The sequence below is a fragment of the Oncorhynchus keta genome, chromosome 23, assembly GCF_023373465.1.
Source record: "Oncorhynchus keta strain PuntledgeMale-10-30-2019 chromosome 23, Oket_V2, whole genome shotgun sequence".
In the NCBI taxonomy this organism is placed as follows: domain Eukaryota; kingdom Metazoa; phylum Chordata; class Actinopteri; order Salmoniformes; family Salmonidae; genus Oncorhynchus; species Oncorhynchus keta.
In genome coordinates, this window is record NC_068443.1 from 11,024,794 (window position 1) to 11,168,972 (window position 144,179).

The 144,179-nt window shown below is 42.6% G+C and overlaps 4 protein-coding genes and 2 long non-coding RNA genes across 11 annotated transcripts; 4 read left to right on the forward strand and 2 right to left on the reverse strand.

Moving 5' to 3' along the window:
- The first annotated feature begins 4,623 nt into the window (after nt 1–4,623).
- On the forward strand, nt 4,624–24,319 carry LOC118373388 (acetylcholine receptor subunit gamma). Of its 4 annotated transcripts, XM_035759504.2 has the most exons (13): nt 4,624–5,055; nt 14,171–14,249; nt 16,827–16,966; nt 17,091–17,135; nt 17,260–17,384; nt 17,530–17,685; nt 18,383–18,480; nt 18,882–19,082; nt 20,877–20,991; nt 21,745–21,859; nt 22,384–22,657; nt 23,376–23,509; nt 23,649–24,319. In XM_035759504.2, the coding sequence occupies exons 3-13, from the start codon at nt 16,871–16,873 to the stop codon at nt 23,871–23,873; spliced, it is 1,584 nt and encodes a 527-aa protein (XP_035615397.1). In that variant the 5' UTR covers nt 4,624–5,055; nt 14,171–14,249; nt 16,827–16,870; the 3' UTR covers nt 23,874–24,319. The 4 variants fall into 4 exon arrangements, with proteins under 4 accessions (XP_035615397.1, XP_035615395.1, XP_035615394.1 ...); XM_035759502.2 differs by lacking the exons at nt 4,624–5,055; nt 14,171–14,249 and adding an exon at nt 14,529–14,722 and having other exon boundaries at nt 16,830–16,966; XM_035759501.2 differs by lacking the exons at nt 4,624–5,055; nt 14,171–14,249 and adding an exon at nt 14,530–14,722.
- A 22,609-nt stretch (nt 24,320–46,928) lies between these two features.
- LOC118373385 (C-C motif chemokine 20-like) lies at nt 46,929–48,428 on the forward strand. Its single transcript, XM_035759497.1, has 4 exons — nt 46,929–47,109; nt 47,256–47,370; nt 47,532–47,609; nt 47,851–48,428. The coding sequence occupies exons 1-4, from the start codon at nt 47,022–47,024 to the stop codon at nt 47,885–47,887; spliced, it is 318 nt and encodes a 105-aa protein (XP_035615390.1). The 5' UTR covers nt 46,929–47,021; the 3' UTR covers nt 47,888–48,428.
- Nucleotides 48,429–67,440: 19,012 nt separating this feature from the next.
- LOC127911111 (C-C motif chemokine 20-like) lies at nt 67,441–68,955 on the forward strand. Its single transcript, XM_052477375.1, has 4 exons — nt 67,441–67,636; nt 67,773–67,884; nt 68,142–68,219; nt 68,370–68,955. Exons 1-4 carry the CDS (start codon nt 67,549–67,551, stop codon nt 68,404–68,406), a joined length of 315 nt encoding a protein of 104 aa, XP_052333335.1. The 5' UTR covers nt 67,441–67,548; the 3' UTR covers nt 68,407–68,955.
- Nucleotides 68,956–84,016: 15,061 nt separating this feature from the next.
- LOC118373386 (C-C motif chemokine 20-like) lies at nt 84,017–85,567 on the forward strand. The gene is made up of 4 exons (XM_035759499.2): nt 84,017–84,221; nt 84,358–84,469; nt 84,727–84,804; nt 84,955–85,567. The coding sequence occupies exons 1-4, from the start codon at nt 84,134–84,136 to the stop codon at nt 84,989–84,991; spliced, it is 315 nt and encodes a 104-aa protein (XP_035615392.1). The 5' UTR covers nt 84,017–84,133; the 3' UTR covers nt 84,992–85,567.
- Nucleotides 85,568–92,410: 6,843 nt separating this feature from the next.
- On the reverse strand, nt 92,411–95,520 carry LOC127910971 (uncharacterized). 3 transcript variants are annotated; one of them, XR_008077045.1, is made up of 3 exons: nt 95,137–95,501; nt 94,677–94,940; nt 92,411–94,466 (listed from the first exon to the last, which is right to left on the reverse strand). It is a non-coding gene; the product is annotated as an uncharacterized LOC127910971 (long non-coding RNA). The 3 variants fall into 3 exon arrangements; XR_008077043.1 differs by having other exon boundaries at nt 95,101–95,501; XR_008077044.1 differs by lacking the exon at nt 94,677–94,940 and having other exon boundaries at nt 95,055–95,520.
- A 3,944-nt stretch (nt 95,521–99,464) lies between these two features.
- Nucleotides 99,465–109,721, reverse strand: LOC118373389 (uncharacterized). Its single transcript, XR_004823415.2, has 3 exons — nt 109,573–109,721; nt 99,980–100,032; nt 99,465–99,678 (listed from the first exon to the last, which is right to left on the reverse strand). It is a non-coding gene; the product is annotated as an uncharacterized LOC118373389 (long non-coding RNA).
- Between the last annotated feature and the right edge of the window lie 34,458 nt (nt 109,722–144,179).

Consider the following 144,179-nt stretch of genomic DNA (forward strand, 5'->3'; position numbering starts at 1 on the left):
CTTGGTCGTGGCGTTCCAAAAGGTCCAGCAGTAGCTCTTCATGCCTCCTAATGGTGGCTCCCTGCATGGAGACAGCATGACAGAGCTGGTCCAAGTCTGCTGGGTCTGTCATGGCCAGTTCGTACTATAAGGGCACAAGGCGAGACCCAGATGCAGACACAGGAGGCAGATGGTTTGAGTCTTTGTTATTTATTAATAATCCAAAAGGGGTAGGCAAGAGAATGGTCGTGGACAGGCAAAAGGTTAAAACCGGTTCACAGCCCAGGAGGTACAGTGTGGCAGGCAGGCTTGAGGTCAGGGCAGGCAGAATGGTCAGGCAGGCGGGTACAGAGTCCAGAAAACAGGCAAGGGTCAAAACCGGGAGGACTAGCAATAAGATAATAGAAAAGGCAGGCGCACGGGAAAACAACGCTGGTTGACTTGGAACATACAAGACAAACTGGCACAGACAGACAGAAAACACAGGTTTAAATACCTAGGGCATAATGGGGAAGATGGGAGACACCTGGAGGGGGTGGAGACAAGCACAGGTGAAACAGATCAGGGTGTGACACCTTCTGACTAAAGCTACACAAATGTCTTGAAGTGTATCATGCTTTAGAGGTAATCCAGTTCTGTGCTCCTGTGAAGTTACACTGTGAAGTTACACTTTGATGAGTTAGACTGTGATGAGTTAGACTGTGATGAGTTACACTGTGATGAGATACACTGTGATGATTTAGACTGGGATGAGTTATACTGTGATGAGTTAGACTGTGATGAGTTACACTGTGATGAGTTAGACTGTGATGAGTTATACTGTGATGAGTTATACTGTGATGAGTTATACTGTGATGAGTTAGACTGTGATGAGTTATACTGTGATGAGTTAGACTGTGATGAGTTATACTGTGATGAGTTACACTGTGATGAGTTACACTGTGATGAGTTACACTGTGATGAGTTAGACTGTGATGAGATATACTGTGATGAGTTATATTGTGATGAGTTACACTGTGATGAGTTACACTGTGATGAGATATACTGTGATGAGTTATACTGTGATGAGATACACTGTGATGAGATACACTGTGATGAGTTACACTAGGTACAGTAGACTAGTACTTCATAGCTTGAATACTGTGTGTGTGCTGTAGGGGGATTCTGGAGGCCCTCTGATCCACCAGGACCACGTGTCAGGTCGCTTTCAGCTGCAGGGCATCACGTCCTGGGGAGACGGCTGTGGAGAGAAGGGCAAGCCTGGGATCTACACACGGGTCAGTGCCTTCTCTGACTGGATACTGGCTGAGATACTGAGTGAGTCACATTAACAGTAACACCGATAGCCATAGACTTGTCACAAGAGATCGGCATAGACATATTACTTCCTTATGTAGTAAACGTTAGCTTCGGTTGTCTGGCCATCAATATGGAACATTTCTATCCTGTGATATATATATTTTTAGTTGATATTGTACTCAACCAAATAAAAACAGAGATAGAAAAAACAGTTTCTCTACTGTTTTGCCTAATCAGCATTCTAATATCCACTATCCCCTCTTCTTGGTTTACCTAGTGTCCTTTGGGAGCCGGGAGCCGACATGTCCTGAGGTGCTGAAGACGTCGGAGCTGTTGGAGGAGCAGCAGAAGTCAGAGTTCAGCTCTCTGTGTCGCTTCTACGCCCAGTCCTGCCCCCCTCCCAGCCAGGGGACTGCTGCCTGCAGCCTTCTGGCCGAGGAGAAGTGTCTCAGCCGCTTCAAGAAGTGCTGTAAGTGTTTGAGCCGTAACACTCACAGATATTTTTATTTATTATTATTATTCTGTATTTATTTGAATTATTATTATTATAATCAGTAGTAGTATTATTATGAAGTATTATTGTTGTTATTATTATAAATACAGAAGTGTGTGTCCCATGGCTGCATGTGTGTAACTGGGATAGTATTTGTTAAAGAACAGGTAGCGGGTACTGTCCGGTCAGGACCAGTAGAGACGGGTCCTGGGCTGTTCCAGAAGGTTGGCCCCCTGGTGGCCGACTGAGAGAACTGCCTCAGGGGCATTGCTGAGGAGCTGGACACGCAGACAGACAGAGGGACAGACAGAGGGACAGACAGAGGGACAGACACACGACTCCAAACCACTGAGCCAAGAAGGGAGTCTTTTCCTCCAGGTAGACTATAGTGAACTCAACTCTTTCACACTTTAAAAGGTTTGCCAGGGTCACTTTGTCTGTCTGCTACAGTAATGATTGTCTCCCATGAGGACCCTGAGTTGTACTATTTTACTGTATATTCAGTAGCTATAGCAACACTACTTATAGGACCCCGTGTTGTACTATTTTACTGTATATTCAGTAGCTATAGCAACACTACTTATAGGACCCCGTGTTGTACTATTTTACTGTATATTCAGTAGCTATAGCAACACTACTTATAGGACCCCGTGTTGTACTATTTTACTGTATATTCAGTAGCTTAGTAGGACCCCGTGTTGTACTATTTTACTGTATATTCAGTAGCTATAGCAACACTACTTATAGGACCCCGTGTTGTACTATTTTACTGTATATTCAGTAGCTATAGCAAACACTACGTTTGTACTATTTTACTGTATATTCAGTAGCTATAGCAACACTACTTAAAGGATCCTGTGTTGTACTATTTTACTGTATATTCAGTAGCTGTAGCAACACTACTTATAGGACCCCGTGTTGTACTATTTTACTGTATATTCAGTAGCTATAGCAACACTACTTATAGGACCCCGTGTTGTACTATTTTACTGTATATTCAGTAGCTATAGCAACACTACTTATAGGACCCCGTGTTGTACTATTTTACTGTATATTCAGTAGCTATAGCAACACTACTTATAGGACCCCGTGTTGTACTATTTTACTGTATATTCAGTAGCTATAGCAACACTACTTATAGGACCCCGTGTTGTACTATTTTACTGTATATTCAGTAGCTATAGCAACACTACTTAAAGGATCCTGTGTTGTACTATTTTACTGTATATTCAGTAGCTGTAGCAACACTACTTATAGGACCCCGTGTTGTACTATTTTACTGTATATTCAGTAGCTATAGCAACACTACTTATAGGACCCCGTGTTGTACTATTTTACTGTATATTCAGTAGCTATAGCAACACTACTTATAGGACCCCGTGTTGTACTATTTTACTGTATATTCAGTAGCTATAGCAACACTACTTATAGGACCCCGTGTTGTACTATTTTACTGTATATTCAGTAGCTATAGCAACACTACTTATAGGACCCCGTGTTGTACTATTTTACTGTATATTCAGTAGCTATAGCAACACTACTTAAAGGATCCTGTGTTGTACTATTTTACTGTATATTATAGCAACACTACTTATAGGACCCCGTGTTGTACTATTTTACTGTATATTCAGTAGCTATAGCAACACTACTTATAGGACCCCGTGTTGTACTATTTTACTGTATATTCAGTAGCTATAGCAACACTACTTATAGGACCCCGTGTTGTACTATTTTACTGTATATTCAGTAGCTATAGCAACACTACTTATAGGACCCCGTGTTGTACTATTTTACTGTATATTCAGTAGCTATAGCAACACTACTTATAGGACCCCGTGTTGTACTATTTTACTGTATATTCAGTAGCTGTAGCAACACTACTTATAGGACCCCGTGTTGTACTATTTTACTGTATATTCAGTAGCTATAGCAACACTACTTATAGGACCCCGTGTTGTACTATTTTACTGTATATTCAGTAGCTATAGCAACACTACTTATAGGACCCCGTGTTGTACTATTTTACTGTATATTCAGTAGCTATAGCAACACTACTTATAGGACCCCGTGTTGTACTATTTTACTGTATATTCAGTAGCTATAGCAACACTACTTATAGGACCCCGTGTTGTACTATTTTACTGTATATTCAGTAGCTATAGCAACACTACTTATTGGACCCCGTGTTGTACTATTTTACTGTATATTCAGTAGCTGTAGCAACACTACTTATAGGACCCTGAGTTGTAATATTTTACTGTATATTCATTAGCTATAGCAACACTACTTAAAGGATCCTGTGTTGTACTATTTTACTGTATATTCAGTAGCTATAGCAACACTACTTAAAGGATCCTGTGTTGTACTATTTTACTGTATATTCAGTAGCTATAGCAACACTACTTATAGGACCCTGAGTTGTAATATTTTATTGTATATTCAGTAGCTATAGCAACACTACTTAAAGGATCCTGTGTTGTACTATTTTACTGTATATTCAGTAGCTATAGCAACACTACTTAAAGGATCCTGTGTTGTACTATTTTACTGTATATTCAGTAGCTATAGCAACACTACTTATAGGACCCCGTGTTGTACTATTTTACTGTATATTCAGTAACTATAGTAACATTATAGTTTGTTTTACTGTTGTACTATGCTATACTGTAGCATATATGTTAGTCTGTGCTTTACTATACCAGTTTTTAACCATGTTTCTGATGTAATTTCCAGGCAGAGGACCGCTCTCTCCGTCATTTGGGGTGGGAGTACCAGACCATGATCTGGGCTTTACGCTCCAAACTGGGCTCCAGACTGGGCTCCAGACTCACTCCTCCAATCCTGCACCTGGATACAGCCCCCCTACAGCAAGACTCCCCCCACATTCCTGCTTTTCCCACCAGAGAGTCACCCACCTCATTCCCCCTCCGGGAATCTCCAGAATCTCTCTTCACAGCCCTCATCAGTGAAATCCGTAAATTCGGGACACAGAATGAAATGACGACAGAAGATGTAGAAATGAATGTGACGTCTTTTGAAGAGGAGACGTTTTCTGATCCAGCATCAGTCAGACCCTTCTGATTGGCTTGACAAAGCTGTGACAGAACACACAACGTTACAGCGTCAATTCCCGTCTCTGTCTACTGTCAGCAGCACAAAGTCTCCCACAGCAACAACCTCTGACTCCAGACAGACTCTACTTCCTGGTTCTCCCTCCCTCCGGGTTTCCCTCAACCACAGGAGACACAGGAGTCTCCACAAGAGGCAGATACCTCAGGTTAACGGTACGTATCACAGTTAGGTCTATACAGTGCATTCGGAAAGTTACATTTTGTTACGTTACAACCTTATTCTAAAATTGATTAACCCTCCTGTTGTGTTTTTTCATGTTAATTAATTCTGTGTTCTTGGTCCAAAATGACCGCCAAATTATAGATGATTATAAATCCATAATCATACATATCTTATCATCTAATGTTGTATTAAATCTTTTTATCAACTTAAGTTATTGTGAATATTACAAGTTTTGAACTTCTATTTGCTATTTATGGCCTGTAGGCCTCATTGACCTGAACTCATTCAACTCGTTTTTGAGTAAAAAAAGCATAATGTATGGATTATTTTGACTATAACAAATACTCAGATGAAACTTATTGTGCTACTTATCACAGACTACTTTGTGTCATAGTTTAATGAGGACTCTCTCCTCACCAGAGTCATGATCAAAGATATGATCAAGATCCTAACATACATTATATAATTTGGTCATTGTGCTGCCACAGAATGAATTGTGAGCAAAGCCTCAAAAAAGCTTTATATACCAGAGCTGTGAGAAAAATTATATACATTATTGAAACAATGTTGCGATTGTTTGTGAGAATTCCAACAGGTGTACTTCCCATGGGGGAAAGATTCTACTGGGGAAAGGTTCCCATGGGGGTTGCCATGGATGTCAAGAAGGGGAGTGAGGTGTTCTCAAACACACATGCATGTGGGGGTCTGGGAGAGGAAGTGTGTCTATCTGATGAATGGGCATGTGCCTGAACTCAATTCTATACACTAATTGTAGTCTCACCCATTCATTTCTAATGACCGGTCACCAGGAACACCACAGGTGTACAAAAGTGAAATAAAACACCCAAAATGTCATGGAAATCATCAAAATGCATTTTGTGTGTTCAGATGACCTGTGTGGACAAAGTCATGGAACCTTATGACAATCAGATTAAATTAACTACATTTTTCAGAGAGGGAACTTGTAAATCGGTCCAATTCGACGAGAACACAGCAAGAGGGTTAAATATTTTTTTTCCCTCATTAATCGACACACACAGTGCCTTGAAAAAGTATTCATCCCCCCTTGGTATTTTTCCTATTTTGTTGCATTACAACCTGTCATTTAAATAGATTTTTATTTGGATTTCATGTAATGGACACAAAATAATCAAAATTGGTGAAGTGAAATGAAAAAAATAACTTGTTTAAAGAAAACCTGTGAAGTGAAGATGCATAGATATTTAATAGCGAGTAGCAGCAGTGTACAAAACAAATGGAGGGGGAATGGCAGGAAGCTTGGCCCCAGTGATGTACTGGGCCGTATGCACTACCCTCTGTAGTGCCTTATGGTCAGATGCCGAGCAGTTGCCGTACCAGGCGGTGATGCAACCGGTCAGGATGCTCTCAATGGTGAAGCTGTAGAACCTTGTCCTCGTTTCAACTCTGATCTCATTCATTTATAAATTATTTAAAAAAATCTATCAATTAATCAATCATGGTCCTTCTTAATTCAACCTCAAATAAGAGGTTGAATCAAGGTCTCATTTGTTTTGTCCATTGTCTACAGTGGACCAGAATAAGCATAATGTTGACTCTTTAACATTAGCTTTGCTGTCAACACAGCAGCTGCTGTGATCCAGGCTGGAGGAATGATAGGGGGAAGGTAACCATCAACCCCCTACCCCTCATCTCCATAGCCCTTATCCCTATTCCCAGACCCTGGTCATAGATATGGGATTGTCTTTCAGGTCTGACATTGATTTGGATGGTTTGTATACACACTATCAACAAACAATTGGCTTGATCTACCAGAAACAACTGCAGCCGTGTTGACAGACCTACAGTTCACAGATCAGATCTCACCCTGATAGGAAAAGTTATTTGGGTGATGATGGTGGTCAGAGTTGGGGAAAAGAATGGAATGTCTGTCTCAGACTAGCTTTTGTGAAGAAGTTGACTCATCAGGGCTCAAAATGGAAGTTGAGCCATTCAAGATTCAACTAGTCATCTATTATGAAGACCATAATTATTGAATCAGATCTATTGAAGCCGGGCTGAGGAAAAAAGCCTGCACACACTACATATCCTATGCCCATCACTGCCCCAGAGGGAAAGCATGAGAAGTATGGGGCTCCTAAAAAGAGCCAACTATGGGACTCGGGAGAAGGGAGAATAGGCAACAGGGCAACAGCTGTATAAACATACTGTAAGCCTATACATCTGTTCCACAACATCAAGTTATCCACCCAGCCTAGCTCGCCTACAGTTTCTTTCATATGGCATCAGAGAGCTTTAGCCTCAAGGTTTGGATCTGAGCTGAAACTTTCGACAGTGGGATCTCTTAAAATGAATAATCACATGATGACAGTGTAAAGTCAGTAGTTGTTAAGCTTACATCAGATGTTAAGAGGTCTGTCATGTTGTTATTATATTATGTCAGCGTTCTCCAAACTCCGGTGCACATTTAGTTTTTTACCCTTGCTCTATACAGCTGATTCACATAATTAAAGCTTGGTGATGAGTTGATTGTTGGAATCAGCTGTGTAGTGCTAGGGCAAAAAACGACATGTTTGTGGTCCCCAGGACTGAGGTTGAGGACCGCTGTACTATAGCATATTATGAGTGTTATGTGCTATAAACCAGTAGAATAAAGATTTTTCTTGCTGATCCCATATCAGTCCTGAAATCTGGAAATCAATGCTAATATTCAAGCAAAACTGCAATAATATATTCTAAGAAGTGGTAAATACACATATAGGACGATGGCGAAAATGTTTTGTCTGGCCAACAGACTGACAGACACACATCACAGACACCACAGCAAATGCTCTCCATGCCAGTAAGCAAAGCTATTATCACTAAATCATTCCAAATATGTCCCATACACAAACGATCTCCCTAGGGACTCTGTAAACTGAGCCTGGCTGTGAATTACAGGAGCAATATGAGAGGGATTTTTCCATCAGGGTGCGAGTTGCTGTCTTCTCATGATGGCAAGCAGCTGTCGCCTCATGACAGCTAGTTGCTGTCACCTCAAGACAGCTACAGTAGTTGCTGTCACCTCATGATGTCTAGCTGCTGTCGGGCACCTCATGACGGCTAGCTGCTGTCATCTCATGACGGCTAGCTGCTGTCGGTCGCCTCATGGCGGCTAGCTGCTGTCGCCCGCCTCATGACGGCTAGTTGCTGTCGCCTCATGACAGCTAGCTGCTGTCGCCTCATGACGGCTAATTGCTGTTGCCTCATGACGGCTAGCTGCTGTCGGTCGCCTCATGATGGCTAGCTGCTGTCACCTCATGACAGCTAGCTGCAGTCGCCTCATGACGGCTAGCTGCTGTCGGTCGCCTCATGACGGATAGTTGCTGTCGCCTCATGACGGCTACTTGCTGTTGCCTCATGACGGCTAGCTGCTGTCGGTCGCCTCATGATGGCTAGTTGCTGTCGCCTCATGGCGGCTACTTGCTGTTGCCTCATGACGGCTAGCTGCTGTTGGTCGCCTCATGATGGCTAGCTGCTGTCACCTCATGACAGCTAGCTGCTGTCGCCTCATGACGGCTAGCTGCTGTCGGTCGCCTCATGACGGCTAGCTGCTGTCGCCTCATTACGGCTAGTTGCTGTCGCCTCATGACGGCTAGCTGCTGTCGCCTCATGACGGCTAATTGCTGTTGCCTCATGACGGCTAGCTGCTGTCGGTCGCCTCATGACGTCTAGTTGCTGTCGCCTCATGACGGCTACTTGCTGTCGCCTCATGATGGCTAGCTGCTGTCGCCTCATGACGGCTAGCTGCTGTTGGTTTCCTCATGACGGCTAGTTGCTGTCGCCACATGATGGCTAGCTGCTGGCGACTCATGACTGCTAGTTGCTGTAATCTCATGACGGCTACAGTAGTTGCTGTCGCCTCATGACGGCTAGTTGCTGTCACCTCATGATGGCTAGTTGCTGTCGCCTCATGATGGCTAGCTGCTGTCATTTCATGATGGCTACAGTAGTCACTGATACCTTATGAGGGCTAGCTGCTGTCGGTCGCCTCATGACGGCTAGTTGCTGTCGCCTCATGACGGTTAGTTTCTGTCATCTCATGACGGCTAGTTGTTGTCATCTCATGACGGCTACACTAGTTGCTGTCACCTCATGACTGCTAGTTGCTGTCACCTCATGACTGCTAGTTGCTGTCACCTCATGACAGCTAGCTGCTGTCACCTCATGACAGCTAGCTGCTGTCACCTCATGATGGCTAGCTGCTGTCGCCTCATGACGGCTACAGTAGTTGCTGTCACCTCATGACGGCAAGCTGCTGTCACCTCATGAAGGAAAGTTGCTGTCACCTCATGGCGGCTAGTTGCTGTCGCCTCATGACGGCTAGCTGCTGTTGCCTCATGACGGCTAATTGCTGTTGCCTCATGACGGCTAGCTGCTGTCGGTTGCCTCATGATGGCTAGCTGCTGTCGCCTCCTGGCGGCTACTTGCTGTTGCCTCATGACGGCTAGCTGCTGTTGGTCGCCTCATGATGGCTAGCTGCTGTCACCTCATGACAGCTAGCTGCTGTCGCCTCATGACGGCTAGCTGCTGTCGGTCGCCTCATGATGGCTAGTTGCTGTCGCCTCATGACGGCTAGCTGCTGTCGGTCGCCTCATGACGGCTAGTTGCTGTCGCCTCATGACGGCTACTTGCTGTCGCCTCATGATGGCTAGCTGCTGTCGCCTCATGACGGCTAGCTGCTGTTGGTTTCCTCATGACGGCTAGTTGCTGTCGCCACATGACGGCTAGCTGCTGTCGGTCGCCTCATGACGGCTAGTTGCTGTCGCCTCATGACGGTTAGTTTCTGTCATCTCATGACGGCTAGTTGCTGTCATCCCATGACGGCTACACTAGTTGCTGTCACCTCATGACGGCTAGTTGCTGTCACCTCATGACAGCTAGCTGCTCTTGCCTCATGATGGCTAGCTGCTGTCGCCTCATGACGGCTACAGTAGTTGCTGTCACCTCATGACGGCAAGCTGCTGTCACCTCATGAAGGAAAGTTGCTGTCACCTCATGACAGCTAGTTGCTGTCGCCTCATGACGGCTAGCTGCTGTTATGAAGGCTACAGTAGTTGCGGACACCTCATGAGGGCTAGCTGCTGTCGGTCGCCTCATGACGGCTAGTTGCTGTCGCCTTATCACGGCTAGTTGTTGTCGCCTCATGACGGCTAGCTGCTGTTGCCTCATGATGGCTAGCTGCTGTCGCCTCATGATGGCTAGTTGCTGTCGGTCGCCTCATGATGGCTAGGTGCTATCAGTTTTTCCTAGCCACCGTGCTTCTACATCTGCATTGCTTGCTCTCTGGGGTTTTAGGCTCGGTTTCTGTATAAGCACCTTAAAAAGGGTTTTAAAAATACATTTAATGGATTTAGAATTGGTCTGGTAAACAGGCAGCTATGAAAAATATCCATGAAAACTCACAGGGTAAATATTATGTTCTACAGCTTAACATGAGGTATTCTAACTCAGGCGAGCAGAACCTCGAGACCTCCTTAATATTAAAGATTGCACATCAGCTGTTGTTACCAAGGAGACACACACTACCCCATTGAGCGTACCTGACACTGTCGTTCTATCCTGCCGATGCATAGAAAAAACAACTAGTTGTATATTATCCATGTCCTTGTTCAGCCAAGTTTCCGAGAAGCATAGAATATTACAGTTTTCAGGTCCCGTTGACAGGATAGTCTCGAACAGAGCTCATCCAGTTAGTTCTCCAGTGATTGTCGATTCACCAGTAGAACAAAGGGTAGAGACGGTTTATTTACGTGGGGTGCCCCCACGTTGACCTCTATATTGTAGTTTCATCAGGGTACCCCCGCGTTGACCTCTATATCGTAGTTTCATCAGGGTGCCCCCACGTTGACCTCTATATCGTAGTTTCATCAGGGTGCCCCCACGTTGACCTCTATATCGTAGTTTCATCAGGGTGCCCCCACGTTGACCTCTATATTGTAGTTTCATCAGGGTGCCCCCACGTTGACCTCTATATCGTAGTTTCATCAGGGTGCCCCCACGTTGACCTCTATATTGTAGTTTCATCAGGGTGCCCCCACGTTGACCTCTATATCGTAGTTTCATCAGGGTGCCCCCACGTTGACCTCTATATCGTAGTTTCATCAGTGTGCCCCCACATCGACCTCTATATCGTAGTTTCATCAGGGTGCCCCCACATTGACCTCTATATCGTAGTTTCATCAGGGTGCCCCCACGTTGACCTCTATATTGTAGTTTCATCAGGGTGCCCTCACATCGACCTCTATATCATAGTTTCATCAGGGTGCCCTCACGTTGACCTCTATATCGTAGTTTCATCAGGGTGCCCCCACGTTGACCTCTATATCATAGTTTCATCAGGGTGCCCTCACGTTGACCTCTATATCATAGTTTCATCAGGGTGCCCCCACGTTGACCTCTATATCATAGTTTCATCAGGGTGCCCTCACGTTGACCTCTATATCGTAGTTTCATCAGGGTGCCCCCACGTTGACCTCTATATTGTAGTTTCATCAGGGTGCCCCCACATTGACCTCTATATCGTAGTTTCATCAGGGTGCCCTCACGTTGACCTCTGTATTGTAGTTTCATCAGGGTGCCCCCACATTGACCTCTATATCGTAGTTTCATCAGGGTGCCCCCACGTTGACCTCTATATTGTAGTTTCATCAGGGTGCCCCCACATTGACCTCTATATTGTAGTTTCATCAGGGATGCCCCTATGTTGACCTCTATATTGTAGTTTCATCAGGGTGCCCCCACGTTGACCTCTATATCGTAGTTTCATCAGGGTGCCCTCACGTTGACCTCTATATTGTAGTTTCATCAGGGTGCCCCCACATTGACCTCTATATCGTAGTTTCATCAGGGTGCGCTCACATTGACCTCTGTATTGTAGTTTCATCAGGGATCCCCTATGTTGACCTCTATATTGTAGTTTCATCAGGGTGCCCTCACGTTGACCTCTGTATTGTAGTTTCATCAGGGATCCCCTATGTTGACCTCTATATTGTAGTTTCATCAGGGTGCCCTCACGTTGACCTCTGTATTGTAGTTTCATCAGGGATCCCCTATGTTGACCTCTATATTGTAGTTTCATCAGGGTGCCCTCACGTTGACCTCTGTATTGTAGTTTCATCAGGGATCCCCTATGTTGACCTCTATATTGTAGTTTCATCAGGGATCCCCTATGTTGACCTCTATATTGTAGTTTCATCAGGGTGCCCTCACATTGACCTCTATATTGTAGTTTCATCAGGGTGCCCTCACGTTGACCTCTGTATTGTAGTTTCATCAGGGATCCCCTATGTTGACCTCTATATTGTAGTTTCATCAGGGTGCCCTCACGTTGACCTCTGTATTGTAGTTTCATCAGGGATCCCCTATGTTGACTTCTATATCGTAGTTTCATCAGGGTGCCCTCACATTGACCTCTATATCGTAGTTTCATCAGGGATCCCCTATGTTGACCTCTATATTGTAGTTTCATCAGGGTGCCCTCACATTGACCTCTATATTGTAGTTTCATCAGGGATCCCCTATGTTGACTTCTATATCGTAGTTTCATCAGGGTGCCCTCACATTGACCTCTATATTGTAGTTTCATCAGGGATCCCCTATGTTGACCTCTATATCGTAGTTTCATCAGGGTGCCCTCACATTGACCTCTATATTGTAGTTTCATCAGGGATCCCCTATGTTGACCTCTATATTGTAGTTTCATCAGGGATCCCCTATGTTGACCTCTATATTGTAGTTTCATCAGGGTGCCCCCACATTGACCTCTATATCGTAGTTTCATCAGGGTGCCCTCACATTGACCTCTATATTGTAGTTTCATCAGGGTGCCCTCACATTGACCTCTATATTGTAGTTTCATCAGGGATCCCCTATGTTGACTTCTATATCGTAGTTTCATCAGGGTGCCCCCACATTGACCTCTATATCGTAGTTTCATCAGGGTGCCCTCACATTGACCTCTATATTGTAGTTTCATCAGGGATCCCCTATGTTGACTTCTATATCGTAGTTTCATCAGGGTGCCCTCACATTGACCTCTATATTGTAGTTTCATCAGGGATCCCCTATGTTGACCTCTATATCGTAGTTTCATCAGGGTGCCCCCACGTTGACCTCTATATCGTAGTTTCATCAGGGATCCCCTATGTTGACTTCTATATCGTAGTTTCATCAGGGTGCCCTCACATTGACCTCTATATTGTAGTTTCATCAGGGATCCCCTATGTTGACCTCTATATCGTAGTTTCATCAGGGTGCCCCCACATTGACCTCTATATCGTAGTTTCATCAGGGTGCCCCCACGTTGACCTCTATATTGTAGTTTCATCAGGGATCCCCTATGTTGACCTCTATATCGTAGTTTCATCAGGGTGCCCCCACATTGACCTCTATATCGTAGTTTCATCAGGGTGCCCCCACGTTGACCTCTATATTGTAGTTTCATCAGGGTGCCCTCACATTGACCTCTATGTTGTAGTTTCATCAGGGTGCCCCCACGTTGACCTCTATATTGTAGTTTCATCAGGGATCCCCTATGTTGACTTCTATATCGTAGTTTCATCAGGGTGCCCCCACGTTGACCTCTAAATTGTAGTTTCATCAGGGTGCCCTCACATTGACCTCTATATTGTAGTTTCATCAGGGTGCCCTCACATTGACCTCTATATTGTAGTTTCATCAGGGTGCCCTCACGTTGACCTCTATATTGTAGTTTCATCAGGGTGCCCCCACGTTGACCTCTATATTGTAGTTTCATCAGGGTGCCCCCACGTTAACCTCTAAATTGTAGTTTCATCAGGGTGCCCTCACATTGATCTCTATATTGTAGTTTCATCAGGGTGCCCCCACGTTGATCTCTATATTGTAGTTTCATCAGGGTGCCCCCACGTTGACCTCTATATTGTAGTTTCATCAGGGTGCCCCCACGTTGACCTCTAAATTGTAGTTTCATCAGGGTGCCCTCACATTGATCTCTATATTGTAGTTTCATCAGGGTGCCCCCACGTTGATCTCTATATTGTAGTTTCATCAGGGTGCCCCCACGTTGATCTCTATATCGCCGTATCTTTCTCTTCCGAGTTTCAGGGATGAGGGCCTGGTCCGGGGTGAGCAGTACATCCTGTGCCTCTGAATCTTTGAAGTGGAAATCTTCATACAAATCGAGGTTAGTGATCGCTGTTCTTTTCGGTCATAGGAAACGATGGCGATAACATTATGTACAAAAAAAGTTACGATCAGTGTAAAAAAACACAACATTAAATAATGGGTAAGGAGCACGTAAAAGGGTCACTACACATTCCAGTGCCGTGAGTGTGTGTGTGTGTTTTTGTGTTTTTGTGCGTGCGTGCGTTGTGACAGCTGACAATGCAGTCCTGGGTTGGACAGCAGGAGTGTAGCGCTCCAGAAATACTTTTAGGGCCATAAGACAGTAAACCCTCCCCTGAAACTGACACAACCCTGACCACCTCTCACACACACACACACGCACGCACGCACGCACGCACGCACGCACGCACGCACCTAAAGAGTAGTGTCGGTTTGAAACAATAATCTCAGTCCCAGAGATGGATCTCAACGCAGGATCTCAAAGCTTTCTACCACTCGGTCTATGGATATTTCTCTTCATCTTCACTACTGGTAAGAATGTTAGCTTCCACTTTACTGTATAAGCATGGCTAGTTTCTAGAGGTATTTCAATTGGTATTTTATTGGTATTTGGTGGAATGTCAGGGTATGGGATGTGTAGCTTATACAGGCTTTCTGAGCGGTTGGCAGAAGCATTATGACAATGAGTTTAAAGCTTTATACATACACTTCAAAATGGCACAAATGTTTTGCATGATTTAAAAGTGTCACTAGAGAACAGAATAAACTATTAAAAATAGTTGAGCTATTTTTGTATGATCAAAACAAAAAGGCCCTTAGGGAAGCTGTCTTTTATTAAAAACTTCTTAAGCCGAGGCCTCCCGCTAGCAGGACAACTTCCGGTGAAACTGGAGGACGTGCAATTCAAATAAATGATCAGAAAAATGATGGATATTAAACATTTAGGTACATACAAGTGTCTTATATCGGTTGAAAGCTTAAACTATTGTTAATATAACAGTACAGTCCGATTTACCGTATCTATTACAGCGAAAGCAAGCCATGTGATTGTTTGAGGATGCCACCCCACATCAAAATATTTTTCCACCGGCACAGGTTTCATAAATTCACAAATAGAGATAAAATATTCACGTACTTTTGGAATATCTTCCTCTGATTTGTCATCCAAAGGGTTCCAGCTATAACATGTAGTTGTTGTTTTGTTAGGTAAAAAAAAGTATGTTTAGTTGGCGCCATCGATTTGATTAATCCAATCGTTCAACATCCAAAAATCTACCCCTAAACTTTGTTTCAACAAGTCAAAATACGTTTCTATTAACTCATCAGATACTCTAAAATGTAATCAAACTATAATATTTCCTACGGAAAGAAGTATGTACAATAGGATTTTAGCAGGTGCGTCTTGTCTTCATGGCGTGCCCAAACACAAATTTCCAAGACTGTGTCCCTGTACTAAAACTGATATTTCTTATTCGTTTTTTTTTACAAACCAGAAACCTTGAACATAGACTGCTGAACCCCTGTGGAAACCATAGGAATTGCATCCTGGGAGCTAGAATTCAGTATGCCCCTATACTTTCCATTGTAAGAGCACGGTCTCTCAAAAAATTACAATTCTGATTGGGTTTTCTTTGGATTTTCTCCTACCATATCTATTGTGTTATATTCTCCTACATTATTTTAACATTTCTACAAACTTCAAAGTGTTTTCTTTCCAATGGTACCAACTATATGCATATCCTGGCATATCTTGACAATGTTTGTTTTTTATGTCTTTGAAGCTGGAATAAAATACATATTTAGCTGTTTGTATATCACATTGAAAGAATAATTTGCTGCAGGAAATTTGCTGCCAGATGGTGAAGTGGGATTCATCACTCCAGAGAACACGTTTCCACTTCTCCAGAGTCCAATGGCGTCGAGCTTTACACCAGCCGACGCTTGGCATTGCTCTGCCATGGAAACCCATTTACTGAAGCTCCCGACTAACAATTATTGTGCTGATGTTGCTTCCAGAGGCAGTTTGAAACTCGGTAGTGAGTCTTGCAACCGAGGACAGGTGATTTTTACATGCCACGCACTCGGCTGTCCTGTACTGTGAGCTTGAGGGGCCTACCACTTTGGGGATGAGCCGTTGGTGCTCCTAGACATGTCCACTTCACAATAACAACACTTACAGTTGACCGGGGCAGCTCTAACAGGGCAGACATTTGACAAACTGACTTGTTGGAAAGGTGTCATCCTATGACGGTGCCACATTGAAAGCAACTGAGCTCTTCAGTAAGCCCATTCTACTGCCAATGTTTGTCTATGGAGATTGCATGGCTGTGTGCTTCATTTTATACACCTGTCATCAACGGGTGTGGCTGAAAAAGCTGAATCCACTCATTTGAAGGGGTGTCCACATTTTTTTTGTATATATCATGTCGTTTTAGCTGACATCCAACCTTGTGTGTTCCCCTATTGAAGTATTAATAACTCACTCTATCTCCTTCTATCTCCATCTATCTCACCTTATCTCCCTCTATCTCACTATTTGTCTCTCTCACTGTAACCCACTTGGCGTCTCTCATTGTATCTCACAATGTGTCTCTCTCTATCTCACTCAATCATTTTGTCTCTGATGGTATCTCAGCAGTAGCAGGGGTGAACCTGGAGGGGGAGCTGTTCAAGGACCTGATGAGAGGCTACAACAAGAACGTCCGGCCCATGGAGAAGAGTGGTGACATCACACAGGTCACCGTCAAGATGACCCTCACCAACCTTATTTCCCTGGTGTGTGTGTGTGTGTGTGTGTGTGTGTGTGTGTGTGTGTGTGTGTGTGTGTGTGTGTGTGTGTGTGTGTGTGTGTGTGTGTGTGTGTGTGTGTGTGTGTGATCATCTTGCTTTCCATCCCTAGAATGAAAAGGAAGAAGCCCTTACAACCAGCGTCTGGATTGAAATGGTAAAATCCCTTGTTGACTCAGGCTAAACACACACACAGTGGCTTAGTACCACACCATGTCACTCAACTCTTTGTCTTCGTTTCCTTTCATATTCTATTTGTTATCTGCTTTTTCCATTGTCAGAAATGGTGTGACTACAGGCTGAGGTGGGACCAATCTCCCAGGTCTGTCCTGTACGGAAACCTCACCTCCCAGATGAGGATCCCATCCAAGAGCATCTGGCTGCCTGACATCATCCTGGAGAACAAGTGAGTCTAGAAAGCACAACGTAAAATCATCACTTAACGTGCTGGCCAAGGGAACACTGCAGATTCATGATGAAGGCATCCATGTTAGGACAAAACATGTGATCCCATACATAACCCTTTAATCTCTCTCTCTCTCTCTCCAAAGTGTAGACGGAAAGTTTGAGATAGCCATGTACTGTAATGCCCTGGTGTCTCCTGGTGGCTGTGTGTACTGGCTGCCTCCTGCCATCTATCGCAGCGCCTGCTCCATCACCGTCAACTACTTCCCCTTCGACTGGCAGAACTGCACCATGGTGTTCCGGTATGGGCGTCACTAACACACCCCACTAATGACTAATCTCAACTGAATATAACCACCAGCTGCAGGTAGCCTAGCGGTTAAGAGCGTTGGGCCAGTTACCTGAAAAGGTTGCTGGTTCGAATCCCCAAGACGTAAAATGCCATTCTGCCCTTGAGCAAGGCAGTTAACCCCCTGACAACAACTGCTTCCCGGGTGCTGATGACGTTGATTAAGGCAGCCCCAACACTTCTTTGATTCAGTGGGTTTGGGTTAAATGCAGACTAGACATTTTGATTGCAACTGACTAGTTCGCCCTGAACCTCCCTGTGCCGTTATACTGTGTACCCCTTCAGCAGATCTGAAAGAATTGAGTAGAGGCTGGATTCAATCCGCATCGCAAAGCTCTGCAAAGTTCATTTCCGATTCTGCTGACACATGCAGCATTTACTGTGAATGCAGTCTCTGCGAACGCAGGAACATTGCCTTTAAATTTCACTCGAGCTATAACATGGATCTTCCACAATAGTGATTTAATCTAACCCAATCAAATTAAAACCAATCAATTAAACCATAAATACAAATCAATTAAACCATAAATACAAAAAAAACATCAAGTTAGTCAATATGAGACGCAGCTTATTGGTGTGTCAGTGGAGTGTGTCCCTCTGTTTTTAGTTTCACGGTTATGGATGACTGTTTCCTCTCTCCCTGTGTTCAGTTCCCAGACCTACAACGCTAACGAGATAGAACTAGTTCTCACAGAGGAGGACAACCAGCCTGTGGAGTGGGTGGTGATCGACCCCGAGGCTTTTACTGGTATTGTAGTAACCCTGCGCCGCAAACACCTTGATTGATTTATGTTTTTTTTTGTGAGCGTATGAAAAATACAAGGAACATTAGGGAACAGAGGATAACATGAGAGCATTTTACAACAAGACCAAAAAATGTTAATAGAATCGTCAATAAACGTTCAATTCAATTGGGGTTCTGTTTCTTAAAAACAAATACAAAGTTATTGCATCATCTGGGAACTGAAGAGGATTTAAAACCTTCTCTTGTTCTCTCGTTCTCTCGTTATCTCATTCTAGACAGAATTGGATAATGTTCTAAGCAGCATACATGGGAGCCATGACACTATTCATATTAACTCTATACATTATATTATTATTATTATTATTATATTACTATATACTATATTAGCTCTCGTCTGTTGTCAGAGAATGGGGAGTGGATCATCAAACACAGGCCTGCTAAGAAGATGATTAACCAGCGCTACACTAAAGATGAGTTAGAGTACCAGGAAGTGGTGTTCTTCCTGATGATCCAGAGGAAACCTCTGTTCTACGTCATCAACATCATCGTTCCCTGTGTCCTCATCTCATCCCTGGGCCTGCTCGTCTACTTCCTGCCTGCCAAAGGTGACGACTGCATGGACACACACTAACACACACACCCACACACGGACGCATACACATGTACACGCGTATGCACACCCACGTTCACACACACACACACACACACACACACACACACACACACACACACACACACACACACACACACACACACACACACACACACACACACACACACACACACACATACACACACACACACACACACACACACACACACACACACACACACACACACACACACACACACACACACACACACACACACACACACACACACACATACTCACAGTCCGCACTCAAGACATTCACCTAACCTACCCGGTAACACTTCTGATACACCTATAGATGCTTGTGAAACCCAGTACATACAGTATGATGAACTGCATGTCGCTCCGCATAAATGACTGAAATACCAATGTAAATGTAGATATAAAATATCAATGTAAATGTAAATATCAATGTAAATGTGAATGTAAATATCAATGTAAATGTGAATGTAAATATCAATGTAAATGTGAATGTAAATATCAATGTAAATGTGAATGTAAATATCAATGTAAATGTAAATGTGAAATATCAATGTAAATGTAAAATATCAATGTAAATGTGAATGTAAATATCAATGTAAATGTAAATGTAAAATATCAATGTAAATGTAGATATAAAATATCAATGTAAATGTAAAATATAAATGTAAATGTAAAATATCAATGTAAATGTGAATGTAAATATCAATGTAAATGTGAATGTAAATATCAATGTAAATGTAAATGTAAAATATCAATGTAAATGTAAATATCAATGTAAATGTAAATGTAAAATATCAATGTAAATGTAAAATATCAATGTAAATGTGAATGTAAATATCAATGTAAATGTGAATGTAAATATCAATGTAAATGTAAATGTAAAATATCAATGTAAATGTAAAATATCAATGTAAATGTGAATGTAAATATCAAGGGAAATGTAAATGTAAAATATCAATGTAAATGTAAAATATCAATGTAAATGTAAAATATCAATGTAAATGTGAATGTAAATATCAATGTAAATGTAAATGTAAAATATCAATGTAAATGTAAAATATCAATGTAAATGCAAATATCAATGTAAATGTGAATGTAAATATCAATGTAAATGTGAATGTAAAATATCAATGTAAATGTGAATGTAAATATCAATGTAAATGTAAATGTAAAATATCAATGTAAATGTAAAATATCAATGTAAATGTAAAATATCAATGTAAATATCAATGTAAATGTAAATGTAAAATATCAATGTAAATGTGAATGTAAATATCAATGTAAATGTAAATGTAAAATATCAATGTAAATGTAAAATATCAATGTAAATGTGAATGTAAATATCAATGTAAATGTAAATGTAAAATATAAATGTAAATGTGAATGTAAATATCAATGTAAATGTAAATGTAAAATATCAATGTAAATGTAAAATATCAATGTAAATGTGAATGTAAATATCAATGTAAATGTAAATGTAAAATATCAATGTAAATGTAAAATATCAATGTAAATGTGAATGTAAATATCAATGTAAATGTAAATATCAATGTAAATGTGAATGTAAAATATCAATGTAAATGTGAATGTAAATATCAATGTAAATGTAAATATCAATGTAAATGTAAAATATCAATGTAAATGTAAATATCAATGTAAATGTAAATGTAAAATATCAATGTAAATGTAAAATATCAATGTAAATGTAGATTTTCATCAACTGATTGACTCTCTGTGCTTGTGATCTGATTTTGGTTTTGGTCAGCTGGGGGTCAGAAGTGCACCGTGTCCATCATGATTCTCCTGGCCCAGACTGTCTTCCTCATCCTCATAGCCAACAAGGTCCCAGAAACCTCCCAGACTGTTCCTCTTATCGGAAAGTAGGACCACTTATTTTAATATCATTTACTTAGACTATATTTTACTGCTTCCCTTTAAGTAACATTTTTACATTTCCTCAACTACCACAAAAATACTTATAATGAGTGGAAGCAAGTCACACAAATTTCTTAATGGAAAACGACCTTCTAGTTCTAAAAAAAACTATGTTTTAAGTGAGAAGTAGCCATTGGTCGAAGTGGATAAAAAGAAAGGAAATTCACACAATGCCTACTGTACTTTACCCATGCTCTACCAAGGTTTTCCAGCACACAGCTTTGACCTACTACAGTGTTGGTATTGTAATTCAAACTATGTGTAAGCAGGTTGTTTAGTATTCAAACATTCTCAAACCGCTTAATTCATACTCTTAGAGGAGATGTTCCCACAATAATATGATTTGTACCACATACAAGGCAGAGTATTGGATTCTTCCCCACATCACACTAAGACATTACCCCATTTCACTACCTTTTCAATATTTTTTTTGTTTTGTCAAAGCTGGCTTATATAGACCATCATATTTGATTGAGTGAGCTGTTTTGTCTTGTAGTAATGTGGTGCCTGCCTGTATTTTCTTAAATCTTTATTTTTGCAAAAAAATTCAAAATATTTAATAACGTCTTTTTTTGTCAGTAGGTGTCCAACATAACAACAGGTCACTTATATAGAGGTCTGTAACAGAGATCTATAGAGCCTGTCTGCAGTCCTGACTTATGTAACCATTAGCTTTAATGGCTTCATGTGTTTTGTAGGTACCTGATGTTTGTCATGTCCGTGACCACCATCATAGTAATGAACTGTGTCATCGTGCTGAACCTGTCTCTAAGATCCCCCAATACACACATCATGAACAATAAAGTCAGGAAGGTAAGACTGTAAAACTGTGACCAACAAGTTTGTCAGAAGCATCCCACGCCTCTAATGTGGTTTTATATGGTCCTCTGCATTACCGGATGGCTTGTTAGGCCATAAGGGAAAGTTTGGCTGATACTGGACTGGTAGTGTGGACCAGGGATGGGGTCATGGGGTCAATTCAGGAATTAAACTGAAATTCTAAATCATGAATAGATTAAAAAAAAATCTCATTTGAATGATTTATCAATAAACTAAGGACAAGTCATCTATGTATATATATACATAGACTTCCTGAATTGAGTATCTTCCATTCGAATTGGCCCCATATTTACATTTTGGTAATTTAGCAGACGCTCTTATCCAGAGCCACTTACAGGAGCAATTGGGTTTATGTGCCTTGCTCAAGGTCACATCAAAACTTTATGCTAGGGGTTTCGAACCAGCGACCTTTCGTTATTGGCCCAATGCTCTTAACCACTAGGCTACCTACCCAAACTCTGGTGTTGACCTTTGACCCTTGACAATGTTGACCTCAGGTCCTGCTGAACATCCTGCCTCGGCTGCTGAGGATGCAGATGCGACCGTGGACACCGTCTGAGGACTGTGACCTCAGTGATGGAACAGGTAATGGTCACAGTCACAGTACCGACAGTGGGAGTAACATATTCCTAGTCCCCTGCCGGCGTCGTAGCTCCCTAGGACTCATCATCAAGGCAGAGGAATACGTCATGAAGACGGCCCGGTCTGAACTCATGTTCTCCAGGCTCAGAGAGAGAGACGGCCTCATGAAATCTGCACTGGAGAAGATCTGTGAGTAGGATTACACATAGAATATTACAATGGGAATTGATGGGATTTTTTGTTCACACTGTACTTACCCTCCACTTAGGATAAGGATAAGGGTTAGGATAAGGGTTAGGGTTGAACCAGCTGCTGGACATGAAGCTAGGGTTAGGGTTGAACCAGCAGCTGGACATGAAGCTAGGGTTAGGTTTGAACCAGCAGCTGGACATGAAGCTAGGGTTAGGGTTGAACCAGCAGCTGGACATGAAGCTAGGGTTAGGGTTGAACCAGCAGCTGGACATGAAGCTAGGGTTAGGGTTGAACCAGCAGCTGGACATGAAGCTAGGGTTAGGGTTGAACCAGCAGCTGGACATGAAGCTAGGGTTAGGGTTGAACCAGCAGCTGGACATGAAGCTAGAGTTAGGGTTGAACCAGCAGCTGGACATGAAGCTAGGGTTAGGGTTGAACCAGCAGCTGGACATGAAGCTAGGGTTAGGGTTGAACCAGCAGCTGGACATGAAGCTAGGGTTAGGGTTGAACCAGCAGCTGGACATGAAGCTAGGGTTAGGGTTGAACCAGCAGCTGGACATGAAGCTAAGGATAGGTTTGCTGCTGTAAGTACAGTGTAATTACACAATAATAAGGGCAGTTTAATGTAAAGTTTTACCATATTTTCAATCTTAGCTGCGATAAAATTACAAGAAATTTGTATAGGTTAATTCTCTGTTTTAACCTTTGACCCTAGATAACAGTCTTGAGGGGAGTACGGCACAAGACCTGGGGACCAGCCTGGCCCAGGCTTCACCGGAGGTACGCCAGTGTGTGGAATCCTGCAAACATATTGCCAAGAGTGCCAGGCAACAAAACAACTTTGAGAGTGTGAGTCTCCCAAATGTGTTTCACCCACCTGGGTGATGCACAGTTACCATTTTGTGCCAGAACATTACTGAAAGGAAACTGATTTACCAACATTTCGAGTGAGTCTCCCCTCTGACCTGTACCTCTGATGTCACAACAGGAGAATGAGGAGTGGTTCCTGGTTGGCCGGGTGATTGACAGGGTGTGCTTCATCGCCATGGCGCTGTCGTTCTTCATGGGCACCATCGGAATCTTCCTGATGGGACATTTCAACCAGCCCCCCTCCGTACCTTTCCCTGGTGATCCCAGGAAGTACCTTCCTCCATTAGGGAATAACATCACCGATCCCACTGGGAATGACACTGGTGAAAATCTACTGGGTTGAGAAATGTCCATAAACCAGGAAGAGGTCTGAAAATGGCCCTAGAAAGGAATGGGTTTTAGCACAGGTTATTGTGGCTGCAGAAAGCTTTGAGAGATCTTTGATTATGTATGTATTGGTGGTCTGAGACTGAAACTAAACCATGTGGGTCTGTCACAGGTTTTGCAGTTTATGACTTTGCTCATTCAGCGAGACAACAAAGATTTTTACAGTGGATTATAGATGTCCATACTAATTACAAAGGGATATGCTTGACCATATGCACTGATGCCTTGTATGATATGTGTGTTTCAGAGAAATGGTTGAAGGTGGTATTTTTGAACATAGATATTACCACTGAGTAATATGCTAAAGTTTTATCACACTGTTATGTTTACTTTCTTTAAGGCAACCCAACCCGGATTCAGGGGTAGACGTAACCTAATAAATGTAAATCCGGTACACTCCAATTAGTATGATATGTTACGTTTCTTAAGGTATGAATGCATTTGTGGATGTCCATCATCCATTTTATATAATATGTTACTAATGACAATTTGTACAATATGTTACGGATTTCAAAACATATATGTTACGAATTACAATTTGTTGTTACTAACATTAACTAGGTGGCTAACGCTAACGTCGGCTAGGTGGCAAATGTTAACGTTAGCTAGGTGGCTAATGTTAGCTAGGTGGCTAACGTTAGCTAGGTGGCTAACGTTAGCTTGGCTAGGGGCTAGGGTTAAGGGTTAGGGTTAACGTTAGGATTAAAGTTAAGCTAACGTGCTACGTAGTTACACAGTAGCTAAAAGGTAGTAAGTAGTTGTAAAGATGCTTATTAGACAAAATGCTAAAGTTGTATGTGATAAGATTCAAACACACAACCTTTAGTTTGCTAGACCTTCGCATTATACGTCTACTCATCCACCCTGACCAACCATCCTACTTAAGTTACTTTCAATCTTATGTAACATACCGATCGTTCATTAAAAGTAAAAGTAAAGGTATAGCAACTTTTGTTGGTAGTATGGGTGTGAGGCAGAGTCGTCCCCCCCTCCCCCTGTTTGAAAAACACAGCTGCTTGCTTGCTAGCCACTAACTTCAATCAAGAGATGCCAGGGAGTGGACCTCAGAGGGCAAGTGCTTGACAAATGGCAACATTTTAAAAGCTGGAATTGTTTTAAGATGGTCATACCATGAATCATTTAGCTATTTGAGCACCCCTTTAGGTATAACATATACAGTTGAAGTCGGAAGTTTACATACACTTAGGTTGGAGTCATTAAACCTCGTTTTTCAACCACTCCACAAATGTCTTGTTAACAAACTATAGTTTTGGCAAGTTGGTTAGGACATCTACTTTGTGCAGGACACAAGTCATTTTTCCAACACTTGTTAACAGACAGATTATTCTACGTATACTTCACTGTATCACAACTCCAGTGGGTCAGAAGTTTACATGCACTAAATTGACTGTGCCTTTAAACAGCTTGGAAAATTCCCAAAAATGATGTCATGGCTGTTGTCATGGCTGTTGAACTCCACAAGTCTGGTTCATCCTTGGGAGCAATTTCCAAACAAAGGTACCACGTTAATCTGCACAAACAATAGTACGCAAGTATAAACACCATGGGACCACGCAACCGCCATACTGCTCAGGAAGGAGATGTGTTCTGTCTCCTAGAGATGAACGTACTTTGGTGCGAAAAGTGTAAATCAATCCCAGAACAACAGCAAAGGACCTTGTGAAGATGCTGGAGGAAACAGGTACAAAAGTATCTATATCCACAGTAAAATGAGTCCTATATCGACATAACCTGAAAGGCCGCTCAGCAAGGAAAAAGCCACTGCTCCAAAACCGCCATAAAAAAGACAGACTACGGTTTGCAACTGCACATGGGGACAAAGATCGTACTTTTTGGCGAAATGTCCTCTGGTCTGATGAAACAAAAATATAACTGTTTTTCCATAATGACCATCGTTATGTTTGGAGGAAAATGGGGGAGGCTTGCAAGCCGAAGAACACCATCCAAACCGTGAAGCGCGGGGGTGGCAGCATCATGTTGTGGGGGTGCTTTGCTGTTGGAAGGATTGGTGCACTTCACCAAATAGATGGCATCATGAGCAAGTAAAATTATGTGGATATATAGAAGCAATATCTCAAGACATCAGGCAGTCCCTCCCTGTTCCAATCTGTTTTCTTCAGTTTGGTGCCTAATGAATATGACCCTAGTATAACACTATGACAGCTCATAAAGTTAATGATAGGCTCAGAGTTGCAAAATTGGTTGGATTTCTATTCTCAAAATTTCAGGAATCTAACAAAAGGATTTTTGGAAAACTACCGGAATTTTGCAACCCGAGTTCAGAGCATTCAGTGCCCACCTCTCACATGGGTTTGATGCCCTACTTAAAAAGGTGGAAGTGACTGTGGCCCATCAGGTTGCGTGGTCTGATCATGTGACTGTAGAAAGGTCAAAACTGTAATACCTGGTGGACAAAAGGAAAGATTTAGTCTAGAATCCTAGAACCATACTAAACTAGATCAGCAGAGTCTAGAACCTATTTCTGAGTCTAGAACCTGCCGGCGTGGAAGGCAAATAACAATGGTTCCCAATGGAGACTGACCGAGGCTAAGCTGCTGATCTGTTTGATGTTGGATTCGTAGCTTTGGGTTCTGGCGAGCCGGCCAGAGGTGCATCTGGAATACCAGAAGAAGTCATTAAACTGGAGGGGGTTCTCACTTACCCCTGGAGCCACAATCTGATCAACAGAAAGGTGACCGATATGATATCTAGATAATTTAATACAAAATAATAATATATGCCATTTAGCAGACACTTTCATCTGAAGAATCAAACACACTATCCTGCATTGCAAGCACCATGCTCTACCAACTAAACTACAAGGACCACAATTTAGCAGGCACTTTAATCCTGAAGTGATATACACTTCAAGGCCTGTGGATGAATTTTACTCCTAAACCTTGGAGTTAAGTTATTAACACTGTGCTCCAACAAACTGTGAGCCATCACATCTATAATGCATATCATTGAGAACGCCTACCCAATAATACATCCGCTAGCATGGTGTTCGGGCAACACACACCTTCTTCTTGGCAGGGTTCTGGTCATTATCTTCGTCATTGAAAGGGAGGGGTATGGGAGCTGCAGCAGAGTCTGAGGTGTGTGTGTGTGGGGGGACTGTTTTGGGTAAGGCTTGATGTTGAAGCTGTCCTTACCCTTTACCCCACCCCTCATCCTAAATCATTAGGGTATGTATGAGCAGGGGTTGCAAAATTACGGGAACTTTTAATAAATTCCAGGGATTTCCAGAAATTCTTTTTGGAAGATTCCCCAAATCAGGAGGGAATAAGCAGGAAATCCAGAATCCTAGATTTCCCAGGATTTATGGAAAACCAGGGAATTTATTGAAAGTTCCCAGAATTCTTCAACCCTACTTCTGCTTACTCTAGGTGCACGGATGAGGGCAAAGTTCAGGCACAGGTAGCCCTGGGTTGGGTGCAGTCTGCTGGCGTCCGAACCTTTGCTCCTGCCCTTTCGGCCCCAGCGAGGCCCGCTGTCCTGGTCCAGCGGGCCAAAGCGGGAGCGGGCCTCTTCAATGGCGGATGTCAGCTCCCATTAGCGCCCGGCACATCGACAACCTCTGATGTGCTAATCACCGCCACCGTGAGGGAGGGAGGGAGGGAGAGAGAGAGAGCGGATAGATGTCGATCGGCTCCCCAAGCCTTTCCATGCGTGCACACACAATGTTCAGGAGATGGAGACCTAATTCCTTTTATCTGTGTCCAGGAGCTGATACCTATCTATGCATCACAGAGATGACAGAGACCACGAGAGAGAGAGAGAGAGAGAGAGAGAGAGAGAGAGAGAGAGAGAGAGAGAGAGAGAGAGAGAGAGAGAGAGAGAGAGAGAGAGAGAGAGAGAGAGAGAGAGAGAGAGAGAGAGAGAGAGAGAGAGAGAGAGAGAGAGAGAGAGAGAGAGAGAGAGAGAGAGAGAGAGAGAGAGAGCGAGAGAGAGAGAGAGAGAGAGAGAGAGAGAGAGAGAGAGAGAGAGAGAGAGAGAGAGAGGGCCCTGGATACACAGAGAGCAGTGGAGGCTGGTGAGGGGAGAACGGCTCATAATAATGGGTGGAACAGAGCGAATGGAATGACATCAAACACCTGGAAACCATGTGTTTGAAGTATTTCATACCATTCCTCTGATTCCGCTACATTCATTACCATTAGCGCCTTTCATTACCATTAGGGGTACATTTAATTTATGTACCCCTAATTGCACCGAAAACATCTGTTTATCCTACAGCTATTGTAAGCAGTAATCATGAGCCTATAAACCAGAGTTACACTGTTAGCACTGAGGCGGTGTGCAATAGTAGGAAGACCACATTATGCAGCTCACCCTGCACTATCAGCTCTAATGCAAATAACATGAGTAAGTCTACCTCTGATAAGCTTCTCAGTAAAGCATTAAAAACAATCAAGCAACCCAGAAAAGTGCTAAAAATAGCCCATATTAACATAAGCAGCCTAAGAAACACGGTCCATGAAGTCAATAACTTGCTTGTAACAGATGACATTCATATTCTGACTATCTCTGAAACTCAATTAGATAATACCTTTGATGATACAGTGGTAGCAATACATGGTTATAACATCTACTGAAAAGACAGAAATGAAGACAGAGGCGGTGTTGCGGTCTATATTCAGGACCACATTCCTGTAAAGCTTAGAGACGATCTAATGTTAAATACTGTTGAAGTAATATGGCTACAGGTTCATCTGCCTCACCTAAAGCCCATTCTGGTGGGAAGCTGCTATAGACCACCAAGTGCTAACAGTCAGTATCTGGATAACATGTGTGAAATGCTTGATAAAGTATATTTTCTAGGTGATTTAAATATTGACTGGCTATCATCAAGCTGCCCACTCAGGAAAAAACTTCAAACTGTAACCAGTGGCTGCAACCTGGTTCAGGTTATCAGTCAACCTACCAGGGTAGTTACAAACAGCACAGGAATGAAATAATCAACATGTACTGATTTTATTTATTTATTTATTTATATTTTTTATTTCACCTTTATTTAACCAGGTAGGCTAGTTGAGAACAAGTTCTCATTTGCAACTGCGACCTGGCCAATATAAAGCATAGCAGTGTGAACAGACAACACAGAGTTACACATGGAGTAAACAATTAACAAGTCAATAACACAGTAGAAAAAAAGGGGAGTCTATATACAATGTGTGCAAAAGGCATGAGGAGGTAGGCGAATAATTACAGTATTGCAGATTAACACTGGAGTGATAAATGATTAGATGATCATGTACAGGTAGAGATATTGGTGTGCAAAAGAGCAGAAAAGTAAATAAATAAAAACTGTGGGGATGAGGTAGGTGAAAATGGGTGGGCTATTTTCCAATAGATTATGTACAGCTGCAGCGATCGGTTAGCTGCTCAGATAGCTGATGTTTGAAGTTGGTGAGGGAGATAAAAGTCTCCAACTTCAGCGATTTTTGCTTTAGTGACAAAACGGATGGCACTGTGATAAACTGCATCCAATTTGCTGAGTAGAGTGTTGGAAGCAATTTTGTAGATGACATCGCCGAAGTCGAGGATCGGTAGGATAGTCAGTTTTACTAGGGTAAGCTTGGCAGCGTGATTGAGGGAGGCTTTGTTGCGGAATAGAAAGCCGACTCTTGATTTGATTTTCGATTGGAGATGTTTGATATGGGTCTGGAAGGAGAGTTTGCAGTCTAGCCAGAGACCTAGGTACTTATAGGTATCCACATATTCAAGGTTGGAACCATCCAGTGTGGTGATGCTAGTCGGGCATGCGGGTGCAGGCAGCGATCGGTTGAAAAGCATGCATTTGGTTTTACTAGCGTTTAAGAGCAGTTGGAGGCCACGGAAGGAGTGTTGTATGGCATTGAAGCTCGTTTGGAGGTTAGATAGCACCGTGTCCAATGATGGGCCGAAAGTATATAGAATGGTGTTGTCTGCGTAGAGGTGGATCAGGGAATCGCCCGCAGCAAGAGCAACATCATTGATATATACAGAGAAAAGAGTCGGCCCGAGAATTGAACCCTGTGGCACCCCCATAGAGACTGCCAGAGGACCGGACAGCATGCCCTCCGATTTGACACACTGAACTCTGTCTGTCACATCTTTACTAACGCTGCAGATATTTGCTTTAAAGCAGTATCCAAATCCATAGGATGCAGTGATCACAATATAATAGCCATATCTCGGAAAACTAAAGTTCCAAAGGCTGGGCCTAATATAGTGTATAAGAGGTCATACAATAAGTTTTGTAGTGATTCATATGTTGATGATGTAAAGAATAGTCGCTGGTCTGTGGTGTGTAGTGAGGAGCAACCAGACGCTGCTGGTCTGTGGTGTGTAATGAGGAGCAACCAGACGCTGCTGGTCTGTGGTGTGTAATGAGGAGCAACCAGACGCTGCTGGTCTGTGGTGTGTAATGAGGAGCAACCAGACGCTGCTGGTCTGTGGTGTGTAATGAGGAGCAACCAGATGCTGCTGGTCTGTGGTGTGTAATGAGGAGCAACCAGGCGCTGCTGGTCTGTGGTGTGTAGTGAGGAGCAACCAGGCGCTGCTGGTCTGTGGTGTGTAGTGAGGAGCAACCAGACGCTGCTGGTCTGTGGTGTGTAATGAGGAGCAACCAGACGCTGCTGGTCTGTGGTGGGTAATGAGGAGCAACCAGACGCTGCTGGTCTGTGGTGGGTAATGAGGAGCAACCAGACGCTGCTGGTCTGTGGTGGGTAATGAGGAGCAACCAGACGCTGCACTTGACACATTTATGAAACTACTTATTCCAGTTACTAATAAGCACACACCCATTAAGAAAATGACTGTAAAAACTGTTAAATCCCCTAATTGCGCAGCCAACTCACTCAGGTGCTTCGCTATATCACATTTGACATTGTTGGTAAACTTGAGTTCATTTGCACAAAATTTTCGGAGGTCACTTTCAACTAGAGGTTGACCGATTATGATTTTTCAACGCCGATACCGATTATTGGAGGACCTAAAAGGCCGATACCGATTAATCGGACAATTTTGTAAATGTATTTGTAATAATGACAATTGCAACAATACTCAATGAACAGTTATTTTAACTTAATATAATACATCAATAAAATCAATTTTGCCTCAAATAAATAATGAAACATGTTTAATTTGGTTTAAATTATGCAAAAATAAAGTGTTGGAGAAGAAAGTAAGGCACTTTAGCAACGAACCGCCCTTGCTGTCTCTGCCTGGCCGGTTCCCCTCTTTCCACTGGGATTCTCTGCCTCAAACCCTATTACAGGGGCTGAATCACTGGCTTACTGGTGTTCTTCCATGCCGTTCCTAGGAGGGGTGTGTCACTTGGGTGGGTTGAGTCACTGATGTGATCTTCCTGTCCCGGTTGGTGCCCACCCTTGGGTTGTGCCGTGGCGAAGATCTTCGTGGGCTATACTCGGCCTTGTCTCAGGATGGTAAATTGGTGGTTGAAGATATCCCTCTTGTGGTGTAGGGGTTGTGCTTTGGCAAAGTGGGTGGGGTTATATCCTGCCTGTTTGGCTCTGTCCGAGGATATTGTCAGACAGGGCCACAGTGTCTCCCGACCCCTCCTGTCTCAGTCTCCAGTATTTATGCTGCAGTAGTTTATGTGTCAGGGGGCTCGGGTTAGTCTGTTATATCTGGAGTATTTCCCCTGTCTCAGTCTCCAGTATTTATGCTGCAGTAGTTTATGTGTCAGGGGGCTAGGGTCATTCTGTTACATCTGGAGTATTTCCCCTGTCTCAGTCTCCAGTATTTATGCTGCAGTAGTTTATGTGTCAGGGGGCTCGGGTTAGTCTGTTATATCTGGAGTATTTCCCCTGTCTCAGTCTGTTATATCTGGAGTACTTCCCCTGTCTCAGTCTGTTATATCTGGAGTATTTTCCCCTGTCTCAGTCTCCAGTATTTATGCTGCAGTAGTTTATGTGTCAGAGTACTTCCCCTGTCTCAGTCTGTTATATCTGGAGTACTTCCCCTGTCTCAGTCTGTTATATCTGGAGTACTTCCCCTGTCTCAGTCTGTTATATCTGGAGTATTTTCCCCTGTCTCAGTCTCCAGTATTTATGCTGCAGTAGTTTATGTGTCATGGGGCTCGGGTCAGTCTGTTATATCTGGAGTATTTTCCCCTGTCTCAGTCTCCAGTATTTATGCTGCAGTAGTTTATGTGTCAGGGGGCTCGGGTTAGTCTGTTATATCTGGAGTATTTTCCCCTGTCTCAGTCTCCAGTATTTATGCTGCAGTAGTTTATGTGTCAGGGGGCTCGGGTTAGTCTGTTATATCTGGAGTATTTCTCCTGTCTCAGTCTCCAGTATTTATGCTGCAGTAGTTTATGTGTCAGGGGGCTCGGGTTAGTCTGTTATATCTGGAGTACTTCCCCTGTCTCAGTCTGTTATATCTGGAGTACTTCCCCTGTCTCAGTCGCCAGTATTTATGCTGCAGTAGTTTATGTGTCAGGGGGTTCGGGTTAGTCTGTTATATCTGGAGTATTTCCCCTGTCTCAGTCGCCAGTATTTATGCTGCAGTAGTTTATGTGTCAGGGGGTTCGGGTTAGTCTGTTATATATGGAGTATTTCCCCTGTCTCAGTCTCCAGTATTTATGCTGCAGTAGTTTATGTGTCAGGGGCTCGGGTTAGTCTGTTATATCTGGAGTATTTCCCCTGTCTCAGTCTGTTATATCTGGAGTATTTCCCTGTCTCAGTCTCCAGTATTTATGCTGCAGTAGTTTATGTGTCAGGGGGCTCGGGTTAGTCTGTTATATCTGGAGTATTTCTCCTGTCTCAGTCTCCAGTATTTATGCTGCAGTAGTTTATGTGTCATGGGGCTCGGGTTAGTCTGTTATATCTGAGTACTTCCCTGTCTCAGTCGCCAGTATTTATGCTGCAGTAGTTTATGTGTCATGGGGCTCGGGTTAGTCTGTTATATCTGGAGTATTTCTCCTGTCTCAGTCGCCAGTATTTATGCTGCAGTAGTTTATGTGTCAGGGGCTCGGGTTAGTCTGTTATATCTGGAGTATTTCTCCTGTCTCAGTCTGTTATATATGGAGTATTTCCCCTGTCTCAGTCTCCAGTATTTATGCTGCAGTAGTTTATGTGTCAGGGGGTTCGGGTCAGTCTGTTATATATGGAGTATTTCCCCTGTCTCAGTCTGTTATATCTGGAGTATTTCCCCTCTCTTATACGATGAATTTAAGTATGCTTTCTCTAAATCTCTTTCTTTCTTTCTTTCTTTCTTTCTTTCTTTCTTTCTTTCTTTCTTTCTTTCATTCTTTCATTCTCTCAGAGAATGATAGCGGGGTGAACACGCTGTTGCTCGGTTGGTTGATGTCCTTGATGATCTTTTTGACCTTCCTGTGACATCGGGTGCTGTAGGTGGCCTGGAGGGCAGGCGGTGTGCCTCCGGTGATGCGTTGGGCAGACCACACCCCTCTCTGGCGAGCCCTGTGGTTGCGGACAGTGCAGTTGAAGTACCAGGCAGTGATACAGCCCGACAGGATGCTCTCAATTGTACATCTGTAAAGGTTTGTGAGAGTCTTAGGGACCAAGCCAAATTACTTCAGCCTCCTGAGGTTGAAGAGGCCCTGTGAGAAAGGTACAGCTTCTGCAACAAAGTTGTAGTTTTACTGTTCACAACAAACCAGTGGTGGAAAACGTACTCAGATACTGTACCTTAATAGAAAATGATTCAAGTAAAAGTCTAAAAGGATCTTGTTTAAAAAGTACTCAGATACTGTACCTTAATAGAAAATGATTCAAGTAAAAGTCACCCAGTAAAATGCTACTTAGTAAAAGTCTAAAAGGATCTTGTTTAAAAAGTACTCAGATACTGTACCTTAATAGAAAATGATTCAAGTAAAAGTCACCCAGTAAAATGCTACTTAGTAAAAGTCTAAAAGGATCTTGTTTAAAAAGCACTTGAGGACAGTGGTGGAAAAGAACTCAAATGTAACACTCGTGTAAAAGTAAAAAGTACAATTAAATGCTATACATCGATGTCCTTATATTAAGCAAACCAGACGGCATGACAACATCCTTTACTAACGCAGTACTTGTGTTTAGTTAGTCCGCCAGGTGCTGCGTACCATTTTGCGCAAAGCTCTGTTGGTGTGATCAAGGTGTTAGTTACACATTCACCTTCTACTACCATTTCTGTCAAGCCGTCTATGCATACAGTTTGATGCATACGTTGAATAAATCCAATGTATGCACAATGCACCACACTGAACATACTGCAACTTAAGATAAGGTAAAACGCAATGAAGCTGTCGGTGTGATCGAGTCGTAATTGCAAGGCAAACATAGAATTACATTGGGAATTAATGTACTTCTGGTGTTCCAAAAAGCAATGAAGCTGTCGGTTTGATCAAGGCCTGCGCCATGGACCAGAACTATTTTCCCAACTCCTGTCAATTTTTGTTTTGAAAATATGAGGATGATGGCTAGCTCGCTAGCAAACTAGGTATGTTATTAGATCGCTATAAGAAAATTAGAAAAGCTTATTCAAATGCTGAAATCCCAGCTTATTACGCTTATAGGAAAACTCTGCAAAGAAACATATCAGTTAGCTAAATACCTGAAAGTAACATAAACTCACCCCATTCCGTACAAATGTGCGCAACCGCAACATTCAATCGAGGCTACAAAGAAAACTAATGGGACTGTAGCCACTGTGTTGATGTCAAAATCGGGGGCGTTGAACTAGGTTTCTATTCAAGCGTTGACCGACATGGTAATAGCTCTATAGTATCGGAGAAAAGTTGACAAAGCAGACCCTCCGTTACATCGTGGCATGTCATGTCGTAACGTATAGCAAGCATAAAGCAACTATTTCTGTCTTACAATCTCTCTCCACCAGGTGTAGCACTTCTCTCATCCTTTAAAAACAAGAAATGGACAGGGACGGGGGTAAGGGGGGATAGCTAGTAAAAGAAATGTGTCATCATTGCATGCGATCATCATTCTCAAAGCCGCTGTTTACTTCTAAGATCACTTTAGCACCGCCCTAAAAACCCCATTCAAATTCGACACAAACCTTCAAATAGGTATGTAATGACATAGTGATAAGTTGATAAGGTGATAAGTTGGACAGATCGAGTGAAAAAAGCCATTTTCCCACACAACATCTCTCCTTCTCACTATCACACATTAGTTTCGCTTCCCCACCCGCCATTTTTTTAAAGACCCGACAGGGCTCATTGCCTGCTTGAATTATGCAGAAACGGGCAGCGTTTAGGTCATGTAATTGATTCTGTTGGAAAGGGGAGAAATTGTGCTTTACAATGGTATTGACATTACAGTTGATCTGGAAGTATTACGTTTTTGGGGCGCTAAAATAAGGTCAATTGTACGGACCAAGGCGATGTACGCGTTTACATGAGTTTACGTTACTCCTGCTAAATCTCTCCCGGAAGGACAGCGACTGAAACCCGTTTCGGAGTTTATGGTCTTATGATGCAACCCAGTGGCTGTAAATTTCATTGCACAAGGTTTATCTGGAATGTTAATTCAAAATTGTGTAGGTTTAGGCAACTGCTCGGCCTCCGACCGCAAGGCACTTCAGAAGGTAGTGCGTACGACCCAGTACATCCCTGGGGCAAAGCCTGCCATCCAGGACCTCTACACCAGGCGGTGTCAGAAGAAGGCCCTAAAAATTGTCAAAGAATAGCCATTTATTATAAAAATAGATACAACATTATTTAATGTACTGAACATTTACATCACATTTTACACTGAAGTACGGTATTGTTTTCACCTATTTTATTTATTTATATTTTTATTTCACCTTTATTTAACCAGGTAGGCTAGTTGAGAACACCTTTATTTAACCAGGTAGGCTAGTTGAGAACACCTTTATTTAACCAGGTAGGCTAGTTGAGAACACCTTTATTTAACCAGGTAGGCTAGTTGAGAACACCTTTATTTAACCAGGTAGGCTAGTTGAGAACACCTTTATTTAACCAGGTAGGCTAGTTGAGAACACCTTTATTTAACCAGGTAGGCTAGTTGAGAACACCTTTATTTAATCAGGTAGGCTAGTTGAGAACGTTCTCATTTGCAACTGCCAAGATAAAGCATAGCAATTCGACACATACAACAACACAGATTTACACAAGGAATAAACAAAACATAGTCAATAATACAGTAGAACAAAATAAAACAAAAAGTCTATATACAGTTAGTGCAAATTAGATAAGATAAGGGAGTTAAGGCAATAAATAGGCCATGGTGGCGAAGTAATTACAATATAGCAATTAAACACTGGAATGGTAGATGTGTAGAAGATGAATGTGCAAGTAGAGATACTGGGGTGCAAAGGAGCAAAATAAATAGATAAATACTGTATGGGGATGAGGTAGGTAGATAGATGGGCTGTGGACAGGTGCAGTGATCTGCTGTTCTGACAGCTGGTGCTTAAAGCCATACATAGATCACCTTTGATAAACAATTAAAACATTTTTATCTTTATTTAACTAGTCAAGAATAAATTGTTATTTACAATGATGGCATACACCGGCCAAACCCAGACGACACTGGGCCAATTGTGCACCACCCTCAACAGCCTGAATTGAACCAGGGTGTCTGTAGTGATGTCTTAAGCACTGAGATGAAGTGTCTTAGGCCGCTAAGCCACCCGGGAGCCCATATCACCCTCTGAAAATAGTTGACAAAGCCAGGTCCGTGTGGATGCCACCACCATCTTCAGGCTGCCGTCCTTTTGATGCTTAAAAGAAAATTCATAGAACACATTATCGTTAATCATATTCTACAATGTATTACAGTGCTATTCATTACATTCACAATGAGAGAACAATGCATGTATTTTATTGTACTTGGAGTTTTTCTGTATTCTTCAGTTACAGTAACATAATATTATGACATAAAATAAAATACAACTAATTAATCTTACGGGATGAGTTCAATAGCATCCTGTATCCATTTCTGGTTGGTGTCGGCACAGGCAGGTTTGTCCCAATCCCTTTTCACAGTGGTGAATCTACGAGAGAGAGGAGAGAAGGATTTAGAAACATTAAACATTCCTGGCATCAGTTTCAACAATCAATCTGAACATGTGTCTGGTAGCCCTTTCCTGCAGTCAAATCACATAGTGGCCTCATGGGTGGAATGTTATCAGAATTTCAGAGTTAATAAAAATTACTTTAGAAAATCAGCCAAAAATGTGGTGTTTGTCATTCAAACAGTCACGTTACAGTTCAGTCTTCTGTGATGTATATAAAGTGTAATATTGGGAGGCAAACTCAAAATGTAATACATTTAAACTCTATATCTGACATGGTACAGGTGTCCTCTTTTTTTTAAGCCCATAACCACGTGTGAGGTATATACTTTTGTTTCAAAGTAGATTTGTTTAAGACTACCAATAAACACTCTGTGTGACCCTGATTTACTGTAGCCACTGCCATAAATGGTTAACTTGAACATTCAGAAAATAATCGCTTCTAAAACATATTAGAAAATAGGAAATAGCTGAATAAAACATCTGCTCTTCCTAGTTGTATTTAGTTTTCTTTAGTCAGCCTCATCTTGGGGACGGGGGCCTTTTGGTATTTTGTGCAACATGTTGTGTTCTGTGCATTCTTGTGCATACCTACCTATGTTCAGAGGACCTGCACAACACAAACATTACAGATATTAAGACAAACGATAAGATAATACAAAAAAGTTAAACTAGGTGGGAAACTGAAATATGACTAAGCCAACATTGATGGTAGCGAACAGCACATTTGATGACAGTTCCTGTCCTATTTACTAGTTTCACCCAGAGTCATCAGTGCCAACAACAGCAGCAGCAGAGTAGAGAGAGTCACAGCAAGCTTTGCCATCTTGTCAGCTTCAGAGGTCAAGGCAGGTAGTGAAGTTCAACAGATACCTGGAACTCTCTCCTCAGAATGAGATTCCAAGATGATCTGATCCAATGATCTGGAATTCTAGTTTAAATACTTTCTCAGTTGGAAATATGATGCCCTTTTCTGGACCGCAGACCCAGCGTTTGAGGAACAAGGTGGATTTTTATTTGGGTCAGGGAGGGAAGTGTGACAAACAGGCCCCATTGTTTGTAACTTGGTACAAAACCCCCTTCCACTCTCTGGCCTCGTGAAGAATTTACAGCAACTATATGTTTGTGCGTGTCAGCAACAAATGAAGGAAGATGTTATTGTTGTACTACACGCTTTGAAAATAAGTTGCCATCTAGAACCTTTTTTGTTCCAGGTAGAAAATCTTTGGGTTCCATATAGAACCCTTTCCACAGAAGGATCTACATGGAACCCAAAAGGTTCTACCTGGAACCAAAAAAGGTGTTCCTACAGTATGGGGACAGCCAAAGAAGCCATTTGGAAGGCTTTTTTCTGAGAGTGTAGATCATTACATAATGTTGGTCTCGTGTGACATAATGTGATGTTATGTACAGTAGCCTTAAAAATAAGTTTGAGTGTTCAATTCAAACACAATAAATCTTGACCGTTGTGATTAGTAGGCCTACTGTATGTACTGTAGGAGATACTTTTCCATGTATCGCAACTGTAATATCAGCTACTGATATTACAAAAAGAGAACACTTGACTGCAAGAATCCTTTGATATATTAAATATAAAACAAGTAGCAGTGGGTGTGAAAATGAAGCTTTTTCTCATCACTTCAGTTCATTGAAGTGGTCTTCAATGGCTCTGTGAATGGAAATGATCCTTCATTTCAGTTAGTCTTTCAATCAGTATTGTGATCTCTGTTGTACATGATTGAAAGATGACCTGTAAGTAGTAATAGTAGTAATGGCTTTTGTCATTTTATTTACAAAGGGTATTTCTATAGCAGAAAACAAGAAAAAGCCAGCAATCTTACCGTTCTCCAAAGTGGAAGAACCATACACTGCCAAATATTGTGAAGCTAAGACCATGTTTTGAAATGGTGGACCTACAGTAGTTCTATGTCATTGTTTAACGTCCCCATCTTGATATACATGAACATGTAAAAAATGAGCGTATCGTGTGACAAACTCAAGGGGGAAAAGGTTGAGGTTGTCACAGGGACAGTTATGATGCAACAACTGAAGAGGAACTGTTAAAACTCCTTCATCATGACCTCTTTAGTTGTCACAGAAACACTTTTACGCCTTTGAGTTGACGGCATCAATACATTCTGTGTTCCACTGACCTAGAAAAATAACCATATTATCAAGATAACCTACACGTAACAGCCCACGTCCCTGCACTTCAGTGCACGAGGTCTAAGCCACCAACCTGATCTCAGAGCATTTCATATTATTCTGTACGTAAATCCCAGACACTCTATTTAGAATGATAGGTTATGTTTGGTATAGTTTGGTATAGTTTGGTATAGTTACATAAGACAGATGGTTACCTAATGCAACAATGAAAGGAGGGTGGTTGATCAGGGTGGACAGGTAGGCATGCAACGCCAACGTCTAGCAACCCAAAGGCTTCAAGTTCTAATTGCATCATGGACAATTTGAGCAAATAAGCGAATGTTCAACTACTTACTACTTTTTAGGTGCTTTGGAACTAAGGTGGCTTGCGACAGTATTCACCCCCAAAATTTATTTTTTGGGGGAAGGTTGTGTCATTTGATATACACAACATGCCTACCACTTTGAAAATGCATTATTTTTTAAATTGTGAAACAAACAAGAAATAAGACAAAAAAACTGAAAACTTGAGCGTGCATAACTATTCACCCCCCTCCCCCAAAGGCAATACTTTGTAGAGCCACCTGTTGCAGCAATTACAGCTGCACGTCTTCATAATACCCCTTGTTTGGTGGTGTTGCAGACTCCGGGGTCTTTCAGAACAAGTGTATATATACTGAGATCATGTGACAGATCATGTGACACTTAAATTGCACACAGGTGATCTTTATTTAACTAATTGTGTGACTTCTGGAGGTAATTGGTTGCACCAGATCTTATTTAGGGGCTTCAGAGCATATGCACCACCTTTCCATTTAGAATTTAAATAATGTTTAGAATAAAAAAAGTCATGTGACTTTTTTTGAATATTTTGTGTATGTCCATTACATGAAATCCAAATGAAAGTCCATTTAAATGACAGGTTGTAATGCAACAAAATAGGAAAAGGGACAAGGGGGTGAATACTTTTGCAAGGCACTGTCCTTAGCATGTTAGCTAACCCGTCCCCTAACCTTAACCCTTTATCCTAACTCCTAAACTTCAGTCTAACCCCTAACGTTAGTACCTATTCAACTAGCAAGAAATTGAAACATATCATATATTTTGCAAATTCTGAGCATATCATACGAAATACAGTGTCTCAGAATGACATAACCATATGAAATGCTCTGAGACCAGGTTGCAGTCACACACACTCACACATAGAAGGGACTATTGTATTTATCAGATAAGATATTACATTCCTCTGTTGTATTTCAGTACAAATCAATTCAACGTTTATTGGTCGAGCACACAGATTTGCAGATGTTATGCTTGTGTTTCTAGCTCTAACAGTGCAGTAATACCTAGCAATTGTAAATCAAGAATACACACATCAATCCCATTTATAATCCCCTGCTGAACAGGTTAGAGGAGTGTTCCTCTAGTATAGAATGTTGACCATCAGTCAGAGCTGTAGAATTAGGAATTACAACTCAGAGCCCTGGGGTCATTATGTTATCATAGGTGTCATACATCTTGTAAGAAAAGTTCTTGCTGATCCTCAGTACAACACCCTGTGGTGAAATTAAAGTTCTTTACTGGTTCTGTGGTGCTATTGTGGTTTGTTTGATATCTAACAGTCCAATCACATATTTTCTCATCAATATCACCATCTTAAATACAGTGCCTTGCGAAAGTATTTGGCCCCCTTGAACTTTGCGACCTTTTGCCACATTTCAGGCTTCAAACATAAAGATATAAAACTGTATTTTTTTGTGAAGAATCAACAACAAGTGGGACACAATCATGAAGTGGAACGACATTTATTGGATATTTCAAACTTTTTTAACAAATCAAAAACTGAAAAATTGGGCGTGCAAAATTATTCAGCCCCTTTACTTTCAGTGCAGCAAACTCTCTCCAGAAGTTCAGTGAGGATCTCTGAATGATCCAATGTTGACCTAAATGACTAATGATGATAAATACAATCCACCTGTGTGTAATCAAGTCTCCGTATAAATGCACCTGCACTGTGATAGTCTCAGAGGTCCGTTAAAAGCGCAGAGAGCATCATGAAGAACAAGGAACACACCAGGCAGGTCTGAGATACTGTTGTGAAGAAGTTTAAAGCCGGATTTGGATACAAAAAGATTTCCCAAGCTTTAAACATTCCAAGGAGCACTGTGCAAGCGATAATATTGAAATGGAAGGAGTATCAGACCACTGCAAATCTACCAAGACCTGGCCGTCCCTCTAAACTTTCAGCTCATACAAGGAGAAGACTGATCAGAGATGCAGACAAGAGGCCCATGATCACTCTGGATGAACTGCAGAGATCTACAGCTGAGGTGGGAGACTCTGTCCATAGGACAACAATCAGTTGTATATTGCACAAATCTGGCCTTTATGGAAGAGTGGCAAGAAGAAACCCATTTCTTAAAGATATCCATAAAAAGTGTTGTTTAAAGTTTGCCACAAGCCACCTGGGAGACACACCAAACATGTGGAAGAAGGTGCTCTGGTCAGATGAAACCAAAATTTAACTTTTTGGCAACAATGCAAAACGTTATGTTTGGCGTAAAAGCAACACAGCTCATCACCCTGAACACACCATCCCCACTGTCAAACATGGTGGAGGCAGCATCATGGTTTGGGCCTGCTTTTCTTCAGCAGGGACAGGGAAGATGGTTAAAATTGATGGGAAGATGGATGGAGCCAAATACAGGACCATTCTGGAAGAAAACCTGATGGAGTCTGCAAAAGACCTGAGACTGGGACGGAGACCTGGCCTTGATGGTTGGATACCATGTACAATAACTTCTACCTGGTTAACAACAGGAGATTCATACAACTGCTTCTTCTTGTTTCTTTTGAGGTTTTAGGAAAGAGTTGATGTTGTGATAAATGCATATTCATTCAAAACAATCAGATATATGACTATTTACAAGAGCTATTCATATTCATCTATTAAGGTAGCAGAACCAAGAGGAACCAATGACATCAGCACTGAGTCAAGGACCATATCACCTCCACCCTACCTGACACCCTAGACCCACTCCAATTTGCTTACCGCCCAAATAGGTCCACAGACGATGCAATCTCAACCACACTGCACACTGCCCTAACCCATCTGGACAAGAGGAATACCTACGTGAGAATGCTGTTCATCGACTACAGCTCAGCATTTAACACCATAGTAACCTCCAAACTCGTCATCAAGCTCAAGACCCTGGGTCTCGACCCAGCCCTGTGCAACTGGGTACTGGACTTCCCGACGGGCCGCCCCCAGGTGGTGAGGGTAGGTAACAACATCTCCACCCCGCTGATCCTCAACACTGGGGCCCCACAAGGGTGCGTTCTGAGCCCTCTCCTGTACTCCCTGTTCACCCACGACTGCGTGGCCACGCACGCCTCCAACTCAATCATCAAGTTTGCGGACGACACAACAGTGGTAGGCTTGATTACCAACAACGAGGAGACGGCCTACATTGAGGAGGTGAGGGCCCTCGGAGTGTGGTGTCAGGAAAATAACCTCACACTCAACGTCAACAAAACTAAGGAGATGATTGTGGACTTCAGGAAACAGCAGAGGGAACACCCCCCTATCCACATCGATGGGACAGTAGTGGAGAGGGTAGCAAGTTTTAAGTTCCTCGGCGTACACATCACAGACAAACTGAATTGGTCCACTCACACAGACAGCATCGTGAAGAAGGCGCAGCAGCGCAGAAGGCGCTTAAACCTCAGGAGGCTGAAGAAATTCGGCTTGTCACCAAAAACACTCACAAACTTCTACAGATGCACAATCGAGAGCATCCTGTCGGGCTGTATCACCGCCTGGTACGGCAACTGCTCCGCCCACAACTGTAAGGCTCTCCAGAGGGTAGTGAGGTCTGCACAATGCATCACTGGGGGCAAACTACCTGCCCTCCAGGACACCTACACCACCCGATGCCATAAAGATCATCAAGGACAACAACCACCCGAGCCACTGCCTGTTCACCCCGCTATCATCCAGAAGGCGAGGTCAGTACAGGTGCATCAAAGCTGGGACCGAGAGACTGAAAAACAGCTTCTATCTCAAAGCCATCAGACTGTTAAACAGCTACCACTAACATTGAGTGGCTGCTGCCAACACACTGACTCAACTCCAGCCACTTATGGGAATTGATGGAAATTGATGTAAAATATATCACTAGCCACTTTAAACAATGCTACTTAATATAATGTTTACATACCCTACATTATTCATCTCATATGTATATGTATATACTGTACTCTATCATCTACTGCATCTTTATGTAATACATGTGTAATACATGTGAGAATTCAATAGTTCAACACATGAACAGTGATAAAGAAATCTAAATGTTTATCATATATGCATAGTCACTTTAACTATATATTCATGTACATACTACCTCAATTGGGCCGACAAACCAGTTCTCCCGCAGATTGGCTAACCAGGTTATCTGCATTGTGTCCCGCCACCCACCACCCACCAACCCCTCTTTTACGCTAATGGTACTCTCTGTTCATCATATATGCATAGTCACTTTAACCATATCTACATGTACATACTACCTCAATTTTATGTATTTGGCTATTTTGTAAATGACATCGCCGAAGTCGAGGATTGGTAGGATGGTCAGTTTTACAAGGGTATGTTTGGCAGCATGAGTGAAGGATGCTTTGTTGCGAAATAGGAAGCTAATTCTAGATTTAACTTTGGATTGGTGATGTTTGATGTGGGTCTGAAAGGAGAGTTTACAGTCTAACCAGACACCTAGGTATTTGTCCACGTATTCTAAGTCAGAGCCGTCCAGAGTAGTGATGTTAGACAGGCGGGCAGGTGCGGCAGCGATCGGTTGAAGAGCATGCATTTAGTTTTACTTGAATTTAAGAGCAATTGGAGGCCACGGAAGGAGAGTTGTATGGCATTGAAGCTTGCCTGGGGGGTTGTTAACACAGTGTCCAAAGAAGGCCCAGAAGTATACAGAATGGTGTCGTCTGCGTAGAGGTGGATCAGAAATTCACCAGCAGCAAGAGAGACATCATTGATGTATACAGAGAAGAGAGTCGGTCCGAGAATTGAACCCTGTGGCACCCCCATAGAGACTGCCAGAGGTCCGGACAGCAGACCCTCCGATTTGACACACGCCACTCTAGCCGAGAAGTAGTTGGTGAACCAGGCGAGGCAATCATTTGAGAAACCAAGGCTGTCGAGTCTGCCGATGAGGATGTGGTGATTGACAGAGTCAAAAGCCTTGGCCAGATAAATGAATACGGCTGCACAGTAATGTTTCTTATCGATGGCGGTTAAGATACCGTTTAGGACCTTGAGCGTGGCTGAGGTGCACCCATGACCAGCTCTGAAACCAGATTGCATAGCAGAGAGGGTATGGTGAGATTCGAAATAGTCGGTAATCTGTTTGTTGACTTGGCTTTCGAAGACCTTAGAAAGGCAGGGTAGGTCAAGAGTGTCCCCCCCTTTAAAGAGGGGGGATGACCGCAGCTGCTTTCCAATCTTTCCAAAAGAGAGGTTGAACAGGCCAGTAATAAGGGTGGCAACAATTTCGGCAGATAATTTTACAAAGAAAAGGTCCAGATTGTCTAGCCCAGCTGACTTGTTGGGGTCCAGATTTTGCAACTCTTTCAGAACATCAGCTGACTGGATTTGGGAGAAGGAGAAATGGAGAAGGCTTGGGCGAGTTACTGTGGGGGGTGCAGTGCTGTTGACCGGGGTAGGGATAGCCAGGTGGAAAGCATGGCCAGCCGTAGAAAAATTATTATTGAAATTCTCAATAATAGTGGATTTATCAGTGGTGACAGTGTTTCCTATCTTCAGTGCAGTGGGCAGCTGGGAGGAGGTGTTCTTATTCTCCATGGACTTTACAGTGTCCCAGAACTTTTTTGAGTTAGTGTTGCAGGAAGCAAATTTCTGCTTGAAAAAGCTAGCCTTCGCTTTTCTAACTGCCTGTGTATAAATGTAAATGGAGATGTTTCTGTATCTCATTTTCAATCTAATTGCAAACAGTTCTAAAAACATGTTTTCACTTTTTCATGATGAAGTATTGTATGTAGATGGTTGAGAAGACAATCTATTTAATCTATTTTGAAGTCAGGCTGTAACATAACAACATGTGGAATAAGTCAAGAGGTGTGAATACTTTCTGAAGGCTCTCTGTTTAACCCGCTGAGTCAATACATACAGACTTGGAATCATTGGCCATTTTAATAAATGGAACACTAGTCACTTTAACGTTAATAATGTTTACATATCTTGCATTACTCATCTCATATGTATATACTGTATTCTATACTATTCTATTGCATCTTAGTCTATGCCGCTCTGACATTGCACATCCATATATTTCTATATTATTATTCCATTCCTTACGTAGATTTGTGTATTTTAGGTAGTTGTTGTGGAATTGTTAAATATTACTTAGATATTACTGCACTGTCGGAACTAGAAGCACAAGCATTTTGCTAAACTCGCAATAACATCTGCTAACCATGTGTATGTGACCAATACCTTTATTTTACCTTTATTTAACTGGGCAAGTTAGTTAAGAACAAATTCTTATTTTCAATGACGGCCTAGGAACAGTGGGTTAACTGCCTGTTCAGGGGCAGAACGACAGATGTGTACCTTGTCAGCTCGGGGGATTTGAACTTATAACGTTCCGGTTACTAGTCCAACGCTCTAACCACTAGGTAGCCTAGTGGTTAGAATCACTTTTGGCAGCTAATTACAGCGGTGAATCTTTCTGGGTCCCTAAGAGCTTTGCACACCTGGTTTTTACAGTATTTGTCCATTATTCCTTTCAAAATTATTCAGCCTCTGTTTACACAGCGCACATCCAACCCAGAAGCCAGCAATGTGTCAGAGACCCTGGGCGCCAACCCAGGGTCTCTGGTGGCACAGCTGAAGCTGCAGTACAGCGCCCTTAACCACTGCGCCACCCGGGAGGCCTCTGGTTTTTATATGATTGACACATCTCCCACATCCTTTGGTTATGAGGGTTAAAGGACATTATAATGTAGAATTGATATATTGTTCAATTGAGGTACAGTGGTTGGCATGTAATTCACCCTACAATCCTTGTATTTATAACTAGTTCATATAAGATCATAGGATAGAACTGTGTTTCTTAATGGGGACCCAAAAGGTGTGCACTTTTCTGTTATTGCCGTAGCACGAGACACCTGATCCACTAATCATTGGGAGTGTTCCTCTGCCTAGGCGTTGCTGATGCCTGCTAGGTCTTACAATGCCTTTCATAGGTATTTTACGTATCAGCTAACCACATGTCATGTTATAGCAATCTGGTGCTCGACAGCACGGTCGATGACGTGACACACAACCATTGGTTGATGCATGCGTCGTCTGAGCAGGGTTTTGATGATGAAGTAATTAGTGGAATCAGGTGTGTAGCGTTTGGGGCAAAACTAAACTCTTTGGATCCCCAGCACCAGAATAATGAAATACTGAGATATAATATAAAACACAAACTCACTTAACATAATCCCAAAATGTATTCCTTAACCCAGGAGACTTCAACAAAGGTACACACATTTATAAACACTTATATTCTCACTTACAATATTTAGGATGACATTCTAGTGCATTTGAATCTCCTCAGAATAAATGCTGTATATAAATAGATAAGTCATAGTTGTGTTCAAACATCCTCCCTCTTGTTCTGTTGAAGAATCTTGTTTCACTTTTTTGTTCATTGGGGAAAGTGATGGGGAAATTCTGCCGTGGAACTTTGGTTTTAAGGCGTGGAAAGGAAAGCCCATTTCACCTCTCTCTACCTGCACCAGGAGTATATATATGGCTCTGGTGAGGAGTAGGACTTCACACAGCCACTGAAGCTCTCTGTCTGAAGACAAGACAGCAGCTCATCACATCACTAACCACAGCACCACAGAAGAAGAGATGGCCCAGATCAGAGCCCCTGTTATTGTGCTGCTCGTGCTCCTGGCTGTGGGGCTGTTCACTACTGAGGCTTCTGCAGCTAAACAAGGTCAATATTCTGCAGTGAAAGTTGTGTCTTAGTCCGTCTGTCTTGTGTTATTACTGGAACACTGAACTAAACTGTTGGACAATTAGAGTAATATTTAGTCTTCATCAAGAGTCCTCTTTAATTGTTTATTTGTTCATTTTTTACAGCACGTCGTAGAAGATTCTGCTGTCAAAGTTATACTGGTGGGGAAATACCTTCTGCAGTTATCGTAGGATATACCCTACAGACCACGACTGAAATCTGCAGAATCCCTGCCATCATGTGAGTATCTTTGATTATTTATTTTTGAATTGAGGTTCAGGATTCTTTACAGCAAAAAATACATTATAGTGTAATTCTATTTGAATAGAAATATGGGTTAAATATGCTGTGAAAACAGAGTGTTGAATATAGACTTACGGTTTTGTATGTGTCTCTTCCAGATTCCACACTAAAAATGGGAAAGATTTGTGTGCAGATCCTTCCCAGAGCTCGGTGATCCAACATGTCAACCGACTGAGGTAAGAATGACTCTGATAAATAACATTACAACTGTTATACTATTTACACTTGAATATTAAAAGGGATTTAGAAAATAGTTGTTTATTATGAATGGTACAAACAAAGATGGTACTCCTGAATGTAGGCACATTGAACCTGTTTCAGATTTGACAACAGATACACCTCTAAATTGGAGATATTGAAATATAAAGAGTGGCCTTAACAACAGAAAATAATATTAATTTTTCTAATCTATTTCAGGGACAAGGTGGTTCACATCAGTAAATCACAGTCCTAATCCGATGATGGGTTCTGGATACAGAGGAGCAGAACATGTGTATTTAACAGTCAGGAGCTGAACATGTTAATATCCAGTGTATATAGTGTATATCCCCTCCTGTTTCATCTGCTATCCATCTACCTATATCTTCTTAGTCCTATATTTTCTGGGCTGATTTTATATGCATATATTTAGCTAATTTAAAAAATGTAGTTATAATATAACGCTTTATGAGCAATAAGGTTAAGATCTCGTTGTAAGACAGGAAACTAAATGTTTTAACTTTTTTTCATGAAAAAATGTGTTACTTTTTGTCACTGTTACAATTTATGTCTATAATAAATGTAATATATTTTACTATAACCTGTTTGTATATGAAATAGGCTTTGTCATTGCAGAGTTGAATGGTTTGATCTCGTTTTATGGGCATCAGAAATGGCACACGTTGTAACATTTTATTCATACAAGTCTTGTGTATGATCATATCATTGATCACATCTGTTGCTTTAAACTGTTACTTTAATATTTTATGTCTATAATAAATATATTTTCCTAAGAATTCTCACTTGTTTTGTGTGTTCATCTTGTGTGGTATGAGTGGTGAATGGAAGATGAACCTTGGACAATACAATGACAGATACTAACTGATGAAGCAGACAGAGACAAGATATTGAATAGTAACTGTAGAGGACACAACACCATGAGAGGTCACCAGTGGGTGGATGTAGTAACTGTAGAGGACACTACACCATGAGAGGTCACCAGTGGGTGGATGTAGTAACTGTAGAGGACACAACACCATGAGGTCACCAGTGTGTGGATGTAGTAACTGTAGAGGACACAACACCATGAGAGGTCACTAGTGGGTGGATGTAGTAACTGTAGAGGACACAACACCATGAGAGGTCACCAGTGGGTGGATGTAGTAACTGTAGAGGACACAACACCATGAGAGGTCACCAGTGGGTGGATGTAGTAACTGTAGAGGACACAACACCATGAGAGGTCACCAGTGGGTGGATGTAGTAACTGTAGAGGACACAACACCATGAGAGGTCACCAGTGGGTGGATGTAGTAACTGTAGAGGACACTACACCATGAGGTCACCAGTGGGTGGATGTAGTAACTGTAGAGGACACAACACCATGAGAGGTCACCAGTGGGTGGATGTAGTAACTGTAGAGGACACAACACCATGAGAGGTCACCAGTGGGTGGATGTAGTAACTGTAGAGGACACAACACCATGAGAGGTCACCAGTGGGTGGATGTAGTAACTGTAGAGGACACAACACCATGAGGTCACCAGTGTGTGGATGTAGTAACTGTAGAGGACACTACACCATGAGAGGTCACCAGTGGGTGGATGTAGTAACTGTAGAGGACACAACACCATGAGAGGTCACCAGTGGGTGGATGTAGTAACTGTAGAGGACACTACACCATGAGAGGTCACCAGTGGGTGGATGTAGTAACTGTAGAGGACACAACACCATGAGAGGTCACCAGTGGGTGGATGTAGTAACTGTAGAGGACACTACACCATGAGGTCACCAGTGGGTGGATGTAGTAACTGTAGAAGACACAACACCATGAGAGGTCACCAGTGGGTGGATGTAGTAACTGTAGAGGACACTACACCATGAGGTCACCAGTGGGTGGATGTAGTAACTGTAGAGGACACTACACCATGAGAGGTCACCAGTGGGTGGATGTAGTAACTGTAGAGGACACTACACCATGAGGTCACCAGTGGGTGGATGTAGTAACTGTAGAAGACACAACACCATGAGAGGTCACCAGTGGGTGGATGTAGTAACTGTAGAGGACACTACACCATGAGAGGTCACCAGTGGGTGGATGTAGTAACTGTAGAGGACACTACACCATGAGGTCACCAGTGGGTGGATGTAGTAACTGTAGAGGACACTACACCATGAGGTCACCAGTGGGTGGATGTAGTAACTGTAGAGGACACAACACCATGAGAGGTCACCAGTGGGTGGATGTAGTAACTGTAGAGGACACAACACCATGAGGTCACCAGTGGGTGGATGTAGTAACTGTAGAGGACACTACACCATGAGAGGTCACCAGTGGGTGGATGTAGTAACTGTAGAGGACACAACACCATGAGAGGTCACCAGTGGGTGGATGTAGTAACTGTAGAGGACACTACACCATGAGAGGTCACCAGTGGGTGGATGTAGTAACTGTAGAGGACACAACACCATGAGGTCACCAGTGGGTGGATGTAGTAACTGTAGAGGACACTACACCATGAGAGGTCACCAGTGGGTGGATGTAGTAACTGTAGAGGACACTACACCATGAGAGGTCACCAGTGGGTGGATGTAGTAACTGTAGAGGACACTACACCATGAGAGGTCACCAGTGGGTGGATGTAGTAACTGTAGAGGACACTACACCATGAGGTCACCAGTGGGTGGATGTAGTAACTGTGGAAGACACAACACCATGAGAGGTCACCAGTGGGTGGATGTAGTAACTGTAGAGGACACTACACCATGAGGTCACCAGTGGGTGGATGTAGTAACTGTAGAGGACACTACACCATGAGAGGTCACCAGTGGGTGGATGTAGTAACTGTAGAGGACACTACACCATGAGGTCACCAGTGGGTGGATGTAGTAACTGTAGAAGACACAACACCATGAGAGGTCACCAGTGGGTGGATGTAGTAACTGTAGAGGACACTACACCATGAGGTCACCAGTGGGTGGATGTAGTAACTGTAGAGGACACTACACCATGAGAGGTCACCAGTGGGTGGATGTAGTAACTGTAGAGGACACTACACCATGAGGTCACCAGTGGGTGGATGTAGTAACTGTAGAAGACACAACACCATGAGAGGTCACCAGTGGGTGGATGTAGTAACTGTAGAAGACACAACACCATGAGAGGTCACCAGTGGGTGGATGTAGTAACTGTAGAGGACACTACACCATGAGGTCACCAGTGGGTGGATGTAGTAACTGTAGAAGACACAACACCATGAGAGGTCACCAGTGGGTGGATGTAGTAACTGTAGAAGACACAACACCATGAGAGGTCACCAGTGGGTGGATGTAGTAACTGTAGAGGACACTACACCATGAGAGGTCACCAGTGGGTGGATGTAGTAACTGTGGAGGACACTACACCATGAGAGGTCACCAGTGGGTGGATGTAGTAACTGTAGAGGACACTACACCATGAGAGGTCACCAGTGGGTGGATGTAGTAACTGTAGAGGACACAACACCATGAGAGGTCACCAGTGGGTGGATGTAGTAACTGTAGAGGACACAACACCATGAGGTCACCAGTGGGTGGATGTAGTAACTGTAGAGGACACTACACCATGAGAGGTCACCAGTGGGTGGATGTAGTAACTGTAGAGGACACTACACCATGAGGTCACCAGTGGGTGGATGTAGTAACTGTAGAAGACACAACACCATGAGAGGTCACCAGTGGGTGGATGTAGTAACTGTAGAGGACACAACACCATGAGGTCACCAGTGGGTGGATGTAGTAACTGTAGAGGACACTACACCATGAGGTCACCAGTGGGTGGATGTAGTAACTGTAGAGGACACTACACCATGAGGTCACCAGTGGGTGGATGTAGTAACTGTAGAGGACACTACACCATGAGAGGTCACCAGTGGGTGGATGTAGTAACTGTAGAGGACACTACACCATGAGGTCACCAGTGGGTGGATGTAGTAACTGTAGAGGACACTACACCATGAGGTCACCAGTGGGTGGATGTAGTAACTGTAGAGGACACAACACCATGAGAGGTCACCAGTGGGTGGATGTAGTAACTGTAGAGGACACTACACCATGAGGTCACCAGTGGGTGGATGTAGTAACTGTAGAGGACACTACACCATGAGGTCACCAGTGGGTGGATGTAGTAACTGTAGAGGACACTACACCATGAGAGGTCACCAGTGGGTGGATGTAGTAACTGTAGAGGACACTACACCATGAGAGGTCACCAGTGGGTGGATGTAGTAACTGTAGAGGACACTACACCATGAGAGGTCACCAGTGGGTGGATGTAGTAACTGTAGAGGACACTACACCATGAGGTCACCAGTGGGTGGATGTAGTAACTGTAGAAGACACAACACCATGAGAGGTCACCAGTGGGTGGATGTAGTAACTGTAGAGGACACTACACCATGAGGTCACCAGTGGGTGGATGTAGTAACTGTAGAGGACACTACACCATGAGAGGTCACCAGTGGGTGGATGTAGTAACTGTAGAGGACACTACACCATGAGGTCACCAGTGGGTGGATGTAGTAACTGTAGAAGACACAACACCATGAGAGGTCACCAGTGGGTGGATGTAGTAACTGTAGAGGACACTACACCATGAGGTCACCAGTGGGTGGATGTAGTAACTGTAGAGGACACTACACCATGAGAGGTCACCAGTGGGTGGATGTAGTAACTGTAGAGGACACTACACCATGAGGTCACCAGTGGGTGGATGTAGTAACTGTAGAAGACACAACACCATGAGAGGTCACCAGTGGGTGGATGTAGTAACTGTAGAAGACACAACACCATGAGAGGTCACCAGTGGGTGGATGTAGTAACTGTAGAGGACACTACACCATGAGGTCACCAGTGGGTGGATGTAGTAACTGTAGAAGACACAACACCATGAGAGGTCACCAGTGGGTGGATGTAGTAACTGTAGAAGACACAACACCATGAGAGGTCACCAGTGGGTGGATGTAGTAACTGTAGAGGACACTACACCATGAGGTCACCAGTGGGTGGATGTAGTAACTGTAGAGGACACTACACCATGAGAGGTCACCAGTGGGTGGATGTAGTAACTGTAGAGGACACTACACCATGAGGTCACCAGTGGGTGGATGTAGTAACTGTAGAAGACACAACACCATGAGAGGTCACCAGTGGGTGGATGTAGTAACTGTAGAGGACACTACACCATGAGAGGTCACCAGTGGGTGGATGTAGTAACTGTAGAGGACACTACACCATGAGGTCACCAGTGGGTGGATGTAGTAACTGTAGAGGACACTACACCATGAGGTCACCAGTGGGTGGATGTAGTAACTGTAGAGGACACAACACCATGAGAGGTCACCAGTGGGTGGATGTAGTAACTGTAGAGGACACTACACCATGAGGTCACCAGTGGGTGGATGTAGTAACTGTAGAGGACACTACACCATGAGGTCACCAGTGGGTGGATGTAGTAACTCTAGAGGACACAACACCATGAGAGGTCACCAGTGGGTGGATGTAGTAACTGTAGAGGACACTACACCATGAGGTCACCAGTGGGTGGATGTAGTAACTGTAGAGGACACTACACCATGAGGTCACCAGTGGGTGGATGTAGTAACTGTGGAGGACACTACACCATGAGAGGTCACCAGTGGGTGGATGTAGTAACTGTAGAGGACACTACACCATGAGAGGTCACCAGTGGGTGGATGTAGTAACTGTAGAGGACACTACACCATGAGAGGTCACCAGTGGGTGGATGTAGTAACTGTAGAGGACACTACACCATGAGGTCACCAGTGGGTGGATGTAGTAACTGTAGAAGACACAACACCATGAGAGGTCACCAGTGGGTGGATGTAGTAACTGTAGAGGACACTACACCATGAGGTCACCAGTGGGTGGATGTAGTAACTGTAGAGGACACTACACCATGAGAGGTCACCAGTGGGTGGATGTAGTAACTGTAGAGGACACTACACCATGAGGTCACCAGTGGGTGGATGTAGTAACTGTAGATTAAGACACAACACCATGAGAGGTCACCAGTGGGTGGATGTAGTAACTGTAGAGGACACTACACCATGAGGTCACCAGTGGGTGGATGTAGTAACTGTAGAGGACACTACACCATGAGAGGTCACCAGTGGGTGGATGTAGTAACTAAGAGGACACTACACCATGAGGTCACCAGTGGGTGGATGTAGTAACTGTAGAAGACACAACACCATGAGAGGTCACCAGTGGGTGGATGTAGTAACTGTAGAAGACACAACACCATGAGAGGTCACCAGTGGGTGGATGTAGTAACTGTAGAGGACACTACACCATGAGGTCACCAGTGGGTGGATGTAGTAACTGTAGAAGACACAACACCATGAGAGGTCACCAGTGGGTGGATGTAGTAACTGTAGAAGACACAACACCATGAGAGGTCACCAGTGGGTGGATGTAGTAACTGTAGAGGACACTACACCATGAGGTCACCAGTGGGTGGATGTAGTAACTGTAGAGGACACTACACCATGAGAGGTCACCAGTGGGTGGATGTAGTAACTGTAGAGGACACTACACCATGAGGTCACCAGTGGGTGGATGTAGTAACTGTAGAAGACACAACACCATGAGAGGTCACCAGTGGGTGGATGTAGTAACTGTAGAGGACACTACACCATGAGGTCACCAGTGGGTGGATGTAGTTTAACTGTAGAGGACACTACACCATGAGGTCACCAGTGGGTGGATGTAGTAACTGTAGAGGACACTACACCATGAGGTCACCAGTGGGTGGATGTAGTAACTGTAGAGGACACAACACCATGAGAGGTCACCAGTGGGTGGATGTAGTAACTGTAGAGGACACTACACCATGAGGTCACCAGTGGGTGGATGTAGTAACTGCAGAGGACACTACACCATGAGGTCACCAGTGGGTGGATGTAGTAACTGTAGAGGACACAACACCATGAGAGGTCACCAGTGGGTGGATGTAGTAACTGTAGAGGACACAACACCATGAGGTCACCAGTGGGTGGATGTAGTAACTGTAGAGGACACTACACCATGAGAGGTCACCAGTGGGTGGATGTAGTAACTGTAGAGGACACTACACCATGAGAGGTCACCAGTGGGTGGATGTAGTAACTGTAGAGGACACTACACCATGAGAGGTCACCAGTGGGTGGATGTAGTAACTGTAGAGGACACTACACCATGAGAGGTCACCAGTGGGTGGATGTAGTAACTGTGGAGGACACTACACCATGAGGTCACCAGTGGGTGGATGTAGTAACTGTAGAAGACACAACACCATGAGAGGTCACCAGTGGGTGGATGTAGTAACTGTAGAGGACACTACACCATGAGGTCACCAGTGGGTGGATGTAGTAACTGTAGAGGACACTACACCATGAGAGGTCACCAGTGGGTGGATGTAGTAACTGTAGAGGACACTACACCATGAGGTCACCAGTGGGTGGATGTAGTAACTGTAGAAGACACAACACCATGAGAGGTCACCAGTGGGTGGATGTAGTAACTGTAGAGGACACTACACCATGAGGTCACCAGTGGGTGGATGTAGTAACTGTAGAGGACACTACACCATGAGAGGTCACCAGTGGGTGGATGTAGTAACTGTAGAGGACACTACACCATGAGGTCACCAGTGGGTGGATGTAGTAACTGTAGAAGACACAACACCATGAGAGGTCACCAGTGGGTGGATGTAGTAACTGTAGAAGACACAACACCATGAGAGGTCACCAGTGGGTGGATGTAGTAACTGTAGAGGACACTACACCATGAGGTCACCAGTGGGTGGATGTAGTAACTGTAGAAGACACAACACCATGAGAGGTCACCAGTGGGTGGATGTAGTAACTGTAGAGGACACAACACCATGAGAGGTCACCAGTGGGTGGATGTAGTAACTGTAGAGGACACTACACCATGAGGTCACCAGTGGGTGGATGTAGTAACTGTAGAGGACACTACACCATGAGAGGTCACCAGTGTGTGGATGTAGTAACTGTAGAGGACACTACACCATGAGAGGTCACCAGTGGGTGGATGTAGTAACTGTAGAGGACACTACACCATGAGGTCACCAGTGGGTGGATGTAGTAACTGTGGAGGACACTACACCATGAGAGGTCACCAGTGGGTGGATGTAGTAACTGTAGAGGACACTACACCATGAGAGGTCACCAGTGGGTGGATGTAGTAACTGTAGAGGACACTATACCGTGAGAGGTCAGCAGAGGGTGAATCACTCTCACAGTTTCTTAAAAAACACTCCTATTCCAAAGGCCTTGTAGAGATGACATACAGTATATTCACTTTGTATGTCTATGGTGTTTGACCCAAGACCCAAGTTGTTATTTTTGGATTACATTGAAATCTACACAGACCCTGCCTTGATGGTTGTCTACCAGGTACAATAACTTCTACCTGGTTAACAACAGGAGTTTCATACAACTGCTTCTTCTTGTTCCTTTTGAGGTTTTAGGAAAGAGTTGATGTTGTGACAAATGCATACTCATTCAAAACACTCAGATATATGACTATTTACAAGAGCTGTTCATATTCATCTATTAAGGTAGCACAACCAAGAGGAACCAATGACATCAGCACTGAGTCAAGGACCATATCACCTCCACCCTACCTGACACCCTAGACCCACTCCTAGACCCACATCAATCAGTGTTAAATTCCCAAATTCCAAACTGTGTCACAACACACACTGTTGTCTCTGCTACCAAAGCAGTGAAGTTCCAGTTCTGGAAGTTCTCATTCTGCATTTTTAACCAAATTGTTTCTCGTGAGAATTCAATAGTTCAACACATGAACAGTGATAAAGAAATCAAAATGTTTCAAATAGATGGGAAGTTGACAATAGATTATTAGTAGCATGTATTCATGCTTTGTTGTTGTGATTTCATTCATATAATTCAGTTATTATTCTATTGTTAAAGTCATGAAATATTCAAATGCTGTAAGAGCCGATGCTGGAGATGAGAGGTAGTGACCGGGAGTCAACATTTAATAGGAACAGACAAGGAACGAGCAACAGCCTCAGCCCCAGGAAACATACGGACAGACGACAAACAATGCAGTCGGGAACAGAGATGGGGAACTGACAAATAGAGGGGAGGTAATAAACAGGTGAGTCCAGGTGAGTCCAATAATACACTGATGCACATGATGGGGAAAGGCAGGTGTGTGTTGATGGTGGCAGGAGTGTGTAATGCTGGGGAGCCTGGTGCCTTCGAGCGCCAGGGAGGGGGAGCAGACGTGACAGTTGCATTGAATTGCAGAATCTGATGCAATGATTTAGGAGAACCCTTTTTTATTTCCACATAGATCCATTTTGTTTTCCATGTTTGTTTTGTTCGGTAAAGTTCATATTTATATCCAGAAATCTCAGTTTACATTGACGCTTTATGTTCAGTAGTTCCAAAACATCTGGTGATTTTGAAGAGAGCCACATGAACTTACAGAAATACTCATAATGAACATTGCTAAAAGATACAACTGTTATGCATGGAATTTTAGATCCACTTCTCCTTAATGGACGCGCTGTGTCAGATATCAAAAGAACTTTACGGAAAAAGCAAACCATGCAATAATCTGAGTACAGTAGTCTCAGAGACCAAAACAACCCAAACAGATATCCACCATGTTGTGTAGTCAACAGAAGTCAGAAAAGTCAAAAAGTTCCGTTGCAGTCTGTAGAAACATGTCAAATGAAGTACAGAATCAGTCATTAGAATGTTTTTAACATAAATCTTCGATAATGTTCCAACCGGAGAATTCCTTTGTCTGTAGAAATGTAATGGAACGCATGCTAACTATCACGTGAACGTGCGAGACTGAGCTCTCTGACAGACCTCTGACTCATTCCCCTCTCATTCGCCCCCACTTCACAGTAGAAGCATCAAAGGTTCTAAAGACTGTTGACATCTAGTGGAAGCCTTAGGAAGTGCAATATGACCCCATTGACACTGTATTCGATAGGCCAAGAGTTGAACAACTACAAACCTCAGATTTCCCACTCCCTGGTTGGATTTTTTTCTCAGGTTTTTGCCTGCCATATGAGTTCTGTTATACACACAGACATCATTCAAACAATTTTAGAAAATTCAGAGTGTTTTCTATCCAAATCTACTAATTATATGCATATTCTAGCTTTTATGGCTGAGTAGTAGGCAGGTTAATTTGGGCATGCTTTTCATCCAAAATTCCCAATGCTGCCCCCTACCTAGAGAAGATATGGTGGTCAATAAGTTATTATCAACGTAGGCGTCTTTTGTCATGTTTCAATGATAATGCAGTCTTTAGTATGATTCAATGAGTTGTTTTCTTCCTCTCCTCATGCTGAAATCATTTCATTAATGTAGAATTAGCCTAACCAGCAAACATGACTGCATTAGCCCTGTGTGGGAAAGGTGTGAAACGTGGGCACAGGCTAGCCTACACCAAGCCCAACACAGGCTAGCCAACACCAATCCCAACACAGGCTAGCCTACACCAAGCCCAACACAGGCTAGCCTACACCAAGCCCAATACAGGCTAGCCAACACCAATCCCAACACAGGCTAGCCTACACCAAGCCCAACACAGGCTAGTCTACACCAAGCTCAGCACAGGCTAGCCTACACCAAGCCCAACACAGGCTAGCTGACACCAAGCCCAGCACAGGGTAGCCTACACCAATCCCAACACAGGCTAGCCTACACCAAGCCCAGCACAGGTTAGCCTACACAAATCCCAACACAGGCTAGCCTACACCAAGCCCAGCACAGGCTAGCCTACACCAAGCTCAGCACAGGCTAGCCTACACCAAGCCCAACACAGGCTAGCCAACACCAATCCCAACACAGGCTAGCCTACACCAAGCCCAACACAGGCTAGTCTACACCAAACTCAGCACAGGCTAGCCTACACCAAGCCCAACACAGGCTAGCTGACACCAAGCCCAGCACAGCGTAGCCTACACAAATCCCACCAATCCCAACACAGGCTAGCCTACACCAACCCCAACACAGGCTAGCCTACACCAAGTCCAACACAGACTTGAGCCAATTTTCCGTGCTTACCGTAGGGAGAGTGTGACTGGTCAGGCACCGTGTTATGCGGTGATGCGCACTGTGTCTCCAGTGCGCATTCACAGCGGTGCGCTCTGTGCCAGCTCCTCGCATTTGCCGTGCTAGAGTGGGCATTCAGCCAGGTCGGATGGTGTCGGCTCAGCGCTCCTGGTCTCCGGTGCATCTCTTCGGCCCAGGATATCCTGCGCCGGCTCTGTGTACTGTGTCTCCGGTGCGCCTTCACTGCCCAGTGCGTCCTGTGCCAGTGCCCCAAAAGTAAGCATCCAGCCAAGACGGGTTGTGCCAGCTCTACGCTCGAGACCTCCAGTGCGCCTCCACGGCCCAGTGTATCCGGTGCCTGCTCCACGCACCAGGCGTCCAGTGCATCTCCCCAGTCCGATGAGACCTGTTCCACGCACCAGGCTTCGGCTCCATGAGACCTGTTCCGGCTCCACGTACAAAGCCTCCAGTGATGATCCATGGCACAAAGCCTCCAGTGATGATCCATGGCCCGGAGCCTGTAGTGATGATCCAAGGCACGAAGCCTCCAGTGATGATCCATGGCACTAAGCCTCCAGTGATGATCCATGGCCCAGCCTGTAGTGATGATCCATGGCACGAAGCCTGCAGTGATGATCCAGGAAAAGGAGCCTCCAGCGACGGTCCCCAGTCCGGAGCCTCCGGCGACGGTCCCCAGTCCAGAGTCTCCGAGTGACGATCCCCAGTTCGGCGCATCTGGCGACGGTCGGCAATCCGGAGCCTGCGGCGAGGGTTCCCAGTCCAGAGCCTTCGGCAAGGGTTCCCAGTCCAGAGCCTTCGACGGGGATTCCCAGTCCAGAGCCTTCGACGGGGTTCCCAGTCCAGAGCCTTCGGCAAGGGTTCCCAGTCCAGAGCCTTCGACGGGGTTCCCAGTCCAGAGCCTTCAGCGAGGGTTCCCAGTCCAGAGCCTTCGACGGGGTTCCCAGTCCAGAGCCTTCAGCGAGGGTTCCCAGTCCAGAGCCTCTGGCGACGATCTGGTCCGGAGGTCCCGGCGACTATCCCTCTGCACCAGAGGCGCCACCGAAGTGGGGGGGCTCAAGTGGAGCGGGGTTTGCGTCCCGCACCGGAGCCCCCACCGGAGCCCCCACCGAGAGTAGATGCCCACCCGGACTCTCCCTATAGGTTCAGTTTTGAGGCCGGAGTCCGCACCTTTGGGGGGCTTTTACCCCCAAGCCATAAGACTCCTGAACAAGTAATCAAATGGCCACCCGGACTCTTTGCATTGTCTCCCCCAACCCCTCTTTTACGCTGCTGCTACTCTCTGTTTATCATGTATGCATAGCCACTTTAACTATACATTCATGTACATACTACCTCAATTAGCCTGACTAACCGGTGTCTGTATATAGCCTCGCTACTGTATATAAACTCGCTACTGTATACAGCCTTCCTACTGTATATAGCCTTGTTATAGCGTCACTACTTTATTATTCACTGTCTTTTACTGATATTTTTATTTCTTTACGTATCTCTTGTTCACCTAATACCTATTTTTTACTGAAAAATTGCCCTGTTGATCAGGGCTTGTAAGTAAGCATTTCAAAAGGTGTATTCGGCGAACGTAACAAATAAACTTTGATTTGATTTGCTTTGACACTGATGGTAGCAAACAGCACATTAGATGACAGTTCCTGTCCTATTTACTAGTTTCACCCAGAGGCATCAGTGCCAACAACAGCAGCAGCAGAGTAGAGAGAGTCACAGCAAGCTTTGCCATCTTGTCAGCTTCAGAGGTCGAGGCAGGTAGTGAAGTTCAACAGATACCTGGAACTCTCTCCTCAGAATGAGATTCCAAGATGATCTGATCCAATGATCTGGAATTCTAGTTTAAATACTTTCTCAGTTGGAAATATGATGCCCTTTTCTGGACCGCAGACCCAGTGGTTGTGGAACAAGGTGGAAACTTCAGTCTTGACATGTATTTGGGTCAGGGAAGTTTGACACATAGGTCACATTGTTGGTACCTTGGTAAACTCCCTTCCACTCTGGGCCCGGATTAAGAATTTACAGCAACTATACAATGATGAGGCAGGGTAGCCTAGTGGTTAGAGCGTTGGGCTAGTATTTGAAAGGTTGCAAGTTCAAATCCCCGAGCTGACGAGGTACAAATCTGTCATTCTGCCCCTGAACAAGGCAGTTAACCCACTGTTCCTTGGCCGTCATTGAAAATAAGAAATTGTTCTTAACTGACTTGCCTATGTAACGGCGTTCTTCGTTTGTCGAAAAGAGAGTCGGACCGAAATGCAGCGTGGTGGTTACTCATGTCTTTAATGTAGAAGAGCGATACATGAAATAACTATTCAAATACAAAAACAACAAACGGAACGTGAAAAACCTAATAAAGCCTGTCTGGTGAACTCTTACACAGAGACAGGAACAATCACCCACGAAATACACAGTGAAACACAGGCTACCTAAATAGAGAGACAACCAGAATCACCTGACTCTGATTGAACCGCCTCAGGCAGCCAAGCCTAAACTAGACACACCCCTAATCAACCACAATCCCAATGCCTACAAAAACCCAATACGACAACTAAATAAACCCATGTCACACCCTGGCCTGAACAAATATACAACGAAAACACAAAATACAATGACCAAGGCGTGACAGCCTAGTTAAATTATGGTAAAAAAATGCATGTCAGCAAAATTCTAAGGGAGACGTTATCATTGTATAATAGAGGATTACGTAACGTTGGGATTGTGTGACGATGTGATGTAATGTACAAGTAGCCTTAAAAAGAAGTTTGATTGTTCAATTCAAACACATTGAGTCTGTTGTGATTAGTTACAGTTTGGACTTAAATCACCTTGAAAATCTATGACAAGACTTCAAAATGACTGTCTTGCAATGATCAACAACCAACTTACCAGAGGCTGAAGAATATTTAAAGGAATAATGGACAAATATTGTAAAATCCAGGTGTGCAAAGCTCTTAGGGACCCAGAAAGATTCACCGCTGTAATAGCTGCCAAAAGTGATTCTAACCACTAGGCTACCTAGTGGTTAGAGCGTTGGACTAGTAACCGGAAGGTTGCAAGTTCAAGACCCCCGAGCTGACAAGATACAAATCTGTTGTTCTGCCCCTGAACAGGCAGTTAACCCACTGTTCCTAGGCCGTCATTGAAAATAAGAATTTGTTCTTAACTGACTTGCCCAGTTAAATAAAGGTAAAATAAATGTATTGGTCTCATACACATGGTTAGCAGATGTTATTGCAAGTTTAGCAAAATGCTTGTGCTTCTAGTTCCGACAGTAATATTTAACACATGGTCTCTCCCACAACAACTATCTTCCTTCCTCCCTGATGCCTACCTAAGGAAGTAATATCTAACAAGTAATATTTAACAATTCCACAACAACTACCTGAAACACACAAATCTACGTAAGGAATGGAATAATAATATATAAATATATGGATGTGCAATGTCAGAGCGGCATAGACTAAGATGCAATAGATAGTATAGAATACAGCATATACATATGAGATGAGTAATGCAAGATATGTAAACATTATTAACGTGTAATTATTAAAAGTGAATTTCTTTCTGTCATTTAAGTTATGTCACGCCTGCTCCCGCTCCCCCTCTCTGGCACTCGAGGGCGCCAGGCGGCCCATCATTACGCACACCTGTCACCATCATTACGCACACCTGTCACCATCATTACGCACACCTGTCACCATCATTACGCACACCTGTCACCATCATTACGCACACCTGTCACCATCATTACGCACACCTGTCACCATCATTACGCACACCTGTCACCATCATTACGCACACCTGTCACCATCATTACGCACACCTGTCACCATCATTACGCACACCTGTCACCATCATTACGCACACCTGTCACCATCATTACGCACACCTGTCACCATCATTACGCACACCTGTCACCATCATTACGCACACCTGTCACCATCATTACGCACACCTGTCACCATCATTACGCACACCTGTCACCATCATTACGCACACCTGTCACCATCATTACGCACACCTGTCACCATCGACGCACACCTGTCACCATCTGTCACCATCATTACGCACACCTGTCACCATCATTACGCACACCTGTCACCATCATTACGCACACCTGTCACCATCATTACGCACACCACACCTGTCACCATCATTACGCACACCTGTCACCATCATTACGCACACCTGTCACCATCATTACGCACACCTGTCACCATCATTACGCACACCTGTCACCATCATTACGCACACCTGTCACCATCATTACGCACACCTGTCACCATCATTACGCACACCTGTCACCATCATTACGCACACCGCACACCTGTCACCATCATTACGCACACCTGTCACCATCTTCATTACGCACACCTGTCACCGCACACCTGTCACCATCATTACGCACACCTGTCACCACGCACACCTGTCACCATCATTACGCACACCTGTCACCATCATTACGCACACCTGTCACCATCATTACGCACACCTGCACACCTGTCACCATCGTTACGCACACCTGTCACCATCATTACGCACACCTGTCACCATCGTTACGCACACCTGTCACCATCATTACGCACACCTGTCACCATCGTTACGCACACCTGTCACCATCATTACGCACACCTGTCACCATCATTACGCACACCTGTCACCATCATTACGCACACCTGTCACCATCATTACGCACACCTGTCACCATCATTACGCACACCTGTCACCATCATTACGCACACCTGTCACCATCATTACGCACACCTGTCACCATCATTACGCACACCTGTCACCATCATTACGCACACCTGTCACCATCATTACGCACACCTGTCACCATCATTACGCACACCTGTCACCATCATTACGCACACCTGTCACCATCATTACGCACACCTGTCACCATCATTACACACACCTGTCACCATCATTACGCACACCTGTCACCATCGTTCACCATCGTGCATCAGCACTTCATGGGACTCACCTGGACTCTATTACCTTATTGACTGTCTCCCCTATATCTGTCACTTCCTCAGTTTCTTCCCCTTTCAGCATTGATGTGATTGTGTTCCTCTTGTCCAGACACTGGCCTTGTTTTGTTTCATGTCCATTACTGATTAAATATTCGCTCCCTGTACTTGCTTCCCGTCTCCCAGCGTCTGTCCTTACAGGTTAGTATTGTGGAGTAACTACAATGTTGATCCATCCTCAGTTTTCTCCTTTCACAGCCATTATTCAACTATTATTCACTATTGGCCTCATGGTGAAATCCCTGAGTGGTTTCCGTCCTCTCCGGAAACTGAGTTAGGCAGGACGCCTGTATCTCTGTGGTGACTGGGTGTATTGATACACCATCCAAATTGTAATTAATAACTTCACCATGCTCAAAGGGATATTCAATGTCTGTTTTTTATTTTATTTTGACCCATCTAGCAATAGGAGCTCTTCTTTGGGAGGCATTGGAAAACCTCCTGGTCTTTGTAGTTGAATCTGTGTTTGAAATTCACAATTCAACTGAGGGGCCTTAAGCATAATTGTATGTGTGGGGTACAGAGATGAGGTTGTCATTCAAAAATCATGTTGAACACTATTATTGCACACAGAGCGAGTCCATGCAACTTATTCTGTGAGTTGTTAAGCACAAACGTACTCCTGATCTTATTAAGGCTGGCAATAACAAAGGGGTTGAATACTTATTGTCTCCTTTTCTAATCATTTGTTGAAAAAATCTGAAAACACAATTACACTTTGGCATTTTGGGGTATTGTGTGTAGGCCAGTGACACAAAATCTACATTTGATCCATTTTAAATGCAGGTTGTAACACAACAAAATGTGGTTCAAAATCAAGGGGTGTAGTTACTTTCTGAAGACACTGTACTTTCCATGTATCTCATCTTACTGTAATAAGAGCTAATGATATGAAACATGAACTTCTGAATTGCAGGAATCCTTTGAGTTCTATATTATATTAAGCAACTATCAGTGGGTGTGAGAGTTCAACTTTTACTCATCTCCTCAGCTCATTGAAGTGGTCTTCAATTGTTCTGTGAATGTAGAGGATCCTCCCACTTTGTCCCAGGTTTTTCGCATGGTAGTTGTGTGAGGTTATACATTGCAAAAAAACAGCACCAGTGTGTTAAATGTCTCAATATTCATATAAACATGATAATGTCCCAATTAATGCATTGTGACAAACTCAAGGGGGAAAAGGTTGAGGTTGTCACAGGGACACAGTTATGATGCAACAACTGAAGAGGAACTGTTAAAACTCCTTCATCGTGACCTCTTTAGTTGTCACAGAAACACTTTTCCCCATTTGACTTGAGGCCTCAACACATTCTGTGTTCCTCTGACCTAGAAAATAACCATATTATCAAGACAAGCTACACCAAACAGCCCACATCCACGTACTTCAGTGCACGAGGTCTAAGTCACACACAAAGACACAGACACACACACAGACATGACAATTAGATTGATCAGATAGGAGATTGAATTCCTCTTGTATTTCCCTGCTGTGTGTATTTACTACCCAAACAAAGTCACACCTGAAAGTTCCCCTTCACATTCGCCATTTGAAATTCCCTGCTGAACAGGTTAGAGGAGTGTTCCTCGAGTATAGAATGTTGACCATCAGTCAGAGCTGTAGAATTAGGAATTACAACTCAGAGCCCTGGGGTCATTATGTCATCATTGTTGTCATACGTCTTGTAAAGAAAAGTTCTTGCTCATCCTCAGTGCAACACCCTGTGGTGAAATTAAAGTTCTTTACTGGTTCTGTGGTGATTCTCTGGTTTGGTTGATATCTAACTCATCACATATTTTTTTATAAATATCACCACCCCAAATGTGCCCTTTCACAGCTTCATAGGACATAAACAGGGGCAGTTCCATGGTTTGACTCAATAGACTTTATCACTGTGGCGCTCGAGGAGGCTGGTGAGAGGGGCTTTAGGAGGATAGGCTCATTGTAATGGTTGGAATGGAATCAATAGAAAAGAGTCAAACACGTTGTTTCCATGTGTTTGATGTGTTTGGGACCATTTCATCAATTCCATTTTGGCCATTAGAATGAGCCCGTCCTCCTATAGCTCCTTCCATCAGCCTCCTCTGTGTGGCGCACAATGCACTGTGTTTCCTCCTAGACCAACTGATACATCTGATAACTGTACATACAGTATGTTCTATGATATGATCTGTGGTGGTTTCACTGATGTGGGTACATGGTTACACATACACACATAACCACAGCAAAGGTGTTAAAACCTCTAAAAGCTTCTGTCCTATATATCTAGGACATGTGAGAAAACTCAGGAAATATTTAGGTTTTTTGGGATACATATTTATCCCCATGTTTTTGGTGGCACAAAACTACCTCCATACGTCTATTCATTTGTGTTGGTACCTTCAGATGAGTCCCGTGACACTTGTGGGGCTCGTAGAGAAAAACGGAGAACACCATTGTGTTGGTGAGAGTCAGTGTGGTATTAGTGGAGTATTAGTTTCTAGTCCAAACGGTTCAGATACTACAGACAGAAGTTGACACATCAGTGTTACTTGTGGGGGACGTAGATCAAAACAGAGATCTGGAAAACCATTCAGATGCTACAGATATTTTTGTGAGAAGACAGATTTTGGGGAATTATCATGGTCTGACATCTTTCACTGCATATGTAGATGTGGTGGATTGAGAAGCAGCTCATTCAAAAATCTGATATCTCTAATTTAAACTGACGTATTTTGATGGGGATTTTATTTACTGCCACTTAGATTGATGAATGGGTGTGTAAACAGGCTATTCATTTGAGATCACAGTTATTCTCTGTCTGAATCAAAATACAAAGGTTTTTATATGATTGACACATCTCCCACATCCTTTGGTTATGAGGGTTAAAGGACATTATAATATAGAATTGATATAATGTTCAATTGAGGTACAGTGGTTGGCATGTAATTCACCCTACACTCCTTGTATTTATAACTAGTTCATATAGGATCATAGGATAGAACTGTGTTTCTTAATGGGGACCCAAAAGGTGTGCACTTTTCTGTTATTGCCGAAGCACGAGACACCTGATTCCACTAATCATTGGGAGTGTTAATCTGCCCAGGTGTTGCTGATGCCTGCTAGATCTTACAAAGCCTGGATAGGTATTTTAAGTATGAACTAACCACATGTCATGTTATAGCAATCTGGTGCTTGACAGCACGGTCGATGACATCCCACACAACCATTGGTTGATGCATGCAACGTCTGAGCAGGGTTTTGATGATGAGGTAATTAGTGGAATCAGGTGTGTAGTGCAAAACTAAACCCTTTGGGTCCCCAGTACCAGAATAATGAAATACTGAGATATAATATAAAACACAAACTCACTTAACATAATCCCAAAATGTATTCCTTAACCCAGGAGACTTCAACAAAGGTACAATCATTTAGGTACACTAATATTGTTGTGCATTTCAATCAGCTCAGAATAAATGCTGTATGTAAATAAACATGTAAAAGTTGTTCAAACATTCTCCCTCTTGTTCCGTTCAAGAATCTTGTTTCCCTTTTTTGCTCATTGGGGAATGTGATGGGGAAATTCTGCCGTGGAACTTTGGTTTTAAGGCGTGGAAAGGAAAGCCCATTTCTCCCTCTCAGAGAATAAGCCTCTACCTGCACCAGGAGTATATATATGGCTCTGGTGAGGAATAGGACCTCACACAGCCACTGAAGCTCTTTGTCTGAAGACAGCAGCTCATCACATCACAGCACCACAGAAGAAGAGATGGCCCAGATCAGAGCCCCTGTTATTGTGCTGCTCGTGCTCCTGACTGTGGGACTGTTTGCTGTCGAGGTTTCTGCAGCTAAACAAGGTCAATATTGGATGTGAAAGTTTTGTCTCAGTCCGTCTGTCTGTCTGCCTGCCTCTGTCTCCCTCTCCTTGTTTTTTGCAAATGGTGTTTTTGAATTGCTTTACAAGATAAAGTTTCTTGTCTTTTTGCTCAATAGGTTTTCCTAGAGGCTGTTGTACGAGTTACTCCCAGGGTAGGATAGACATTCCTCTCATCCGTGGCTTTTCCGTACAGACAGTGATTGACGGGTGCAACATTGATGCCATCATGTGAGTGACTCTGGAAGGCCTAACAGTAGAACTGGGACAAATTGCAAGTAAAATGAAAAGATTCATTGTAACACATGTAGTATTTCTTCAATTTAAGTATATCATTAAGTATAAAATAAATGTACAACAGAAGTAAAACAATTTGATAACTTGATGCTAGTTGCATTGATTCATTTGCGATGTGATGTTATAGAGATGTAAGCCTATAAAGCACTGATGATTGACTGATGTTGTCTCTTCAACATGTTCTCTTCCAGTTTCCACACTGTCAGAGGGAGATTCCCATGTGTGGATCCCACCAAGGGCTGGGTTATGAAAGCTGTTCGCAAGCTGAGGTAAGAATTCATTCATATTTATTCAGGATAAAATGATTTGGTTCCATGGAATTGAATTATACTGACAGTGTGTTTAGGGTTTATCATAAGGATATTAGGTAAAACGATGGTATAAGAAATGGATGACATAACTTTATTTCTTCTCTACAGGGAGAGAGCGGAACAATTGAAGAAGAAAAGGTCATAGGAATAGTGTTCATCACAAGGCTACACGGGACGAAGAGTTTGTGTTGCTGTCTTCATTGACGGAGGAGAATGCAAACGTGCTGGAACACTGCTATCTCTAAGTTTATCCAACTACCTGAATTTTATCAGACATTTCTCTGTGCTGAAAAGTATAATATATGAAGGATATAAACAATGTGGAGCACCTGGACACAGCCCTGAGCCATGGTATATTGGCCACATATGACAAACCCCTGAGGAGCCTTATTGCTATTATAAACTGGTTACAAACATAATTAGAACATAATTAGAACAGTAAAAATATGATTTATTGTCATACCGACATACTACAGCTGTCAGCCAATCAGCATTCAGGGCTGGAACCACCTAGTTTATTATTTTACATAACCTATTTGTATATGAAATCATCTGTGTTGGCAGAGTTTAATGGTATAATCTTGTTGTATGAGCATCAGAAATCACATGTTTTAACCCTTTTATTCATAAAGGTCTTGTGTATGATCAGATCATTGATCACATCTGTTATATTTAACAGTTACTGTTACATTTTATATCTATAATAAAACATGTATATTTTATAAATAATTCTCACTTCTTTTGTGTCTTCGTCTTGTGTAGTATGAGTGGGGCTCCTGAGTGCCACAGCGGTCTAAGACACTGCATCTCAGTGATTGAGGTGTCACTACAGACATCCCTGGTTTGAATCCAGGCTGTATCACAACCGGCCGTGATTGGGAGTCCCATAGGGCGGCGCACAATTGGCCCAGCATCATTCAGGTTTGGCCGGTTTAGGCCGTCATTACAAATAAGTATTTGTTCTTAAAACCTCTTGGGCTAGGGGGCAGAATTTTCACTTTTGGATAAATAGCGTGCCCAATTTCAACTTCCTGCTACTCATGCCAAGAATATAAGATATGCATATTATTCATAGATTTGGATAGAAAACACTCTGAAGTTTCTAAAAATGTTGAATCATGTCTGTGAGTATACCAGAACTTATGTAGCAGGCAAAACCCAGAGGACAAACTGTTCAGATTAGTTTTTTTTTAGCCCTCTCCGTTCCCTGGGTTGTCTTTGCCAAGGGATATTTCATAGGAACCTGTTTTCAGTTCCTACCGCTTCCCCCTGTATTCCACCAGTCTTTGGAATTTGGTTGAGGTTATTCCTTTGTGCAATGAAGAAGTAGGCCAACTCGGAACTGGGGACACTTTTGTGAGTTGTGCAAGACGTGAAAAGCAGCGCTGGTTTGTTTTCATTCCTGTATTGAACACAGAAAGACCCGTCTACAATTTGATCGATTATTAACGTTTAAAAATACCTAAATTTGTATTACAAAAGTAGTTTGAAATATTTTGGCAAAGTTTATAGGCATCGTTTGAAATATTTTGTAGTGACGTTGCGTTTTTTGTAAGCTGTTTTTTTCTGGATCAAATGCGCTTTATAAATGGACATTTTGGATATATATGGACGGAATTAATCGAACAAAAGTACCTATTGTGATATTTATAGGACATATTGGAGTGCCAACAAAATAAGCTTGTCAAAGGTAATGCATGTTTTATATTTTATTTCAGCGTTTTGTGTAGCGCCTGTAGGGTTGAAATATGCTAACTCCTTTGTTTACTGCTGGTGCAGATGGTGCAGGCTATAAGATAATAGCTTCTTATGTTTTCGCCGAAAAGCATTGGCCAGTTGAGAAATTTGCGTCCCGCCTATCCCAAAGAGGTTTAACTGACTTGCCGAGTTAAATAAAGGTTACTTTTTTGGACAGCACAATGACAGATACTAACTGATGAAGCAGACAGACAGAGAAAATATCGGTATAGGTACTGTGGAGGACAATACATCAGAGGTCACCAGTGGGTGGATGTAGTAACTGTAGAGGACACTACACCATGAGAGGTGTGGTGTTTTTACTATCATTAACTGAATAGTTTTAGTTTTTATCAAAGATTCTCTGTAATTAGCATTTCATGATTAACTAATCAGGTAAATGGAATGAACTAGGAAGTCAGGGGGAAAGGAAAATATTCAGATTACAAAGTTAACATTTTCCTAATATAACTTTTCAGATATTGTAATATCTGATCAATTAGTCTTCTGATTAATGACTTATTTATTTTACGTTAGTCTCATTCCAAACGTTGTAAATTGTTTGTTATCTGCACAAACCCAGTCTTCACTATGAGTCATCCATACATCAATTGTCTTAAATCATTTATTTATTAACTAACTAAACAATCACAGAAGTGCACACACAAACAAACAAAGTAAAAATGGTTTCAAGAAATGATAGGGGAATGTGCCCTAGTGGGCTAAATAGGCATTGCGGCTTGTTCGACAAAAGGGGAGTGGGGTCCCGCTGAGAAGTCACTACAGAGTTGATGATTATAACAATTGAAATGCTAATCCTTTGCACATGAACGCTCACTCATTCGGGAACTATTGCAATCAATATATATATTTCCGCTCAGTGTGTCGTCGGGATCTCTGTTGAAAAGTTTGTTCTGTTGGAGACTGTCCTCTGTGTCGTGGTTAGAATGGATAGTTCAGAGTGACATTCATTCAGGTCGTTATAGATTAGCTGTTTCGGCGGTTGTCGATCTTCCCGTTCAATGATACCGAACTCCAAGGTGCACACTAGTAATTAATATCAAAGACTTGTTCTTATTCTGTCGGTATCGATAGTCTAAGAGATTAACCACGTGGGATGGTTAAAAGATTCAGCAGTCTGGTCTCAAACCTTGGCCCTCTCATTATCGAGGTAAGCTGGTCTGCAACCTTTGTCCTCTCGTAATTGAGAGCAACATGTTGAGAAATTCTCAAGGTGGGGGTTATATTCGGAGGAGCAGAAAAAGCTGTCTCATGGCGCCAGGTCCTAACTGTGCTCATGGGCGGTCCTCTGATTTAGTTAACCTGTTGAGTGAAGGGGGCAGTATTTTGATTTTTGGAGGAAAAACGTACGCAAATTTAACTGCCTATTTCTCAGGCCCAAAATCTAGAATATGCATATAATTGTCAGATTAGGATAGAAAACACAAAAGTTTCCAAAACTGTCAAAATATTGTCTGTGAGAATAACGGAACCCATATTGCAGGCTGAGGAAATCTGAGGAAAATTCAACCAGGAAGTGGCCTCTATTTTGAAAGCTCCATGTTCCATTGAATTCCTTCCCTCCATTTAAAGGGATATCAACCAGATTCCTTTTTCTATGGCTTCCCCATGTTGTGAACAGTCTTTAGACATAGTTTCAGGCTTTTATTTTGAAAACTTAGCGAGAAAGATCACATCGCGTCAGTGTATAGCTGGGTGTCCCCAGAGTTTTGCTTGCGCAACAGTTTGGAGCAGCCATTGTGTCTCTCTCTCTCCTATTGACGAAGCTAAAGTCCCGGTTGATATATTATCGATTATATATATATATATATTATATATATTAATTTATTGCTTTTCTGACTTTCGTGACCAATCTACTTGGCGGCTAGCTGTTTGTAATATTTTGTCTACTGAGAGAGATGTTCTTACATAAACGCTTTGATACCATTCGCTGAAAAGCTTTATTGAAATCTGACACCCCAGGTGGATTAACAACAAGCTAAGCTGTGTTTTGCTACATTGCACTTGTGATTTCATGAAAATTAAATATTTTTAGTAATATAATTTGAATTTGGAGGGCTGCAATCCAGCGGATGTTGACGTAAATGATCCCGCTAACGGGATGGGTGCATCAAGAAGTTAAACTCAAAAGGGAATTGGAGTTTCCTTCATTAAATAGTCCAAAATCACATTACACAATTTTACAAACAGTTGCATCCTCACTCATTCATCTTATACAACAATTAGATGTAAACCTCATATCTGAGGCTCTTATATAAACAGCGTTATGGTAATGTGGCCGTATTGTCTCCCATGAGTTTCACAAAATTGTACCAAACGGACCAGATCGTAGCTGGATTCTTCTCCGATCATTTATACCTTCTCCAGAACATAAATGTTGTTCGGACCTCAAGTTCTGTGAGGTGGAAGAAATTTCTTTGATCTCTTCAATGAAAACTCTACTCTCTCTCTCTGTACTGTGGACATGAGGAGATAATCCCCTCCATGAATTTACGACCTCTCTCTGACCACAGCAGCCTGAGTGTAGGAGACAGGGAGAGGGGGATGGGGCTTACTGTACCCAAAGAGGGCAACATCATGACAGAGGTCACCAGTGGGTGGATGTAGAAACTGTGGAGGACACTACACCATGAGAGGTCACCAATGGATTGAGGTAGTAACAGTGGAGGACACTACACCATGAGAGGTCACCAATGGATTGATGTAGTAACTGTGGAGGACACAACACCATGAGAGGTCACCAGTGGGTGGATGTAGTAACTGTAGAGGACACTACACCATGAGAGGTCACCAGTGGGTGGATGTAGTAACTGTAGAGGACTGGCACAGCCAGAAGAGGACTGGCCACCCCACATAGCCCGGTTCCTCTCTAGGTTTCTTCCTAGCCACCGTGCTTTTACACCTGCATTGTTTGCTGTTTGGGGTTTTAGGCTGGGTTTCTGTACAGCACTTTGAGATATCAGCTGATGTACGAAGGGCTATATAAATAAATTTGATTTGATTTGATTTGATTTGACTACACCATGAGGTCACCAGTGGGTGGATGTAGTAACTGTAGAGGACACTACACCATGAGAGGTCACCAGTGGGTGGATGTAGTAACTGTAGAGGACACTACACCATGAGAGGTCACCAGTGGGTGGATGTAGTAACTGTAGAGGACACTATATCAAACGTCTGAGGTATGAAAACACCATGTACTCTGCATCTCAGATAGAGATGGAAATCACAATTCAGAAACATGAACCAAAACTCATTACAACTGTTATTGACCCGGTGTGTCAACTCAACCATAACAGACATGCAGCCAAACATGCTGATGGAAATGCTCTCTCCCTCTCTCTCTCTTCATCCCTATCACCATCTCTCACCTTCCCTCTCTCCCTCCTCTCTCTCTTCATCCCTATCACCATCTCTCTCCTTCCCTCTCTCTCTTCATCCCTATCACCATCTCTCTCCTTCCCTCTCTCTCTTCATCCCTATCACCATCTCTCTCCTTCCCTCTCTCTCTTCATCCCTATCACCATCTCTCTCCTTCCCTCTCTCTCTCTTCATCCCTATCACCATCTCTCTCCTTCCCTCTCTCTCTCTTCATCCCTATCACCATCTCTCTCCTTCCCTCTCTCTCTCTTCATCCCTATCACCATCTCTCTCCTTCCCTCTCTCTCTTCATCCCTATCACCATCTCTCCCCATCTCTCTCTCTCTTCCTCCCTATCACCATCTCTCTCCTTCCCTCTCTCTCTTCATCCCTATCACCATCTCTCCCCATCTCTCTCTCTCTTCATCCCTATCACCATCTCTCTCCTTCCCTCTCTCTCTCTTCATCCCTATCACCATCTCTCTCCTTCCCTCTCTACCTCCTTTTCCCTCTCTCCCCATCTCTCTCTCTTCATCCCTATCACCATCTCTCTCCTTCCCTCTCTCCCCATTTCTCTCTCTACCTCCTTTTCCCTCTCTCCCCCCTAACCGTCTCTCTTCCTCTCTCTCTCTTCATCCCTATCACCATCTCTCTCCTTCCCTCTCTCCCCATTTCTCTCTCTACCTCCTTTTCCCTCTCTCCCCCTAACCGTCTCTCTTCCTCTCTCTCTCTTCATCCCTATCACCATCTCTCTCCTTCCCTCTCTCCCCATTTCTCTCTCTACCTCCTTTTCCCTCTCTCCCCTAACCGTCTCTCTTCCTCTCTCTCTTCATCCCTATCACCATCTCTCTCCTTCCTTCCCTCTCTCCCCATTTCTCTCTCTACCTCCTTTTCCCTCTCTCCCCCTAACCGCCTCTCTTCCTCTCTCTCTCTTCATCCCTATCACCATCTCTCTCCTTCCCTCTCTCCCCATTTCTCTCTCTACCTCCTTTTCCCTCTCTCCCCCTAACCATCTCTCTTCTCTCTCTCTCTTCATCCCTATCACCATCTCTCTCCTTCCCTCTCTCCCCATTTCTCTCTCTACCTCCTTTTCCCTCACTCCCCCTAACCGCCTCTCTTCCTCTCTCTCTCTTCATCCCTATCACCATCTCTCTCCTTCCCTCTCTCCCCATTTCTCTCTCTACCTCCTTTTCCCTCTCTCCCCCCTAACGTCTCTCTTCCTCTCTCTCTCTTCATCCCTATCACCATCTCTCTCCTTCCCTCTCTCCCCATTTCTCTCTCTACCTCCTTTTCCCTCTCTCCCCCCTAACCGTCTCTCTTCCTCTCTCTCTTCATCCCTATCACCATCTCTCTCCTTCCCTCTCTCCCCATTTCTCTCTCTACCTCCTTTTCCCTCTCTCCCCCCTAACCGTCTCTCTTCCTCTCTCTCTCTTCATCCCTATCACCATCTCTCTCCTTCCCTCTCTCCCCATTTCTCTCTCTACCTCCTTTTCCCTCTCTCCCCCCTAACCGCCTCTCTTCCTCTCTCTCTCTTCATCCCTATCACCATCTCTCTCCTTCCCTCTCTCCCCATTTCTCTCTCTACCTCCTTTTCCCTCTCTCCCACTCTTCCTCTCTCTCTCTTCATCCCTATCACCATCTCTCTCCTTCCCTCTCTCCCCATTTCTCTCTCTACCTCCTTTTCCCTCTCTCCCCCCTAACCGTCTCTCTTCCTCTCTCTCTCTTCATCCCTATCACCATCTCTCTCCTTCCCTCTCTCCCCATTTCTCTCTCTACCTCCTTTCCCTCTCTCCCTCTCTTCCTCTCTCTCTCTTCATCCCTATCACCAAGAACCCTTTTTTATTTCCACATAGATCCATTTTGGGTTCCATGTTGAACCCTCTGTGGAAAGGGTTGTACATGGAACCCAAAAGGGTTCTCCTTGAACCAGGTTCTTAATAACTTCTTTGTGTGTGTGTGTGTGTGTGTGTGTGTGTGTGTGTGTGTGTGTGTGTGTGTGTGTGTGTGTGTGTGTGTGTGTGTGTGTGTGTGTGTGTGTGTGTGTGTGTGTGTGTGTGTGTGTGCCTGCGTGCCATGTCACGAAGGTGGATATTGATCCAACATCTGCCGTGAGCATTCATGTTACACGTGGACAGCCCAGCGAGTCTCATAACCATATTTTCTTTTTCATTCATTGATACAGAATTTAATCAATAATATATCCTCTCTAGGGTACGTGGGACGCTCAGAAAACAACAGAAATAAATTCCATAATTAAAATTCCTCAAACATACAAGTATTTTACACCATTTTAAAGATTCACTTGTTGTATAACCAGGCACAGTGTCCGATTTCAAAAGGCTTTACGACGAAGGCAAACCAAACCATTATGTTACGCCAGAGCCAAGTCACAGAAAAACACAGCCATTTTTCCAGCCAAAGAGAGGAGTCACAAAAGCAGAAATAGAGATAAAATGAATCACTAACCTTTGATGATCTTCATCAAATGACACTCATAGGACTTCATGTTACACAATACATGTTCAGTAGTTCCAAAACATCTGGTGATTTTTAAGAGAGCCACATGAACTTACAGAAATACTCATAATGAACATTGCTAAAAGATACAACTGTTATGCATGGAATTTTAGATCCACTTCTCCTTAATGCACGAGCTGTGTCAGATATCAAATAAACTTCACGGAAAAAGCAAACCATGCAATAATCTGAGTACAGCGCTCAGAGACCAAAACAACCCAAACAGATATCCACCATGTTGTGTAGTCAACAGAAGTCAGAAATAGCATTATAAATATTCACATACCTTTGATGATATTCATCAGAAAGCACTCCCAGGAATCGCAGTTCCACAATAAATGTTTGTTTTGTTCGATAAAGTCCTTAATTTATGTCCAAATACCTCCTTTTTGTTAGCGCGTTCAGCCCAGTATTCTAAATTCATGACACGCGATCACTAGGAGCAGACGAAAAGTCAAAAAGTTCCGTTACAGTCTGTAGAAACATGTCAAACGAAGTACAGAATCAGTCATTAGGATGTTTTTAACATAAATCTTCGATAATGTTCCAACCGGAGAATTCCTTTGTCTGTAGAAATGCAATGGAACGCATGCTAACTATCACGTGAACGTGCGAGACTGAGCTCTCTGACAGACCTCTGACTCATTCCCCTCTCATTTGCCCCCACTTCACAGTAGAAGCATCAAAGGTTCTAAAGACTGTTGACATCTAGTGGAAGCCTTAGGAAGTGCAATATGACCCCATTGACACTGTGTATTCGATAGGCCAAGAGTTGAAAAACTACAAACCTCAGATTTCCCACTCCCTGGTTGGATTTTTTTCTCAGGTTTTTGCCTGCCATAGGAGTTCTGTTATACACACAGACATCATTCAAACAGTTTTAGAAAATTCAGAGTGTTTTCTATCCATATATACTAATTATATGCATATTCTAGCTTTTATGGCTGAGTAGTAGGCAGGTTAATTTGGGCATGCTTTTCATCCAAAATTCCCAATGCTGCCCCCTACCCTAGAGAAGATATGGTGGTCAATAAGTTATTATCAACGTAGGCTTCTTTTGTCATGTTTCAATGATAATGCAGTCTTTAGTATGATTCAATGAGTTGTTTTCTTCCTCTCCTCATGCTGAAATCATTTCATTAATGTAGAATTAGCCTAACCAGCAAACATGACTGCATTAGCCCTGTGTGGGAAAGGTGTGAAACGTGGGCACAGGCTAGCCTACACCAATCCCAACACAGGCTAGCCTACACCAAGCCCAACACAGGCTAGTCTACACCAAGCTCAGCACAGGCTAGCCTACACCAAGCCCAACACAGACTAGCCAACACCAATCCCAACACAGGCTAGCCTACACCAAGCCCAACACAGGCTAGTCTACACCAAGCTCAGCACAGGCTAGCCTACACCAAGCCCAACACAGGCTAGCTGACACTAAGCCCAGCACAGGGTAGCCTACACCAAGCCCAACACAGGCTAGCTGACACCAAGCCCAGCACAGGGTAGCCTACACCAATCCCAACACAGGCTAGCCTACACCAAGCCCAGCACAGGCTAGCCTACACCAAGCTCAGCACAGGCTAGCCTACACCAAGCCCAACACAGGCTAGCCAACACCAATCCCAACACAGGCTAGCCTACACCAAGCCCAACACAGGCTAGTCTACACCAAGCTCAGCACAGGCTAGCCTACACCAAGCCCAACACAGGCTAGCTGCCACCAAGCCCAGCACAGGGTAGCCTACACCAATCCCAACACAGGCTAGCCTACACCAAGCCCAGCACAGGTTAGCCTACACAAATCCCAACACAGGCTAGCCTACACCAAGCCCAGCACAGGCTAGCCTACACCAACCCCAACACAGGCTAGCCTACACCAAGTCCAACACAGACTTGAGCCAATTTTCCGTGCTAACCGTAGGGAGAGTGTGACTGGTCAGGCACCGTGTTATGCGGTGATGCGCACTGTGTCTCCAGTGCGCATTCACAGCGGTGCGCTCTGTGCCAGCTCCTCGCATTTGCCGTGCTAGAGTGGGCATTCAACCAGGTCGGATGGTGTCGGCTCAGCGCTCCTGGTCTCCGGTGCGTCTCTTCGGCCCAGGATATCCTGCGCCGGCTCTGTGTACTGTGTCTCCGGTGCGCCTTCACTGCCCAGTGCGTCCTGTGCCAGTGCCCCGAAAGTAAGCATCCAGCCAAGACGGGTTGTGCCAGCTCTACGCTCGAGACCTCCAGTGCGCCTCCACGGCCCAGTGTATCCGGTGCCTGCTCCACGCACCAGGCGTCCAGTGCATCTCCCCAGTCCGTGAGACCTGTTCCAGTTCCACGCACCAGGCTTCTAGTACGTCTCCTCAGTCCGATGAGACCTGTTCCGGCTCCACGTACAAAGCCTCTAGTGATGATCCATGGCACGAAGCCTCCAGTGATGATCCATGGCCCAAAGCCTCCAGTGATGATCCATGGCCCAGAGCCTGCAGTGATGATCCATGGCACGAAGCCTCCAGTGATGATCCATGGCACGAAGCCTCCAGTAATGATCCATGGCACTAAGCCTGCAGTGATGATCCATGGCACTAAGCCTCCAGTAATGATCCATGGCCCGGAGCCTGTAGTGATGATCCATGGCACAAAGCCTCCAGTGATGATCCAGGAAGAGGAGCCTCCAGCGAACAGCACATTAGATGACAGTTCCTGTCCTATTTACTAGTTTCACCCAGAGGCATCAGTGCCAACAACAGCAGCAGCAGAGTAGAGAGAGTCACAGCAAGCTTTGCCATCTTGTCAGCTTCAGAGGCCGAGGCAGGTCGAGGCAGGTAGTTCAACAGATACCTGGAACTCTCTCCTCAGAATGAGATTCCAAGATGATCTGATCCAATGATCTGGAATTCTAGTTTAAATACTTTCTCAGTTGGAAATATGATGCCCTTTTCTGGACCGCAGACCCAGTGGTTGTGGAACAAGGTGGAAACTTCAGTCTTGACATGTATTTGGGTCAGGGAAGTTTGACACATAGGTCACATTGTTGGTACCTTGGTAAACTCCCTTCCACTCTGGGCCCGGATTAAGAATTTATGGCAACTATACAATGATGAGGCAGGGTAGCCTAGTGGTTAGAGCATTGGGCTAGTATTTGAAAGGTTGCAAGTTCAAATCCCCGAGCTGACGAAGTACAAATCTGTCATTCTGCCCCTGAACAAGGCAGTTAACCCACTGTTCCTTGGCCGTCATTGAAAATAAGAAATTGTTCTTAACTGACTTGCCTATGTAACGGCGTTCTTCGTTTGTCGAAAAAGAGAGTCGGACCGAAATGCAGTGTGGTGGTTACTCATGTCTTTAATGTAGAAGAGCGATACATGAAATAACTATTCAAATACAAAAACAACAAACGGAACGTGAAAACCTAATAAAGCCTGTCTGGTGAACACTACACAGAGACAGGAACAATCACCCACGAAATACACAGTGAAACACAGGCTACCTAAATAGAGAGACAACCACAATCACCTGACTCTGATTGAGAACCGCCTCAGGCAGCCAAGCCTAAACTAGACACACCCCTAATCAACCACAATCCCAATGCCTACAAAACACCCAATACGACAACTAAATAAACCCATGTCACACCCTGGCCTGAACAAATATATGACGAAAACACAAAATACAATGACCAAGGCGTGACAGCCTAGTTAAATTATGGTAAAAAAAAATGCATGTCAGCAAAATTCTAAGGGAGACGTTATCATTGTATAATAGAGGATTACGTAACGTTGGGATTGTGTGACGATGTGATGTAATGTACAAGTAGCCTTAAAAAGAAGTTTGATTGTTCAATTCAAACACATTTAGTCTGTTGTGATTAGAAGGCCAACTGTATGTAGGAGTTATAGTGAATTTTCCTGAGGGGCCTAGTTACAGTTTGGACTTAAATCACCTTGAAAATCTATGACAAGACTTCAAAATGACTGTCTTGCAATGATCAACAACCAACTTACCAGAGGCTGAAGAATATTTAAAGGAATAATGGACAAATATTGTAAAATCCAGGTGTGCAAAGCTCTTAGGGACCCAGAAAGATTCACCGCTGTAATAGCTGTCACCATCATTACTCACACCTGTCACCTGTCACCATCATTACGCACACCTGTCACCATCATTACGCACACCTGTCACCATCATTACGCACACCTGTCACCATCGTTACGCACACCTGTCACCATCATTACGCACACCTGTCACCATCGTTACGCACACCTGTCACCATCATTACGCACACCTGTCACCATCATTACGCACACCTGTCACCATCATTACGCACACCTGTCACCATCATTACGCACACCTGTCACCATCATTACGCACACCTGTCACCATCATTACGCACACCTGTCACCATCGTTACGTGCATCAGCACTTCATGGGACTCACCTGGACTCTATTACCTTATTGACTGTCTCCCCTATATCTGTCACTTCCTCAGTTTCTTCCCCTTTCAGCATTGATGTGATTGTGTTCCTCTTGTCCAGACACTGGCCTTGTTTTGTTTCATGTCCATTACTGATTAAATATTCGCTCCCTGTACTTGCTTCCCGTCTCCCAGCGTCTGTCCTTACAGGTTAGTATTGTGGAGTAACTACAATGTTGATCCATCCTCAGTTTTCTCCTTTCACAGCCATTATTCAACTATTATTCACTATTGGCCTCATGGTGAAATCCCTGAGTGGTTTCCGTCCTCTCCGGAAACTGAGTTAGGCAGGACGCCTGTATCTCTGTGGTGACTGGGTGTATTGATACACCATCCAAATTGTAATTAATAACTTCACCATGCTCAAAGGGATATTCAATGTCTGTTTTTTATTTTATTTTGACCCATCTAGCAATAGGAGCTCTTCTTTGGGAGGCATTGGAAAACCTCCCTGGTCTTTGTAGTTGAATCTGTGTTTGAAATTCACAATTCAACTGAGGGGCCTTAAGCATAATTGTATGTCTGGGGTACAGAGATGAGGTTGTCATTCAAAAATCATGTTGAACACTATTATTGCACACAGAGCGAGTCCATGCAACTTATTCTGTGAGTTGTTAAGCACAAACGTACTCCTGGTCTTATTAAGGCTGGCAATAACAAAGGGGTTGAATACTTATTGTCTCCTTTTCTAATCATTTGTTGAAAAAAATCTGAAAACACAATTACACTTTGGCATTTTGGGGTATTGTGTGTAGGCCAGTGACACAAAATCTACATTTGATCCATTTTAAATGCAGGTTGTAACACAACAAAATGTGGTTCAAAATCAAGGGGTGTAGTTACTTTCTGAAGACACTGTACTTTCCATGTATCTCATCTTACTGTAATAAGAGCTAATGATATGAAACATGAACTTCTGAATTGCAGGAATCCTTTGAGTTCTATATTATATTAAGCAACTATCAGTGGGTGTGAGAGTTCAACTTTTACTCATCTCCTCAGCTCATTGAAGTGGTCTTCAATTGTTCTGTGAATGTAGAGGATCCTCCCACTTTGTCCCAGGTTTTTCGCATGGTAGTTGTGTGAGGTTATACATTGCAAAAAAACAGCACCAGTGTGTTAAATGTCTCAATATTCATATAAACATGATAATGTCCCAATTAATGCATTGTGACAAACTCAAGGGGGAAAAGGTTGAGGTTGTCACAGGGACACAGTTATGATGCAACAACTGAAGAGGAACTGTTAAAACTCCTTCATCGTGACCTCTTTAGTTGTCACAGAAACACTTTTCCCCATTTGACTTGAGGCATCAACACATTCTGTGTTCCTCTGATCTAGAAAATAACCATATTATCAAGACAAGCTACACCAAACAGCCCACATCCACGTACTTCAGTGCACGAGGTCTAAGTCACACACAAAGACACAGACACACACACAGACATGACAATTAGATTGATCAGATAGGAGATTGAATTCCTCTTGTATTTCCCTGCTGTGTGTATTTACTACCCAAACAAAGTCACACCTGAAAGTTCCCCTTCACATTCGCCATTTGAAATTCCCTGCTGAACAGGTTAGAGGAGTGTTCCTCGAGTATAGAATGTTGACCATCAGTCAGAGCTGTAGAATTAGGAATTACAACTCAGAGCCCTGGGGTCATTATGTCATCATTGTTGTCATACGTCTTGTAAAGAAAAGTTCTTGCTCATCCTCAGTGCAACACCCTGTGGTGAAATTAAAGTTCTTTACTGGTTCTGTGGTGATTCTCTGGTTTGGTTGATATCTAACTCATCACATATTTTTTTATAAATATCACCACCCCAAATGTGCCCTTTCACAGCTTCATAGGACATAAACAGGGGCAGTTCCATGGTTTGACTCAATAGACTTTATCACTGTGGCGCTCGAGGAGGCTGGTGAGAGGGGCTTTAGGAGGATAGGCTCATTGTAATGGTTGGAATGGAATCAATAGAAAAGAGTCAAACACGTTGTTTCCATGTGTTTGATGTGTTTGGGACCATTTCATCAATTCCATTTTGGCCATTAGAATGAGCCCGTCCTCCTATAGCTCCTTCCATCAGCCTCCTCTGTGTGGCGCACAATGCACTGTGTTTCCTCCTAGACCAACTGATACATCTGATAACTGTACATACAGTATGTTCTATGATATGATCTGTGGTGGTTTCACTGATGTGGGTACATGGTTACACATACATGGTACATGGTTACACATACACACATAACCACAGCAAAGGTGTTAAAACCCCTAAAAGCTTCTGTCCTATATATCTAGGACATGTGAGAAAACTCAGGAAATATTTAGGTTTTTTGGGATACATATTTATCCCCATGTTTTTGGTGGCACAAAACTACCTCCATACGTCTATTCATTTGTGTTGGTACCTTCAGATGAGTCCCGTGACACTTGTGGGGCTCGTAGAGAAAAACGGAGAACACCATTGTGTTGGTGAGAGTCAGTGTGGTATTAGTGGAGTATTAGTTTCTAGTCCAAACGGTTCAGATACTACAGACAGAAGTTGACACATCAGTGTTACTTGTGGGGGACGTAGATCAAAACAGAGATCTGGAGAACCATTCAGATGCTACAGATGTTTTTGTGAGAAGACAGATTTTGGGGAATTCTCATGGTCTGACATCTTTCACTGCATATGTAGATGTGGTGGATTGAGAAGCAGCTCATTCAAAAATCTGATATCTCTAATTTAAACTGACGTATTTTGATGGGGATTGTATTTACTGCCACTTAGATTGATGAATGGGTGCGTAAACAGGCTATTCATTTGAGATCACAGTTATTCTCTGTCTGAATCAAAATACAAAGGTTTTTATATGATTGACACATCTCCCACATCCTTTGGTTATGAGGGTTAAAGGACATTATAATATAGAATTGATATAATGTTCAATTGAGGTACAGTGGTTGGCATGTAATTCACCCTACACTCCTTGTATTTATAACTAGTTCATATAGGATCATAGGATAGAACTGTGTTTCTTAATGGGGACCCAAAAGGTGTGCACTTTTCTGTTATTGCCGAAGCACGAGACACCTGATTCCACTAATCATTGGGAGTGTTCCTCTGCCTAGGTGTTGCTGATGCATGCTAGATCTTACAAAGCCTGGATAGGTATTTTAAGTATGAACTAACCACATGTCATGTTATAGCAATCTGGTGCTTGACAGCACGGTCGATGACATCCCACACAACCATTGGTTGATGCATGCAACATCTGAGCAGGGTTTTGATGATGAGGTAATTAGTGGAATCAGGTGTGTAGTGCAAAACTAAACCCTTTGGGTCCCCAGTACCAGAATAATGAAATACTGAGATATAATATAAAACACAAACTCACTTAACATAATCCCAAAATGTATTCCTTAACCCAGGAGACTTCAACAAAGGTACAATCATTTAGGTACACTAATATTGTTGTGCATTTCAATCAGCTCAGAATAAATGCTGTATGTAAATAAACATGTAAAAGTTGTTCAAACATTCCCCCTCTTGTTCCGTTCAAGAATCTTGTTTCCCTTTTTTGCTCATTGGGGAATGTGATGGGGAAATTCTGCCGTGGAACTTTGGTTTTAAGGCGTGGAAAGGAAAGCCCATTTCTCCCTCTCAGAGAATAAGCCTCTACCTGCACCAGGAGTATATATATGGCTCTGGTGAGGAATAGGACCTCACACAGCCACTGAAGCTCTTTGTCTGAAGACAGCAGCTCATCACATCACAGCACCACAGAAGAAGAGATGGCCCAGATCAGAGCCCCTGTTATTGTGCTGCTCGTGCTCCTGACTGTGGGACTGTTTGCTGTCGAGGTTTCTGCAGCTAAACAAGGTCAATATTGGATGTGAAAGTTTTGTCTCAGTCCGTCTGTCTGTCTGCCTGCCTCTGTCTCCCTCTCCTTGTTTTTTGCAAATGGTGTTTTTGAATTGCTTTACAAGATAAAGTTTCTTGTCTTTTTGCTCAATAGGTTTTCCTAGAGGCTGTTGTACGAGTTACTCCCAGGGTAGGATAGACATTCCTCTCATCCGTGGCTTTTCCGTACAGACAGTGATTGACGGGTGCAACATTGATGCCATCATGTGAGTGACTCTGGAAGGCCTAACAGTAGAACTGGGACAAATTGCAAGTAAAATGAAAAGATTCATTGTAACACATGTAGTATTTCTTCAATTTAAGTATATCATTAAGTATAAAATAAATGTACAACAGAAGTAAAACAATTTGATAACTTGATGCTAGTTGCATTGATTCATTTGCGATGTGATGTTATAGAGATGTAAGCCTATAAAGCACTGATGATTGACTGATGTTGTCTCTTCAACATGTTCTCTTCCAGTTTCCACACTGTCAGAGGGAGATTCCCATGTGTGGATCCCACCAAGGGCTGGGTTATGAAAGCTGTTCGCAAGCTGAGGTAAGAATTCATTCATATTTATTCAGGATAAAATGATTTGGTTCCATGGAATTGAATTATACTGACAGTGTGTTTAGGGTTTATCATAAGGATATTAGGTAAAACGATGGTATAAGAAATGGATGACATAACTTTATTTCTTCTCTACAGGGAGAGAGCGGAACAATTGAAGAAGAAAAGGTCATAGGAATAGTGTTCATCACAAGGCTACACGGGACGAAGAGTTTGTGTTGCTATCTTCATTGACGGAGGAGAATGCAAACGTGCTGGAACACTGCTATCTCTAAGTTTATCCAACTACCTGAATTTTATCAGACATTTCTCTGTGCTGAAAAGTATAATAAATGAAGGATATAAACAATGTGGAGCACCTGGACACAGCCCTGAGCCATGGTATATTAGCCACATATGACAAACCCCTGAGGAGCCTTATTGCTATTATAAACTGGTTACCAACATAATTAGAACATAATTAGAACAGTAAAAATATTATTTATTGTCATACCGACATACTACAGCTGTCAGCCAATCAGCATTCAGGGCTGGAACCACCTAGTTTATTATTTTACATAACCTATTTGTATATGAAATCATCTGTGTTGGCAGAGTTTAATGGTATAATCTTGTTGTATGAGCATCAGAAATCACATGTTTTAACCCTTTTATTCATAAAGGTCTTGTGTATGATCAGATCATTGATCACATCTGTTATATTTAACAGTTACTGTTACATTTTATATCTATAATAAAACATGTATATTTTACTAAGAATTCTCACTTCTTTTGTGTCTTCATCTTGTGTGGTATGAGGGGGGCTCCTGAGTGCCACAGCGGTCTAAGACACTGCATCTCAGTGCTTGAGGCGTCACTACAGACACCCTGGTTTGAATCCAGGCTGTATCACAGCGGTCTAAGACACTGCATCTCAGTGCTAGAGGCGTCACTACAGACACCCTGGTTAGGATCCAGGCTGTATCACAGCGGTCTAAGACACTGCATCTCAGTGCTAGAGGCGTCACTACAGACACCCTGGTTAGGATCCAGGCTGTATCACAGCGGTCTAAGACACTGCATCTCAGTGCTAGAGGCGTCACTACAGACAACCTGGTTTGAATCCAGGCTGTATCACAACTGGCCGTGATTGGGAGTCCAATAGGGCGGCGCACAATTGGCCCAGCATCGTCCAGGTTTGGCCGGTGCAGGCCGTCATTGTAAATAAGAATTTGTTCTTAACTTAAAGTTAATTAAAGGTTACTTGTTTTGGGACAGCACAATGACAGATACTAACTGATGAAGCAGACAGACAGAGAAAATATTGTATAGTAACTGTGGAGGAATACATCAGAGGTCACCAGTGGGTGGATGTAGTAACTGTAGAGGACACTACACCATGAGAGGTCACCAGTGGGTGGATGTAGTAACTGTAGAGGACACAACACCATGAGAGGTCACCAGTGGGTGGATGTAGTAACTGTAGAGGACACAACACCATGAGAGGTCACCAGTGTGTGGATGTAGTAACTGTAGAGGACACTACACCATGAGAGGTCACCAGTGGGTGGATGTAGTAACTGTAGAGGACACTACACAATGAGAGATCACCAGTGGGTGGATGTAGTAACTGTAGAGGACACTACACCATGAGGTCACCAGTGTGTGGATGTAGTAACTGTAGAGGACACAACACCATGAGAGGTCACCAGTTGTTGGATGTAGGAACTGTAGAGGACACAACACCATGAGAGGTCACCAGTGGGTGGATGTAGTAACTGTAGAGGACACAACACCATGAGAGGTCACCAGTGGGTGGATGTAGTAACTGTAGAGGACACAACACCATGAGAGGTCACCAGTGTGTGGATGTAGTAACTGTAGAGGACACTACACCATGAGAGATCACCAGTGGGTGGATGTAGTAACTGTAGAGGACACTACACCATGAGGTCACCAGTGTGTGGATGTAGTAACTGTAGAGGACACAACACCATGAGAGGTCACCAGTGGGTGGATGTAGTAACTGTAGAGGACACAACACCATGAGAGGTCACCAGTGGGTAGATGTAGTAACTGTAGAGGACACTACACCATGAGGTCACCAGTGGGAGGATCACTCACAGTGCTTCTTCTAAAAACACTCCTAATCAAAAGCCTTGTGATGCGTACATTGCATTCACTTTGTATCAGTTAAATATCCAACTAAGGGACTACATTTTTAGATTACATTGACACTTACATTGATCTGGCTTTGATGGTTGTATATTAGTTCTACCTGGCCAACTACAGGATGATGGGCATCATCAAAGTACAGTTTCTTCCTGTTTGTGGAGTTGTTTTCTTGTAAATTACTGATTATTCTCTAGGCCAGAGTTGCCAATAAGCATGTTGTTATAAATGCATAAGAAATTCTAAGTTAAATTCAGGTTGCTATGTTGTCATGAATAGCTATCTAAAGACTGCAAAAACAAAGATCAGCAAATGACAACAAGCATTGAGATGTCAATCACTGGTTCATTCTCAAATGTACAACTGTCTCCAACAAACATCTCTATTGTCTTGTATCTCTCTTACGGAATCAGTGAAAATCCAGTTCTGGAAATGTTCTCATTCCATTGTTCGTGACCTGTAAATTAATGAATGTTAAGAGGATGTAGTGAAAGTCCTATGACATCAGAAGGAGGAAGTCAACAGAACATCTTGTTTTGAGGAAGTAATCATACAGGTTTGGTACGTCAACAGTTACAATCACAGCAGTAAAATGCTGACTCAAACATGCAGGGCAATGGAATTCCCTCACTAAATATCTTGCTTGTTTTGTCATGATTAAGAGGTACAAAGGTATTTATGTTTTATTTTGTATTTTTATAGAGGACAGGAGAGCCATGCTTGAGGGAGACGAGAGTGGACACTGGAAAGAAATAGACAGTAAGAATGATTATCTCGTTTTTACTGACTGCCAAGACTTTTCAAGTGGATATACATTCCTCTGCCATTTTGATTTATCACCACATTAAGTATTGAAATAACACCAGACTACCGCAGGACTGTGCTGGCATTTCTGTAATACAGGACATCAACACTAGATGGTAGTCTAGTACCATTGTGTTAGCGTTGACAGGTTGGATTCGGTACTACCGCTATGCAGTGCTTGCTTGACTTGGGACTAAAATAGGTGCCCATACTCATTTTGGGTCCCAGTACTGTTTATATTTAGGTGCAGGAACTCAATACTACAGGAACACAATACTACAGGAACTAAATTCTACAGGAACTCAATACTACAGGAACACAATACTACAGGAACTCAATACTACAGGAACACAATACTACAGGAACTCAATACTACAGGAACACAATACTACAGGAACTCAATACTACAGGAACACAATACTACAGGAACACAATACTACAGGAACACAATACTACAGGAACTTAATACTACAGGAACTTAATACTACAGGAACTTAATACTACAGGAACACAATACTACAGGAACTCAATACTACAGGAACACAATACTACAGGAACACAATACTACAGGAACACAATACTACAGGAACTTAATACTACAGGAACTTAATACTACAGGAACTTAATACTACAAGAACTCAATACTACAGGAACTTAATACTACAGGAACTTAATACTACAGGAACTTAATACTACAGGAACTTAATACTACAGGAACTCAATACTACAGGAACTCAATACTACAGGAACTTAATACTACAGGAACTTAATACTACAGGAACTTAATACTACAGGAACTTAATACTACAGGAACTCAATACTACAGGAACTCAATACTACAGCAACTTAATACTACAGGAACTTAATACTGCAGGACAAAATGCGTTTGAGCTAATATTACATCAGAGGTGCAGGAACTGAAACAGTAGAAGATTTGAGGTGCCGGTACTCGGTTCTGGTGAGCTCCTGTCAAGCACTGCCCTTAGACATTTTTTGTACCAAGTACAAAATGGACCGTATTATATTCATGCCCTGGTCTCCTCCTAGCAGTCCCCAATGTTAGAAAATATGTGTACGGTTCTGGACGAAGGATCATTGTGGTAAATATGGAGCTGCTCAACCCATTGGCTCCAAATCACTTACTCCATCTTCAACTATGTTCACATCTTGATGCCTGGCTGGTGTCTAATTCAGTGACAGCCAAGGAGTTTGGACAATATTCCAACCTTTTCAAACTAGATCCTTTCGTATTTGGCTGTAAATAACAGTAAAGAATTGAAGAGGGGCCTAACTACACTATCCCCCATGTATTTAGAGAGGGACCTAACTACACTATCCCCCATGTATTTAGAGAGGGACCTAACTACACTATCCCCCATGTATTTAGAGAGGGACCTAACTACACTAGCCCCCATGTATTTAGAGAGGGACCTAACTACACTATCCCTCATGTATTTAGAGAGGGACCTAACTACACTAGCCCCCATGTATTTAGAGAGGGACCTAACTACACTAGCCCCCATGTATTTAGAGAGGGGCCTAACTACACTAGCCCCCATGTATTTAGAGAGGGGCCTAACTACACTAGCCCCCATGTATTTAGAGAGGGACCTAACTACACTAGCCCCCATGTATTTAGAGAGGGACCTAACTACACTAGCCCCCATGTATTTAGAGAGGGGCCTAACTACACTAGCCCCCATGTATTTAGAGAGGGACCTAACTACACTAGCCCCCATGTATTTAGAGAGGGGCCTAAATACACTAGCCCCCATGTATTTAGAGAGGGACCTAACTACACTAGCCCCCATGTATTTAGAGAGGGACCTAACTACACTAGCCCCCATGTATTTAGAGAGGGACCTAACTACACTAGCCCCCATGTATTTAGAGAGGGACCTAACTACACTAGCCCCCATGTATTTAGAGAGGGACCTAACTACACTAGCCCCCATGTATTTAGAGAGGGACCTAACTACACTAGCCCCCATGTATTTAGAGAGGGGCCTAACTACACTAGCCCCCATGTATTTAGAGAGGGACCTAACTACACTAGCCCCCATGTATTTAGAGAGGGGCCTAACTACACTAGCCCCCATGTATTTAGAGAGGGACCTAACTACACTAGCCCCCATGTATTTAGAGAGGGACCTAACTACACTAGCCCCCATGTATTTAGAGAGGGGCCTAACTACACTATCCCCCATGTATTTAGAGAGGGACCTAACTACACTAGCCCCCATGTATTTAGAGAGGGACCTAACTACACTAGCCCCCATGTATTTAGAGAGGGACCTAACTACACTAGCCCCCATGTATTTAGAGAGGGACCTAACTACACTATCCCCCATGTATTTAGAGAGGGACCTAACTACACTAGCCCCCATGTATTTAGAGAGGGACCTAACTACACTAGCCCCCATGTATTTAGAGAGGGACCTAACTACACTAGCCCCCATGTATTTAGAGAGGGACCTAACTACACTAGCCCCCATGTATTTAGAGAGGGACCTAACTACACTAGCCCCCATGTATTTAGAGAGGGACCTAACTAGCCACTAGCCCCCATGTATTTAGAGAGGGACCTAACTACACTAGCCCCCATGTATTTAGAGAGGGACCTAACTACACTAGCCCCCATGTATTTAGAGAGGGACCTAACTACACTAGCCCCCATGTATTTAGAGAGGGACCTAACTACACTAGCCCCCATGTATTTAGAGAGGGACCTAACTACACTAGCCCCCATGTATTTAGAGAGGGACCTAACTACACTAGCCCCCATGTATTTAGAGAGGGACCTAACTACACTAGCCCCCATGTATTTAGAGAGGGACCTAACTACACTAGCCCCCATGTATTTAGAGAGGGACCTAACTACACTAGCCCCCATGTATTTAGAGAGGGACCTAACTACACTAGCCCCCATGTATTTAGAGAGGGACCTAACTACACTAGCCCCCATGTATTTAGAGAGGGACCTAACTACACTAGCCCCCATGTATTTAGAGAGGGACCTAACTACACTATCCCCCATGTATTTAGAGAGGGACCTAACTACACTAGCCCCCATGTATTTAGAGAGGGACCTAACTACACTATCCCTCATGTATTTAGAGAGGGACCTAACTACACTAGCCCCCATGTATTTAGAGAGGGACCTAACTACACTATCCCCCATGTATTTAGAGAGGGACCTAACTACACTAGCCCCCATGTATTTAGAGAGGGACCTAACTACACTAGCCCCCATGTATTTAGAGAGGGACCTAACTACACTAGCCCCCATGTATTTAGAGAGGGACCAGCTCAACAGTGGACAATCACATGAAGCTATTCATCGCATATAAATATGAGAATAGAGCCTTCTTTGAAGTTCTAACCCTGGCAATTTGACTGGTAAACTCATGGGTACACTCACAATGGCTACCTAGTATTGTGATTAAATCATTTCCTCTCAGCTGATGCTGGATCAACAAGGGAAATAGCTAACATATTCCATTTGTTTTGTGTTAGCCGCGTTAGTGAACAGTCTGTGAAGGTAGTGTGCGGCGAACGTAAGTGTCTGTTTTGGGTCTAAAATGCCGCAAAAAAGAATCAAGTGGCCATGTAGACTTTAGTAAGAATTGCTAGATCCTTTTCAATTTGAATTCTGTTGCTAAAACGCCGCAGTAATCCTTAGAAAAAGTAGCTGTTTGATGTTTCACCATAACACTTTGGAATGTTCATTCAAATCGTTCAACTGAAGTTGTTACTCCGGTAACATGCTCCATGCAAACAGAAACCTTGTTGAACTGGCCTCTGATGTGTCTCATGCAATGGAATGTCTTTTTTGGAATGTCAGTTGAGTTAACAAATCATAGCACAGATTGAAGGATACCCTTCATGCTTTTTTTAATTCTAGGTGGAAAATATACAGGCTAAGACAGAGTTGTCACATATCTGGGATCAACATCATTTCTAATTACCAGTGCAATTGCTATACTAGCATAGCTGGTCCCATTGTTGCAAAGAGTTATGGGATATTAGAATCCCGTTGTCTTAACCTTCATCATCTTCAACCTAGCTTTTACTTCCTGGCATGGATACACTCAAAATGGCTGCCAGTCCACCCATTATGAAATCATTGACTTGAATGGAGATGCCCTTTCTATTCATTCTATTTCTATGATCCACCCACACACAGCCATTATTACATCATAATCATCACCTGTGGTCCGTTTCTGCACAACTGAACAGAGTGCTTCTCAATGAATAATACAGGGGACAGGGGGAGAAGGATGGGGACAGAGAGAGAGAGAGAGAGAGAGAGAGAGAGAGAGAGAGAGAGAGAGAGAGAGAGAGAGAAAGAGAGAAAGAGAGAGAGAGAGAGAGAGAGAGAGAGAGATTATTCCCTGTTGGGACAAGGACACATACATTCCTAAGTACCCATCATGCTGAAAGAGCAGTCACCAGTCTCTATGATGCTGGTCTACTTTACAGTTTCGTTTTGAGTTTATGGAACACGTTTATGGGACTATTGGGATTGATGTGGAGGTTTATAGAGCTATTGGATCAATGCATTTTTTATTACTGTACAGGTTATTGTTCTGCTAGGAAACACGACATGTGTTGAAGGACTGAGAATCAACCACAGATGTTTGGATCTCATTGAACTTTATTATAATAAAATACACATCACACCAAACATCAAACTTACAGCCAATATGTCTAAGGATAATGAAAAGGGGAGGAAAGCAGTATGAATGTACACCCAAGACTGACTGAGGGTAAGGTTAAAGGTTGAGTTTCAGGCAATAATAACTCACGCACAGACAGCCAGATAGTGTCACACACACATACACACCAAGCCAGACTATCACTGCCCAAACACAGATAATGAGGCAGGGTTTGAGAGACCAGATTCCCAGTCACCGAGGTGGCTGTCTATCAGTCTATCAGTGTATCAGTGTATCAGTCTATTAGTCTATCAGTGTATCAGACTATCAGTCTATCAGTCCATCGTGTGTCAGTCTATCAGTGTATCAGTCTATCAGTGTATCAGTGTATCAGTGTATCGTGTATCAGTGTATCAGTCTATCAGTGTATCAGTGTATCACTGTATCAGTGGTTTTTTCATGCTGTGTTACGCCAGAAAGAGTAGCTGCTGCTTGTGCAAAAGCTAATGTGGATTCTAATGAACTAATCAACACATTTGGAAGGTGGATTGAGAGGGCTGAATTCAATATATTTTTGCACACATCCCTTCCTCCCTCTATCTCTCTTGTTCTCTTTCTCACACACAAACACACACACACACACACGCACGCGCGCACACACACAAATGCACACACACACGAGCTAACACACACACGCACGCGCGCACACACACAAATGCACACACACAGGAAGCAAGCAAAAACACTCCAGCTGAGGATGCGGCAGCCAGCAGCTTTACTAAGGGCCATTTGAGCCGCTCAGCACACCGAGCTAACACAGCACACATACACACACACACACCGAGCTAACACAGCACACATACACACACACACATACACCGAGCTAACACAGCACACATACACACACACACATACACCGAGCTAACACAGCACACATACACACACACACACCGAGCTAACACAGCACACATACACACACACACACCGAGCTAACACAGCACACATACACACACACAGCACACATACACACACCGAGCTAACACAGCACACATACACACACCGAGCTAACACAGCACACATACACATACATACACACACACACACCGAGCTAACACAGCACACATACACACACACACACCGAGCTAACACAGCACACATACACACACCGAGCTAACACAGCACACATACACACACACACACCGAGCTAACACAGCACACATACACACACACACACCGAGCTAACACAGCACACATACACACACCGAGCTAACACAGCACACATACACACACCGAGCTAACACAGCACACATACACACACATACACACACATACACACACACACACCGAGCTAACACAGCACACATACACACACACACACCGAGCTAACACAGAACACATACACACACACAGCACACATACACACACCGAGCTAACACAGCACACATACACACACCGAGCTAACACAGCACACATACACACACCGAGCTAACACAGCACACATACACACACCGAGCTAACACAGCACACATACACACACCGAGCTAACACAGAACACATACACACACACACACCGAGCTAACACAGCACACATACACACACCGAGCTAACACAGCACACATACACATACATACATACACACACACACACCGAGCTAACACAGCACACATACACACACATACACACACATACACACACACACAGCGAGCTAACACAGCACACATACACACACACACACCGAGCTAACACAGAACACATACACACACCGAGCTAACACAGAACACATACACACACCGAGCTAACACAGCACACATACACACACCGAGCTAACACAGCACACATACACACACACACACCGAGCTAACACAGCACACATACACACACACACACCGAGCTAACACAGAACACATACACACACATACACACACATACACACACACACACCGAGCTAACACAGCACACATACACATACATACACACACACACACCGAGCTAACACAGAACACATACACACACATACACACACATACACACACCGAGCTAACACAGCACACATACACACACATACACACACACACACCGAGCTAACACAGCACACATACATACACACACACACACCGAGCTAACACAGAACACATACACACACATACACACACACACACACCGAGCTAACACAGCACACATACACACACACACACCGAGCTAACACAGAACACATACACACACAAACACACACATACACACACACACACCGAGCTAACACAGCACACATACACACACACACACACCGAGCTAACACAGAACACATACACACACACACACCGAGCTAACACAGCACACATACACACACACACACCGAGCTAACACAGAACACATACACACACACACACACACCGAGCTAACACAGCACACATACACACACACACACCGAGCTAACACAGCACATACACACACATACACACACACACACACCGAGCTAACACAGCACATACACACACATACACACACACCGAGCTAACACAGCACATACACACACACACACCGAGCTAACACAGCACACATACACACACATACACACACACACACACCGAGCTAACACAGCACATACGCACACATACACACACACACACCGAGCTAACACAGCACACATACACACACATACACACACACACACCGAGCTAACACAGCACATACACACACATACACACACCGAGCTAACACAGCACATACACACACATACACACACATACAGACACACCGAGCTAACACAGCACACACACACACACACACACACACACACACACACACACACACACACACACACACACACACACACACACACACACACACACACACACACACACACACCGAGCTAACACAGCACACATACACACACACACACACCGAGCTAACACAGCACATACACACACATACACACACACACACCGAGCTAACACAGCACACATACACACACATACACACACACACACACACACACACCGAGCTAACACAGCACACATACACACACATACACACATATACACACACACACACACACACCAAGCTAACACAGCACACATACACACACATACACACACACACACCGAGCTAACACAGCACACATACACACACACACACACACACCGAGCTAACACAGCACACATACACACACATACACACACACACACACCGAGCTAACACAGCACACATACACACACATACACACACACACCGAGCTAACACAGCACACATACACACACATACACACACACACACCGAGCTAACACAGCACACATACACACACATACACACACACACACACCGAGCAAACACAGCACACAAACACACACAAACACACACACACACACACACACACACACACACACACACACACACACACACACACACACACACACACACACACACACCGAGCTAACACAGCACACATACACACACATACACACACACACACACACACACACACACACACACACACACACACACACACACACACACACCGAGCTAACACAGCACACATACACACACATACACACACACACACACACACACACACACACACACACACCGAGCTAACACAGCACACATACACACACATACACACACACACCGAGCTAACACAGCACACATACACACACACACACACCGGGCTAACACAGCACACATACACCGAGCTAACACAGCACACATACACACACATACACAGACACACACCGGGCTAACACAGCCCACTATAATTACACAGGCATAAAAAGAGAGGGATGGAACAGCTAAAGGAGAAGCGACTCCAGATGATTACACATTCACTCGGCTTCCTTCCCCCTCGCCGCACACACAACCTCCAATTAGAGGAGGGGAAGATGAAGATGAGGGAGCAGTCGCAGACGAAGACTCTATTTACGTCTTTCTCTCGCTCCCCCGAAGACATCCAGAGCCAGGGAGAGAGGGAATAGAGGGAGAGAGAGAACATGGTGCATCCTGCCGAGATATTAAATCCGATGTCAGTCTGGGACACAGTGGCACTCATTGTTCAGTGAGCTTTTCCACAAAGTCCAACCCAGCGACAGCAATGAATGTTTATTGTGACCTTTGAAGTGGAGGGGCCTTTGGAGGGACCAGGGTAGCAGAGATGGGGGATGGGGGGGTAGTTGGGTGTGAGGGGTGTGTGTATGTTTGTACGTTCGTGTCGTCAAAGAAGGAAAGACAGCTGGTAGCCACGTGTGTGTTCACAACCACTTCTATCCAGCAGGTATTCACCCATCAACATTATAACCTTCTCTTCAACTCTATGGTGTCTTGGTCAGGGCAGGCCGCGGGGCACAGTCAACGGTCGATGGTTTTTATGTGATTCATACCAAACTCACCGACAGCGTTGAATGTTCACCGAGGTGAGCAGGACAGCAGGACTGCAGTGAGAGGGTGAGCCTGACAGCGCTGACAGATGTGCTTACTAAGGGCTGGGCTGAGGGGAGGCGAATGGGACAGGAGAGGAGGGGAATAGGAGGGAGACAGGAAGGAGACAGGATAGGAGGGGACAGTACAGGAAGGAGACAGGACAGGAGGGAGACAGCAAGGGAGAGGACAGGAGGGGACAGGAAAGGAAGGGACAGCAAGGGAGAGGACAGGAGGGGACAAGACAGGAAGGGACAGCAGGGGACAGAAGGGAACAGCAGGAGACAGGACACACATAAATGTAAAAACCACGCAGTGCTCTATTCAATTAGAGCTTCAAGAGACCACTTCAATAAAACCCCCTTACCTGGTTTCTGTGACACCGCAATATAAAATAGCATTCATCCCCACTAGAGTGAGTGAGGAACATAGAGAATTAAATGCTTTCTCTCGTTGTTTGTTGGCAAAACAGGCTACCAACAAGTCAATGATGTTTACAGCACATCTACTACAACCTTATAACCAAACATAAAGCTGAAGGGTAAGAAGGCAGGATCTGAGGCGTCTGGTCACCCACCGACTGTTGAACAGCCCCTTAAATACAGCAGCAGACGGTTAGTATTGTTGCATCACAGTGAACAAATGCAGATTTAATGTACATACTGTATACTCATTCGTATACATTCATACAGATACAGGCAGGGTTTGAATCGTCTGCATTGATAACTGTTGTGAAGGTGTCTAATGGTGTGTAGACAGTGTGAGACATACACTACTGTGTGTGTTGTCTCAGGGGGTTGGGAAGAAGCTAAATGTATATTCCCCTTCTCCACCAATGGACAATAACATTCTATTGTTGGACTATTATATTCTACTGCCTGCACCCCTGGACACCCTGTGTAAATTGAACTCTGGAGTTAGAATGATATTGTTGGACTATTATATTCTACTGCATGCACCCCTGGACACCCTGTGTAAATTGAACTCTGGAGTTAGAATGATATTGTTGGACTATTATATTCTACTGCCTGCACCCCTGGACACCCTGTGTAAATTGAACTCTGGAGTTAGAATGATATTGTTGGACTATTATATTCTACTGCCTGCACCCCTGGACACCCTGTGTAAATTGAACTCTGGAGTTAGAATGATATTGTTGGACTATTATATTCTACTGCCTGCACCCCTGGACACCCTGTGTAAATTGAACTCTGGAGTTAGAATGATATTGTTGGATTATTATATTCTACTGCCTGCACCCCTGGACACCCTGTGTAAATTGAACTCTGGAGTTAGAATGATATTGTTGGGAACAATTTTTCCGCCAGTCACAGTGCTTATAGATTTGCTGCATGGTGAACAATACGATGGACTCACACTGTGCTGTCCCTGCAGTGAGACTGAGCTAGACCGTGTGTGTGTTTGGTCTCCCTCTCCCTTCGCGACTGAACGCTCCCATTGTCATTGGCAGGTCATTGCTCGGTGGACAAACGACCCCTGCCAACCTCCTGGCCAGCAAGACGAACTGAGGCTGACGTCATGATGCTACATGCTAATGCGCTCATTCATCATCTCTTTCATAGACTTAGAGTTGACGTCATGGTGGGTGCTAGCCTAGCGTGCCCACTGCTCTGGGGAAACTAATTTACTGGCAGATGCTAACATGCTAGTAGCTTTACCACAATGGAAGCCTGATGGACTACATGCTAATAGAGTAACAGTCTTGATACCACACTTCACAACCTGGAGCATACGTCGTGATGGGACACTACCGCTCCAACAATGCCTTCTGGACAAATATGCTAATAGGGTGATCATTCTTCCCATAGCCTCTTCGTTTTAGAGCGGGCTTCTTGTAGACACCCCATTCACTGACTATTACATATATATAAAGTATATATATATATATATATGTATAAAGGATCAAGGCCTTATAATTACACATAATAATACATATTAGCGCAACCCTTCTCAATCACACATGCATGCACGCTCACACACACGCACACACGCTCACACGCGCACGCGCACGCACACACACACACACACACACACACACACACACACACACACACACACACACACACACACACACACACACACACACACACACACACACACCCCTGTTGCCCCCCGTTGAGACCTGAAATAAGAAACAGACACAGGGTGGGGGAGAGAAACGGTTTCTCCATGGCAACCTCAGTGTTAGCCAGGCATTTCTTCATTCCCCCGTTCAATGTCGCTCCCTTAGAGGCGGAGGGAGGACCCCTGTTCTACAGCTGAATATTGCCATTGTGTTGGGGGCGATTGTGTGTGTGTGTCCGTGTGTGTGTCAAGGGGGGGAATGAGGGGACAAGCTGCAGGCATATGAGTCGCAACAATGACATAGATCAGAGGGAACACACAGACACACACAAACACACACATGCTTGTAAAACTATGTTGATGAAGATAGAGATAAACCTCTGAAATAACTATATAATTACACCACAGGGCAAAGCGCTTATCGCAGTCCAACCCATGGTTTCTGGTTATTCTCTTCTCTTATGAATATGATTGTGTCTTTCTCTCTCTGCCAGTCTATACAGGACACTTTGCCTCTCAGACAGTAGAGATTTAGAGGGGGGCGTCAGCTGCTAGAGTAAATAAATCTGTTTGTAACGTTGGCCATCTTGGAAAAACTCCACAGCTGCCACAAATTTGGCTTTTATTACATTTCAGGCAGGAAGGGAGGTATTTATTTTGACTGTTCTTCGCTGGAAACGATAAATGAACTCAAGGCATAATGATAGTCAGGAGGATAAGCCAGTGGATCTATGCGGGTGTTATGCAAACAAAAACACTGAGGGAAAAAAACAAGAAGCAAAGGAATGTGTTACAGTATGTCTCGTTACTGTTGAATAATGAATGCATACAGTACAGCCTTTTGTTTCATCTACAAGACATTTCAATTTGTGTCTATTTGCATGTTCAAGCCTTTATACTTTAAGATGCGCTTTCACACACAGATTAAGCCTAGTGGTGGACCAGAAAACCCCAGAGATAAATCATAGAATCTCAGTTGAAAATGATTTATATTCCAGGACTAGGCTTCATCTGTGCCCGGGAAACCAGTCCTATGTATCTGTCCTGGGAAGAATTACCTCCGTTTGAAATGTTCTTTGCGGATTCTCCGATGGCTGATTCTTGTAGGAACCTAAAGGGAGACACAGAAAGATGTGAATTAATATGCGCATTTCTGATCAAATTGGATCAAATCCCCCAGTAGTTTTATATTTATTTAAATAATGACCATCGTCTCCACCAATGTTATGGTACATCCAAGCAGGAAGTCTTATAAACACTTCCCTGAGGGCCAGTCAATGAAAAGACGAGAGGAAGCGCCACTGCTCTGTCTAGGGTGGTCTGCCGTGGGCGAAGCGTTAATGTCCCAACAGTAGGTCCAATACACTGTATACATCTATTGATAATGACTTACAGACTTACGGACCAACAGTTTGCCTGGAAGAGCCTCACTCAGACATAGTACACACAACAAGCAGACATCACATCCTAAAGAAAGGAAACGTAAAAACATTGGCTGCTTTCTGGATGTGGTGTTTAAACATTTTTTTCTCTCAGTAATAGCCTCTTAAATATGCCCAATTACCCCAAAAATAGATTTCCAAAAATACATTTAAAAAATAAATAACTACATTGGTTGGCTACCCTATTCTCATAAGAGTCTGAAAACCCACTTTTCTGTTCTGGAGTACCTTGTTACAGCCCCTTAAATATATCCACGTATTACATACTGGACAGTTGCCTTCTTTCTTATGCACTAGGCCTAATCAGAGTGATTACATGTACTGTGGCCATTAGATACAGTTCAGTGGCATAATCAGATGAGAGTGGAGAGAATGGTTCAGTGTGATGGTTGACTACCTAACGAGGGTCTGGCCTTTGTAAACATGTGGATGTTATTGCCTGTGGCACACAACACACAAGACCAGGGCCCTGTTTCAGTTCAATGTACATTTCCTTCCACTGTTAGGTCATGTTTTGATCATACAGAGGGGCTAGTCTCTCTATCTACCTACCTATCAAAGGAAACAGTCTCAGTCCATGTTATACGTCTATAATCACTAACTATAACGGAGGAGGGTCACTGCGTTCATTCCGCCGTGTGATTGGCCCTGTGACCTCTGACCTTTTTAACCCCTCGGAATGTTGTGTCGTGCAGGTGCCTGCTTTGTTCCTAGCCCCTTCATGAAAAGCCGCAGATCACCAGCTGAATGTGAATGTCCTCTTACCTGAGGCCTCTCTCCAACTCATTCTCCTCAGCAACATGAGGCTCTCTATCAAACAAAAGACATCAATAGCTCCCAGAACATGGCCTGTTCAGTCTTAAGCAGTTACTAAATATGTTTCTTCTTCATTGACTGTGTGTAAGCCAGAGATGTGGGTTAATAGACATATTATAGGAAAACCACACACCTGCCTCTTTCGTAATTATAGCCAAACTATTAGACTCTTTGCTCAGGTTAAAAGTAGTGCTATATATAGGGAATAGGGTGAGATTTGAATCATTTTTGCAGTGAAAATTCAGACATCTGTAGCGTCTGGCTCCGCATGGGGCCAGGGTGGCAGCGAGACAGACAGAAAAGAGGCCCTTACAGACAACTACTGTTCAACTATGTCGTTTACATCCACCCAAGGCTGGCCAGAGGAAATGAAGGAATTCATGATGCTATAGACGAGGGGCAGAAGAGAGAGGTCTGTCTCTAGGTTCAGGTTGTCTCAGGACTGAAGGTTGTCTGTGATCATAAAATACTCCTGTGGTTGACCCTCCCCAAAGGCTACTGTAATATACACAGACAGACAGACAGACAGACAGACAGACAGACAGACAGACAGACAGACAGACAGACAGACAGACAGACAGACAGACAGACAGACTGGAAAAACAAAAGTAATGTCTATCTGCTAAGACTGGGATGTCATGTTATTTTGTTTTACATCTGATACTCTTCTGGATCCTGTGTATGACTCCGACACTAACAAACACTTAAACTGTCTGTTTAGCTGATGATTAGTCTTTTCTACATGTAAAATGAGATGTAGGCCTAAATGATTTTTTACTTTAAACCTCCTTTGCAACATTATGGATATTGATGTGCTATACAAAGCTGTTGATATTGATTCTCTTAGCTGAGTGAGTATGGGGCCTGATAGTGTAGCCAGACTGTTACGTACACAGTGTTATTTCCCAGTCTCTCTCACCACTAACTCACCACTAACAACCACAAGACAACAAAACAATAGCAAGGGCTCACTGTGGAGAATCTTCAGTAAAGGACTGAACATCTGACGCAGGAACCCGAACAGGCAGAAGCAAATGCTCATGATTATCCACCTGCTTTGTGCCCAACAGAAAACCAGAATGAATTTCACCTAGCATTCTAAAGGCTAAATGCAACATACGATTATCTCACTCTCTATCTATCACATGCACACATGCACACACGCACGCACACACACACACATGCACATACACACAAATGCACACACACACATTCTCTCTCTCTCTCTCTCTCTCTCACTGACACAAACACACACAAGGCTTGTTAAATGGGGAAGCGGGAAAGGGGCCATTTGTTCTACAAGCTCGACAAGGAGGCTGCCATTGTAAAAAGGAGTGGCTGCAAGGCCCCGTTTCCTTTTATCCTTCTCCTCAAGGCCTCCTCAATCCCTTTGTCTGGAGGAGGATGGAAGGAACCGTGGGCCGCCGCGCTACGCTGGTCAAAGACCCAGGAACTATTACCCCTACCGGCACAATGGACGTAAATAACAGGAGGAGAGGAACGAGGGAAAGGTGTGTGTGTGTGTGTGTGTGTGTGTGTGTGTGTGTGTGTGTGTGTGTGTGTGTGTGTGTGTGTGTGTGTGTGTGTGTGTGTGTGTGTGTGTGTGTGTGTGTGTGTGTGTGTGTGTGTGTGTGTGTGTGTGTGTGTGTGTGTGTGTGTGAAGCAAGGAGAGCTGGAGAGGGAGGAGCTTGTGAAATAAAAGCTGTTATTAAATCTAAAACGTATGTTAGGAGGAAAGGTTAGGTGAGAGAGAGAGAGAGAGAGACATTTTATTCCATGTAAACCATGTGTCCATGTAGACAGTATGGAATGACAACGAATGGTACAGGAGCTTCAGATTCAGGACATGGGCCAGCTGTATTTTAAAGGATTTCTTCATGCAAAGAAAAGCATTTTGTGTTGCTTATTAATGCCCAAATGTACTTTTTTTTGACAGTAGAAATTCACCATTCTTGACCAAAGTAATATCTCTCTCTCAGACACACACACACACGTACTCTCTCTCTAGTTATGAATGTCACTGAGGACATTGAGAGTGAAAGAAGGGAGTCAAATGTTTTTCTTCTTTAGTTTCTACACTCACTTTCCTGGCAGCTCAGCAGCACCAGAGGGGTTTGTGAAACTAGGAGGGGTGAGGCTCTGCTCTCAACCACCAACTGAATGTAAAGCTTTACAGTGTATAACCTACAGCCAGCTATGTCTTGGCTACGATACTGTACTGTAACACCTCATAAAGTAACATACAGATGGAGCTATGCAGTAAGGAAAATGAGAGACAAATAAGGACGAAAGAGGACGAATGGGGGTGAATGGGGGCATACAAGTTAGTTCTACTACTGGAATGAAAACCAATAGGACATATAAGCTTACTGCTTAACAGAATCATAGAAGGTCTATGACTATAAAAATGTCCAAATATGTTGACATATGGAGTATCAGTTGATTTGATAGAAAATAGGCTTTCAAACTGATAGTCAATATATCCATTAGGCTGCTACTATACTTCGTATAAGCGTACAGGGAAAATTAGGGCAAGTGACTTAACAAGGACTAAAACGTCACCTAAAAGGTTCTAGAGTTCATTTCACAGAAGACAGAACCGCTCCTGTCTTCTGGTTTCCCCCTCTACTCCAGCAGGAAGCGAGGACCCAAGTTTATTTTTGAATCTTCCACAAAGAATGCCTGTCATTTCCTGCCATTCCTGCTTCCATATGCAACCCCCAGTTTCTTTTGGAACAATGGGAGTGATTCCAAAACTTCCAAAAGGAATTTTCCCCAATGGTGACAGTATGGTATAGACTCTGATTCCATAATGCATTCTAATAGTCAATACTGACAGGGTTTGTAGCTGGCCCATTTTAATTGTGGGTGGTCCTTCTGTAGCTCAGTTGGTAGAGCATGGCGCTTGTAACACCAGGGTAGTGGGTTCGATTCCCGGGACCACCCATACGTAGATTGTATTCACACATGACTGTAAGTCGCTTTGGATAAAAGCGTCAGCTAAATGGCATATATATATATATATATATAATCTCCATGTCCTAACCAATCAGCAGCTCTATGTTGCTTGATTTCACAAGCTGCACATTGGTGGCTCAAGTTTGCTGTGAAAATAACTCTCTACCATTCCACCATTTTTCCTCCACTGCTATCCTGCTATCTGTTTTTGATGAATTAACCAGACTTGTCATATCCATCAGTTCATTCAGTGTCATAGAGTTCACCATAAGGTGTCAAGAGGAATGAGGTGACTCTCATACACTGCATCAGTTTTAGAGAGCAGATGCTTTTAGACACAACTTAGCCACTCGGATTCCACCAGGTGAATGGTGAGAGGTCGGTGAGGTGAGAGGGTCAGTGGGGTCGGTGAGGTGAGAGGGTCTGTGGGGTCGGTGAGGTGAGAGGGCCTGTTGGGTCGGTGAGTTGAGAGGTGAGGAGGTGTGTGTGTGTGTGGGGACGGGGGGGGACGGGGGGTAGATGGGTTGGGGAGTTACCTTTAACGTCCTTATGATGGGTCACCGGGCCATGGGGAATAGCCAGGTCTTACCTGTTATATGGGTCGTCTGTCAAATCAATTTAGGAGGCTCTCACACACACGCACGCATAGAGTTTGAAAGTGAGTAACTGACTTCATCTTTCAGTTATGTGAGATATTCCATTTTCATACTGACCTTGACAGCTTTACAACAAAGGGTCAAAGGGTCCAAATGTCAAAGGTTAAATTCCACAATCTAACCAATCCCCTCCTGGGAACCGGAGTGATGACACAAGAGGGACACCTGGCTAGCTGTAGGGGTAGACCTGAAAGTGACCTCAGTCCATTGGCTAAACAAGAGGTACGAGTTCAGAGGTGACACAGTAATCTATACTGAGGAGAAGGCTAAAGCCCAGGGCACAGTGCAGAGCTTCTTCCATTACCTCATTAATTTAACCCTTAACCCCCCTTTAAACATTCCAACTACTTTTAGTCATGTTAGGCCTCAGATAGAGAGGGTTGTGAAGTTATAAAATAATAATAATAATAATTTGATAGATTTATTCCGTGGTTGGCTTTTATACAATAGTTATAGCATCCATCTCTGGTACTGAAATATCTTGTTTTTTTTAACTCTCCCTGTTTCACTCTAGAGGGATGTTGCAAATGCATAAAGGATGAGACCAGCTCATTGCCTCTGACTGCTTCAATGCTGGAGGTAGAGACGTGTACAGTACATTATTCTCCATGGAGCTTCCTGTTGTTTTTCTATCTCATCCAGATGACAGGTGACTAGGCGACGGTGGATGACAAATTTGATCTTATGTTTAAATGATTCGGTTTGGGGTAGAAAGCCCCACGAGAAGGAAGTGTGTGTTTCATATCCTTCCTGTGGACAGACGCAGGGGCACGTGGGGTAAGGGGGGGTGTCTTCAATAATGTGATCATGTGCTGGTGAAGCAATTGATGACTAGCATGAGCACGTTAGCAAATTAAAACTTCACTGAAAGTATATAAGGCTGCATGAAATTGATGACCAAAAAAAAAATATTTTCAAGATATAATTAATTAATCTATGTAGTTCAGTTGTTTTGATGTGGTTCTATCCCAAAAATTAATAGTGATCTGGATAAGGATGTCATTTTCCTAACAATAAAAGGGTTTATATTAATTCTGAATATTCATTGACAGTTTGATGGACTGTCTCAGCCTGTCAAATTCCCTCAGTTCTCTACTGTAGTGACTAGAGAATGCCTATTCCAGTTCTCTACTGTAGTGACTAGAGAAGGCCTATTCCAGTTCTCTACTGTAGTGACTAGAGAAGGCCCATTCCAGTTCTCTACTGTTGTGACTAGAGAATGCCTATTCCAGTTCTCTACTGTAGTGACTAGAGAAGGCCCATTCCAGTTCTCTACTGTTGTGACTAGAGAATGCCTATTCCAGTTCTCTACTGTAGTGACTAGAGAAGGCCCATTCCAGTTCTCTACTGTTGTGACTAGAGAAGGCCCATTCCAGTTCTCTACTGTACTGACTAGAGAAGGCCCATTCCAGTTCTCTACTGTTGTGACTAGAGAAGGCCCATTCCAGTTCTCTACTGTTGTGACTAGAGAATGCCTATTCCAGTTCTCTACTGTAGTGACTAGAGAAGGCCCATTCCAGTTCTCTACTGTTGTGACTAGAGAATGCCTATTCCAGTTCTCTACTGTAGTGACTAGAGAAGGCCCATTCCAGTTCTCTACTGTTGTGACTAGAGAATGCCTATTCCAGTTCCCTACTGTTGTGACTAGAGAATGCCCATTCCAGTTCTCTACTGTTGTGACTAGAGAAGGCCCATTCCAGTTCTCTACTGTTGTGACTAGAGAAGGCCCATTCCAGTTCTCTACTGTAGTGACTAGAGAAGGCCCATTCCAGTTCTCTACTGTTGTGACTAGAGAAGGTCCATTCCAGTTCTCTACTGTTGTGACTTGAGAATGCCCATTCCAGTTCTCTACTGTTGTGACTAGAGAAGGCCCATTCCAGTTCCCTACTGTTGTGACTAGAGAATGCCCACTCCAGTTCTCTACTGTTGTGACTAGAGAATGCCCATTCCAGTTCTCTACTGTTGTGACTAGAGAATGCCCATTCCAGTTCTCTACTGTAGTGACTAGAGAATGCCCATTCCAGTTCTCTACTGTTGTGACTAGAGAATGCCCATTCCAGTTCTCTACTGTTGTGACTAGAGAATGCCCATTCCAGTTCTCTACTGTTGTGACTAGAGAATGCCCATTCCAGTTCTCTACTGTTGTGACTAGAGAATGCCCATTCCAGTTCTCTACTGTTGTGACTAGAGAATGCCCATTCCAGTTCTCTACTGTTGTGACTAGAGAATGCCCATTCCAACCCAGCACACATACTGGACCTATATACTGTGCACTCCCTCCAGCGATAAGACATTATGTTGATCCATCATTTGCCACAGGTGGAAGAGATAAGCCAGAACTCCCCCACCTCCCCCCTCCTCCCCCCTCCTCCCCCTACCTCCCCCCTCCTCTTCAGGATTAAGACAGGATGGGGTTATTTCATCCACATTTCAAATGTAACCCTTTTATATAAAATATCCTGCCTGTTTAAAACCATTTCCTCCCAAAGCAAAGCTACCTCCCCCTCATATTGGCAGATCCACACTCACTCACTCACTCACTCACTCACTCACTCACTCACTCACTCACACACTCACACACACACACACAAGCACACACACAAGCACACACACAAGCACACACACAAGCACACTCCTCCTCTACATCTTGAATGATTAGGATGTCCTGTTCTGTCGTTCCTGGGCAGACAACAGAGGATGCTAAAATGAATTAAGTGTAATTTAGCCCTGTGAGGAGAGCCTAAATCCTAACGACCGTAATACCACCACCACCACCACTGCACGTAGTAATAGACAGCATTTGTGTACTATTCTGTACTATGCTTACCTACTGCTAAAAATACTCCATAATTGTCATTATTTGTAGCCTGCTGTCATCAATAGAATAGCCATTACAACAAACAAAAAAGATATTGGCATGCATGAATTTGTTCATAAAAGTTTGGGCACTCTGTGCAAACATTCTTCACATTACAGGATCTTGCTGCCACGAAGCATCTCCAGATGGCAAAAGAATTGATGAAGATTGCCTCATTAACCTTAAGGCACTTTGGGGCTTGGCACTGTGAATGCAGGCAGAGAGAGAGAGATAAAGAGAGAGAGAGATAAAGAGAGAGAGAGAGAGATAAAGAGAGAGGGAGATAAAGAGAGAGAGATAAAGAGAGAGAGGAGCCTCAGCACGCAGCATGGTAGGCAGTGGGGTTTCTTTCATATAGAAAATGCATCTAAATATTTTATTTAAGTCCAGATTTATAGCTTAAAATTCAAATTTCTGAGACATTAATGGATTGGAAAGTATTTATATAACATTTAAATAAAATACAATTTCTTCATTTCTATCAGCATTTTAAAGCGATTACAGACAGATGTTAACAGAACGGTAGCCTGATAACCAGTAGCATATCAGTTCAAATCCCGCAATTAGTGCGCAACATGGGTCCTATCTGTCCTCCAATCTCAAAAACTTCAGGGACAAACTCTCCTCCTTGTGAGTGGGCAATTTGTCAACTGCAATCATTCATGACAGTGTCTTATGCTACCCGAAGGCTCTTCTTTGATTTGATCTAACTCTGACCACATGATTTTATATGAGGACCTGACTGAGTCTGCGCAGGTGTGCCCGCAGCGCCACCGTTCCGCGCCCTGTTCCATTGACAACTCGACGCGCCAGCTAGAGAACATTGCGTGCGGAGCTGTGACTGTGCGGTAATGGGGGATGGGCTTTCAGACACACGGAGGGAGGAAGGCTCTGTTGATCGTTAGTCTGGGATTCAGGGGGATTCAGGTGTCTCTCGAGTCGGCTGGGCTGTGTTTGGTCGGGGGAGGTGTACTGACATAAACAAAGATGGTGTAGACCAGACCATGAGGCTCTCTTTCGGTTTGCTTCATTATATCCCTGATAAACTCTAGTTTAGGTTATGGATTTTATGGCTACTTTAAATCCAATGCCCACTGTGCCAGACAGGTTTAATCTGACTGGTTCCAGGGTTCACACCCTGATTAAAATGCTGCGGCTTCTCCTGCAATTGCAACCCATACTTTGAGACGATACAAATATAGAAACAAAGGTTGAAGTTTAAATGCATTGATTTCTTGGATTACATTCAACCCAAACAAAAATAGAAAAACTTTCACATATAGGCCTATAGGCTGATCCGGAACTTTCCGTAAAAATGGCATTGTCCGATGTGCGCAGATATGCCAGAAATAATCTTTACAAAATATGCTAGATAGTGAACAATTATTCTGACATTTAGACTAGGTAGCATAGGCTCCATACTCTCAGGAAAACACATTTTCTTTAGGCAGGTTGGAAGGATTCACGTGCGCTGATGTAATTTAGAGATGTTCTTTACAGCCACCAATAATAGGAGCTCGAGCATGCCGATCCCAGACGGGCGGGCGGATACGTACCCTTCTTGAGTTTAGTGCACTTATTAATTTATTAAAGGAAGTGCTAAACCAACGAGTTTCCCCACCGGTTACCGGTTAAATCATATCAATGTATAGTTTAATTGTATTGATGCTATTTTTTCTCAATACAATTGTAGTCTAATTCAGAGAAGGTGAGCAAACCCAAACTATTCTGCATCCATGGTAAACAATAGCATACAATGGGTTATATTATTTTGGGGGGTTTATAAACAAATATAAAATATGCTACATCATTTGGAATATGTTTTTCCTTTTCTTTTTCAATCGAAACATGCATATTAATTTCCTTGAAAATAAACAAAAACGGAATAATTTAGGCACCAAATAAATTATTGCTATACTTACGAATCATTTCCATTCCTGCAAAGAGGCAGGATTAAAGCTCATAATAAAAAACCGTGTTATTTGATAATGAGCATCAAATTGTTCAACTGTAGACGGAATCCTTGAAGACTGCCACAGTGGCATTCTCACCGCATCCCATCGCGTTGAATCTCTCTGTGCTGCCCACGTCTGAATCGAAGTCCACCCCATCTGTGTTGAGACAAGAGGGAGGGAATTCAGGTCACATGGTACACTAGGACTGTCCTGGTTGGCTAGGACACTATAGTGGGATGAAATATCTGGTTTTCATTGGACGAGCAGGGAGTAAGAAAGAGGGAGGGGGACATAGTGGATAAATAATTCGTGGAGAAAAATGGGGTGGGGTAATGAAGCTATATTGATTGAATGGAAACATATAATGGAGCATATATGATATATTGATAGAATGGAAACATAGAATGGAGAATATATGATATATTGATAGAATGGAAACATATAATGGGGCATATATGATATATTGATAGAATGGAAACATATAATGGAGCATATATGATATATTGATAGAATGGAAACATATAATGGGGCATATATGATATATTGATAGAATGGAAACATATAATGGAGAATATATGATATATTGATAGAATGGAAACATATAATGGGGCATATATGATATATTGATTGAATGGAAACATATAATGGAGCATATATGATATATTGATAGAATGGAAACATATAATGGAGCATATATGATATATTGATAGAATGGAAACATATAATGCATATATGATATATTGATAGAATGGAAACATATAATGGAGCATATATGATATATTGATAGAATGGAAACATATAATGGAGCATATATGATATATTGATAGAATGGAAACATATAATGGAGCATATATGATATATTGATAGAATGGAAACATATAATGGGGCATATATGATATATTGATAGAATGGAAACATATAATGGAGCATATATGATATATTGATAGAATGGAAACATAGAATGGAGCATATATGATATATTGATAGAATGGAAACATATAATGGAGCATATATGATATATTGATAGAATGGAAACATAGAATGGGGCATATATGATATATTGATAGAATGGAAACATATAATGGGGCATATATGATATATTGATAGAATGGAAACATATAATGGAGCATATATGATATATTGATAGAATGGAAACATAGAATGGGGCATATATGATATATTGATAGAATGGAAACATATAATGGGGCATATATGATATATTGATAGAATGGAAACATATAATGGAGCATATATGATATATTGATAGAATGGAAACATATAATGGAGCATATATGATATATTGATAGAATGGAAACATATAATGGGGCATATATGATATATTGATAGAATGGAAACATATAATGGAGCATATATGATATATTGATAGAATGGAAACATAGAATGGGGCATATATGATATATTGATAGAATGGAAACATATAATGGGGCATATATGATATATTGATAGAATGGAAACATATAATGGAGCATATATGATATATTGATAGAATGGAAACATATAATGGAGCATATATGATATATTGATAGAATGGAAACATATAATGGAGCATATATGATATATTGATAGAATGGAAACATATAATGGGGCATATATGATATATTGATAGAATGGAAACATATAATGGAGCATATATGATATATTGATAGAATGGAAACATATAATGGAGCATATATGATATATTGATAGAATGGAAACATATAATGGGGCATATATGATATATTGATAGAATGGAAACATATAATGGAGCATATATGATATATTGATAGAATGGAAACATATAATGGAGCATATATGATATATTGATAGAATGGAAACATATAATGGGGCATATATGATATATTGATAGAATGGAAACATATAATGGAGCATATATGATATATTGATAGAATGGAAACATATAATGGGGCATATATGATATATTGATAGAATGGAAACATATAATGGAGAATATATGATATATTGATAGAATGGAAACATATAATGGGGCATATATGATATATTGATTGAATGGAAACATATAATGGAGCATATATGATATATTGATAGAATGGAAACATATAATGGGGCATATATGATATATTGATTGAATGGAAACATATAATGGAGCATATATGATATATTGATAGAATGGAAACATATAATGGAGCATATATGATATATTGATAGAATGGAAACATATAATGGAGCATATATGATATATTGATAGAATGGAAACATATAATGGAGCATATATGATATATTGATAGAATGGAAACATATAATGGAGCATATATGATATATTGATAGAATGGAAACATATAATGGAGCATATATGATATATTGATAGAATGGAAACATATAATGGGGCATATATGATATATTGATAGAATGGAAACATATAATGGGGCATATATGATATATTGATAGAATGGAAACATATAATGGAGCATATATGATATATTGATAGAATGGAAACATATAATGGAGCATATATGATATATTGATAGAATGGAAACATATAATGGGGCATATATGATATATTGATAGAATGGAAACATATAATGGAGCATATATGATATATTGATAGAATGGAAACATATAATGCATATATGATATATTGATAGAATGGAAACATATAATGGAGCATATATGATATATTGATAGAATGGAAACATATAATGGAGCATATATGATATATTGATAGAATGGAAACATATAATGGAGCATATATGATATATTGATAGAATGGAAACATATAATGGAGCATATATGATATATTGATAGAATGGAAACATATAAAGCATATATGATATATTGGTAGAATGGAAACATATAATGGAGCATATATGATATATTGATAGAATGGAAACATATAATGGAGCATATATGATATATTGATAGAATGGAAACATATAATGGAGCATATATGATATATTGATAGAATGGAAACATATAATGGAGCATATATGATATATTGATAGAATGAAACATATAATGGAGCATATATGATAGAATATTGATAGATATATTGATGGAAACATATAAACATATATATTGATAGAATGGAAACATATAATGGAGCATATATGATATATTGATAGAATGAAACATATAATGGAGCATATATGATATATTGATAGAATGGAAACATATAATGGAGCATATATGATATATTGATAGAATGGAAACATATAATGTTGCATATATGATATATTGATAGAATGGAAACATATAATGGCATATATGATATATTGATAGAATGGAAACATATAATGGAGCATATATGATATATTGATAGAATGGAAACATATAATGGAGCATATATGATATATTGATAGAATGGAAACATATAATGGGGCATATATGATATATTGATAGAATGGAAACATATAATGCATATATGATATATTGATAGAATGGAAACATATAATGGAGCATATATGATATATTGATAGAATGGAAACATATAATGGAGCATATATGATATATTGATAGAATGGAAACATATAATGGAGCATATATGATATATTGATAGAATGGAAACATATAATGGAGCATATATGATATATTGATAGAATGGAAACATATAATGGAGCATATATGATATATTGATAGAATGGAAACATATAATGGAGCATATATGATATATTGATAGAATGGAAACATATAATGGAGCATATATGATATATTGATAGAATGGAAACATATAATGGAGCATATATGATATATTGATAGAATGGAAACATATAATGGAGCATATATGATATATTGATAGAATGGAAACATATAATGGGGCATATATGATATATTGATAGAATGGAAACATATAATGGAGCATATATGATATATTGATAGAATGGAAACATATAATGGAGCATATATGATATATTGATAGAATGGAAACATATAATGGAGCATATATGATATATTGATAGAATGGAAACATATAATGGGGCATATATGATATATTGATAGAATGGAAACATATAATGGAGCATATATGATATATTGATAGAATGGAAACATATAATGGAGCATATATGATATATTGATAGAATGGAAACATTGAATGGAGAATATATGATGTATTGATAGAATGGAAACATAGAATGGAGAATATATGATATATTGATAGAATGGAAACATAGAATGGAGCATATATGATATATTGATAGAATGGAAACATATAATGGGGCATATATGATATATTGATAGAATGGAAACATATAATGGAGCATATATGATATATTGATAGAATGGAAACATAGAATGGAGCATATATGATATATTGATAGAATGGAAACATATAATGGAGCATATATGATATATTGATAGAATGGAAACATTGAATGGAGAATATATGATATATTGATAGAATGGAAACATTGAATGGAGAATATATGATGTATTGATAGAATGGAAACATATATGATATATTGATAGAATGGAAACATTGAATGGAGAATATATGATATATTGATAGAATGGAAACATATTGAATGGAGAATATATGATATATTGATAGAATGGAAACATTGAATGGAGAATATATGATATATTGATAGAATGGAAACATTGAATGGAGAATATATGATATATTGATAGAATGGAAACATATAATGGAGAATATATGATATATTGATAGAATGGAAACATTGAATGGAGAATATATGATGTATTAATAGAATGGAAACATTGAATGGAGAATATATGATATATTGATAGAATGGAAACATTGAATGGAGAATATATGATATATTGATAGAATGGAAACATATAGAATATGATATATTGATAGCATAGAATGGAGAATATATAATGTATTGATAGAATGGAAACATTGAATGGAGAATATATGATATATTGATAGAATGGAAACATATAATGGAGCATATATGATATATTGATAGAATGAAACATATAATGGAGCATATATGATATATTGATAGAATGGAAACATATAATGGAGCATATATGATATATTGATAGAATGGAAACATATAATGGAGCATATATGATATATTGATAGAATGGAAACATATAATGGAGCATATATGATATATTGATAGAATGGAAACATATAATGGAGCATATATGATATATTGATAGAATGGAAACATATAATGGAGCATATATGATATATTGGTAGAATGGAAACATATAATGGAGCATATATGATATATTGATAGAATGGAAACATATAATGTTGCATATATGATATATTGATAGAATGGAAACATATAATGGGGCATATATGATATATTGATAGAATGGAAACATATAATGGAGCATATATGATATATTGATAGAATGGAAACATATAATGGAGCATATATGATATATTGATAGAATGGAAACATATAATGGGGCATATATGATATATTGATAGAATGGAAACATATAATGGAGCATATATGATATATTGATAGAATGGAAACATATAATGGAGCATATATGATATATTGATAGAATGGAAACATATAATGGAGCATATATGATATATTGATAGAATGGAAACATATAATGGAGCATATATGATATATTGATAGAATGGAAACATATAATGGGCATATATGATATATTGATAGAATGGAAACATATAATGGAGCATATATGATATATTGATAGAATGGAAACATATAATGGAGCATATATGATATATTGATAGAATGAAACATATAATGGAGCATATATGATATATTGATAGAATGGAAACATATAATGGAGCATATATGATATATTGATAGAATGGAAACATATAATGGAGCATATATGATATATTGATAGAATGGAAACATATAATGGGCATATATGATATATTGATAGAATGGAAACATATAATGGGGCATATATGATATATTGATAGAATGGAAACATATAATGGAGCATATATGATATATTGATAGAATGGAAACATATAATGGGGCATATATGATATATTGATAGAATGGAAACATATAATGGGGCATATATGATATATTGATAGAATGGAAACATATAATGGAGCATATATGATATATTGATAGAATGGAAACATATAATGGAGCATATATGATATATTGATAGAATGGATACATATAATGGAGCATATATGATATATTGATAGAATGGAAACATATAATGGAGCATATATGATATATTGATAGAATGGAAACATAGAATGGAGCATATATGATATATTGATAGAATGGAAACATATAATGGAGCATATATGATATATTGATAGAATGGAAACATATAATGGAGCATATATGATATATTGATAGAATGGAAACATATAATGGAGCATATATGATATATTGATAGAATGGAAACATATAATGGAGCATATATGATATATTGATAGAATGGAAACATTGAATGGAGAATATATGATATATTGATAGAATGGAAACATTGAATGGAGAATATATGATGTATTGATAGAATGGAAACATAGAATGGAGAATATATGATATATTGATAGAATGGAAACATTGAATGGAGAATATATGATATATTGATAGAATGGAAACATTGAATGGAGAATATATGATGTATTGATAGAATGGAAACATTGAATGGAGAATATATGATATATTGATAGAATGGAAACATTGAATGGAGAATATATGATATATTGATAGAATGGAAACATTGAATGGAGAATATATGATATATTGATAGAATGGAAACATTGAATGGAGAATATATGATGTATTAATAGAATGGAAACATTGAATGGAGAATATATGATATATTGATAGAATGGAAACATTGAATGGAGAATATATGATATATTGATAGAATGGAAACATTGAATGGAGAATATATGATATATTGATAGAATGGGAACATAGAATGGAGAATATATAATGTATTGATAGAATGGAAACATTGAATGGAGAATATATGATATATTGATAGAATGGAAACATATAATGGAGCATATATGATATATTGATAGAATGGAAACATATAATGGAGCATATATGATATATTGATAGAATGAAACATATAATGGAGCATATATGATATATTGATAGAATGGAAACATATAATGGAGCATATATGATATATTGATAGAATGGAAACATATAATGGGGCATATATGATATATTGATAGAATGGAAACATATAATGGAGCATATATGATATATTGATAGAATGGAAACATAGAATGGAGCATATATGATATATTGATAGAATGGAAACATATAATGGAGCATATATGATATATTGATAGAATGGAAACATAGAATGGGGCATATATGATATATTGATAGAATGGAAACATATAATGGGGCATATATGATATATTGATAGAATGGAAACATATAATGGAGCATATATGATATATTGATAGAATGGAAACATATAATGGAGCATATATGATATATTGATAGAATGGAAACATAGAATGGGGCATATATGATATATTGATAGAATGGAAACATATAATGGGGCATATATGATATATTGATAGAATGGAAACATATAATGGAGCATATATGATATATTGATAGAATGGAAACATATAATGGAGCATATATGATATATTGATAGAATGGAAACATATAATGGGGCATATATGATATATTGATAGAATGGAAACATATAATGGAGCATATATGATATATTGATAGAATGGAAACATATAATGGAGCATATATGATATATTGATAGAATGGAAACATAGAATGGGGCATATATGATATATTGATAGAATGGAAACATATAATGGAGCATATATGATATATTGATAGAATGGAAACATATAATGGAGCATATATGATATATTGATAGAATGGAAACATATAATGGAGCATATATGATATATTGATAGAATGGAAACATAGAATGGGGCATATATGATATATTGATAGAATGAAACATATAATGGGGCATATATGATATATTGATAGAATGGAAACATATAATGGAGCATATATGATATATTGATAGAATGGAAACATATAATGGAGCATATATGATATATTGATAGAATGGAAACATATAATGGGGCATATATGATATATTGATAGAATGGAAACATATAATGGAGCATATATGATATATTGATAGAATGGAAACATAGAATGGGGCATATATGATATATTGATAGAATGGAAACATATAATGGGGCATATATGATATATTGATAGAATGGAAACATATAATGGAGCATATATGATATATTGATAGAATGAAAACATATAATGGAGCATATATGATATATTGATAGAATGGAAACATATAATGGAGCATATATGATATATTGATAGAATGGAAACATATAATGGAGCATATATGATATATTGGTAGAATGGAAACATATAATGGAGCATATATGATATATTGATAGAATGGAAACATATAATGGGGCATATATGATATATTGATAGAATGGAAACATATAATGGGGCATATATGATATATTGTTAGAATGGAAACATATAATGGAGCATATATGATATATTGATAGAATGGAAACATAGAATGGAGCATATATGATATATTGATAGAATGGAAACATATAATGGAGCATATATGATATATTGATAGAATGGAAACATATAATGGGGCATATATGATATATTGATAGAATGGAAACATATAATGGAGCATATATGATATATTGATAGAATGGAAACATATAATGGAGCATATATGATATATTGATAGAATGGAAACATTGAATGGAGAATATATGATGTATTGATAGAATGGAAACATAGAATGGAGAATATATGATATATTGATAGAATGGAAACATAGAATGGAGAATATATGATATATTGATAGAATGGAAACATTGAATGGAGAATATATGATATATTGATAGAATGGAAACATTGAATGGAGAATATATGATGTATTGATAGAATGGAAACATTGAATGGAGAATATATGATATATTGATAGAATGGAAACATTGAATGGAGAATATATGATATATTGATAGAATGGAAACATTGAATGGAGAATATATGATGTATTGATAGAATGGAAACATAGAATGGAGAATATATGATATATTGATAGAATGGAAACATAGAATGGAGAATATATGATATATTGATAGAATGGAAACATTGAATGGAGAATATATGATATATTGATAGAATGGAAACATTGAATGGAGAATATATGATATATTGATAGAATGGGAACATAGAATGGAGAATATATAATGTATTGATAGAATGGAAACATTGAATGGAGAATATATGATGTATTGATAGAATGGAGAATATACAGTGTTGCAAAAAAGTATTTAGTCAGCCACCAATTGTGCAAGTTCTCCCACTTAAAAATATGAGAGAGGCCTGTAATTTTCATCATAGGTACACTTCAACGATGACAGACAAAATGAGAAAAAATCCAGAAAATCACATTGTAGGATTTGTAATGAATTTATTTGCAAATTATGGTGGAAAATAAGTATTTGGTCACCTACAAACAAGCAACATTTCTGGCTCTCACAGACCTCTCACAGACTTTTCACAGACCTCACAGAACTTCTTCTTTTAGAGGCTCCTCTGTCCTCCACTCGTTACCTGTATTAATGGCACCTGTTTGAACTTATTATCAGTATAAAAGACACCTGTCCACAACCTCAAACAGTCACATTCCAAACTCCACTATGGCCAAGACCAACGAGCTGTCAAAGGACACCAGAAACAAAATTGTAGACCTGCCCCAGGCTGGGAAGACTGAATCCGCAATAGGTAAGCAAGCTTGGTTTGAAGAAATCAACTGTGGGGGCAATTATTAGGAAATGGAAGACATACAAGACCACTGATAATCTCCCTCGATCTGGGGCTCCACGCAAGATCTCACCCCGTGGGGTCAAAATGATCACAAGAGCGGTGAGCAAAAATCCCAGAACCACACGGGGGGAACTAGTGATTGACCTGCAGAGAGCTGGGACCAAAGTAACAAAGCCTACCATCAGTAACACACTACACCGCCAGGGACTCAAATCCTGCAGTGCCGGACGTGTCCCCCTGCTTAAGCCAGTACATGTCCAGGCCTGTCTGAAGTTTGCTAGAGAGCATTTGGATGATCCAGAAGAAGATTGGGAGAATGTCATATGGTCAGATGAAAGCAAAATATAACTTTTTGGTAAAAACTCAACTCGTCATGTTTGGAGGACAAAGAATGCTGAGTTGCGTCCAAAGAACACCATACCTACTGTGAAGCATGGGGGTGGAAACATCATGCTTTGGGGCTGTTTTTCTGCAAAGGGACCAGGACGACTGATCCGTGTAAAGGAAAGAATGAATGGGGCCATGTATCGTGAGATTTTGAGTGAAAACCTCCTTCCATCAGCAAGGGCATTGAAGATGAAACGTGGCTGGGTCTTTCAGCTCGACAATGATCCCAAACACACCGCCCGGGCAACGAAGGAGTGGCTTCGTAAGAAGCATTTCAAGGTCCTGGAGTGGCCTAGCCAGTCTCCAGATCTCAACCCCATAGAAAATCTTTGGAGGGAGTTGAAAGTCCGTGTTGCCCAGCAACAGCCCCAAAACATCACTGCTCTAGAGGAGATCTGCATGGAGGAATGGGCCAAAATACCAGCAACAGTGTGTGAAAACCTTGTGAAGACTTACAGAAAACGTTTGACCTCTGTCATTGCCAACAAAGGGTATACAACAAATATTTATTTTCCACCATAATTTGCAAATAAATTCATTAAAAATCCTACATTGTGATTTTCTGGATTTTTTTTCTCATTTTGTCTGTCATAGTTGAAGTGTACCTATGATGAAAATTACAGGCCTCTCTCGTCTTTTTAAGTGGGAGAACTTGCACAATTGGTGGCTGACTAAATACGTTTTTGCCACACTGTATGATATATTGACGGAATGGAAACATAGAATGGAGAAGATATGATATATTGATAGAAACATAGATTGGAGAATATATGATATATCGATGGAATGTAAACATAGAATGGAGAATATATAATGTAATGATGGAATGGGAACATAGAATGGAGAATATATAATGTATTGATAGAATGGAAACAGAATGGAGAATATATAATGTATTGATAGAATGGGAACATAGAATGGAGAATATATAATGTATTGATAGAATGGAAACATAGAATGGAGAATATATAATGTATTGATAGAATGGAAACATAGAATGGAGAATATATAATGTATTGATAGAATGGGAACATAGAATGGAGAATATATAATATATTGATAGAATGGAAACATAGAATGGAGAATATATAATGTATTGATAGAATGGAGAATATATAATGTATTGATAGAATGGAGAATATATCATGTATTGATAGAATGGAGAATATATAATGTATTGATAGAATGGGAACATAGAATGGAGAATATATAATGTATTGATAGAATGGAAACAGAATGGAGAATATATAATGTATTGATGGAATGGAAACATAGAATGGAGAATATTTAATGTATTTGTAAGGGATCTCATCCTCCTCTTCTGAGGAGGAGAAGCGAGAAGGATCGGAGGACCAAAACGCAGCGTGGTAAGTGTCCATAATGTTTATTTTAAAACATAAACTGAACACTACGAAATACAAAACAATAAACGTGAAATGAACGAAACAGTCCCGTGTGGCGACAAACACTGACACGGAAGACAAACACCCACAACCCAAAAGTGAAACCCAGGCTACCTAAGTATGATTCTCAATCAGGGACAACAATTGACAGCTGCCTCTGATTGAGAACCATACTAGGCCGAACACAAAAACCAACATAGAAAAACAAACATAGACTGCCCACCCAACTCACGTCCTGTGTACGTCCTCACGTGTGTATGTGGTTGTGTGTGAGAGTAGTGGGAAATGGTGCATGGATAATTCTGACTTCAGGTCCTCCAGGGCTCTGAGTACTCGGCCGAATCGATACTCCTCAAAGCATTCTCATGTTACCTTTCAGCACTGTTATGACGCGTGACTTTGACAGGGTCAAGGGTGAAGGGGCTATGAAGGGCTGTGACATATGGTATTTTCTTCTCAGGTTTTGTTTGCTATTTGTGAGGTAAGGGTGGATGCAAGACTGTTTTTCTGACTCTGAAGGTATCTCTCATTCACTTGCTCCATTTCTTTCTGCCACACACACACACACACACACACACACACACACACACACACACACACACACACACACACACACACACACACACACACACACACACACACACACACACACACACACACACACACACACACACACACACACACACAGTACTTATACTGTTGTATAGACTGCTAAGTGTAAATAGGCTGGGGAGATAGCTATAACATGTACAGAGATAATCCTACAGTAATAACCTCCTTGGGGTCTCTGTAGCTAAAATGCTACTTTCACTGTGGTAGCCATGGTGATCCAACACATTTCAACACATTTCTCCACATTCTGCAACAGCAGTCTGTCTGTATTGCACCCTGTACTTATGACTTGAAGCTATAGGTTTTATTTGCATTTGATTGAATACCTTAACATTTTGTTTATCACTGTAAATTGAAGTTTAAATCTGTTAGATCAGAAATATGTTAGGAAAATGCCTTCAATTCAGTAAGATACTGTAACATAGTCTCATATAAAACTGATGAAACATCACGCAAGGTAGAAGTGTCTTCTGAAGAAGGCATACAGTGCATTTCCTCCTCCCATCATTATCTCCTGTGTAAATGTGTAGGGGAATATGCATAATGCATGGTAATGATGATGCTCTCAGAGGTAGAAACCTAGATTTGTTCTGTCTAATTTTAGATCAAGGTAAAGAAAAAACCTTGGTTATTTTTCCACTAAACCTCTAGTCTCTCTTTCATTTCACTTTCATAACTTTCAGTCTTTATTCTCATGTGTGTGTGTGTGTGTGTGTGTGTGTGTGTGTGTGTGTGTGTGTGTGTGTGTGTGTGTGTGTGTGTGTGTGTGTGTGTGTGTGTGTGTGTGTGTGCGTGTGCATGCCTCTATGCATGTGTGTTTGAGTTTGTACAAAGAGTAGAGAAGAGATTGAAGCATCTTCAATCACTTTAGTTTATTACTGTCATTAAGAATCATATATGTTGACTGTTTCTCCCAGCTTCCCTTGTCACTGATTCATACGCACTGGGGTGTATGTCTGTCTGATGTGCTAACGTAGATTTCCATGGCAACGTATTAATCCCAGGGATTTAACCATATCAGTGCCATACCAGCACTAAGTAAAATCCAGAGATTAGCTTAGCTCCATTCCGTTTATTTTTTATCCTGAAAAACAAATCAAATTCAAATCACATTTATTTATATAGCCCTTTCTACATCAGCTGATATCTCAAAGTACTGTACAAAAACCCAGCCTAAAACCCCAAATAGCAAGCAATGCAGGTGTAGAAGCACGGTGGCTAGAAAAAACTCCCTAGAAAGGCCAGAACCTAGGAAGAAACCTAGAGAGGAACCAGGCTATGAGGGGTGGCCAGTCCTATTCTGGCTGTGCTGGGTGGAGATTATAACAGAACATGGCCAAGATGTTCAATTGTTTATAGATGACCAGCAGGGTCAAATAATAATAATCAGAGTGGATGTCGAGGGTGTGACAGGTCAGCACCTCAGGAGAAAATGTCAGTTGGCTATTTTATAGCCGATCATTCAGTGTACCTCTACCGCTCCTGCTGTCTCTAGAGAGTTGAAAACAGCAGGTCTGGGACAAGGTAGCACGTCCGGTGAACAGGTCAGGGTTCCATAGCCGCAGGCAGAACAGTTGAAACTGGAGCAGCAGCACAGCCAGGTAGACTGTGGACAGCAAGGTGTCATCAGGCCAGGTAGTCCTGAGACATGGTCCTAGGGCTCAGGTCCTCCGAGAGAGAGAAAGAAAGAGAGAGAGAATTAGAGAGAGCATACTTAAATTCACACAGGACACCACATAAGACAGGAGAAATACACCAGATGTAACAGAATGACCCTAGCCCCCTGACACATAAACTACTGCAGCATAAATACTAGAGGCTGAGACAGGAGGGGTCAGGAGACACTGTGGCCCCATCCGACGAAAAACAACCCAGTCCTTAACAATTAACATACCGATAACCCATACCCCAAATCCGTAAACGTAGATATACCCTCATAGATATCATCCTAACCATCTTGCCCCCCAAATACACCTCTGCTGTTGTCAACCAAGATCTCAGTGATCACTGCCTCATCGCCTGCATCTGTAATGGGTCTGTGGTCAAACTACCACCTCTCATCATTGTCAAACTCTCCCTAAAACACTTCAGCGAGCAGGCCTTTCTAATCGACCTGGCCCGGGTATCCTGGAAGGATATTGACCTCATCCCGTCTGTAGAGGACGCCTGGTTATTCTTTAAAAGTGCCTTCCTCACCATCTTAAATAAGCATGCCCTGTTCAAAAAATGTAGAACCAGGAACAGATATAGCCCTTGGTTCTCTCCAGACCTGACTGCCCTTGACCAGCACAAAAACATCCTGTGGCGTTCTGCATTAGCATCGAATAGCCCCCGTGATATGCAACTTTCCAGGAAAGTCAGGAACCAATATACACAGGCAGGTAGGAAAGTTAAGGCTAGCTTTTTCAAGCAGATTTTTCATCCTGTAGCACAAACTCAAAAAAGTTCTGGGACACTGTAAAGTCCATGGAGAATAAGACCACCTTCTCCCAGCTGCCCACTGCACTGAGGCTAGGAAACACTGTCACCACCTATAAATCCACTATAATTCAGAATTTCAATAAGCATTTTTCTACGGCTGGCCATGCTTTCCACCTGGCTACCCCTACCCCAATCAACAGCACTGCACCCCCCACAGCAACTCGTCCAAGCCTCCCCCATTTCTCCTTCACCCAAATCCAGATAGCTGATTTTCTGAAAGAGCTGCAAAATCTGGACCCCTACAAATCAGCCGGGCTAGACAATCTGGTCCCTCTCTTTCTAAAATGATCTGCTGAAATTGTTGCAACCCCTATTACTAGCCTGTTCAACCTCTCTTCGTATCGTCTGAGATTCCCAAAGATTGGAAAGCTGCCACTGTCGTCCCCCTCTTCAAAGGGGGTGACACTCTAGACCCAAACTGCTAGAGACCTATATCTATCCTACCCTGTCTAAGGTCTTTGAAAGCCAAGTTAAACAGATTACCAACCATTTCGAATCCCACCGTAGCTTCTCCGCTATGCAATCTGGTTTCAGAGCTGGTCATGGGTGCACCTCAGCCACGCTCAAGGTCCTAAATGACATCATAACCGCCATCGATAAGAGACATTACTGTGAAGCCGTATTCATCGACCTGGCCAAGGTTTTCGACTCTGTCAATCACCACATTCTTATCGGCAGACTCAACAGCCTTGGTTTCTCAAATGATTGCCTCACCTGGTTCATCAACTACTTCTCTGATAGAGTTCAGTGTGTCAAATCGGAGGGCCTCTTGTCCAGACCTCTGGAGGTCTCTATGGGGGTGCCACAGGGTTCAATTCTCGGGCCGACTCTCTTCTCTGTATACATCAATGATGTCGCTCTTGCTGCTGGTGATTCTCTGATCCACCTCTACGCAGACGACACCATTCTGTATACCTCGGGCCCCTCTTTGGACACTGTGTTAACTTACCTCCAGACGAGCTTCAATGCCAACTGCTCTTAAATGCAAGTAAAACTGAATACATGCTATTCAACTGATCGCTGCCCACACCTGCCCGCCCGTCCAGCATCACTACTCTGGACGGTTCTAACTTAGAATATGTGGACAACTACAAATACCTAGGTGTCTGGTTAGACTGTGAACTCTCCTTCCAGACTCACATTAAGCATCTCCAATCCAAAAATAAATCTAGAATCGGCTTCCTATTTTGCAACACAAGCTCTCTCACTAGCTTTAAGCGTCAGCTGTCACAGCAGCTCACAGATCACTGCACCTGTACATAGCCCATCTGTAAATAGCCCATCCAACTACCTCATCCCCATACTGTATTTATTTATTTATCTTGCTCCTTTGCACCCCAGTATCTCTACTTGCACATTCACCTTCTGCACATTTACCATTCCAGTGTTTTATTGTAATTATATATTGTAATTACATATTCTAATTACTTCGCCACCATGGCCTATTTATTGCCTTTACTTCCCTTATCTTACCTCATTTGCACACACTGTATATATACTTTTTTCTACTGTATTATTGACTGTACGTTTGTTTATTCCATGTGTAACTCTGTGTTGTTGTATGTGTCGAACTGCTTTGCTTTATCTTGGCCAGGTCGCAGTTGTAAATGAGAACTTGTTCTCAACTATCCTACCTGGTTAAATAAAGGTGAAATTTAACATTTTAAAATACAAATAACATGATGCAACCAACACTATGCTTGAAAATATGGAGAGTGGTACTCAGTAATGTGTTGTATTGGGTTTGCCCGAAACATAACACTTTGTCTTCAGGCCAAAAAGTTAATTGCTTTGCCACATTCTTCGCAGTATTCCTAATGTTTGGTGCACTCGGTGTAGATGTACTGAGAGCACAGAATCCCTCGGATCCTTACCAAGATGGCTACTTCCTGTTGGTTTTCACTCTATTGTAATGGAATGTTTCCCGTCAGGAGGAGACCCAACACAGAGGGGGACCCGGTTAATGCTGCTAGTAACCGCCTGATTACACACGCACACACACACACACACACACACACACACACACACACACACACACACACACACACACACACACACACACACACACACACACACACACACACACACACACACACACACACACACACACACACACACACACACACACACACATATCTGGATTCACAGCAGATGTCTTCTAATTGTGGTGATCATGTTGAACTGAGGGGGGTAGGAAATAGGAATATGTGATGACTTTCCTCTCGCTTCTCAGTGTTCATTCCTTGACATCCTTTGGTTTATGCATCTGCTGTAGAATGACATCCAGAGTGCTTGGAGAGAGACCAGAGTGATGGATGGGGAACGGGAATAAGATCTTAAATGTGTGTCGGGGATGGCAGACACTAACTACGATCCTGGAGAGCCTTAAAGTACAGGCTTTTGTTTCAGCCCAGCGTTAACATACACCTGATTCAAATAACCGTGGATTCATTTAAAGATCATGATTACAGTTTTTTCCAACTGCTTACACACAAAAAAATTTCATGTCACATGATTTTGGAAACCTCTCAATCAAAGTGCAAAACTACACACCAAATGTGAAAAACCATAAGCTATTTCTCAGTCTTTGACTCAGTTGTCAATTGCATAAAACACTTTTTTCAAAATACTACACACAATTCTCAACCTAAAACACAAAAATCTAACAGGAAGTGACTTGCTTTCCTTTTTCAAACACAACCAATCAAAATGCTACACTTATTCACCAGGTCACACACACACTCCTCACATGTGCAAACACTAATAGCTTAACTGATCACTAACCAATCACTGCTTTACTGTAGTATAGGCTTATAAATAGGTCAAAGGTCAGATTACCTGTTTTGAACAATGGATGCCAACAATTTACAGAGAGCAAGAGGAGGAGTAGGAGGGAGAGGAAGAGGACGAAGGCAAAGAAGAGAAGGAAGGAGAGGCATCTCTAATGAGATTAGGGCAAAATTTGTTGATCATGTGATCAACCTTGGTTTGACCATGAGAGAGGCTGGACTGAGAGTCCAGCCCAATTTGAGTCGATTTACAGTGGCGTCCATAATTCGAACCTTCAGAAATGAGAACAGGTATGCAACTATCTAATGACTATTTTAGCATTACAGTAATGTACTGTAAAATACGTATGACTGCATAGTATTGCATAAACATTTGTAACTCTAAGCCATCCATTTACTGCACTGCATTGAATGAATAAGGTTGGTTATCATGCTGTACTACATTTTTTTGTACATTGTTTACAGTTCATATGCTGAACACATACTGTGCTTGAATTCTGTACAGAGTGGAAAGGCAAAGACATCATGGAGGACGAGGACGCTTGTTTACAGATGTACAAGAGACTGCAATTATAAATATGGTCTATGTGGGGACATAGAGGTTGCCTCTGTCCAAGGTTGGATACGCCATGCTAGGGGATTCTTCCCTCGATGTTTGGCAAGAGAAAACCTATCTTGTGATGTGGACGAAGTATCGTGGCCAGACTCAGGCCGGAGAAGAGATGAAGCGTAGCTTAGCACTGGTGGTTGTGTTGTATGCTACTGTATACAATAGTAAATATTTTCTGTTTCTACATTGCATTGGTGTTTACAGTGTACTTGTTACCCCTCTCAGCAGATTACTTTCACTGTAGAACATTGTATTGACATGTAGATATAAGCCTATGAAAGACCAAAGAGCTTTAGATTTAGAACAACAGTGTTTACATGGTATATCCAAAAATGTACTATTATGAAAGCAGTGTTTGCCATTTGATGCAAATGCTTCATTCTGACATGTGTTCATGGCATTTTGAATGCAGTGTTACATTTTGAAGGAGATGTGAGGCATTTAGCATTTTGTGTGTGCAGTTTTGGGAACTGTGTGTAGAGTTTTGAAAAAAAGGAGACAGTTTTGAAAACTTGTGTAAGCAGTTGAAAAAAACTGTAATTGATTACTAAATAATTGTACTCTATGAAAATGGTTTGGTTTCAGATGGAGCTGTAGCATGTACATTGACTATGCAGATTCAAAGCTGTTTGGATCAAGCACGAAGGTTATGCATGCTGCAGCATGTACATTGACTATGCAGATTCAAAGCTGTTTGGATCAAGCACGAAGGTTATGCATGCTGCAGCATGTACATTGACTATGCAGATTCAAAGCTGTTTGGATCAAGCACGAAGGTTATGCATGCTGCAACATGTACATTGACTATGCAGATTCAAAGCTGTTTGGATCAAGCACGAAGGTTATGCATGCTGCAGCATGTACATTGACTATGCAGATTCAAAGCTGTTTGGATCAAGCACGAAGGTTATGCATGCTGCAGCATGTACATTGACTATGCAGATTCAAAGCTGTTTGGATCAAGCACGAAGGTTATGCATGCTGCAACATGCAACCTCAATTTCACGTTCTACGTTGAATTCTTTTTTTATTGCCAGGCCATTCTAGATAGACATCCGAAATGAATAGCACTCACACCAACAGAAATAGCACTCACACCAACAGAAATAGCACTCACACCAACAGAAATAGCACTCACACCAACAGAAATAGCACTCACACCAACAGAAATAGCACTCACACCAACAGAAATAGCACTCACACCAACAGAAATAGCACTCACACCAACAGAAATAGCACTCACACCAACAGAGGAATAGTTAAGATACATCTCATACTTCCTTTCACTTCTCAAAATACAGAATAAACTACGGAAACACAAATCAACAATAACTGTTGAGAAACCATTTGATTCATTATGAATTGACCATAGGCAGACTAGAGTGAGACATGGCTGATTCCTCTGGGGATAGAGCCCGCCCTGTCACACTGGTGAAACAGCGTCTCTAGATATGAGCAGAAACCATTTCACACCCCATCGCCAAGTGTGTATGCCAGCCACAGAAACCATTTCACACCCCATCGCCAAGTGTGTATGCCAGCCGCAGAAACCATTCCACACCCCATCGCCAAGTGTGTATGCCAGCCGCAGAAACCATTTCACACCCCACGCCAGCCACAGAAACCATTTCAACCCCATCCCCAAGTGTGTATGCCAGCCACAGAAACCATTTCACACCCCATCCCCTGTATGCCAGCCACAGAAACCATTTTGCCAAGTGTGTTGCCAGCCACAGAAACCATTTCACACCCCATGCCAAGTGTGTTGCCAGCCACAGAAACCATTTCACACCCCATCGCCAAGTGTGTATGCCAGCCACAGAAACCATTTCACACCCCATCGCCAAGTGTGTATGCCAGCCGCAGAAACCATTTCACACCCCATCCCCAAGTGTGTATGCCAGCCGCAGAAACCATTTCACACCCCATCCCCAAGTGTGTATGCCAGCCGCAGAAACCATTTCACACCCCATCCCCAAGTGTGTATGCCAGCCACAGAAACCATTCCACACCCCATCTGCCAGCCACAGAAACCATTTCACACCCCATCGCCAAGTGTGTATGCCAGCCACAGAAACCATTTCACACCCCATCGCCAAGTGTGAAGCCACAGAAACCATTTCACACCCCATCCCCAAGTAGATATCCACAGAAACCATTCCACACCCCATCGCCAAGTGTGTATGCCAGCCACAGAAACCATTTCACACCCCATCCCCAAGTGTGTATGCCAGCCACAGAAACCATTTCACACCCCATCGCCAAGTGTGTATGCCAGCCACAGAAACCATTTCACACCCCATCCCCAAGTGTGTATGCCAGCCACAGAAACCATTCCACACCCCATCGCCAAGTGTGTATGCCAGCCACAGAAACCATTTCACACCCCATCGCCAAGTGTGTATGCCAGCCACAGAAACCATTCCACACCCCATCGCCAAGTGTGTATGCCAGCCACAGAAACCATTTCACACCCCATCCCCAAGTGTGTATGCCAGCCACAGAAACCATTCCACACCCCATCGCCAAGTGTGTATGCCAGCCACAGAAACCATTCCACACCCCATCCCCAAGTGTGTATGCCAGCCACAGACACCCCATCCCCAAGTGTGTATGCCAGCCGCAGAAACCATTTCACACCCCATCCCCAAGTGTGTATGCCAGCCACAGAAACCATTCCACACCCCATCGCCAAGTGTGTATGCCAGCCGCAGAAACCATTCCACACCCCATCGCCAAGTGTGTATGCCAGCCGCAGAAACCATTCCACACCCCATCGCCAAGTGTGTATGCCAGCCACAGAAACCATTTCACACCCCATCCCCAAGTGTGTATGCCAGCCGCAGAAACCATTCCACACCCCATCGCCAAGTGTGTATGTGCGTACAAGTGTGCTGGTGTGTGTGCGTGTGCCTGCTCAAGTTTGTGAATTGGTGTGTCCATGCCCTATCACCGGAGGGTGTATTATGCATTGTTGTTGGCTTGGCCTACATGCTCATCCAAGCATATGGTGTAGTGTGGTACAGAACGCACATCTTCCCCTCCCATCTCTCTCCAGGCTGCTTCATTTGTGTTTGCTGCTGATTTAATGTTAGTTTGCTGTCACACTGATTCATTATCTGCAGCCCTGTTTTTTGTCTACACTACAATCGAGCTTTAATGCTTTACGTGTTACTTCTAGTTCATTTATAAACACACGTAAATAAACATTATTCATTCAATTGGAGTGCATTTTTTAACAGTACCTTACATATTATCATACATTTCTTTATATCTCATTCATTGTAAAATAGGGCCCAAACATACAGGATATGCCACTCACCCACTAAGCGTGTGGATTTCCACTCTCCTACCCTGAAATGGTACACATAATGTCACTACTGTAGCAGACCCAATGGTAGATGTAATGTCACTACTGTAGCAGACCCAATGGTAGATGTAATGTCACTACTGTAGCAGACCCAATGGTAGATGTAATGTCACTACTGTAGCAGACCCAATGGTAGATATAATGTCACTACTGTAGCAGACCCAATGGTAGATGTAATGTCACTACTGTAGTAGGTCCAATGGTAGATGTAATGTCACTACTGTAGCAGACCCAATGGTAGATGTAATGTCACTACTGTAGTAGGCCCAATGGTAGATGTAATGTCACTACTGTAGTAGGTCCAATGGTAGATGTAATGTCACTACTGTAGTAGGTCCAATGGTAGATGTAATGTCACTACTGTAGCAGACCCAATGGTAGATGTAATGTCACTACTGTAGCAGACCCAATGGTAGATGTAATGTCACTACTGTAGTAGGTCCAATGGTAGATGTAATGTCACTACTGTAGCAGACCCAATGGTAGATGTAATGTCACTACTGTAGTAGGTCCAATGGTAGATGTAATGTCACTACTGTAGTAGGTCCAATGGTAGATGTAATGTCACTACTGTAGTAGGTCCAATGGTAGATGTAATGTCACTACTGTAGTAGGTCCAATGTTAGATGTAATTTCACTACTGTAGCAGACCCAATGGTAGATGTAATGTCACTACTGTAGCAGACCCAATGGTAGATGTAATGTCACTACTGTAGTAGGTCCAATGGTAGATGTAATGTCACTACTGTAGCAGACCCAATGGTAGATGTAATGTCACTACTGTAGTAGGTCCAATGGTAGATGTAATGTCACTACTGTAGTAGGTCCAATGGTAGATGTAATGTCACTACTGTAGTAGGTCCAATGGTAGATGTAATGTCACTACTGTAGTAGGTCCAATGGTAGATGTAATGTCACTACTGTAGTAGGTCCAATGGTAGATGTAATGTCACTACTGTAGTAGGTCCAATGGTAGATGTAATGTCACTATCAGACCCAATGGTAGATGTAATGTCACTACTGTAGCAGACCCAATGGTAGATGTAATGTCACACTACTGTAATGTCACTACTGTAGCAGACCCAATGGTAGATGTAATGTAGTAGACCCAATGGTAGATGTAATGTCACTAGGTCCAATGGTAGATGTAATGTCACTACTGTAGTAGTAGATGTAAGGTCACTATAGGTCCAATGGTAGATGTAATGTCACTACTGTAGTAGGTCCAATGGTAGATGTAATGTCACTACTGTAGTAGGTCCAATGGTAGATGTAATGTCACTACTGTAGTAGGTCCAATGGTAGATGTAATGTCACTACTGTAGTAGGTCCAATGGTAGATGTAATGTCACTACTGTAGTAGGTCCAATGGTAGATGTAATGTCACTACTGTAGTAGGTCCAATGGTAGATGTAATGTCACTACTGTAGTAGGTGTCACTACTGCAGACCCAATGGTAGATGTAATGTCACTACTGTAGTAGGTCCAATGGTAGATGTAATGTCACTACTGTAGCAGACCCAATGGTAGATGTAACGTCACTAGCAGACAATGGTAGATGTAATGTCACTAGTAGACCCAATGCAGTAGATGTAATGTCACTACTGTAGCAGACCCAATGGTAGATGTAATGTCACTACTGTAGTAGGTCCAATGTAGATGTAATGTCACTACTGTAGTAGGTCCAATGGTAGATGTAATGTCACTACTAGTAGATGTAACCTGTAGTAGGTCCAATGGTAGATGTAATGTCACTACAATGGTAGATGTAATGTCACTACTCAGTAGGTCCAATGGTAGATGGTAGATGTAATGTCACTACTGTAGTAGGTCCAATGGTAGATGTAATGTCACTACTGTAGCAGACCCAATGGTAGATGTAATGTCACTACTGTAGTAGGTCCAATGGTAGATGTAATGTCACTACTGTAGTAGGTCCAATGGTAGATGTAATGTCACTACTGTAGTAGGTCCAATGGTAGATGTAATGTCACTACTGTAGTAGGTCCAATGGTAGATGTAATGTCACTACTGTAGTAGGTCCAATGGTAGATGTAATGTCACTACTGTAGTAGGTCCAATGGTAGATGTAATGTCACTACTGTAGTAGGTCCAATGGTAGATGTAATGTCACTACTGTAGTAGGTCCAATGGTAGATGTAATGTCACTACTGTAGTAGGTCCAATGGTAGATGTAATGTCACTACTGTAGTAGGTCCAATGGTAGATGTAATGTCACTACTGTAGCAGACCCAATGGTAGATGTAATGTCACTACTGTAGTAGGTCCAATGGTAGATGTAATGTCACTACTGTAGCAGACCCAATGGTAGATGTAACGTCACTAGCAGACCCAATGGTAGATGTAATGTCACTAGTAGACCCAATGGTAGATGTAATGTCACTACTGTAGCAGACCCAATGGTAGATGTAATGTCACTACTGTAGCAGACCCAATGGTAGATGTAATGTCACTACTGTAGTAGGTCCAATGGTAGATGTAATGTCACTACTGTAGTAGGTCCAATGGTAGATGTAATGTCACTACTGTAGTAGGTCCAATGGTAGATGTAATGTCACTACTATAGTAGGTCCAATGGTAGATGTAATGTCACTACTGTAGTAGGTCCAATGGTAGATGTAATGTCACTATCAGACCCAATGGTAGATGTAATGTCACTACTGTAGTAGGTCCAATGGTAGATGTAATGTCACTACTGTAGTAGGTCCAATGGTAGATGTAATGTCACTACTGTAGTAGGTCCAATGGTAGATGTAATGTCACTACTGTAGTAGGTCCAATGGTAGATGTAATGTCACAATGGTAGTAGGTCCTAATGGTAGATGTAATGTCACTACTGTAGCAGACCCAATGGTAGATGTAATGTCACTACTGTAGCAGACCCAATGGTAGATGTAATGTCACTACTGTAGCAGACCCAATGGTAGATGTAATGTCACTAGCAGACCCAATGGTAGATGTAATGTCACTAGTAGACCCAATGGTAGATGTAATGTCACTACTGTAGCAGACCCAATGGTAGATGTAATGTCACTAGCAGACCCAATGGTAGATGTAATGTCACTAGTAGACCCAATGGTAGATGTATTGTCATTAGTAGACCCAATGGTAGTTCTAATGTCACTATCAGACCCAATGGTAAATGTAATGTCACTATCAGACCCAATGGTAGATGTAATGTCACTATCAGACCCAATGGTAGATGTAATGTCACTACTGTAGTAGGTCCAATGGTAGATGTAATGTCACTATCAGACCCAATGGTAGATGTAATGTCACTATCAGACCCAATGGTAGATGTAATGTCACTATCAGACCCAATGGTAGATGTAATGTCACTATCAGACCCAATGGTAGATGTAATGTCACAATCAGACCCAATGGTAGATGTAATGTCACTATCAGACCCAATGGTAGATGTAATGTCACTATCAGACCCAATGGTAGATGTAATGTCACTATCAGACCCAATGGTAGATGTAATGTCACTATCAGACCCAATGGTAAATGTAATGTCACTATCAGACCCAATGGTAGATGTAATGTCACTATCAGACCCAATGGTAGATGTAATGTCATTAGCAGACCAAATGTATGTGTAGTAATTACACTGCAGTGTTCTGTTTAGAAAGCTGTGTCCTAAGCTATGTGCTGGAATACATGCTTAGAAATCATTCACATTATTTGTTTTGTGTTTCAGTAACAATCGTTTGGTGGTTACTGGAATGAAGCATTTTAGCATTCTGATATCACTAGCTATCGTGTCAAGTTGGCTGGATGTCCTTTGGGTGGTGGACCATTCTTGATACACTCGGGAAAATGGTGACATGAAACACCCAGCAGCTTAGCAGTTCTTGACACAAACCGGTGCGCCTGGCACCTACTACCATACCCCGTTCAAAGGCAATATTTTGTCTTGCCCATTCACCCTCTGAATGGCACACATAAACTTATCCATGTCTCAATTGTCTCAAGGCTTAAAAATCCTTCTTTAACCTGTCTCCTCCCCTTCATCTACACTGACTGAAGTGGATTTAACAAGTTACATCAATAAAGGATCATATCTTTCACCTGATTTTACCTGGTCAGTTTATCTCATGGAAAGAGGAGGTGTTCTTAATGTTTTGTATACTCAGTGTATATGAGTGTGAATACATGAGCTTGTTTGTGTGATGGTGTGTGATGGTGTGTGATGGTGTCAGGAGTGAGTGTGTTAAATCATCTTAGCATTTGTGACAAATGGATGACCTGTGAAAGAGTAGGTTCGTCAGTGGCCTGTCTCTCACACTGCATTCTAAAGAGGCAATATATCAATCGGACGAGGTCTAGGTATTTTATTAGGATCCCCATCAGCTGTTGCAAAAGCAGCAACTACTCTTCATGTGGTCCACACAAAACATGAAACATAACACAGAATAACAATGAACAGCTCAAGGACATAACTACATACATTTACTTCGGACATCTTCATTTCTTTCTCTCTCTTTCTTTGTATCTCTCTTTCTGTGTTTGTATCTTTCTTTCTCTCTATTTGGTGTTGAATGGGGATGAGGCAGAGACTGTAGGGGAGATGGAGAGAGCGAGAGAGACAGATAAAGAAAGAGAACATCCCCCGCTTATACCTCTCTTTTCCATAGTGTCTTCCAGAGAAAGGGGCCCCCTTTTCACGTGTCTCTGCGAAGCCTTTTATACGTGATCCCTTGTTGTACCCCCCCCCTCCCCAGTCTCTCTCCAACACTCAGAACAGACACACCACACAGCACAATGTCACAATCTACTATATAAGACCATGCATGCTTCATTTGGTCATTTTAGAATATTTGCAAGGTATTAACATAGAACCTGTTATTTCACAAAGGGCAATGTGAATTTGACAAATTCAAAAAGTGTTATGGAGGATTCACTGAGTGTGTTTTTTATCACGTGCATGGTGTGAGTGCATTGTATGTCAATTACGTGTGTGTGTGTGTATATATGTTTGTTTGTGTGTGTGTGTGTGTGTGTGTGTGTGTGTGTGTGTGTGTGTGTGTGTGTGTGTGTGTGTGTGTGTGTGTGTGTGTGTGTGTGTGTGTGTGTAATTATAGTTAATTTAATAATAGAGGTGTTGTTGCATATTATAACCGTTTATAGCCTAAGCTATGATGACCTGTTATAGCCTAAGCTATGATGGCCTGTTATAGCCTAAGCTATGATGGCCTGTTATAGCCTAAGCTATTATAACCTGTTATAGCCTAAGCTATTATAACCTGTTATAGCCTAAGCTATTATAACCTGTTATAGCCTAAGCTATAAGGGTTCCAAAAGGATTCTTCGACTTTCCCCATAGGAGAACCCTTTTTGGTTCCAGCTAGAACTATTTTGGGTTCCATGTAGAATCCTCTGGGGAAAGGGTTCTACATGGAATCCTTTCCCCAGACGAGCTAAACTACTTCTATGCTCGCTTCGAAGCAAATAACACTGAAACATGCATCAAATCAAATCAAATTTTATTTGTCACATACACATGGTTAGCAGATGTTAATGCGAGTGTAGCGAAATGCTTGTGCTTCTAGTTCCGACAATGCAGTGATAACCAACAAGTAATCTAACTAACAATTCCAAAACTACTGTCTTATACACAGTGTAAGGGGATAAGGAATATGTACATAAGGATATATGAATGAGTGATGGTACAGAGCAGCATACAGTAGATGGTATCGAGTACAGTATATACATATGGGATGAGTATGTAGACAAAGTAAACAAAGTGGCATAGTTAAAGTGGCTAGTGATACATGTATTACATAAGGATGCAGTAGATGATATAGAGTACAGTATATACATATGAGATGAGTATGTAGACAAAGTAAACAAAGTGGCATAGTTAAAGTGGCTAGTGATACATGTATTACATAAGGATGCAGTCGATGATGTAGAGTACAGTATATACGTATGCATATGAGATGAATAATGTAGGGTAAGTAACATTATATAAGGTAGCATTGTTTAAAGTGGCTAGTGATATATTTACATCATTTCCCATCAATTCCCATTATTAAAGTGGCTGGAGTTGGGTCAGTGTCAATGACAGTGTGTTGGCAGCAGCCACTCAATGTTAGTGGTGGCTGTTTAACAGTCTGATGGCCTTGAGATAGAAGCTGTTTTTCAGTCTCTCGGTCCCAGCTTTGATGCACCTGTACTGACCTCGCCTTCTGGATGATAGCGGGGTGAACAGGCAGTGGTTCGGGTGGTTGATGTCCTTGATGATCTTTATGGCCTTCCTGTAACATGGTGTAGGTGTCCTGGAGGGCAGGTAGTTTGCCCCCGGTGATGCGTTGTGCAGACCTCACTACCCTCTGGAGAGCCTTACGGTTGAGGGCGGAGCAGTTGCCGTACCAGGCGGTGATACAGCCCGCCAGGATGCTCTCGATTGTGCATCTGTAGAAGTTTGTGAGTGCTTTTGGTGACAAGCCGAAATTCTTCAGCCTCCTGAGGTTGAAGAGGCGCTGCTGCGCCTTCTTCACGACGCTGTCAGTGTGAGTGGACCAATTCAGTTTGTCTGTGATGTGTATGCCGAGGAACTTAAAACTTGCTACCCTCTCCACTACTGTTCCATCGATGTGGATAGGGGGGTGTTCCCTCTGCTGTTTCCTGAAGTCCACAATCATCTCCTTAGTTTTGTTGACGTTGAGTGTGAGGTTATTTTCCTGACACCACACTCCGAGGGCCCTCACCTCCTCCCTGTAGGCCGTCTCGTCGTTGTTGGTAATCAAGCCTACCACTGTTGTGTCGTCCGCAAACTTGATGATTGAGTTGGAGGCGTGCGTGGCCACGCAGTCGTGGGTGAACAGGGAGTACAGGAGAGGGCTCAGAACACATCAGCTGTTCCAGATGACTGTGTGATCACACTCTCCGCAGCTGATGTAAGTAAGACCTTCAAACAGGTCAACATTCACAAGGCCGCAGGGCCAGACGGATTACCAGGACGTGTACCGCGAGCATGCGCTGACCAACAGGCAAGTGTCTTCACTGACATTTTCAACCTCTCCCTGTCCGAGTCTGTAATACCAACATGTTTTAAGCAGACCACCATAGTGCCTGTGCCCAAGAACACAAAGGTAACCTGCCTAGATGACTACCGACCCATTGCACTCACGTTTGTAGCCATGAAGTGCTTTGAAAGGCTAGTCATGGCTCACATCAACACCATTATCCCAGAAACTCTAGACCCACTCCAATTTGCATACCGCCCCAACAGATCCACAGATGATGCATTCTCTATTGCACTCCACACTGCCCTTGACCACCTGGACAAAAGCAACACCTACTGTATGTGAAAATGCTATTCATTGACTACAGGTCAGTGTTCAAAACCATAGTGCCCTCAAAACTCATCAATAAGCAAAGGACTGGAGGACCCTAGGTCCAAACACCTCCCTCTGCAATTGACAGCTTATAGAGAGGAGGTCAGCGACCTGGCCATGTGATGCCAGGACAACAACCTCTCCCTCAACGTGATCAAGACAAAGGAGATGATTGTGGACTACAGGAAAAAGAGGACCGAGCACGCTCTCATTCTCATCGAGGGGGCTGCATTGGAGCAGGTTGAGAGCTTCAAGATCCTTGGTGTTCACATCACCAACAAACTAACATGGTCCAAGCACACCAAACAGTCGTGAAGAGGGCACGGCAAAACCTATTCCCCCTCAGGAGACTGAAAATATTTGGTATACTCAGATCCTCAAAAGGTTCTACAGCTGCACCACCGAGAGCATCCTGACTGTTTGCATCACTGCCTGGTATGGCAACTGCTCGGCCTCCGACCGCAAGGCACTACAGAGGGTAGTGCGTACGGCCCAGTACATCACTGGGGCCAAGCTTCCTGCCATCCAGGACCTATATACCAGGCAGTGTCAGAGGAAGGCCCTAAAAATTGTCACCCTAGTCATAGACTGTTCTATCTGCTACCGCATGGCAAGCAGTACCGAAGCACCAGGTCTAGATCCAAAAGGCTTCTCAACAGCTTTAACCCACAAGCCATAAGACTCCTGAACACCTAATCAAATGCCTACCGAGACTATTTGCATTCCCCCCCTCTCCCCCTCTTTTACACCGCAGCTACTCTCTGTTGTTATCATCTATGCATAGTCACTTTAATAACTCTACCTAAATGTACATATTACCTCAACTAACCGGTGCCCTCGCACATTAACTCTGTACTGGTACCCCCCCAGTATATAGTCTCGCTGTTGTTATTTTACTGCTACTCTTTAATTACTAGGGGCGGCAGGGTAGCCTAGTGGTTAGAGCGTTGGACTAGTAACTGGAAGGTTGCAAATTCAAACCCCCGAGCTGACAAGGTACAAATCTGTCGTTCTGCCCCTGAACAGGCAGTTAACCCACTGTTCCTAGGCCGTCATTGAAAATAAGAATTTGTTCTTAACTGACTTGCCTAGTTAAATAAAGGTAAAATAAATAATAAAAACTTGTTACTTTTATTTCTTATTCTTATCTGTATTTATTTAACTGCATTGTTGGTTAAGGGCTCGTAAGCATTTCACTGTAATATCCATTTGTATTTGACGCTAATACAATCTGATTTTATTTGAAAAGGTTTCTACCTGGAACCAAAAGGTTTCTACCTGGAACCAAAAGGGTTCTACCTGGAACCAAAAGGGTTCTACCTGGAACCAAAAGGTTTCTACCTGGAACCAAAAGGGTTCTACCTGGAACCAAAAGGGTTCTACATGGAAACAAAAAGGGTTCTTCAAAGGCTTCTACCACGGAGACCGCCGAAGAGCCCTTATTGACTGTAGACAGCATTTTTTTGTCTAATAGTGTGCAGTGCTGAAGTGGCTGCAGAAAAGACTGAAACTGCAGAAGTGGCTAGAGCTATGGTATTGTGCCCCAGGCTTAAGGCCACCTGACTGAAAGACTGACTAATATACGGTATCTGTTAGGAGAGCGTGTCACTTTGTAATGGGACTGACCCTAATAAAAACTGACTAGTTGGCATTTTATGTAAGGCTGTATTACTGTGAGGAGGATCCTGAAGCTGAAGTCATACTGTAAGTGTGTGTGTGTGTGCGTGCGTGCGTGCGTGCGTGCGTGCGTGCGAGAGAGAGAGAGAGAGAGAGAGAGAGAGAGAGAGAGAGAGTGTGTGTGTGGCTTGGGTCACACTAGCATCCCTATATACTCCCTACAGAGGAGGATGGTGAGAGTTTGATAGCCTTTTCTGCAGCCATTTCAGTATTGTACTTTGAGCTATCTACAGTCAATAAGGGTTCTTCAGTTGTTTGGGGTTTTAGGGTATGTTTCTGTAGAAGCACTTTGTGACATCTGCTTATGTAAAAAGGGCTTTACAAATACATTTCATTGTAATGTCTGGAATGGAATGGATGGAACCTAGTCAAACAAGTGGTTTCCTTATGTTTAACGTGTTTGTGTAGAAACTATTGGTCAATAAATCCGTCTAGACGGACCATGTTGAAACGGCCGGCTGGTATGACCTCACCCGTCTGAGCTGTCGGCTGGTATGACCTCACCCGTCTGAGCTGTCGGCTGGTATGACCTCACCCGTCTGAGCTGTCGGCTGGTATGACCTCACCCGTCTGAGCTGTCGGCTGGTATGACCTCACCCGTCTGAGCTGTCGGCTGGTATGACCTCACCCGTCTGAGCGGTCGGCTGGTATGACCTCACCCGTCTGAGCTGTCGGCTGGTATGACCTCACCCGTCTGAGCGGTCGGCTGGTATGACCTCAACTGTCTGAGTGGTCGGCTGGTATCAACTGTCTGAGTGGTCGGCTGGTATCAACTGTCTGAGTGGTCGGCTGGTATGATCGCAAGAGTCTGAGCGATTGGGTGGTACGACCTCACCCGTCTGAGTGGTTGGCTGGTATGACCTCACCCATCTGAGTGGTTGGCTGGTATGATCTCACCCGTCTGAGAGGTTGGGTGGAATGCCCTCACCCATCTGAGAGGTTGGGTGGTATGCCCTCACCCATCTGAGTGATTGGCTGGTATGACCTCACCCATCTGAGTCGTTGGCTAGTATGACCTCACCCATCTGAGGGGTTGGCTGGTATGATCTCACCCGTCTGAGCGGTTGTCTGGTATGACCTCACCCGTCTGAGCGATTGGCTGGTATGACCTCACCCGTCTGAGAGGTTGTCTGGTATGACCTCACCCGTCTGAGCGATCGGCTGGTATGACCTCACCCGTCTGAGAGTTTGTCTGGTATGACCTCACCCGTCTGAGCGATCGGCTGGTATGACCTCACCCGTCTGAGAGGTTGTCTGGTATGATCTCACCCGTCTGAGAGGTTGTCTGGTATGATCTCACCCGTCTGAGAGGTTGGGTGGTATGACCTCACCCGTCTGAGCGATCGGCTGGTATGACCTCACCCGTCTGAGAGGTTGTCTGGTATGATCTCACCCGTCTGAGAGGTTGTCTGGTATGACCTCACCCGTCTGAGAGGTTGTCTGGTATGACCTCACCCGTCTGAGCGATCGGCTGGTATGACCTCACCCGTCTGAGAGGTTGTCTGGTATGATCTCACCCGTCTGAGAGGTTGTCTGGTATGACCTCACCCGTCTGAGAGGTTGTCTGGTATGACCTCACCCGTCTGAGCGATCGGCTGGTATGACCTCACCCGTCTGAGAGGTTGTCTGGTATGACCTCACCCGTCTGAGCGGTTGGCTGGTATGATCTCACCCGTCTGAGAGGTTGTCTGGTATGACCTCACCCGTCTGAGCGATCGGCTGGTATGACCTCACCCGTCTGAGATGTTGTCTGGTATGATCTCACCCGTCTGAGAGGTTGTCTGGTATGATCTCACCCGTCTGAGAGGTTGTCTGGTATGACCTCACCCGTCTGAGCGATCGGCTGGTATGACCTCACCCGTCTGAGAGGTTGTCTGGTATGATCTCACCCGTCTGAGCGATCGGCTGGTATGACCTCACCCGTCTGAGAGGTTGTCTGGTATGATCTCACCCGTCTGAGAGGTTGTCTGGTATGACCTCACCCATCTGAGAGGTTGTCTGGTATGACCTCACCCGTCTGAGCGATCGGCTGGTATGACCTCACCCGTCTGAGAGGTTGTCTGGTATGATCTCACCCGTCTGAGAGGTTGTCTGGTATGACCTCACCCGTCTGAGCGATCGGCTGGTATGACCTCACCCGTCTGAGAGGTTGTCTGGTATGACCTCACCCATCTGAGAGGTTGTCTGGTATGACCTCACCCATCTGAGAGGTTGTCTGGTATGATCTCACCCGTCTGAGCGATCGGCTGGTATGACCTCACCCGTCTGAGAGTTTGTCTGGTATGACCTCACCCGTCCGAGCGATCGGCTGGTATGACCTCACCCGTCTGAGAGGTTGTCTGGTATGATCTCACCCGTCTGAGCGATCGGCTGGTATGACCTCACCCGTCTGAGAGGTTGTCTGGTATGACCTCACCCATCTGAGAGGTTGTCTGGTATGACCTCACCCATCTGAGAGGTTGTCTGGTATGACCTCGCCCATCTGAGAGGTTGTCTGGTATGATCTCACCCATCTGAGAGGTTGTCTGGTATGACCTCACCCATCTGAGAGGTTGTCTGGTATGACCTCACCCGTCTGAGAGGTTGTCTGGTATGATCTCACCCATCTGAGAGTTTGTCTGGTATGACCTCACCCGTCTGAGCGATCGGCTGGTATGACCTCACCCGTCTGAGAGGTTGTCTGGTATGATCTCACCCGCCTGAGCGATCGGCTGGTATGACCTCACCCGTCTGAGAGGTTGTCTGGTATGATCTCACCCGTCTGAGAGGTTGTCTGGTATGACCTCACCCGTCTGAGCGATCGGCTGGTATGACCTCACCCGTCTGAGCGGTCGGCTGGTATGACCTCACGTGTCTGACCGGTTGGCTGGTATTAACTGTCTGAGTGGTGGCTGGTATGATCTCACCCATCTGAGTGGTTGGCTAGTATGACCTCACCCATCTGAGTGGTTGGCTGGTATGATCTCACCCATCTGAGTGGTTGGCTAGTATGACCTCACCCATCTGAGTGGTTGTCTGGTATGATCTCACCCGTCTGAGAGTTTGTCTGGTATGACCTCACCCGTCTGAGCGATTGGCTGGTATGACCTCACCCGTCTGAGAGGTTGTCTGGAATGACCTCACCCGTCTGAGCGGTTGTCTGGTATGACCTCACCCGTCTGAGCGATTGGCTGGTATGACCTCACCCGTCTGAGCAATCGGCTGGTATGACCTCACCCGTCTGAGAGGTTGTCTGGAATGACCTCACCCGTCTGAGCGATCGGCTGGTATGACCTCACCCATCTGAGCGATTGGCTGGTATGACCTCACCCGTCTGAGCGATTGGCTGGTATGACCTCACCCGTCAGAGGTTGTCTGGAATGACCTCACCCATCTGAGCGATCAGCTGGTATGACCTCACCCGTCTGAGAGTTTGTCTGGTATGACCTCACCCGTCTGAGCAATCGGCTGGTATGACCTCACCCGTCTGAGATGTTGTCTGGTATGATCTCACCCATCTGAGTGGTTGGCTAGTATGACCTCACCCATCTGAGTGGTTGGCTGGTATGATCTCACCCGTCTGAGAGTTTGTCTGGTATGACCTCACCCGTCTGAGAGGTTGTCTGGTATGACCTCACCCATCTGAGAGGTTGTCTGGTATGACCTCACCCGTCTGAGAGGTTGTCTGGTATGACCTCACCCATCTGAGAGGTTGTCTGGTATGATCTCACCCGTCTGAGAGGTTGTCTGGTATGATCTCACCCGTCTGAGCTGTCGGCTGGTATGACCTTACCCGTCTGGGAGGTTGTCTGGTATGACCTCACCCGTCTGAGAGGTTGTCTGGTATGACCTCACCCGTCTGAGAGGTTGTCTGGTATGATCTCACCCGTCTGAGAGGTCGACTGGTATGACCTCACCCATCAGAGAGGTTGTCTGGTATGATCTCACCCGTCTGAGCGATCGGCTGGTATGACCTCACCCGTCTGAGCGGTCGGCTGGTATGACCTCACCCGTCTGAGCGGTCGGCTGGTATGACCTCACCCGTCTGAGCGGTCGGCTGGTATGACCTCACCTGTCTGAGCGGTCGGCTGGTATGACCTCACCTGTCTGAGCGGTCGGCTGGTATGACCTCACCCATCTGAGAGGTTGT

Bases quoted from the DNA above. Each gene is read 5' to 3' on its own strand.
- LOC118373388 (XM_035759501.2), top strand. From the start codon at position 14,650: ATGGATCTCAACGCAGGATCTCAAAGCTTTCTACCACTCGGTCTATGG. The intron at 14,723-16,826 runs GTAAGAATGTTA...ATGGTATCTCAG, and splicing joins TCTCTTCATCTTCACTACTG to CAGTAGCAGGGGTGAACCTG. The intron at 17,686-18,382 runs GTATGGGCGTCA...CCCTGTGTTCAG, and splicing joins AACTGCACCATGGTGTTCCG to TTCCCAGACCTACAACGCTA.
- LOC118373385 (XM_035759497.1), top strand. From the start codon at position 47,022: ATGGCCCAGATCAGAGCCCCTGTTATTGTGCTGCTCGTGCTCCTGGCT. The intron at 47,371-47,531 runs GTGAGTATCTTT...TGTCTCTTCCAG, and splicing joins TGCAGAATCCCTGCCATCAT to ATTCCACACTAAAAATGGGA. The intron at 47,610-47,850 runs GTAAGAATGACT...AATCTATTTCAG, and splicing joins CAACATGTCAACCGACTGAG to GGACAAGGTGGTTCACATCA.
- LOC127911111 (XM_052477375.1), top strand. From the start codon at position 67,549: ATGGCCCAGATCAGAGCCCCTGTTATTGTGCTGCTCGTGCTCCTGACT. The intron at 67,637-67,772 runs GTCAATATTGGA...TTTGCTCAATAG, and splicing joins GGTTTCTGCAGCTAAACAAG to GTTTTCCTAGAGGCTGTTGT. The intron at 67,885-68,141 runs GTGAGTGACTCT...GTTCTCTTCCAG, and splicing joins TGCAACATTGATGCCATCAT to TTTCCACACTGTCAGAGGGA.
- LOC118373386 (XM_035759499.2), top strand. From the start codon at position 84,134: ATGGCCCAGATCAGAGCCCCTGTTATTGTGCTGCTCGTGCTCCTGACT. The intron at 84,222-84,357 runs GTCAATATTGGA...TTTGCTCAATAG, and splicing joins GGTTTCTGCAGCTAAACAAG to GTTTTCCTAGAGGCTGTTGT. The intron at 84,470-84,726 runs GTGAGTGACTCT...GTTCTCTTCCAG, and splicing joins TGCAACATTGATGCCATCAT to TTTCCACACTGTCAGAGGGA.